Here is a 122,584-nt window from a genome sequence, read left to right on the forward strand (position 1 = left end):
AAGATCTCTGTAGTGAGTTCAAGGCCAGCCTGATCTATATAGTGAGTTCCAGGTCAGCCAGGGATAGAGAGAAGGAAGGAAGGAAGGAAGGAAGGAAGGAAGGAAGGAAGGAAGGAAGGACTCCCTAAGCAGTTCACATTGGCGTAGAACTCAGTGCCACAACAGTGCCAGTGTGTGGCACTGTGTGTGCCTGAGGAGACACATTTAGTATAACTACTACATATATGGTGTGTGTCAGGAATTTAAAAGCATTTCAGGAAGCAACACTGAGTGGTTTGGGGAGCCATCTGTAGTGGGAACATTGCAGGGAATTCTAAAAATTAAAGACCCAAGTCCCTCAACCTTTTTCCTCAGGTCGCTCCCCATTGTTGCTCTGAATACCTTTTTAAATATGTGTGCCTGTTTGGAGTTCTTGCCCATAGAAATTTTGCCATTTACTTGGCTAGTCAGGCTGACTCACACAATATAAAACCGAATTGCTTCTCAAAGGTAAATGAAAGGCTTGCTTTCTTAGCAGGACTTCCCAACCTCCAGAGAGCCTTTAACAAAATTGTACAGGGTGGGAGGGCCGTCTGTTCTCAGTAAAGACAGGCAAAGCTTGAGAACGAAAACACACACACACAACTTGCTCTCCCCATAAATAAGCAGTGCTCAGTGTTCTGCTGGGCAGGTAACCATCTAGAAACACTGACCAGAGGAACTTCTCTTCCAGGCACAGAGGACCAGCAAGCCTTCTGAAAGAGAAGGGGTGGGAGGGTAACTCTGTCCCCTCCCTAAATCACAGGCGCCCACTGCTGAGATCCTTAAGAGATCAGATCTAGAGCATTCCCTTCAGCAAAGGAGGTGAGTGCCTGTGGCCCTGCTGGGCCTCTTCAGTCACTGTCCAGTCCTTTGCTCTACCACCAAAGAGCAAAACGCAAAGCATACAGTTTCCTTTGAAAGGCGGTTCTTTCCACTTTATATTTTGTTTGTGGAGTTTTTCTTGGTTTGGATATTCTTGTTGTTTTTTAAACCTGTCACACTGGAACTGTGTAAGCCAGGCTGCCCTAGAACCTGCAGCAATTCTGCCTCCCAAGTGTTGAACTTGTGCTTCCATGCGCAGCTACGAAGGTTACTGAAACTAAAGAACAGTTTATGTCTATCATTGAGCATCTCTGAATCCCCTTTAGATTTTTAAAAGAACTTTCTGCCAGTTGTGGAGGCATACACTCGTAATCCCAGCTCTGAAGAGACAGGCAGAGGTAGATGGGTGGTAGTGAACTCAAGGACAGCATTGTCTATATAAATAGTTCCAGGCAGCCAGGGCTACATACACACACAAGAAAGAAAGAAAAAGAAAGAAAGAAAGAAAGAAAGAAAGAAAGAAAGAAAGAAAGGAAGGAAGGAAGGAAGGAAGGAAGGAAGGAAGGAAGGAAGGAAGGAAGAAAGAAAGAAAGAAAGAAAGAAAGAAAGAAAGAAAGAAAGAAAGAAAGAAAGAAAGAAAGAAAGAAAGAAAGAAAGGAAAGAAAGAAAACAACTTTTCACCCTGGAAATTATTAGATTAGGCTCAGCTCCAACAACTGCGCAAGAACCTGGACATTGTTGAAACAAAAACACAATTCTCATCTCAAAAAGTACCAGAGGTAATTTATTCTGAAGCAAATGTAAGTGACTATAGCCTAAGAACAGACTTGGGGTACCCCAAATTCCATGTCCAGTGTGGTAACAGGTTGATTTTAGATTTCTAAGGGAGGGGGAAGAGACAGAAGACAGAAAGAGACCAGAGTCTAACCTCAGCAGATAAAATGTGTTAATTAGCGTACACGCACACAGCAAGGGGCAGCCTCTCTCCCATAGGAAACGCAGGGCCTGTAGGGGAAAGGTTAGCGCAGAGCATTATGGGGGGTGGGGGTGGGGGTGTTGGGAATGAGGAAGTTGTTAGAACTCAGGGGTCTGCTTGTGGTCTGCAGCCTTCCCTTCCTGAAATTGTCTGCCCAAGGCAAGACAGACCATCTCAAGAGACAGGCCGTCTCAGCAGACATCCTTTCTGGACGGACAGAATGGTTGAGCAAGGTCACTGTGATCTCTTAAGAATTCCATTTATAGGGCTGGTGAGGTGGCTCAGCGGTTAAGAGCGCCGACTGCTCTTCCTAAGGTCCTGAGTTCAAGTCCCAGCAACCACATGGTGGCTCACAACCATCTGTAATGAGATCTGACTCCCTCTTCTGGTATGTCTGAAGACAGCTACAGTGTACTTACATGTAATAAATAAATAAAATATTTAAAAAAAGAATTCCATTTATAAAACTGAGGTGCTCTATCCGATGCTGTTTTTATAGTAGCTGAATAAAGAAAGCCATAAATCAAGGCACTTCCCAATACACTGTGGAAACAGTAAGTGAGCAGCCACAGTGAATCAGAGAAATGGCGGCTACAGACTTTAGCTGCTATCTGGTGACACTCTGGGCTTTGGTGAAAACTTAGAGTTTTGTTAATGCACCCCGAAAGGTTTTATCTGTTATTCATATGACCTTGGGTCAGACACGGAGGTGGGCAAGGAATAGCCATTTTAAGGGCTAAAGGTAGCCCAAGATAAAGCAAAATTAGGCTCTGGTCCTGCAACATTTCGACAATCAGGGATGCTCTAATCAGTTAATCAGCATGGCGACAGGGTCTCTCTGTGTAGCCCTGGCTATCCTGGAACTAGTTCTGTAGGCCAGGCTGGCCTGAAACCCAGAGATCCGCCTGCCTCCTGATTGCCGGGATTGAAGGTGTTCAATACCACTGCCCAGCTTAAATAAGCTTTTACCTGCAGACGGCTTTGCAGGTTCTTACCAAGCCAGTTACACGTTGAGCAATTTAACAGGTTTCACAGATACAGATACTGCACGTCTGTGGGAAGATTTACAAAGCAGAAAGTCAGATCACAGCGATCTTTGAGTTAGGCCAGAGATGTTCTTCTGGGCAGATGGTAGTCGGGGTCATTCCTTTTGAACTGCCCGGCCGACTTTCACTCTTCCTGGTAAGAGGGAAAGAATTTAATGACAGGGCAGACATGGTGAGCAAATTCAAAAGGGAACACATTGTTGGTGAATCTGAGTTCTAATTGTGTTAGAAGTACAACCCTGGTTTCCTTATGTTTTACAGTGTCTAAGAAGTCTGGGTAGGGTGCTGCTTGCCTTATGAGTTCCACTTGAGGCTAAAGTTTACTTCTGTAAAACTCCGTATTTTCTAAGCAGGTTTATTGGTAAATCCTCTATAATGTTAGCTTGTTGTTTTCACTCTTTTTCTTCACCCACACCCACCCCCACCCCTAGATAGAAGGGGATGTAAGACTGAGAATCATAGCTAAGTATTTTGGTCCCATAAATTCCTCTAGATAATGTGGTCCTGAACCTATCACAGCCTGTTTCCACTCAGTTATGAAGTTGGATGGTGGGTATTTTATCAGTGTTAATTGTCTGCTAATGGAAACAGCAAATTAAAAAAAAAAAAAAAGTAATGGAAACAGAAAAACTGCTGAGCTCAAGATCATTCTGGGCTGCATAGCAAGCCCCAGGCAGCCTGCACCCCCTTCCCGGGGCACGTGCTCGCTGTTTGCAGCCTCCCTCTGCAGCCCAGACAGCACGGAAGCTTCCTCTGTACTTGGAGGACTTGGGATCAAATACGTGAGACTTGTCCTACGTACTGCCATTTTGTTTTCAGACTCCATTTTCATCATAAGGTGACACTAAGTCAAAGTTCTCAGGCTCTAGGGGAGCTTTCCAGATAGCCCGCCAACTTCCTTCTTCTTCTGTTCCCCAAACGTGATCATTTCTAACCAGGAAAGAACAAAAGACTCTGACTGATGCCGCACTGTGATGGAGCTTGGCACGGGTCTTTGTGAGCTTTAAAACTCTATAGTGTTCTGGCTCGGGGACACAGTTTTAATGCCACGAGTGGCTGCTTTAACACTGCTCAGCTGATGCCCTGAGTCTGCCCACAGTCCACAGCACACAGGGTTCTCTCTCCAGGCCTTCCTGACTCTACACTTTCCATCCTTGAGAAGTTTTGACTGAGCTTCTGCAGAGAAAGAAATCCTGATCATCGCAGGCCTTTGTGAGTGTCCAGGTGTGAGTTACTTCCTTAAGTGAGCTGGATCCTGACCCACCTCTCTGCCTGGGTGAGTGTATCGGTTCCCATTCTGCAAAGAAACAGAGATGATAATATAAAGCCAGAGTGGAAAGTCAGCTCAGTGCACATGCTCAGCGCTCCATCTGAAACAAGGCAAAGGTCATACACAACTATGACCCCAGACCTTGGAAGGTGGAAGCAAGAGAGTCAGAAGGTTTTAATTGGCTTCCTAAGACCTTGTCTCAGACACACACATACAAACAACTTCGTCAGCTGCTCTATTTTTCTGTTGAGACAGACACCATGGCCAAAAGCAACTTGAGGGAAATAGATTGGTTTCAGTTTACAGGTTCATCATCAAGTTAACTAAGGCAGGAGCCTGGAGGCAGGAACTGAAGCAAAACCATGGAGAAATGCTTCTCGCTGGCTTCCTCCCTTACCTGGCTTTCATATATAGTCCAGGTCCACCTGCCTAGGGATGGTCACCCACAGGCCACGATGACCTAGGCCCTCCTACATATGTTAGCGATGATGATGATGATGGCGATGATGATGATGACGACGATAAAGACCCGTGGGCTTTTGGGTTGGCCGGTCTGATGGAAGCAGCTGCCCAGGGATATGATCAGCCGTCACTCCACCATGGCGTTCAAGTGTTCAAAAGCAGAAAGACGAGCTGAGGTACAGTAACGTCAGAAAAGCCAAACGGTGGACACATTTAGAAGTCGTGAGTGCCTGGAGGTTTGGAGAAAATGGCTATGACAAACAGGAGCTGAGATTGTCTTTTGCTCTCTGCTGAGATACTCATACCTACAATTTTGCTTTATCCTAGGAACCAGGTGTTATCTCCCTCCCCCCCCCCCGATTTAAGGAGTTGAATGTGGGGGTGTTCTACACCTCAGTCTGATAGATGTTGAGGGATATCACCAGAGATGACTGCTTAGACACAGGCTTAAACAAACGAAAAGTCTTTATAAGCTAGTTGGAGACTACAGTGGATTTTGGGGATAGCAGTGTAACCCTGCGTCTTTCCTAGGGAGAGCTTTTAAACACAAAAAGCACACCCTGGGTTGACATACTTCAGTTAGCAAGAGCAGATAGCCAGAAGCAGAGCTACAGGTGCCAAAAAGCAAGCAAGGTTGGTATATTTAGAGACACAGTTGCCAGAACTGTGGGCTTTGATGGATCAGGCAGGATTTTGGCAAGTGTTGCTGTGCCTACGTGCCGAGTTTTACAGCCTGAATGGTACTTCCATCCTGGAGTCTGTTGTGCTAAGGTCTGAAGGCCTGATCCAGGGACAGTATGATCACATGAGTAAGTGGACTGGCTCGAAATCAGCAGGCTGTGCTCTTACGTGGAAACAAACATCAGCATGAGGAGTCTGTGGAACAGCATCAGGAATTTCACTGGATCCCATCACAATTAGGCTGTAGGACACCCTGAGTGCACCCGCACCGAGACTGAATCACAACACTGTTAGGATGGGCAGTCTAGGATGGGTCGGCAGACAAAATGAGGGCAAGCACTGGCTGTGGGGTACAGGAAAGGACATAAGTCCCTCAGAGGTTACAAGAGAGAAAAGGAATGTAAGAGACTCAAGAGAGGTTAGAGCTAGCATATTATATACATCAGTCAACAAATGCTAAACATGAGGGCAGGTATGCAGCTGCCAAGGGTGTCCTCTACTTCATGAAATACTACAGAAAACTGAAGGAAGCTGAATAGACCAGATATTTTAAACTTACAGCGCCAACCAAGGACAGCTGGACATACAGGTCAAGAATTTTCAATCAAGTTTCCCCTCTGTAAATCACATGAAATGCCATCCTACAATACCACAGGACCCGCATTGCTCAGCCAGGAACGATTTACACCCCACCCTGCCTTTTGGGTAGTAGGTAGACTTGGAGTAGCAAACCACCGTTCTTCCTGGAGAACAGACCCAGAGTCTAGGTGGTAACTAGGTGGTAACTCTCCAGTTTCCTGGAGAGACAGTGGTGAGGAGTCAGTGATAGAAATGCAAATTATTGCCGGGCGTGGTGGCGCACGCCTTTAATCCCAGCACTCGGGAGGCAGAGGCAGGGGGATTTCTGAGTTCGAGGCCAGCCTGGTCTACAAAGTGAGTGCCAGGACAGCCAGGGCTACACAGAGAAACCCTGTCTCGAAAAACAAACAAACAAACAAACAAACAAAAAAAAGAAATGCAAATTATCCTCTGGGTAATCCTGTCTGCATTTCCATCAGTGACAGGTCAACTAAAGTCCCAAGCCTGTCTTGGGTACACAGGAAGAGCCTGGCTCACCAGGGCAGCCTGGGGTGCACAGGAGAACCTGGCTGATAGACAGAACACCCAAACTGCAGGGGAGGATACAGCCATCAAATGCTGAAAATACTCCGCAGTCTCCCTTCTGTGATACCATCATGGGTTCTCTCTCTTATACACAGAGAGAGAGAGACAGACAGACAGTGGAATTCAGGATGAATATTTGCTTAACTCTAACCCTAAACTCAATCTCACACACTAGGCTCTCAGTCCCCCACAGCCACACCTTCAGCCCAGCACCAGAAGCAAGCAACAGTGCCTCTCTAAGCTTCAGTTCCCTTCCAGAAAATCCAGATTCAAGAATTCAGCTCATATTCCTGGACCCTTAGGAAGGCCCGTAATGATCTGGATTTCTTCCTCTGCAGAGGCTCAAGGGAGGGAAAGTATGGAAACTAGGAAGTCCTGGAGAGAAAACCCTGTGTGCTGTGGTCTGGGGGCAGACTCAGAGCATCAGCTGAGCAGTGTTAATGCAGCCACTCTGGAAATGACCTGGCTTCCTCGTCAAGGGTTCCTTGCTTGCCTGACACCGTAGCTACTAAGCTGGACAACCAGAGACCACCCACTTCTAGCTAGCTCCACTTCTCTTAAGCAAGTCTCTAAACAGCAAACAGGACAGAGTTGATTCCCTCCACCACCCCCACCCCCACCCCTTTCCTGCATTGTAAATTAATTTCTTTCTTTCTTTCTTTCTTTCTTTCTTTCTTTCTTTCTTTCTTTCTTTCTTTCTTTCTTATATGTAAGTACACTGTAGCTGTCTTCAGACACTCTAGAAGAGGGAGTCAGATCTCGTTAAGGATGGTTGTGAGCCACCATGTGGTTGCTGGGATTTGAACTCTGGACCTTCGGAAGAGCAGTCGGGTGCTCTTACCCACTGAGCCATCTCACCAGCCCTGTAAATTTCTTAAAGCTTCCTAACTCCCTGATGCCTGAGGGTCTATTAGGCGGACTGTGAGCACTTGAGGCCCTGCCAGGCACTGAGGAGAGAAGGCTAGTTTTGCCTCAACCTGAGGCAGAACAGAAAAAAAAAAGTGATGGAGGTAGCAGATGTGGTGGTGTACACCTTAACCCCAGCAGAGGTAGGTGGATCTCTGAGTTCGAGGCCAGCCTGGTCTACAGAGTGAGTTCCAGGACAGCCAGAGCTACATAGAGAAACCCTGTCTCAAAAACCAAACCAAACAAACAAAAACAATGAAAGTCTGTGAGAGAATGGAAAGGTCTGGATTGCTGCCTTCTGGGAAACTTGGGGAACTGCTGATAAAGCCAAAACGGTTTCCAGAGATGGTGTGTGTCTTCCAAGGGACAGCTTGTTAGACAGGAAGCAAACGGCTTACTCAACACAAAAAGATATTTACCCTTAAGTTACTAGCCTAATCCTTTTCTTAAATCTAAGAAACCCACATAAATTCATCTTTGCAGCTTTGTTTTCCAAATTTTTATTTTTCTTTACCCCGTCTCCCTTTTTTGAGACAGGTTTTTTTTTTCTGTATAAACCCGACTGTCCTGAAACTTGCTCTGTAGACCATGCTGGCCTATAACTTAAAAAAATCTGCCTTGCTCTGCCTCCTGAGTGCTGGGGTTAAAGCTGTGCACCACCATTGCCAGTTTTTTTCATGTATCTTGCTAATAGTCCCATTGATCAAGATCTGTATGGAAGCCAGGGGTGATGTTGCACACCTTTAGTCCCAGAACTTGGGAAGCAGAGGCAGCCAGATCTCTGTGAGATTGAGACCAGCGTGGTCTACACAGTGAGTTCCCAGCCAGCCAGGGCTATATGTTGAGACCCTATCTCAAAACGGGGAAGGGAAATGGAGAGATAACTCGTTCAGAGAAAGTTCCAGAACACTGGCTGCTCTTCCAGGGGACCCAAGGTCAATTCCAAGTATCCACCTTTGTGACTTAGCATTCTGTAATTCTAATCCCAGGGAGTCTGACACCCTCTTGTGGCCTCTATAGGCACTGTATGCACATGATAAATACATGCAGATTAAACACTCATACACATAAAATAATTTTAAAAATTATATTAAAATGTCTCTTTATTGAAGCTGCTAACTTCTTTGGTCTGAGTGAAGGTCACTAAAGGAAAATAGAACCCTTCAGGCTGCAGGAGTGGAATAGAACTGTGGCTCTGTCCCCACAATCAGTGATAAACTAATGTGGTTACAAGGACATGCTCCTAGTAATGGTCACCACACCTTCTGCTAGTGGGCTGTACCCTAGCCTATCAACCAAGGTCCCTCCACCCTGGACCTTCTCACAGCACCCACCCGGCTAAGTTCTCCTTTTGGATCTCTATGTTGGGGATCCATTGTCTGAATTTCCCCGGCATGAGCTGAGGGGGTTCCTGCAGGTGTCAGACAGGTGAAGTGGACAGAGACGAAAATGAAAACCCAGTGCTCACTGACGTTGTCCACCTGGGTCAGACTTCAGGGAATCTAATGCCGGGCGGTTGGTTCACTGTCAGCATACTTAAAGCACAATACAATTTGGAAAAAGATTTCCAGGCAACATTCAATCCAATCCAGCTGCACAATAAAGCTTACAATGTGACTACATGTGGGGGCCCAGGGAGCAGGCCTGGAGCAAGAGTCGGGTAGAGGCCTGCCCAGACCCTGGAAATCTCATCCAGAGATAGATCAGCAGTAGTAGGATTGCCACCCCTGATGCACCGGGCCCGCATGGACAGGCACACACAGACCTTTGTCCCCACCTTTGCCCCACTAGAGGAGGTCACGTAGCCGGTAGCCAGGTTAAACTTCCTTTCCCCTTATAAGGTCTCGTCCAGCAGCACCTGGAATCCCTCCTTATGCAAATGAGGCATCCCCAGCACACTGGCCCAGGACAATGCTGTACACTCACCCTTAAAGCACCTACTTACTCACCAAAGGTTGTTTTTGTTTTTCGAGACAGGGTTTCTCTGTGTAGCCCTGGCTGTCCTGGAACACACTCTGTAGACCAGGCTGGCTTCGAGCTCAGAAATCTGCCAGCCTCTGCTTCCCGAGTGCTGGGACTAAAGGCGTGTGCCACCACTGTCCGGAGTCACCAAAGGTTTTAAATAGCCTTTGTTCCTCTAGTTAAACGAGCTGTGCAAAGAAGCAAACACTTCATGAAGAAGCATTCTGTCATTCAAGTCCGTTTCTAGCCTTGCTCACCCATTACCCCTCCACCCCCACTCTACTGTCCCGTCCCCCCCCCCCCCCGCCCCCACCATTCATTCCTGCCTCATTTTCCCTCTCAGGCCACCGGTCTGATGGAAGGCACTCATGCCTGCCGTTAAGGGAGAGTGGGGCAGAGTAGGAACCACAACTACTTAGAAACTCTTTTACAAAGTACTTGTGGCCATGTGAGTGGGTTCTATAGGGAAAAGGCCTAGAACCTAGTGTGATCTCTGACCGATAGCTTAGAGGTCAGCAGGCCATAAAGTACTGGGACATCTCCCCTAAGGTCTAGGGAAGGAAGAGTCTGGGATAATCACTCTGGGGAGTTTGGGTGAGTCAGTCAGCCTCCACAGATAGCAAAAGGTCACTCTCAGATTTCGGGATGGAATGCAGAGATTTGGCTTTATCTCCTCCACTGAGGAAACAGCCCTGTGGGATTAACAACCTGGCTCTTGTGCTTTTGTGCTCCCAACAATGAGCGGTCAACAAACTCTTACCTCCCCCACACCATGGAGTAAAACAGAAGTTCCTAGAAAGAGGGGGGGGGGGCAGGAAGCCACACCTGTTTTGAAGATTCAACAATGCAGACAGACTCATTTCAAACTCCCAGGATTGCTGTGCAGAGTTGGAATGTTACAGATCCAGAGCCAATCCTAGGCTATCTCTAACAGGCACTCCCTGGCCACCTCAGTGTCTGACCTAGCATCCTCAAAGACTATCACATGAGATCTTTCAGGAGGTATTAACAGACCACTCACTTCCAGCAACCTAAAAGCTAAGAATGCCATCAGTAGCATCTGAGAGAGAGCAGAGGTTCCCATCTTCCATGTTTACTCTGGTTAAGATGTGGAATCAGCTCATGAGCCATCCATAGCTGAAGGTATAGAGAAAATATAGTGTATACACAAAATGGAGTTTTATTCAGGCATCCATAAGGAGATTCTTCACTTATAGCCAAAGGGATACACATCAAGTTAAATGAAATAGTAACACAGAAGGACAAAGGCCCACCGCATGTTCTCTCCCAGGTTAAAAGAGTAAACTGACCTGCTGAGATGGCTCTGTGGCAAAGACACTGGCTAGCAAGCCTGGCGACCTGAGTTCAATCCCCAGGGTGGACAGAGAGAGCTGATCCCAGTAAGCTGTTCTCTGACCTCTAAAGTGTGTGTGCATACCCACTCACACCACATACATAAATAAATATAAATACAATAAAACTTTTAAAAGTAACTCAAGAGCCAGGTGTGGTGGCACATGCTTTTAATCACTCAGCTCAGGAGGCAGAAGCAAGCAGATCTGTGGGTTCCAGGCCAGTCAGGGCTACACAGTGAGACCCTATCTCAAAACAATAGTCAGTCTGTAAGCCAGCTGGAGCTTCCAGGGGGCCAGGAAGGGTGTGGGGAGGTGGGTATATGTGTGATTACTCAACTGCATGCAGGTATTGCTCCACAGCTCATCAATTTGCATCTTTATTTCCAGACCGGGTATCTTGTCATTCAAGCTGACCCCAAACTCGCTCACTATACAGGAGACCATGACCTCCAACTCCTGATCCTCCAGCCCCCAGTCCCCGAGTGCGGAGATTACAGGTGTACATTACCACTCCTGGTTTTATGCCGTGCTGGGGATTTAATCTAGAGCTTGGTGAATACTGACAAACACTGTACCTACAGAGCTACATCCTTAGCCACCACCCCCCACATGCTCTTTTTTCCATTAGACAGGGTCTCGCTGAAATCCCAGGCTATCCTTAAAGACGGGTCCTCCCCACTTCCGCCTCTAGAATACAGGGATTACAAGGGTCAACACTATGCCCAGCATTTAATGATGTGTGTAATTAATATGTTTGGGGTGGGGGAACAATCTGCCATTGAGTTTGGCCTAATCCTGTTCAGTCTGGCCGAGGAAGCAAGCTCTGTCTTCTTGGTTTTTTTCCTATTTGTCCTTAAGGCACCTGTTACTTGATGACCACATATTACTAGCATTTTTTTTTTGGTTTTTTGAGACAGGGTTTCTCTGTATAGCTCTGGCTGTCCTGGAACTCACTCTGTAGACCACTCTGGCCTCGAACTCAGAAATCCGTCTGCCTCTGCCTCCCAAGTGCTGGGATTAAAGGCATGTGCCACCACGCCTGGCCATTTTCTTTTCTTTTCTTTTTTTAAGCAATGCTAATTTTGTTTTATTGCTTACATATAACTGCACAATGAAAAATTTACATTTGAAAAACTTACTTTATTACAGTAACACATGTATAAGCATTAGTGAGACAAGTGAGTCCCCTTTGAGGGAGTGGAGAGTTAAACTGCTGGTTAAGGGTGGTATTACTCTAAAAGATAATGAGTTCTAAAGGAGGCTGGAGGGAAGAAAGAGGACCTGAATGAGGGAAGAGGAGTGAGAGAGAATGAGTATGAGAGCTCAGGTAAGATCAGTGATACTACGTAAGCAGCTAGACGCACAGGATCACAAACATCAGAGGAACACGTAACTTAACCTCTTGGAGTCATACAAAAGAATAGAACCAATTGTATACAGCAAGGAGAACCATAAACGCTTTGAGTATCCCGTATCTGCCAAAATAGACCAGCAATGAGCTCCAGCAAGTCCTAAAGATTCAGGACCTGAGCTGGCTACAGCACAGCTCGCACATGCATCCAAATGTGATCCCTGCAAATGTGGAAGAAGCAGACACACAAACATCCATTGTTTGGGAACCCTTGTCAAGAAAACCAGTTCCGTCTATTGGACCTAAGATATTCAGACATGTACTGTGGCTTAAGAGAAATAAAACTCAAACCAGCAGTTTCTAAAGCCCAAGATGCAGGTATGAGAAAAGACTAACTGCAAAGGTCACTGTCGGTTCACACATGTATATCAAGTATTTTGATTGTATCTGCCTCCATTCCCTTGATTTGCCCCCTCCCAGTGAGCTCCCAATTTTTCTCAGCTTCCTTTGACTGTTCGCCAGTCCCTGGTGGTATTATTTCCTTCCCTTTTCTCTGTTTTCCTATGCAGGGTAGCCCTGGCTGTCCTAGAACTCGTGCTGTAGACCAGTTCTGTAGACCTTGAACTCACACGGATGCGCCTGCCTCTGCCAGGATTAAAGCTGTGGGCCACACCACCCTGCTCCCTTCTAGCTGCTTATAGTTGGGTTTTCTTCTTAGGTTCCTCTGTGTCACCCCAAGTTCTACCTCAGTGACCCGGCTAAACTTCTTCCTTTCCCTAACTGTTTCAGAGAAGAGCTGGCCAAAAGGATCTAAAGACCAAAGTATCTTTTCTGGGAGGTCAGTTCAAACTGGCTAGATCTAAGCTAACTTAAGGTGCCATGAATCTTTAACCATCTGTAGCTAAGCAATGCCTCCAATCTCCTGACAGTTAATAATTGCCAAGGATCATAAAAGGAATAAAAAGGGACATCGGATTTTCTGGAAAATTTCCAGAATCCCCAGGGGAAAAAAGTAATATTCCTATTTTGTTAGTTGGTGCCCCCACCTTCCTTAGTTTTTGCCCCTTGAGATAAGAGTCTAGCCTGGGCTGTCTTGCTACTAGACATGCAGCACAGCCCAGGCTGGCCTCCAGCTCTCCGTCTTCCTGCCTCAGCTTCCCAGGTGCTGGGACTCACAGGCATGCACTCAGGCAGTCGGCCCCCCTCAGTTACACCATAGCTAGAGTACCCCCACGGCCAAGGGGTAGGAAGTTGACTTTCAAGTCTGTTTCCTATTCTTGGCAAGAATCAAAGTCCCGGGCTGGAGAGATGGCTCAGTGGTTGAGAGCACTGACTGCTCTTCCCGGGGTCCTGAGTTCACGTCCCAGCAACCACATGGTGGCTCACAACCATCCGTAATGAGATCTGATGCCATCTTCCGGTATGTCTGGAGACAGCTACAGTGTCCTTACATATAATAAATAAATCTTTAAAAAAAAAAAATCAAAGTCCCGCTCATTTTAAGGCTGTCACTCTGATGGTAACAGAGATGGGGGGATCATTGGGACCACAGAGCAGGGCTTACAAGTGTCATCAGGTACTTCACCCACAACTCCTGACAGAACCCTGCTTGTTACAGAGTGAAATGCCTTTCTGTGGCTGCCCCAGGGCCCCATCACCTCAACTCCTTCATTTCAAAGACCACCTTTGCCAGGATGCCTGACACACCTGACTCCTCAATACAGTGTATTAACAACTCTCAGGCCCTGCTCAGAACTCAGTCCTGAGGTTGCTGTTCTGATTCAGTTTCCCCGTGGCTCCACCGACCAGAACTCTGCTCACTATTTGCCCTTCCGATGGCCAGTGGGGTGCATGGATGCACCCAGGATCTGGATGGGAGTGGCAAACTGCAGCTGTCTTGCAGACTCTCAGTACAAATTCCCTGAATAGCCTCACAATGAAGCAGACAGCATCAGTCTCCTGTATGAGGGAGGTACCTGAAGCACAGAGAGGTCGGTCACGCAGGCCTTAGATCACCTGACTGCGCCTTGATGGGCGTGATTTAACACAGGTGCTCTGATTCCAGTCTATTAGTCCCTATTCCAGGTTCTATGCAGAAGAAACACAGAAAGAAGGCATATTTGGAGTTATTGGCGGCTTCTGAACAGCGAGAGGGGACCTAAATCCTGAGAGTTGTGAGCTGGGGTGGGGGGTGGGGGGGGAGGGAGGAACTAAAGGGAAAGTGTTTGTGGGGGGAGAAAAATCCCATGTACCAGCCACCTCCAGGCGCTGCATTTTACCTGCGTAGGGCTCCAATAAGCACTCCTCTGAGGAATCCAAGTATTGAGCAGCCACCAGGCAGGAGCCTAAACAGCAGCCCTTCAGGATACACAACTGGACTAATCACTAGGCTTGACTCCCCAACGGGGTCTTTGGTCATTCCAGGCTGTGCTTCCTGGCTGGTGTTTTTGAAAAGGGATTGGCATGGATTTGTAAGTCTAGGTGGCTCCTATTGCTCTCTGTGAGCCTCAAGTCCCAGCCTTGGGTGACCCTTGCTTGCTCAGCGTTCTTCTGCACTTGGGGAACATTCATCCACTTGACTCACCTCCTAATGTCCCAAAATCTCGACCCCTTAACTCCATACCTACTAGTCGGAAGTGATCGTCCCAGTCCCAATTATTAGAAGGAAACGGAAGCACGAAGTCTGCCGGTGGTGGGGTGTCTCTATCAAGCCACCTTCTTTAAGGGTGACTTCCTACCATGAACCCTCGAAAGAGAACCAGAAAGGAAAAAAAAAAAAATCAGTATCTCACTTCTAGGTAGAGTTTTCTTTGCTTCTTCCCTTAGACAGTCTGGCTCCATTGTCCAGCCCGGGAGAACAGAGGGAGGATTTGGACTCTACTCAACACAGGGTAGATGCAGCAGGAATAGGTTCCAATGCCCTAGTTCTTGGTCACCTCTCACTCTCCGTGACTTAAGTCACTCTGTCCTGTGTTTATGCACTAAGCCAGCGACAAGCTCCCCAACTCATACTCTCAGGATTGGCAACCTTCTCTCTCCGTACTCACCAGGACTGTCCTGGTGCTCAGAGGGACCCAGAGTGCTACAGTCTTCCTTAAACAGAAAAATCGTAGATCATCTCCACGCCACGAAGGCGCGGGCCGATGCTTCGGCGAGCACCGTGGATCGCCGGGTCTGCATTTCTCCAGTCGTACCGATTTGGGTGGCTTTGGCAGCGTTGGCTTTGAAATGGAATTGTGGCTGGAAGGGATTGGGGCACAACAGCACACACGGGATGCGAATGGTCACTGGGAGATCCCCTTACACCTCATCCCTCCTCCTCCCAATTCTGGCATTTCGCCAGCGCCGCCAGACCAGCCCTTCCCTGCACCCACACAAGAGGAGCAGGGAAGAGCGAAGCCCCAGGCCGGCCTCCCTGGCTGGTGGCCGCGCGAACTGGCCCCCAGCGTCCGGGTCCCGCCGGGGCGCGCGCGCATCCCGAGCCCGCTAGGAAGGCCCACAAAGCTAAAGCCCGGGCCCCGCGCCCAGGCCGGGAGAGCACGGAGCGGGGCGGGGCGGGGCGGTCCAGGCGGGCCGGGGGTGTCGGATGTCACCCCCCCGCGTACACCTCGGCCAGGAGGCGGGGAAGCGAACCACTGAGATGAGGAGACCTCCTCGGTCCTAGAGCGGTGCAGGAAGTGTCCCAGGGGAGGGAGCCGGAGGGCTCCGGCCTTTCCTTTCCGCGGCGGCCCGGCCTACGCGGCCCGCCAACCGGGACGCTGCGCAGCGGTGAGTATACTGTGGCCCGGCTTCCCATGCCCCGCTGTCTGAACCCGGATCCTGCTCCCCACTTCCCGCGCTCTGATCCCCAGCCCGCGCCTGGGTCCTGCTCCCTGTTCTCCTCTTCCCGCGTCCGGGCCCAGATCCCTGCTCTCAGAGCCGCGTCCTCATAGGTGCCCTCGGGGATGAAGCAATACGATTCTCTTCCAGGCGTCTCCCTTCGCTCCCAAGCCCAGCTGATGCATTCTAGAGGATCCCGAGACAGGGTTGGCCTGGCCAGGGACCGAGTCTGGCCCATGCATTGGAGCCGCCTCTGCCAAAACACCAGAGAGACCGAGCTGGAAGGTGAGGATCTGCTCGCCTGCTGTCCCGGGCTTCGAGGGAAAGAGCCAGCAAATCTGAAAGAGTGGAAGCGACAGAAACCCCATAGTTCTCCTGGCCTAAAACACCCTCCTCCTCCTGCTCCTCATTCCTTCTTGGGATCCTGCGCCTTCAATAACTGCTTTGGGCAAGCCCCGCCCCTGCGGGAGCCCTCCCCTCCCTAACGGTAGTTCATTCATAAAGCTTCCGCTCCCGAGGCTCCTGCGCGCCAGGTGCCAGAGTGACAAAGAGGCACACGCTTGTCTGGCCTAGGGCTCTTTGAGAGCAGTCCCTCGGCAGAACCGGGTGCTGAGGGTGGGACCCTGGGCACCCTATCCTAAGTGTAGACCTGAGCCATTCAGGGCCCAGCAGGTGGGAGACAGTGGGCGGAGGAAGCAGAAGAGAGCGGGCGGGGCCCGGATTGGGTTCTTAATACGGAGTAAGACGTGAGAGTAGTCGAGGTTCACAGCCTGTTGCTTTCAGAAGCTCGCTTCGGGTGTCTGCCTTTACTTCGGCAATCAGAGGAATACAGAAAAGTTGAGATTCCAGGTTGTTGTTCGGTTGCTTGGTGGCTTTCTGGTATCGCTTGTCTTCCAGCAAAGTGGTGCTGCCCCGCTGGGAATCTCTTCCAGGTGAGGGTGGAAAGGGCCAGGCAGTGAGCGGCCCTGCGTGGGCTTTTCCGGAATCCCGAGAGCCCAACTCGGTGACTCCATTTGCCTTTTCTCCGAGTGTGCCAAAGTGTGGGTCAAGTGGAGAGACCGTGCTATACTGTGCCCCTGGTGTATTTGCTGGATTGTGTATGTGATAGTCGGGCTGAAAGCCTGGCGGTGACAGCCTCCTCTCTCATGACCAGGAAGGGCCACAATGTCACTATGTGTACCACTGCCTTGAGGAGAATCTGGAGAAAACAAGGGATAGGCTCAGACGGAAGACTAGTACCTTTTTTTAGCCACATTTTTAGATACTAAAATATAATTACATAACTACTCCCTTCCCTTCCCACCAACCCCTTTTACTCACACACACACACACTTACGCACGCGCCTGCACACTTAACTATATAACAAGAACTTAAAATTTTTTTTTTGAGATTTAAATTTTTAATTACATGTATACCTGTGTAGATATCTTTGTGTGAGTCTGTGCCCTTGGGTGCGGTGCCCATGGAGGCCAGAAGAGGGTGTGGGAGACACTTACAGGACTTTGTGAACGACTTGATGTGGGCAGTGGGAAAAGTAGTGTGTACTCTCAACCAACCACTCAGCTGCTTCTACGGCCCGTGTTGAACCAGGTGCGTGTAAGGCTTGTCATAAAGCACTGTATGGGGAAGAGGCACAATCTTAGCTGCTACTCTGACACTGAGCTGTACTCCCAGGCCTAGCATTGGTGGTTTTAAATACAAGTCTTACTTTAACGATCTGAGTTCCTTCTGTACCTGGGAGTTTTTGTCCTTGCCAGCACAGAGTGAAAGTTTCTGTCCCTGGCTTAGTGACGTTGTTCCGAAGTGGTCTTGCATAACTTCCCTTGCATGTTTTTTTTTTTTTTTTTCTCCAGTTCAATTTGTGAAGACCTCAAGAACAGAGACGGTGACTTTGGCTCCAAAGCTTCAAGATTGTGGCCTGCTGGGGTTATATCCTCCAGGAGGACCTGTCCATCAAAGGTATCACAAACCTTGGTTACACATAGATGCCTGTGGTCTCCTTGTTCTCCTGGGGTGCTGGGAATGCCAGTGTCCTGTTGAAATGCCACCACTTTTCTCCCAAATGCCCTGCCTTCTTTACTGCCACATGTTAGGGGACTCTTCATGGAGTGATGGCTTGTGGGAAGGGTCATCTTTCTTTCGGTTCCCATGCGTAAGGACCAGCCACACCAACACTTCGTACATTTCCCAGGGATTCCTCAAAGGGCTGGTCTCCCATGGGCTCTGCCTAGCACCCCCTCAGAAGTGGCCACAGGAGACCAGAGCATTGAAGCCAGTGATTTCTGTTTGGAAATAGGGTCGTCTTCTGCCGCTGACCCCCATCAAATCCCATCATGCCCACAGCCCTGTGCCCACGAGTCTTGGCTCCAAAGGAAAGCGAGGAGCCCAGAAAAATGCGGAGTCCTCCTGGAGAGAACCCCAGCCCTCAGGGTGAGCCTCCCAGCCCAGAGTCCTCTCGACGCCTCTTCCGCCGCTTCCGCTACCAGGAGGCCGCAGGCCCTCGGGAGGCCCTGCAGCGCCTCTGGGAGCTGTGCCGGGGCTGGCTGAGGCTCGAAAGGCACACGAAGGAGCAGATCCTGGAGCTACTGGTGCTGGAGCAGTTCTTGGCTATCCTGCCGTGGGAGATCCAGAGCTGGGTGCGAGCCCAGGAGCCTGAGAGCGGAGAGCAGGCTGTGGCTGCAGTAGAGGCTCTGGAACGGGAGCCAGGGAGACCCTGGCAGTGGGTGAGCACCGGGTGTCTGGGAGAGGGGAGCCCTTGCTGACCCTGTGAGACTTCTGACCCCAGATGAGAAATTCTGTCCAGACCCAGTTTGCTTTATTTCCTAAGAAAGCAAACATTACTCTCTATGAAGTCTAAGTTGAGAGGATTATTACCCATCAGGTCCATGGATGGCAAGACCAGAAAGGGAGAAGGCCTACGCAGATCTGTGCAGAGCCTATGGGCCGGGCTTTATCATACTCCTCTCTCTCCACCTGGCCCTGATCTGCTTCTTTCTGGGATTGCAGCTCAAGCACTGTGAAGACCCAGTGGTGATTGACGATGGCGACGGGCCTGCTGCGCCTCAGGACCTGGAACAAGAACGAATATCAGCAGAGTCCCAGAGCTACCCTGATGCCCTGCCTGGGGCTCTAGTACAGGGCACTGGGCTTCTAAGCAGATCACCAGGCCAACCTAGTGAAGACTTAGGTATGCAATCTGTAGTGTGAGCTTGGGAGTTGAATTATACACTATCAGTGTGCTTGGGTATTGACTGAAGTGATGGCCTTTTTACATTCTGTTTTCTCGTCTCCTCTGAACTGTGAACAATTACTGATTACTGTGTTCTGGGTCTTTCTGCAGAGCAACCGACCCAGAGTCTCTTGGTATTGAGTCCTCCCAGAGGGAAGGCCTGTGTGAACAGATGGTGTGAGATTATATGGTCTTCTTTCTTTGAGGGTATTCTCAGTGGAGACAGAGGAAGTCACTGTAGAGCCAAGGACCTGTGGCCTGATCTGAGCATGGCTCTGTCTTCTGTTCTCTCGAAACCACATTTTCTTGGCTAGGTTACCCTGCAGCTATAAGAACATCTAAAATCCCCTGGGAGAGAGCAGTAGCCTCTCCTGCAGATGGCTCCAGTGTCCTGTGGCAGGGTTTGAGTATCTGTTTAAACCATCCAACAGCTGCAAAGAGGGGGGAAGGGTTAGGCTCAAAGCCTGAGCCATTGTTCCTTTGAGTTACAAGGTCACCTCTAGGTTCCTTGAGGTTTGGTTCCCCAAGGCCCCTCAAGGCCCAGGGACCCCGTATCTCTCTTATAAGCCTTGCCACCACAACAGTACTCTTAATTATAATGGAAAAGGTTCATATTTTAGATGTTTTTTTGTAACTTCTGGCGTTGACTCTGTTCAGTGGTTGGAGGTACAGCTCTGTGGTGGACCATCTGCACACACCCCTAGTTCCGTCTCCAGCACCTTATCCAGACTAAAAACAAAACCTGCTTCTGTTTTTTTCTTTTTTTCTCCTTTCTTCCTCTTCCCATCCCTTCCTCAGGCTGCCCTCAAATTCATGAGTCTCCTACCTCAGCCTCCTGAGTGCTGCAGTTGCAGGCCCACCCAACCATTGTTGGCAATTAGAGTCTTTTGTTTTTTAAAAAAAGAAAGTGTGCATATATGTGTGTGTGTGTAATTTTCCTGCCTGCCAGTGTTTACTGACTTCTGTACAAATCAGAACTCTTCTGTCCCTCTGGCTAGAAGGACTAGCTGTGTTGATGCGGTGGCACTGCCCACCTGTGTTCTACACGTTGAATTGCTTCTCTAACAGCAGTTAGTTTCTTCTCTCATGGCTGTGAGGTTGACTGGTCAGCCTTGGGTTTTTCTGAGCCTCCTTGAGTTAGCACACAGACGACCACTCCTTGCTGTATCTTCCATCTGCCTGTCTTCTAGCTAACCCTCCTAGTGACACCAGTTAGAACACCAGTTGTGTCCACTCTGACTTGGGTTGCTTCCTTGGGCAGTACTTGATACAGAATTTCCTGATACTCAGCAATTGGGAAGACATTTAACACTAGGATGATCTACTAGCTTCTAACTGTGATGCTCTTCTGCCAAAGGAGCCTTTGGGTAGAATGAAATGTCGATCCATTCGACAGGAGCAGAATTAAACTTGTCTTCCAGATGTAAATTCAGTATATGAACAAGATTGAGCGGTGCTTGTCATCCCGTGCTGTGTCACCCTGTGCCCGCTCTGGTTCTTAGGATGTGCTTTCCATGTTGTACAGAAAAGATAGGATGCCACCTTTCATGACTGAGTCGCATCTCAAGTGTCTATATGTTTGCTTGCATATTTTCCCCGTCTGTCTCACTCTATCTCTGTCTGTCTCTCTCATGTTGTTTTTCTTTTTGAGATAGGTCTTCCTGACTGCCACGAAACTCTTGTTATGTATCCTCAAACTCGAGACCCACCTACTTCTACCTCCCACGTGCTGGGAAAAAAATTAAGAGACAATCAGAGACAATATGCAGCTGGATGTGATGGTACATGGCTTTAATATACATACATACTGTGCACTCATGTGCGCATGCGCGCGTGCACACACACACACACACACACACACAGTGTCACAGTGTTAGGTTATGTTGTCCCTATTGATCATCTTCTTCCTTGTGTTCATTTCTCACCCACTCTACCCTACTGCCCTCCTTCCCACCCGGGTGTTCTGTGTCCCTGTCCTTCCCTATTCTTAACCAGTCTTCTCTCTCATAGACTGTATTTTCTTATCTATCCATCTGCTGATAGACACTGTGATCCTCTAACAGCTCTTGTGCCTGACTCTCCAGGGAACGTGAGGGTGACTTGCCCCTTTGAGATTTTATTTCCTTTGTGGTCACAAGAGGAATTGTTCAGTAATAACAGTTTTGTTCATTTTTTGAAGACCTGCTGTTTTTCCTAATGGCTGTGCTAATTCACATTCTCAATAAGGTACAGGATTCTCTTTTACTGCATCCACACTAACTTCTTAAACAGCCTTCTTTTGGAACTGTGCAGGTGACAAGTTCACAAGTGGTCCCACTTGGGCCCTCCCCTTCACTGAACTGCCAGTTTTAGCCTTCATTTAGGCTTCTTTTTTTTTTTTTTTTTTTGTAATGTGAACACATACCGGTGCAAACATGCTTTGTCGTAAATGTGATAGTCAGAGGATGACTTGTAGGACTTGATCTTTCTACCGTCTAGGTCCCTGGGATTGAACTCAAGTCGTTGTGTTAGCAGCAAACGCACTTTCTCATTGAGCCATCTCACCAGCCCTGTATTTATTTTTCGAGACATGGTGGTCTCATCCTAAAGGCTGACTGATTCTCCTGCCTCTTCTAAAGGCTGGGATTATAGGCCTGCAACACTGTATTCTTGGCATATTTAGATGCTGAGACAAGCTCCTGGATTTACAGGGGTTGAATATCAAATTGTTCGGGCCATCCTAAACCCACCCTTCCCTGAGATAGCCCCCCATTGTCTATCTGAAAAGACTTCCAGAACCCTGTGGTGGTTTGCAAAGTGCTCATTGTTCAAGTTATGGCGGAGCACCAGGAGTTTTCCTAGTTATGTACAGCAACAGGAGTGGCTCCCAGTTGGCCCTCTCTGCTTCTCTTTCCTTGCACAATCTGCAACACAGAGCCAGCCCTGGAAGTCTGGGAGGTGTTGGGGACCAGGCCTGGCTCCCTTTGGGACATCTTTTCCATTTCTTCCAGTTCCACAAGATGCGTTCGTTGTGCAGGAGCAGAGCATCAGGGATGCCCAGCCAGTGGCCACCTGCCAGCTTCCCCCGGTGAGTGATTACCAAAAGCTGATCTCTAAGTTGCCCCATGGGACAGTTTTCTAGGACTCGGGCCTGCTTGCTCTCTGCCATGGCATGTAGCCTTAGCCCAAAGAACCAAGGTGAACAGGGAACCAATGGGCTTAAAGATGCCCATTGCTTCTGCTGTTTCCTGCAGCTCAAAGTGCTGCTTGCCCCACCCACTTTAGAAAACTGCAGATGTACATAGAAAGCCACTGGAGGAGACTTCTCTCCTTTTCTGAATTCCCCCAGTGGAAGGGAGAAACCACAGCTCCTTACTTCTCAAGGAAGGAAGGAAGGAAGGAAGCTTTAATGAGGCCATCTTCTCATTAGTAGCTGCATTTCAGGAAGAGAGTATAGTGGTTGCTGCACCATTACATGACCAGGTGTATGTCACATGGGGCTTCCATGGTGTGTCCTGTCTGTGTTCCCGGTCCAAGTTTGCTTCAGTGTTCTTGGGGGGGGTGGGGTAGGTGGATGGGGTGGGGGGGGTGGGGTAGGTGGATGGGCTTGGGGGGGTGGGGTAGGTGGATGGGGTGGGGGGGTGGGTGGATGGGATGGGGGGGTAGGGTGGGTGGATGGGGTGGGGGGGTGGGGTAGGTGGATGGGGTGGGGGGTGGGGTAGGTGGATGGGGTGGGGGGGTGGGGTAGGTGGATGGGGTGGGGGTGGGGTAGGTGGATGGGGTGGGGGTGGGGTAGGTGGATGGGGTGGGGGGGTGGGGTAGGTGGATGGGGTGGGGGGTGGCTGAGGTTCAGAGTGGGCACAGCTGGGATCTGGTCTCACGGGTAGCACGCTTATTTATTTCCTTCCTTCATCTGACTGCCTAGGTTGTCAACAGACCTCTTAGCTTTCCCCTTTCTACTGCCCTGCATGGGGCTACACTGTAAAACACACACACACACACACACACACACACACACACACACACACACACAGAGTGGGCTTTGCAGAGTATAGGACTGCCCCAGTAGAAGACTGTTTAGAAGAGGCAAAAAGGAACAACCCTGTCTCCAGAATGCTTAGGGCGATTTGAAGTGGGTATTGAAAAATTCGCATACATAAAATGAGGACTTGGGATAAGACTCAGTTTACACACGTAATTCATTTGTTTCATATATATCTCATATGCAGATGAAGGTTATTTTGTGCTGTTTTTAAGAGTTAGTTGTTTATTTGTGTCTGCTGCTTGCTCCCTGCCACCAGTCACTGACTTTGAGGCTAGCTTGGCCCCTCCCTTTCTCTCTGTAGCATCACTTCCTGTGCTGTGGCCTGAATGTTTGGTCATTTCCCCCACCCCCAACTCTCTCCATTTTTTTTGAGAGTTCCAGGAGGGAGCTTTGGGGAGGTCATAAGCACAGAGTCCTCTACATGAATTGGTGCTTTCATAAATAGGCTTGCTGGGTTGGTAAAGTTGTCTTGCTAGCGTGAGGACCTGAACTCATCCCCAGAACCCACATAAAAGCCAGGCTAGTAGCACACACTTAGTCCCAGTACTGGGGAGGCAGAACCAGGTAGATCCTGGGCTCCCCCCACCACCACCACCACTTGGTGACTTCCAGGCCGGAGAGCGGCCTCCATCTACCACAGATGGCAAAACCTCTAAAGCTAGATGGGAATAAGGCCTGAAGTTATGCGTGTGGAGGCTCCTGTATTCATGGCCACACATGCCAATGTGTGTGCATGTACGAGCTGGAGAGGTGGCTCAGCAGTTAAGGCACTGGCTGCTCTTCCCGAGGACCTGGATTTGATTCCCGGCACCCCTGTGGCAGCTCACAGCTATTTGTAACTCCATTTCTGTGGTATTCAGCGCCCTCTTCTGGCCTTCTGAGGCACCAGATGCTCAAGCAGTACATAAGACATACAGGTAAAGCAACCATATACATAAATTTTTAAATCCGTTTAATGTTTTAAAAGAACAAGGAGGTGGCTCTATACCAATGGGAGCTGATGGTGGAGGGCTGTGACACGTTCCCAGAGCCACCACGGACAGACAGCAACTGGAAAGTATCCATAGGACCGGAGACCAAGGAATCCATGAGGTTTTGGGAGTAGGAAAATTTCAGGTTGTTCACACTGAACCTTCACTGGTTGTAGATGACCGCACAGGACAGGACAGAAACTGTCAAAGGGGAAGGAGGCCAGTCCAAGAACAAAAGGGTTTGGGGTTTATTTGTTTTTTTTTTTTTTTTTTCCCTTCTTTTGGGACTGATTTGAACACTGTAGCCCAGGCTAGCCTTGCACTCATGGCATTCTTCCTGCCTCGGGCTCCCAGGTGCCAGTAGGATTATAGGGTGAAGGTGTGTGGCACCATGTCTACCTCCTAATAAGTCTTGCTCCTTCTCAGCTGATTGTTTTCAAAAAGCAGACTCCACTGTGGCCTTGAGAGACCCTCAGCAGAGGAAAACAACGTGGGGCAGATGGGTTTATTTTCCTCTGCTGGCTTATCCTGAAACTGAGTTAGAAATGACCCAATCTCTCTCCCTTCTCTGGCCTAGGACTTAGAACATCTCAGAATTTTTTTCTACCATTTCCTCTTTATTTTTAAAGGTTTATTTTGTATGTATGAATGTATACCACATGGTTGTGAGTCACCATGTGGGTCCCCTGTAAAAGCAGGTATTCTTAACTGCTAAGCCATCTCTCCAGCCCCCTCTCCGTTTTCCACAGGACGTTGTCAGAGAAGGCCTCCCAGGTGACTACTGTATTTTACTATGTATGTTTAAAATCATCTTGTGTTCAGTCTCATCCTCTTTGGGGAAGGCTCATTCCTCGGAAGTTGTTTTCTATAAAGGAAGGCGGTTGATAGACCAGATCTGTGATATGTCCTTTCGCCCCGTTGCCACAGTGGTAGGAGACAGAGATGAGGCTGTGAGGCCTGGTCTGTATTTTTAGAAGTAGCTTGTTTTGGAAAAGTGTAGGCAGGTAGTTCAGTTTTTTTGAGCCAGCATAATGTGGTTGGAATTTGCTCTGCCAATTTACATAGTTGGGAGAGATAAAATGTTCAGCACTGGGCTGGAGAGATGGCTCAGCAGTTAAGAGCACTGACTGCTCTTCCAGAGGTCCTGAGGTCCAGAGGTCCTTCCAAATCCCAGCAACCACATGGTGGCTCACAACCATCTGTAATGGGATTGGATACCCTGTTCTGGTGTGTCTGAAGACAACTACAGTGTACTCATATACATAAACTAAATAAACTTAAAAAAAAAAGTTCAGCACTTAGAGGGTGTAATAGTCAAAGGACTACAACATACAACTGTTAAGCCAGCCTATAATAGTTATTATTGCTTTTTCTGAACAATGAAAATATTTAGTAATGAACTAAAAATTCACTACCAGACTAAGTCTGGGGAAGTCCGAGAGGCCTGGGGGAGCTGGGTGGCTTCTTGTCTAACATTTTCCACGTGGATCTTTGTTCCCACACAGCAAGATACTCAACCAGTCCACCCACCTCCTTTCTCTGTTACTGTGCACACTTCAAGGCAGTTCCATCGTTTAGCTACTGCTTTCACGTTGGGCTGTAGTGAAGAGTCCCCTATAAGCAAGCTGGTGGCATCAGAAGTAGCACAGCCATTGCAAAGGCTTCCAGAGAATCTCAGGGCTCCTCCTGCTCCTGGTAAACACTTGGAAGAATTTGGCCAAAGAGAGCCCCCAACAGAAAATAATTGCTTTGATCTAAGAAGGGTTTGAGGTGAGCACTGTTGGTGTCTCTGAGTCAGTATGGATACAGGCACACTGTCTCTTGTGAGCCATCTTGTATTGTGTCTCAGGGCCCATGGGTGGCCGCTTTCTCCCCAAGCACCATGGGTTTAGCGTGTTGTGTATGACTTGATGGTGATTAAGCCACGGGTCAGTCCTACAGCATCCAGGTTTGTCTGGACCTTCATCTTAGTTCGTTATAGGCTTAATCCATTGAGGTGTCTTTTGTTTTTCGTTCAGCGTCTGCCTGTGTGATAATATTGTAGTTAATTTGGGGGTGTAGCAAGCATGTGAGTGAGTGGCCTGGATTGACTAGAGCTACTGGTTGGCTAGGCAGAAGGTGTGAGGTTGGTTTTGACTGGTGGTCCCTCTGAGATGGAGGAGGTGCCTCGAACGGCTACCGTGAGAGCTTTGCAGATGGATGGCAGACTAAGCAGTCAGCTCTCTGTGTCAGGGCAGAAGGGACAAGAATAAGAGTCCATAAGCACCTCAGCAGCCCAGCATTGGAGCACACACCTTTACTCCAAGTACTTGGGAGACTGAGGCAGGCAGGCAGGTGAATTCTGGTCTATACAGTGAGACCTTGTCTCGACAACAGCAAAACCAAAAGGCTGGAGAAATGGCTCAGGGTTTAGGGATACTGGCTGCTCTTACAGAGGACCTGGGATCATTTACTAACATCTATCTACATGGCCACTTCAACTGTCTGTTAACACCAGTCCCAAGAGATCTGATGCCCTTTTTTAGCTTCAATAGGAACTGCATGCATATAGGGCGCAGACATATATGCAGGCAGACCACCCATACAACATAAATAAACCTTTTTTAGAAATTTAATTAAACCTTTTCTTTTTAGTAGCTTAAAATAACAATCTAAAACACAATGACATTAACTGGCTTATGCAGCAAAATCAAAAAATACTCTCAAGAACAAAATTAGTGTGGAGACTGTACAGGAAGCAAGGGTGTCCAGCAGGAATTAGCAGTTCAAGGGGCTGGAGATGAGGCTCAGTAGTTAAGAGCAGTTGTTGCTCTTGCAGAGGACCTGGGTATAGTTCCCAATATTCCCATAGTTACCATCTGTAACCAGTTCCAGAGGGGCTCATGGCTTCTTTTGACCTTTGAGGGCACCAGGCACTCACGTGGTACAGATACATACATTCAGGCAACACAGTCATACACAAAAAAAGAAATATTTTTTAAAAAAAAATATTAAAAATAATCAGCAGCTTATGACTTAGCCAGACCCTTGAGCAAAAGTCCATCTCCAGCCAGCACTAGCTCTCTGCTCAGAAAGAAGCAGAGCCAATACTCGGTCAGCCCAGTGACAGGCGACATCCATCAGGTGGGAGAGTGGAGTGCTCCTTTTGATTTGGCCACAAGAGTCCTCACCAAGGATCCTGGCCTTCTCCAGGATCTCGAGCAGTTTCTTCTGAGATCTGTTCCCAGTAAATGAAACCACCAACCTGGGCTTAGGTAGGTCACTCTCCTTGGTCCAGTACAAAAGGTGGTTTATCAAAGATGGTTCCTCCCTTAACAGCCTTAGTAAGTTCTTGGCAACACCTACAAATACCCTTTTCAGAAGCTAAAGAAGCTCGGGCCCCAGGGGAGGATGTTCAAACATCTGTGTTTCCCAAAGGGATATATCTGAAATTGCAAAGAACTGAAAGTCAGGCTCTAGGCCAGGCAAGATTGAAAGTTGCCATAAATTTAGCTGAGGCTTAATTTCATTTGTTCTTTCTACTAGCCCAGAGGCCTAGAAGTGTAGGCACGGTGAGAATGTAATGATACTGGGTAGAACCTAGAAAGCCCCTTCCACCATTTGAGGACCCTGGGTCTTTTTTGGGTTTTTGAGACAGGGTTTCTCTGTGTAGTCCTGACTGTTCTGGAACTGACTCTATAAACCAGGCTAGCCTCAAACTTATATAGCTCTGCCTGCCTCTGCCTCCCGAGTGCTGGGATTAAAAGTGTGTGCCACCATTGCCCAGGAAGGGCACCAAACCCAAGGAAGCAGACTCTTTCCACAATCTGCCCTACCTTGGTCTTGATTTCTTGCCTCTGAAGTCATTAGGCATAAGTGCCTGTGTTACATGCCACCTGGCCGAGGTATCTCGACGTCATAGCGAATACTCAGAAAGGCCCTGCTCCTCCCCAGCTGACACAGCCCTGCTCTGTACTTTCAGAACCGAGTTTCCCCATTTAAGGACATGATTTTATGCTTCTCAGAAGAGGACTGGTCCCTTCTGGACCCGGCACAGACTGGTTTCTATGGCGAATTCATCATTGGGGAAGACTATGCAGTCTCCATGCCTCCAAGTAAGGCCTAGCTCCCATGCAGCCAGGTATATGGAAGGTGGGTGGGGGCCCCACTCTGAACGTGGGACGCTACCTGTGAGGTTAAGGTACCGTGGCTGAATCTGATTCTGTTTACCCTCTTACCTTGAAAGGACTTACTCTGTGCAGGACTCGGTTTCCATCAGCTTCCAATCGTTCTTGCTTGAATGGCCCTTTCTTTCTTATGTGCCCAATGGGTCTCAGAGAGATGGCCCTAAGCCCTGGCTTGCTCTGTAGCGTGCCGCCTTTCACCCTACCCCAATCTGTCTGACCTTGTTTTCCTTTATAGCCCCACTGGTACCTGCCACAGTGCATTGGCCATCCCTCCTCAGTCTCCTCTGGTGTTGAACAGGGGTTACCCACAACAGCAGGTCCCTGTTAAAGGTGTCCTTGTCCTACCTCTTTGTTAATAGATGAGCCTCCAGTTCAGCCAGGCCACTCCCATGAAGAAGAGAATGGGTTTCGGGTCACAGAGTGGACAGACCTCCAAGATAAAGAAGCCCCCCAGGCCTCCTGCTTAGGTGAGTGACAATCAGAGGTGGGTGGACAGCAGGGTGGAAACCGATTGCAGCCAGGGCACCCCAGCATTCCTCCCCAGCTCCCCTCTCTTGGCATTACCTCAGAGTCTTACCTTGACTCTGGCTTCTCGTAGAGAGTGGGCAGGCGAGGGGTGGCTATGCATTGAGATTGTAGTCCTCCACCAAGGACTTGTAGAGAAGGAAATGTCTTCTGCTCTCCAGAGTAGCCTTAGGTTTGTAATAAAGTCCTCTCTAGAAGAGTGGTCAGATGCATATGGCTGAGGACCCGGCACAAAGTGCAACCCTTTTAGACACTGCTAGCCTGCTCCCTACCCACTCACATGAGTGCTCGGAGAATTCCATGGGGAGAGATGAGTGAAGATTCATTCTGTGTGTGTGTGTGTGTCTATGTGTGTGTATAACCTGTGCTATGAAGTGACATGGCCTTGAACAGAATCAACAGCAACCCTAGACCTCCATCCCCTCTGACCCCTGTGTGTCTGTGTGTGTGTATGTCTCTGTGTGTGTGTGTCTGTGTGTGTATAGCCTGTGCTATGAAGGGACGTGGCCTTGGACAGAATCAGCAGCAACACTGGACCTCCATTCCCTCTGGCCCCTCCCATCTCTGTCCTGTAGGCTCAGTACAGTCTGTTTGTGCAAGGTCTGTATGCCGTGCAGGGCCTACCATGGAAGGTGTTACCCATCTGTGGTAGAACTAGAACCTACATTAACTGAGTCCAACTTCAGAACCTAGGTTCATGGTGTTTGCTCACTTGCCTTCAGGTTCCTTCACTCAGCAGGATGACACCTCGTGCACCTGCAGATCATAGCCTGCCTCTTCCTTAGTGGTTTCTGAGTAGTGATATCGGTATGTGACAAATCTCTTTCTCCATTCTCTTTGGAAAGACCTTTCCAGCCTCCAGCCATTCCAAGGAGAAGAAAGAAGGAAGTGGGAGGAGCTGCAGGTGCCAGAGCTCCAGCCCTGCCCGCAGGTGGTGCTCAGTCAGAGTCCCTGTCCAGGTGAGGAGCCTGGTGTGCTTGGTATGAAGTGGAGAACTGGGGCTGGGTATTAAACTGCCCAAGGCTCCTGCTGACTGCTGCCCTGCTCATTGCCTTGCCCGGGCAGACTGTCAAGGCTAACCTAACACTGCTCTGTATGTCGTGAGTGTGCCTTTACCTGATTGTGGATAACCAGAATCCCAAGATGATCTCATTAAGAGGAGCTTCTAGAATGCAGAAGCTGCACGGTTGCCCTCCCTCCATGTATGGAGTCTTGGGTCATGGGAAAGTAACCACCTGCAGAGGCTGACTAGTGTCCTGTCTTTAACATTCATATTTCTAGCTTCAGCTGCCAGTGCAGGGGACAGCCTTGGCTCTCTTTGGGCCAGCCACAGCTTCTGTGTGCTGACTGAGAAATCACTTCCCAGATTTTACTGGGTGTGGTGGTCTCTTCTTTATCTTTTTTTGTTTGCTTGTTTTTTGTTTTTTTCAAGACAGGGTTTCCAGGATAGCCTTCGCTGTCCTGGAACTCACTCTGTAGACCAGGCTGTCCTTGAACTCAGAAATCTGCCTGTCTCTGCCTCCCAAGTGCTGGGATTAAAGCTGTGGGCCACCACTGCCTGGCAATGATGGGCTCTTCTTTTTTTGTTTTTGTTTTTTGTTTGGTTTTCAAGAAAGGGTTTCTCTGTATAGCCCTGGCTGTCCTGGAACTCACTCTGTAGACCAGGCTGGCCTCGAACTCAGAAATCCGCCTGCCTCTGCCTCCCAAGTGCTGGGATTAAAGGCGTGTGCCAACCACCTCCTGGCACTGGTCTCTTCTTAATCATTGCTAACTCCTTAGCTCCAGCTGACCAGCATCAATTGTTCCAACAAAGCAGATGTTTCAGATTAGTAGTTCTGGGCTCTTCTTAATCATAGCTGATTCTTCCCAACTGAAGAGAGCCATGGCATACAAATGGCGCTTTCCCCTGAAACATTACAAATGTTGCCTCTTGTCTGCACTGCCCTGAGCTGAACATTAGTTCCCTCATTAGTTCACTAAGCTCAGAACACTCAGTGGCTTTTCCAGGCCAAAGTCCAAATGCCACCATAATCCTCCAGAGACTGTGCTCAGTCGGTCACAGCAGTGACAACAACCTTGCACCAATTGATTTTAATCTGCTTTCTATTGCTAAAAACACAATTATCACTTGGGAGGCAGAGGCAGGCGGATTTCTGAGTTCGAGGCCAGCCTGGTCTACAAAGTGAGTTCCAGGACAGCCAGGGCTACACAGAGAAACCCTGTCTCGAAAAACCAAAAACAAAAAAACAAACAAAAAAAAACAAAACAAAAAAACCACAATTATATCCTTAGTAAATTATATGATTTTTTTTCGATTATGTGTCTATCTGTGTGACTGTATACATGTGAATCTAGTACCTTCAAAGGCCAGAAGAGTGTGTAAGATCCCCAGGAGCTGGAGTTCTAGGCCTGGATCCTTGTGACTGAGCACAGAGCCATCTCACCAACCCTTATACAGTTTACTTTCTAAAGACTTATTTTGGTCAATGGTTCTGATTCAGCATCAGGGCCTTCTCCCTGTTGATCTCCAGGTGACAGAGGCCATAGTATGTCCAGAGACCCAGCCCTCCTAGCTTCTGTACAAGGTTGCTCTGAGACACTAATCATGTGTCCATTATTATTTTTTTTTTATTTATTTTTTTTTTTTTTGGTTTTTTCGAGACAGGGTTTCTCTGTGTAGCCCTGGCTGTCCTGGCACTCACTTTGTAGACCAGGCTGGCCTCGAACTCAGAAATCCGCCTGCCTCTGCCTCCCGAGTGCTGGGACTAAAGGCGTGCGCCACCACGCCCGGCGTGTCCATTATTTATGTAAACACCAGAGCTCCTATCAGCTCTGCTGAGGTCCTGAAAGCTGGAGTCACTGGCAGCCATGTATTTTTTGTAGTTTGTTTGGGGTTCTTATTGTTGATTTTGTTTTCTTATTCTTGTTGTTTCGAGACAGTGTCTCTCTACAGCCCTAGCTGGTCTGAAACATGTTATGTAAACCAGGCTGGCTTCACACTCAAAAATCTGCCTGCCTCTGCCTTTCCAGTGCTAGGATGAAAGGTGGGCTGCTGCCACAGCCAGCTTTTTCTTTCTTTCTTTCTTTCTTTCTTTCTTTCTTTCTTTCTTTCTTTCTTTCTTTTTCTGTACTGTGGGTTGAACCCAGCCAGGGTTTGTGAATGCTAGACGAGTATTCTGCTAAGCCATTCACGCCTAAAACCTAGGCTTGCTTTTTGAGCTGATGATCGGGTCAGAGACTGGAGGCATATCTCATTTAGAACCTGTGCTTAGCATGTACAAGGCCAGGAATTTGGTCCCCAACAGCACAGAGTAGGAAAGTTTGGAGCTCTAGCTCCAACTGTAGCTATTGCGTATTTGGACGCCCCACCCCCTTTCCTGCCTAGGTTTTCTTTGCCATAATGAAAACTGAATAAAGCCACCTAAGAAAACGCTGCCCATCTTCCAGTTCCAGTTTCTTTTCTTCAGTATCTAAATTTTCTCTCTCCAGATTTTAATATAAGCAGCAAAAAGAAAGAAAACAGCATCTTCAACATAGAACATTCAACATTAGAAATCTCTTCAGCTAAATTTCCTTTTTATCACTTAGCTTCTTGTGACAGAATGCCTAGCCATGGCTTAGCCACGTTCCACCACTGGGCACGAATCACCTTCCCCTTACAGCAGGACCTCGTGCTGGCTTTCATCTGAGAGGTTCCCCCCCAGAAGCACATTAAATAGACCTGTTTCTGCCAGTCACCTCTTCACATCTGTCAATAACATGCACTGTAAGCCTTCTCCCAGTTCCAAAGCAGCTTCCACGCATCCCCATGCTTCTAACAGCTGTCCCCATGATAGAAAAGCCATGAGCCTGAGGCTGGCAGAGTAGCTCATCACAGACGGAGATTTTTTTTATTTTCTTAAATGTGTGTGTATTTGCTGGTAGAGGTCAGAAGAGGGCATCAACTCCCCTGGAAATGAATAACAGACCCTTATGAGCTGCCCCATGGTGCTGTATTTCCCCTCTAAGCAGCTGCTACGGCCTCACACTGGCCAAGCTTTAAGCACGTAAAAGTTTCTCTCAGTTGCAGAGACCACTAGTGCAGGATCAGGGTCTCCTAGGGTGGGTTTCTTCCCAGGTCTCCCTCTCACCTCCCACCTCTTCACTGTGACCTACAGGGTCTCTCTGCATCAGGTTTCCTCTTGTAGAAACACAAGTTGTGTTGGGACCTATTAGCCTCATTTTAACTTACCTCTGTCTTCTCCTATTTAAAACCAGCAGTGTGGTGAAAGGATTCATTGTTATTTTTTCCTGTGTGTACTCCGCTCACATCCTTCCTGTTACCCGCTGCTCCTCTTTGCAAGTAGTTTCCTTTCTGCTTGAGATACTGAGTATTAGAGGCAGAGCTTTGTATGTGCCAGGCAAGCTCTTATACTAAGTTACCTAGGCTAGCCTTGAACTCCCCCTGTAACCCTGATGATTCTTAAACCTTTGGGTATTGTGTCTGGTTTTTTTGTTTTGTTTTCTTTTTTCTACACAGGGTTTCTCTGTGTAGCCCTAGACTGTCCAGGAACTTGCTCTGTAGACCAGGCTGACCTCAAACTACCTGCCTCTCCTGCTGGGTGCTAGGATCAAAGATGTGCACTGTCTGGCTCCATTCTTAAACTTTCAATCCTCCTGCCTCAGCCTCCTGTGCAGCCACCAGGCTGGCTCATTTTTCCCTTCTTAAAAGGTTTCTTTTCCTTTTGTATCTGTGTATGCAGGTGGTTGCCTGTGGCGGCCATCAGAGTCTCTGGAGGAGGAGTCCCAGGTTGTCAGCTGCTTGTCCTTGCTGCTTGAAAACAAACTCGGGTCCTTTGGAACAGAGTGGCTGTCCTGGAGCTCGCTCTGTAGACCAGGCCGGCCTCGAACTCAGATCTGCCTGCCTCTGCCTCCCAAGTGCTGGGATTAAAGGCGTGCGTCACCAGCATCCAGCAGCAGCAAGCACTCTTTACTAAGCTGTCTCTCCAGTCTTCCTTTCAAAATTCTAGGTTCTACATAGAAGTCAACTTGGCTTTTGAAAAGTTGTCCCAAATATAGTGGCACTTTGCTACCCTGAGGGTTACTTCAGCTGTGTTTGAGTTTGGGGGCACAGTCAGTTTGGTTGGGACCGTCATATATATTTTGTCTCCTAGTGCATAAAGAAGAGACCTTTGTAGTCTACAGTAACACTTTTTTGTTTGTTTGTTTTTTGTCTTTTCTTTTTGTTTTTTTGAGACAGGGTTTCTCTGTGGCTGTCCTGGAACTCACTCTGTAGACCAGGCTGGCCTCGAACTCAGAAATCTGCCTGCCTCTGCCTCCCAAGTGCTGGGATTAAAGGCGTGTGCCACCATGTCCGGCAAGTAATATAAATGTTGAAAAATTTCACAGGTGAGTGTCAGTTCTTAGAATTTTAAGTCCCAGTAGCTCAGGAAGAAATGGCTTTGAAAGTGAAGGATTAGGGGAAAACAGCAGGAAAGCCAGAAAGAAAGAGACAGTTGCTATCCCAACAGCCTGTACAGGGCAACCAGGACCTCAGGAGTCACCAAGGAACAAACACTATAACCCCAGGGAGTCTGGACCCACAGTTAAGCCTTTCTAAGTAGGGTCCCTAAGGTCTGGACAGTTCCACTGACCATACCGGTTTCCTGTAGCAGGAGGTGACCCGCCAGCCCTCAAGAGCAGTCTGGACCAGGAGGTGACCATCGAAATCGTGCTGTCCAGCTCTGGGGACGAGGACTCCCAGCACAGCCCATACTGCACAGAGGAGCTGAGGAGCCCTCCAGAAGACCTGCACAGTGTCCCAGCCCACCAGAGCAACGCTAGTGCTGAGGGGGAGGTGCAAACCTCACAGAAATCTTACGTGTGCCCAAACTGTGGAAAGATCTTCCGCTGGAGGGTCAACTTCATCCGGCACCTGCGCAGCCGCAGGGAGCAGAAGCCACACAAATGCTCAGTGTGTGGGGAGTTATTCAGTGACAGCGAGGACCTGGATGGTCACCTAGAGACCCACGAGGCCCAGAAGCCCTACAGGTGCACTGCCTGCGGGAAGAGCTTCCGCCTCAACTCGCACCTCATCTCTCACCGCCGGATCCACCTGCAGCCAACCAGCCAGCAGCCCATGAAGAAGACTGAGGAGGAAGCTCTGGCAACAGAGGGCGCGGGTGCCAGGGACCTGCTGGAGAAGAGCAAAGCCAAGCTGAGCTTCCAGTGCGGGGACTGTGAGAAGAGCTTCCAGCGGCATGACCATCTGGTGAGACACCGTAGACACTGTCATCTAAAGGATGAGACCCGTCCCTTCCAGTGTCGGTACTGTGTCAAAACTTTCCGTCAGAATTATGACCTCCTCCGCCATGAGCGCCTGCACATGAAGCGGCGCTCCAAGCAGGCTCTGAACTCATACTGAGCAGGGTGTGCCCCACAAGCCAGCCCCTGCCCCAGCACAGAACCCTCACCACCTGCCCTTTGCTCTCAGGTAGTGTCCAACTTCTGGTGCCATACCCCTTTCTCCCCAGATAAAAAGCAGTCCCCTGCACATTCCTTCTACTGTGCCAAAACCCAGGGAGGTGATCCAGCCTCAAGATCTGCATCTCTGAGATCTCCAGCCACTTGCTCTGGCCCTCAGTGGGGCTGGGCTACCCCCATCCCAGTGGCTTCTAGGGATGGGGTGAATACAGTAGGGAGCTGGCCAAAAGCACTGACCTCTCCTCAGAAGTCAGCCTGGGTTTAGTCAGGGTGTCAGCCAGGGGAGCATCCCACAGATCCACCGATGGCCAGGCCACTGACCATCAGGAGGTCACATTTTGAAAGTTAATGAATTTATCCCCAACATCTTCTTTGTGCCCCAAGACCCTTCAGAAATGTGTGATGGAAGTTGCCTGTCACCACTCACATTCCTCCCCGTTCTGTCTAGGAGCTGAGAGCCAAGCCCCTAAAGGCTCTTCTCCTGGGCAAGCCATGCCCTGGAACAAAAGCTTCTGTGAAGTCTTGTCCTTCATGGGTCGAGATTCCAAGGCATTTATTTAGCTTCCTAGCGCTGTCGTCACTAGTACTAAACATAGGCTCGTCTAACAGCACACGGCATTGTCGCAGTTACGGAATTTGCAAAGCTAGGTCCCGTGTCAGTGGGCTGGTTCTTTCCGAGGCTAGAAGGGGGAATCATTCTGGGCCTGATGGTCACTGACACTTGTCTGTACCTGGGGACTTGTACAACCATCTCTCCATCTTTGCCTTCATCTCCGCTGTGTCAGTCTCCAAGCTTATCTTTTATACAAGGATCCCAGTCTTGGGTTGGGGCTCACCCTGTCTACTGTAGCAGAGCCCCACCTTCATCTGGAATGGCCATTTCCAAATACAGTCACATCCTGAGGTACTAGGAGTCAGGACCTCAACACTGGGGTTTGAGTGGACATAGCCACAACTCCAGTTAATCCCATGGTGCTGTTGCTGTTCCTGCCTCAGATGAACCAATGCAACCTTGAGGCAGCCATTCCTTTGAATGTTGAGCTCAGTTGTCTGCTTTCAGGGCTGCTGTCCTCTGCCAGGGAGAATCTTCATCCATGGCCTTTAAGTTCAGAGCCTGAGAGTCTGGGAGTGGTTGTTGCTAGGAAACCTCAAGCAACCAAACACGTGCTCCCACACTGCCCTGGCACACTGGTGTTGGCCAGGCTCAGTGTGGCTGTGACTGGACCTGAGAGCTGCAAGCAGCCAGTGGGCTGTAATGGCTCTCAGCAGATAGGAGGTCTGGGAAAATGAGTTCAAGGCCTCTGGTGCTCTGTCCTGATTTTCACATGAAGAAGCCTCTAGTCCAGACCCAATCAAAGACTCTAAGACTTTGGAACAGTTTCTTTTTCTGCTCAGTGCATCACCCAGAAATAGTAAATGCAATAAAACCATTTGGTCACACCTTGGAGAAGAAATAAACTGTGGAAGCTCTTAGTTTCTAAATAGTTTTCTTCTATCCTTGTCTGGAGAAGGGAGGCGTTGGGTCTCTGTGGTCCAGGGAGGGAAGCCTTGCTCATGGAGACCAGGGTTTCCTATTTATCCTGTCTACCCCTGCATCTCGCCTGAGCGTCAGTTACCCAGGGAGGGACATGGTGCTCTTCACCTGTGTACTTGTCAGGGTTAATAAAGGAGGTGTCCCAAGCATGGCACCAGATACGGCCAGGGAGCCCTCACTGCTGACCAGAGCCCACCAGGGCATCACCATAACTGGAATGTCATTTCTACCTGTGCTAGCAGCCCGGGGTGGGGAAGCTCAAATCCTAGGTTTCGTCCTCTCAGGAGTAAGTAGGAGTTACCTGTTTTGAGGAACAGTGGCAAACCTCCACTAAATGTCCTGTCCTTACTGGGCCAGCTTCATCTCCCTTCTGGCTGCTGCTGTCTGAGGCCTCAGCTGAGAAGTGTCAATTCCCTTGACTCCTCCATGCCTCCTCACAATGGCCCACAGAAACCTACAGGCCGACAGTGGACATCCAGGCTCGCCATTCTTCTGCTTCCCACAGCTGGCGCAGGGGCATAATAAAAACTCAGTGAGTTGAGATTCATGTTAGACTTCAATAAAAATAATGTGAAGCTGGTTATCAGAACACAGGTTTGTGGTCCTAGCAATTCACCCTGGCAGGGACTCAGGTGAAAACAGCGGCCCACAAGGTCCCTGTCAATGTGTCACAGTGAGAAGGGAGTCAACCTGTTAGTGGGGGTCTGGTCCAAGTTACTCAATGATTTCCCCTCAGCCAAGAGCAGAATTTAGACCAGGCAGTAGGAGGGGAATTTACATCACCTTGCTGGTTCCATCAAAGGCCAGACACTTGTCTTTTTTTAACCCTCAGAACTCGGAAGTAAGCTCAGGGCCTTCTGCTTGCTCTCACAGGGCTGTATTCCAAGCCTTCTTTTCACTACTTTTCACTACTACCAATTGAGTTTCCCAAGCTGGCTTTGAACTTGAAAACTGCTTCTAAACTTCCTCAGTAGATGGATTGTAGGCTTGCTTTGGGGTTGTTTGTAGGACTAGCTATCCAGACCCCCAGTGATATGACTCTCTAGAGAAGCCCAGATGTTGAGACAGGATCTTTCTGTCCTGGACCAGGCTGGCCTCAAACTCATAGAGATCCTTCTGCCTCTGCCTCTCGAGTGCTGAGTTCTGGGATTAAAGATGCAGGCCACCACACCCAGTTGTGTTTTTGTATCAACACTTTGTATGATCTTGTTTATTTCAGGAGTTATATGAGTGTTTCCATCAGTACCTTCTGTAGCTTTTTCCTGTTTCCTTTCCCTGCTCATACGGTAGTCTGTGTGTGTGTGTGTGTGTGTGTGTGTGTGTGTGTGTGTGTGTGAGAGAGAGAGAGAGAGAGAGAGAATTTGAGGCTAGCCTGCTCTATGTAGTGAGTAGAGAGACCCTATCTCAAAATGACAAAAACCAAACAACAAAACCAACAACAAGACAAAGTTTCAGCGGAAGACAGTTTTCTCTCGTCGAGGCCTGAACTCTGAGAGCCGAGGTAGCGGAAAATAAGGGAGAAGTCCTTTCCTATACACCCTTTCTGGGTGAGCTGGTAATGCACTTCTAATCAGGTGATGGGGGAATGCGCTTCAGTTGGGGGTCTCATGCTACCAGAGATGGACTACTGAGGGCTCCAGTCACCTAGAAACCACCCCATAAACTGAGACAGAACTTCATCTCTTTTGTTTTCAACTCAAACAAACAAACAAACAAATGAGAGTGTGTGTTGTGTAAGAGCATAACTGTTTGAGGCAGTCACAGAAATTGGTCTACCTTGAGATGTTTGTTCTGAGCCTCCTCAGCTTGGGGGCTGTGAACTGAACTCTAGCTCCCTCTGAAGGAGGTATGTGCGCCTGACCACTAAGCTATCTTTCTAAATGTGGGGGGGAGGGGAGGTTTCAATTAATCTTCATTAGTGCAGCTAATGCCATGGGATCAAATTGGGAGTTGCTGAGCTCCAACCTGCAATTGTACAAGCAACCACACGAGGTCACCATAAGCTCAAAGTATTTTAGACTAACACTAATCTGGATTGAAAAGAAAAAATGATTTTGACAAACATGGGAAATTTTAACATGGGACTTGAAAGAACTCCTTCAGCAAATTGGACAGTTTGTCCTGGCAGTCCTGAGGTGTCACTTATAGATGGATCCAGAAGGAAAACCACTGGTTGTGGTGGTGCACACTGGTAGGATTTGCTGAAAGAGGCAGAAGCAGGAGGATCAAGAGTTCGAGGCCAAACCGGGCGTGGTGGTGCACTCCTTTAATCTCAGCACTCGGGAGGCAGAGGCAGGTGGATTTCTGAGTTCGAGGCCAGCCTGGTCTACAAAGTGAGTTCCAGGACAGCCAGGGCTACACAGAGAAACCCTGTCTCTAAATAAATAAATAAATAAGCAAGCAAGCAAGAAAAAAAAAAAAAAAAGAGTTCAAGGCCAGCCTGGGCTACACACATTTTTGGGGGGCTGGAGAGATGGCTCAGCGGTTAAGAGCACTGACTGCTCTTCCAGAGGTTCTGAGTTCAAATCCCAGCAACCACATGGTGGCACATAGCCATCTGTAGTGGGATCTAATGCCCTCTTCTGGTGTGTCTGAAGACAGCTACAGTGTACTCATATACATTAAATAAATAAATAAATCTTAAAGAAAACAAAACAAAACAAAAAAAGAAACTCAGTAATTCCTCACTGGACAGCCTTAAGGGTTGATACTTGGTCTCAGGGCCTTAGGAGGGTGGGAAGGGAGACAGTGCTCTTGACTCTGGCCCTCTCAGAGAAGCTCCTGCTGAGGAGTGAGGGGAAACGCCCGCCCCTTTCACCTGCTTTGAAGGCAGGTCCTATGCTGGAACTCCCAGAGTAGAGTAGGGCCTCCTGCCTCCGACCAGTAATAACATTGCCACCAACTATGTCAAATCAAAGTTTTAGAGTGGAGGAGATGTAGGGGAAAGATGTGTTTCTTCAGATACAACAGATGCTAGGTAGAAGGAAGGGGATGGCCCAGCAACTGTCGTGTAGTCACTAACGGCTTGGCCACGTGGCATTTGGGAATATGCTCACATGTTTAACAGTGAGAACTTTTCATCAGGAAGATCTAAGCTGGGATTAAAGGTGTGTGCCACCACTGCTGGGCCAAAGGTGAGACTCTTAACCCCAGCCTTGAGAATGTGAGCCTGGCTGCTCACCTGCAATGCACCCACTAGCTTGGGGACTTCTAGAACCTGCATGTCATCTGTGACTGTCCCCATAACTATTGCTGTTTTGTTTTCTCAGACAAGAAGCATTTCATCTTTCAGATCATCCAGGACAGGGACAGAAGTGGCTGGTTAGTGTGACACAAGAATGACCTTCTCAGCACAATCTGATTAAAGATGCAGGTGGTTTATCTGGCCGGAAACCTGTATAGCTTCACTAGCAGCTGCAGGCAGCTTTCCTGGCTCTTGGATGCCCCGAGCAGAACCCTTTGGTCCTGGTGGGCAATGGCAACCCCCATGGTGGCTCTTCCTGCTCAGAAAAAAATTTAATTTTTTCCTAGTTATTAATGGGGGGGGGAGTTGGTGTGCATTCCATCTCTCGTGTTACAGAAGGCAAAACAGCAACCCGATTCTGAAATAGAATATACTACTAGGTAGAAATTGAAAAGGATGTGTGGGTGGGCTGGGTAAAGAGAGGTCAAGTTTAGAGTACAAGCCATATGCATGTCCAGGAAACTTGACACTAAGCCCCTGTGGATGTGTATATGTTTCAGATGTCAAGCAAAATAAACTATTTACCAGAAAGAATAAACATATACTGAAGCATATGAATATGTAAACATATGCAAAGTACTTCGTTCTCATGCATGTTGTATAGCAATTCTTTCTAATTGAAACATCCAGTCTTGGAGAAAGGTTCATTAAGAGGAAGAATGGGGTCTGAGAGACGGCTTAGCAGTTAAGAGCACTGGCTGATTGTTCCGAGGACCCAGGTTTGATTCCCAGCATCCCGATAGGATCTCATAGCTATCTGTAACTCCAGTACAGATCAGATGCCCTCTTTTGACCTCCAAGCTTAAACAAGCACACATGTGTTATGCAGACATACATGCAGGCAAAGCACCCACACCCATAAAAATAAAATGAATAATTTTTTCTAAAGAGTCAGGAAGTAGAGGTTGATGGTTAAGAGCTGCTCCCCTCCCCCATTAATAACTGAAAGAAATCAAAATAAATTTTCTGATCAGGAGGCGCTATCATGGGAGTTGCCATTGCCACAACAAGGACAGAAAGGTTCTGCTCCAGGAGACTGAGAGTCAGGGCAGCTCCCTGCGGCTGCTTTTCTAGATCACCGGAGCTCATTTCCCAGCGCCCATGTGGCTGCTCGCAAACATCTATGATTCCAGTTCCAGGGGATCTGATGCGTTTTTCTGCCTTCCAAGGGTACCGGGCACATGACTCATAAACATACATGCAGGCAAAACACCTGTACACATAAAATAAAATTATACAAAATCATCTTTAGAAGACTCAGGAAGTGTATGAAACTTACAAGGCTCAGGAAGTAAACACTCTCAAATCGGAGGAAACTCCCCAAATGTAAAAGAATCTGGAGGTCTCCACCCAGGTCATACAGCTGTAAAAGCAGTAAGAACTGCTGCAGAGAAGGCTCTCTGACCTGTCACACTGCCTGAGACTGTGCAGCCTTCCTGGGTTGTCATCTAGGCTAGGATGTGCTGTTCACTAATGCAGCTGCCTGACAGCATCCAGGCTCTTGAAACTACTTCATGCTTATCCATACCTTCATGTGTAGCCCTCATAGACTCACAGGTTCACCAGATGGAATTACACGGGACTCCTTTCTTTGACCTGTTGTCCATGCCCTGCCTGGGGTGAGTAGATGGTTCTCTCTCTCTCTCTCTCCAGGAAAAGACACACAGCACTGTAAATGCCCAAATAGGGATCAACAGAACAAGAAAGGAGTCACGGAGGAGTGGTGGCCGTGGGTGCTGAGGCAGGCAGGTGAGGCTGGTCCAGATGATGGTGAAGGATGGATGCATGATGCACAGGGCACCATCCTGACATGGCTACCTTTCCCCTATCCTTTGTAGGAGACAATGGGCCTCCTTGCTGAAGCAAGGGTTACATGCTGTCCGTGATGGCTGGTACCATAGGCAACCAAGGCCAAGCCATCTGAGAATGGAATGCCACTGAGGGAAGTCTCAGGGTGGTCATCTTTCTCTTTTCAATATGTGGGTGAAGTCCTCATAAGACCATAGGGGAAGGGCAGCCATTACTGAGAAAATGGTGTGAGAGAGGCAGTTTGAGATTCAGTTCTCTGTACTGTTCAAGATGCAGTTCACAGGCAAATTCAGATTCAGTGGGCACTGTGGAGCTGGGTTAGGGCCTTAATGGCTTTCCATCTCTCTAGAGAAGTCTTATAATACCCCACTCAATTACTTCCTGTACTAGAAGGAAGTCTACAACAATTTCTTCTTAGCTCACCATTAAGAGCTTTACTGAGCCCTGTGATGGTAATTTCACATCTCAGAAAAAGTCAAGCAACAAATGTCAGTAAAACAATAAAAGCCGGGCGTGATGGCGCACGCCTTTAATCCCAGTACTCAAGAGGCAGAGGCAGGCGGATTTCTGAGTTCGAGGCCAGCCTGGTCTACAAAGTGAGTTCCAGGACAGCCAAGGCTATACAGAGAAACCCTGTTTCGAAAAAAAACAAAACAAAAAAAATTATTTACTTCAGAATATTCCTATTCCCTTTAGTTAAGTGCAAATAGTGAAGAATTCAAATGTATATAAGTAAAAAGATAGATAGCCTCAAATACATTATACGGTAAGCTAGCTCTCTCTCTCTCTCTCTCTCTCTCTCTCTCTCTCTCTCTCTCTCTCTCTCTCTTTCTCTCCAGGGTAGTATTACCATGTAGTTTTGGATAGCCTGGAACACATTGTATAGACCAGAGTCCACCTGCCTCTGCCTCCAAGTCCTGGGATTAAAGGCACATGCCACCATGCCCAGCTGGGACTTTTTTTTCCCCCCAGAGATTTCCTCTCAGGCAAAACCAGGTTCATAGCTTTGCTGAAGAGAGGATTTCAGGGAGAAGCAGTATGAAACACAGTTGGATTTACTATAACCAGAAAGAGTGGCTGGAGAGATGGCGCAGAGGTGAAGAGCATTTGATGCTCTTGCAAAGGAGTGGGGTTCAGTTCTCAGTATCCACATTGTGCAGTTCACAAATGGTTGTCACTTCAGTTCTGGAGGCGGTGTGCAGGATCTCTTCTGGCCTCCCTGAGTACTGCATGCATGTGGTGTATGTTCACACACACATACATAGAAGGGCTGGGGAGGGGCTCAGCAGTTAAAAGCACTGGCTGTTCTAGAGGCCCTGAGTTCAATTCCCAGCACTCCCATGGCAACTCCCAACCAACTGTAATGGGATGTGAAATCCTGGCATAGTGTGTAGATGGATATACAGACAAAGAAGCCATATCCACAAAATACATGAATAAATCAGCCTTAAAAATATTCTCTGTGTTAAAAAAAAAAAAAAAAAACAGGGCTGAGCGGTGGTGGCGCACGCCTTTAATCCCAGCACTCGGGAGGCAGAGGCAGGTGGATTTCTGAGTTCGAGGCCAGCCTGGTCTACAAAGTGAGTTCCAGGACAGCCAGGGCTACACAGAGAAACCGTGTCTCAAAAACCAAAAACCAAAAACAAACAAACAAACAAAAAAAAACAAAAAAATACAAACAACAAAAAGTAAACAAAGAAGACCCAAAAACAAAACAAAACAAAACTAAACTAAACCTTTAAAAAAAGTCTTAAGTGGGCTGGAGAGATGGCTCAGCGGTTAAGAGCACTGACTGCTCTTCCGAAGGTCCTGAGTTCAATTCCCAGCAACCACATGGTGGCTCACAACCATAGGTAACAAGATCTGGCACCACTCTTCTGGAGTGTCTGAAGGCAGCTACAGTGTACTTACATATAATAAGTAAATAAATCTAAAAAAAAAAAAAAAAAAGAAAGAAAGAAAAGAAAAGAAAAGAAAAAAGAAAAAAAGTCTTAAAAGACTTTTAAACTAAAAAAAAAAAACACTTAAAGAGTTTCATTTGTTTGTTTGTTTGATTGTTTGTTTTTCAAGACAAGGTTTCTCTGTATAGCCCTGGCTGTCCTGGAACTCACTTTGTAGACCAGGCTGGCCTCAAACTCAGAAATCTGCCTGCCTCTGCCTCCCAAGTGCTGGGATTAAAGGCTGCGCCACCACTACCCAGGAAGAGTTTCTTTTGTAAATGAAGTTGTGAGGTGTATTTATGAGGAGTATCTTTTTTAGGTTTAGGGAAGAACAGGTGATACTTAAGGTTATAATTTTTAAGAGTTATTTATTTATTTATTTATTTATTTTATGTATGTGAGTACACTGTAGCTGACTTCAGACACACCAGAAGAAGGCATCAGATCCCATTACAGATGGTTGTGAGCCACCATGTGGTTGCTGGGAATTGAACTCAGGACCTCTGGAAGAGCAGTCAGTGCTTGTAACTTCAACTTTTTCACTGCCTATTTTTTAATGATGGTTCTTAAATGCTTTAACCTCCCCTCTAGTCCATCACCCATCAGAGGTAGTAGAAAAGAAAGGATACGGGGAAGTGAACCAGTTTAGAAATAGTTCTTTGGAGCAAATCCTATCTGCATTGTCTAGAAACCAGTTCAGTTCAGTTCACAGGCCCACAGAGGCAGCTTGATCTACTCCCAAACACTTCAACGATACACCAGCAGTCCAGTTCAATAGCATCAGGATAGCAAACACCAATCAGCAGCCATGGCACTACATAGCAGAGACAGCCAGGCCTCAGCCTCTGCTCAAGTCAGCAGGAGGGACCAGGAGAGACAACACCAGAAGTTCTCAGTTGTGCCTCTCTCAGCGAAGTGAAGATCAGCAAAGACTAGAGACCCATAAGCGTTGCACAGCTAACTCTATAAGCAAGCCAAGCTCAGCCTCTGCCACTGTCTGTCAAGTTCTTTTTATACTGCCTCCAAACATCACGTGTCCTCCAACAGTCTTGCCTCAGCTGACATCACTCTGCCAATCAGCCCCAGTCTGCAAGAAACTGCAGCACACCACCAGAAGTTCTTTTTGATGTGTTTCTCTCTATGGAGTTCCAAGTGTAGTTCAACTCTGCAACGTAAGGCAGACTAGTACATGCATGTCATTAGCAAAGAGTCCTTCATCATGTGTCCTTTTATGTGCTTGCTTTAACAGAACATCTTTTTCCCTGTGTCTACTTCAGTTAAACATTCCTTTATGAGTCTGCCTTAGCCTTTCATCTGTGTCTGCTTCAGCTAAACATTCTTTCACATGTTTGCCCCAGCAAAACACCATCCAACCTGCTTTCCAAAGAACCCTTAAGTTTTTACTTCAAATGCTCTTAACCACTGAGCCATCTCTCCAGCCCTCTAAATAATTTTTGCTCTATATAAACATAGTTTATTTACTGTTCAATATCCTTTATTGAAATGTCTTTAGGAAAGTATTGTCTAGTCCCAAAGAAACACAATTTATTTCTTGTGTTTGACAAGATGCCTTTTGGAAATCTCTTTATAGGCTATTTAGGTTTCCTTAGTGGTGCCTAAAATGTCCTGTTTTGTTTTGTTCTTTTTTGTGTTTTCAGCAGAAAGGGCAAGGCAGAAAAGGCAAGACAATAAGCTATTTTCCTTTCTCACATCACTGTAATGTCTCCCGTCTTTTTAACGTACCTCAGACAGACATAAATCTCAAAGTAATCCAGCTACTCTGGGAGAAGTGTGATTTTCTACAGCCTCTAAGGTGCAGGCACTTGTCTGAGGTCCTCCTGCCTGTTGGGCATGGTGACTCAAGCCTGGAACTTCAGCACTGGAAGGTAAGAACAGGAGGACCATGCTGGCTCTATAATGCTTGGAGAGGCTGACTTACAGGAGACCTTGTCTGAAGAAATGAAATGTTATCCAGCCTCTGGGCAGCTGTGGCTATGTTTCTTGACTTGAAACACTTATGTAAGCCTAATCTTCAAGTCATGCATGGTGATCGCACACAGAAGCATTTTGTCATCCATCCTTGAATCAAGTCTTTTGTTTCCTTGCTTTGTTTAAGAGCGCTGAAGACCAGCTGCCAAGTCCTCTGTCACCACCACCCACAAACTGTACCTGTTCCTTTTAACCTTTTTTTTTTTTTTAAGATTTATCGGGCGTGGTGGCGCATGCCTTTAATCCCAGCACTCGGGAGGCAGAGGCAGGCGGATTTCTGAGTTCGAGGCCAGCCTGGTCTACAAAGTGAGTTCCAGGACAGCCAAGGCTATACAGAGAAACCCTGTCTCGAAAAACCAAAAAAAAAAAAAAAAAAAGATTTATTTATTTATTATATGTAAATACACTGTAGCTGTCTTCAGACACTCCAGAAGAGGGAGACAGATCTCCTTATGGATGGTTGTGAGCCACCATATGGTTGCTGGGATTTGAACTCCGGACCTTTGGAAGAGAAGTCGGGTGCTCTTACCCACTGAGCCATCTCACCAGCTCCCTTTTAACTTTTTTATGTGGTTTCTAGAAAATTAAAAATTATAGATGTGGCCCTTCATTAACTTCTATTTGAAGCCGGGCAGCGGTGGCGCATGCCTTTAGTCCCAGCACGTGGGAGGCAGAGGCAGGCGGATTTCTGAGTTCAAGGCCAGCATGGTCTACAGAGTGAGTTTCAGGACAGCCAGGACTACACAGAGAAACCCTGTTTCGAAAAACCAAAAAAAAAAAAAAAAAAAAAAAAAAAAAAACCAACCAAAATATCTTCTATTCGACATTGCTATCTTAGAGGAGTACCTTCCCTTTTAAAGTTCAGGCTAGCTCCATGTTTTGGCCAGAGCTCTCTGGATGAACAGAGCTCATAGTATATATAATTTATTAGAGTGCTTTACAGGCTGTGGTTTAGCTAGTTCAATACTAGCTGTCCCCCAACAGAGAGCCATGGGCAACCCATGAGGCCGGATGTCTCTGTTGGTCCTCAGTAGACACTGGAATCCTAAAAAAGTAGATTCTAATAGCAGCAAAGGCAAGCTTTGGTGGCAGGAGAGACAGACTTGCCAATGGGAGGGGAGACAAGCAGGTAAGGAGTAGAAGCTTCCTTCTTCCACATTCCATTATATAGCCTGTCATGAAGTTGTGCTTCAGGATTAGGGTAGGTCCTCTAACCTCAAATGATCCAGTCAAGAAAAATCGCTCACAAGCATTCCCAGCCTCTCAGGTTTTAGTTGATTCCAGATGTAGCCAAGGTGACAACCAACAATAGCCATTACACTCCTCAAGCTAGGAAGATTATGACATCTAAATTTTTAAAAATAAGGGTTGTGGCTCAGTTGGCAGAGTCCTTGTTTAGAATACAAGAAGTCCTTAGCAGGATCCCTAGTGATGCATAATAGCACACATGTCCTTCTAGCACTCCAAAGATGGAGGCAAGCAGATCTGGGGTTCAAGGCTGGCCTGAACTGTATTTGAGGCAAGCTACACGAGACCCTCCCTGACTCAACGTATTCACAATAAAAATTTCAAATAATTGTCATGTTAGGAATTTCCAGTTGTAAATAGCATATGTGTGTGTGTGTGTGTATGTATATGTGTATATCTATATGTATATCTATCTCTATCTATCTATCTATCTATCATCTATTTATCTATATGTTATTGTCCCATGGATATGTTTCTGTAGGTAAAGTACAAGTGTGTCCTGTCCTGGCAGGGCCATTGCTAGAGTGCAAACAAATCTTGTCCCGTAAGGATCTCTCTGTCAGAGGTTAGATTACATCCCTAGTCACACAAGGATTGGGGGCGTGTCCAAACCCTTCGTCTATCAGAGTGGAATTGTCCAATCAGGCCGCATCTCGAGCGGAGGGGCGGGGTAGGATGCTTTACTCTCGCGGTGTTTGGTTCTTTTCACTGTTTAGTTCTTGTTCAGGTTCCGTTTCTTAAGGTTCTATGTGTGGCTCACAGCTGTGTATGGTGGCTCCGCTGTAGCTAGCGTCCCTATGAGGTGCAGACGACGGCGACGCGGGACAGCAGAAATTCGGAAATGGTGAGCGTTCCGGCCGACGCTGGCTACATCCAACCAGGACCAGCCGCAGGGAAGGCCTCCATAGCTGGTGTCTGCGGCCCGATCCCCGGTGCTGTCCGGTGTCCTCTGTGGTCTAGGTCCCCTCGCTTCCCATCTGCCCTCGGCGGCGGCCTGGCCGACTCACCTCAGGACTTGGGGCGTCATGGCCGACCCACCTTAGGACTTGGGACGCTGGCTTCTTGGTTGTGGGTTCCCGCCCGTCAGGCATGGCTGAGCTTTCCCGAGCCTTGGAAAGTGGGGTCTCAATCTACTTTTTCTTCGCCTGCCTGTCCCACGCCCCCGTGTTCACAGTGAAGCCCCAAAATTCCAGTCTTTAGGGCCGTCCCCCAGCTAGTCTCAGGACACCGATGGTTGGTTAGTAGGGAAAAGCCGAGAGTGGAGATTTCGACAGTGCGGGCACCGTGGAAGCTCCTACCCCAATTGATCTTTGGACAGGAGCTCTAGCCAGACAAAAAACAAGCTTAAACACAGCAGCCTCCATGCAAGGTGGGCCCCGCCCATCTTTGTCTCCGCTCATTTGAGACCTGGAGGGGACTAGGTGTTTCTCTGGAGATGGCTCCTGCTTCTGTGAAGGGCTGTCCTTCCATGAATCCTGGGTGACTGCAGGTTAAGGACCATAACTTATCTCTGTGCCCTCAGCGGCAGAGTGAAGGCCGGGATGCCAGGCGCTCATCCCGCCTTTATTTGTGGCTGTATGTGGATACACACACGTGTATGGGTGTCAGATTCCCTGGAGCTAATGGTATGGGCGGTTATGAGCTGCTCCAAAGTGGTTGCTGGAAACTGAACTCCATCCAGCTTTCTTCAAGAGCAACAAATGCTCTTCACCACTGAGCCATCTCTGCAGCGCCCCCCACCCTCAACAGTTTCAGTACCAGTATTCTCAAATGCCAACTTGTAGTGTAAAAGGTTTTAAAAGTGACAACCATTACTGTTTATTTTCGTTGCTAAATAAATAGAAATTGACACAATATTTTTTTCATTTCCTGTTAGTAATGGTCCCAGGTTCAGAACTGCCAGATGCTGACAAATTTCTTATAGCTGCCAGATGTCCTAGCATAAAGTTGACCTTTTATCATCCACTTAGACAGCAGCCTGAGATCTGGGGTGAAACCTCTTCGAGGAGCTGGAGCAATCAAATAGTCCTCATCTCATTAGTTCATTTTTTCCTTCTTTTTAAAATATTTATTTTATGTATATGAGTACACTATTGTTGTCTTCAGACACACCAGAGAAGGGCATTGGATCCCATTACAGATGCTTGTGAGCTACCATGTGGTTGCTGGGAATTGAACTCAGGACCTCTGGAAGAGCAGTCAGAGCTCTTAACTGCTGAGCCATCTCTCCAGCCCCCTCCTTTTTTTTTTTTAAGATTTATTTATTATTATACATAAGTACACTGTAGCTGTCTTCAGACACACCAGGAGAGGGCATCAGCTCTCATTACAGGTAGTTGTGAGCCACCATGTGGTTGCTGAGATTTGAACTCAGGACCTTTGGAAGAGCAGTCAGTGCTCTTACCCTCTGAGCCATCTCGCCAGCCCCCCCTTTTTTTTTTTTTTTTTTTTAAGGATTTATATATTGTGTATACATCTTCTGCCTGCATGTATGCCTGCAGGCCAGAAAAGGGCAGCAGATCTTATTATAGATGGGTTGAGGCACAATGTGGTTGCTGGGAATTGACTTCAGGACCTCTGGAAGAGCAGAGAGTGCTCTTAACCGCTGAGTGGTCTCTCCAGCCCCGTAGTTAATTCTTAGGGACATTATCTTCCTCTAAGCTTAGCTCCACTCCTAGGAATCATTGTTTAGTTAGGTGCTGGTGAATGCGGGCCTCAGAGCAGCACTTCCTGCCATCTCCAGTCTCTCAGTTGTTAGGGGAGAAAACCTTCTCTCAAGGGATTAGAAAGAAAACCTCCAGCGTGCAGTGGGACAGAAGCTGACACTGTGTTTGAGTCAGTCCAGTGTCTCCCGCGGAGGTGTGGCTGGTGAGATTTTCAGCAGCACTAGGGTGAGAGAACAGCCTTATTTGGCACTTGATCCTGACAGGTCTGTGTGGTCTTCAGGACTGCCTCCTTTTTTATAGTCATCACCTTGAAATCATTGCTCATTTATTTGAATCTCAGCTTTTCAATAAGTATGAATTGTACTCAGAGCTGAATAAGGTAAATATTCTTTTTAGACAGGGTTTCTCTGTGTAACCCTGGCTGGCCTGGAACTCATTCTGTAGACCAGGCTGGCCTGGAACTCAGAGATCCACCTGCCTCTGCCTCCTGAGTGCTGGAATTAAAGCTGTGTCACTCAGCAAGGTGAAATACTCTTGAAGCTAGCAAGAAGTAGTTTTCAACAACAACAAAAAGTGGAGCTTCACTTTCTCTGATTTTCTTTTAACACTTTGCTTCCCCTAGCATATGCAGTAACATTTCTGGGATGTTTTGATTGGGGCAAGTCAGGGGGTGTCATATGGGCCTAGACTCACATATTGAGAAAACTTTAGTTTCCCATCGTTGTTGTAAAAACGAATACATTTCCACAAAGTACGTTAGATGAACTTGTAAATTACTAAGTTGGCTTTGTTGTTGTTGAGATAGGGTCTTACTATGTAGCGTTGACTGGCCTGGAACTTGCTGTGTAGACCAACAGGTGGGCCTCCAGCTCAGAATCGCCTGTCTCAGCCTTGAGAGTACTGGGATTAGAAGGATGTGCTACCAGACTAATATATATAAAACATTGTCTCAAAAAAACAGAACGGAATGTCTGGAGGATAGGATTTAAAATGATCTTCTAAGTAATTCTTTTCTCTTTTTTTAAACCCAAGTATAAGTATAGATTTGTCAATTATAATCATGTTCACAAATAGCTAGTTTTTGCTATAATGCATTATTTTCATTTGATCTATTTTTATTATTTATTTGTGTGTGTTTGTTTGCATGTGTGTTAGTTAGGGTTTCTACTGCTGCAATGAGATACCACCAAAAAGCAAGTTGGGATGGAAAGGGATTATTTTGCTTACCCTTTTATACACTGTGTTTCAATGAAGGACATCAGGACAAGGACTCAAGCAAAACAGGATCCTGGAGGCAGGGCTGATGCAGAGGCCATGGAGGGTGCTGCTTACTGGCTTGCTTCACATGGCTTGCTCAGTCTGCTTTCCTATAAAACTCAGAACTACCAGCCCAGGGATAGCACCACCCACAATGGGCTGGACCCTTTCCTATTGATCACTAATTGAGAAAATGCCTTACAGCTAGATCTCACAATGCCATTTCTTCAAGTGAGATTCCTTTTTCTCTTATGAATCTAACTTGTGTCAAGTTGCCACAATACAGCCTGCATGCCAAGCTGTGTGTGTGAAGTCTGAGAACAGGTGTAGAGTTAGAAATTGAAATCATACCATCAGCATTAGATAGAGCAAATGCCTTCCTTACCTGCTGAACCATTTCATTAGCCCAATTAATTGGTGTATTTATTTATTTTTTTAAGATATAGTCTCACTATGTAGTCTTGTTTGTCCTGGAACTTTCTGTGGGGTTGAAGATATACACCATCCTGCCTAGCTTTTATTAATTTTGTTTTATTTCTTGAGGCAGGGTCTCATATATCCCTGGCCCATTTGGGTTTTTTGTTGTTGTTGTTGTTGTTAAAGATATATCATTTTTTTTTTTTTTTTTTTTTTTTTTTTTTTTTTGGTTTTTCGAGACAGGGTTTCTCTTTATAGCTCTGGCTGTCCTGGAGCTCACTTTGTAGACCAGGCTGGCCTTGAACTCAGAAATCCGCCTGCCTCTGCCTCCCGAGTGCTGGGATTAAAGGTGTGCGCCACCACGCCCGGCGCTATCATTTATTTTAAATTTAAATTATTTTGATTATGTGCATGCAAGAGTTTGTGCACCAGTACTGTGCTTGTGGAGGCCAGAAGAAGGTTTCAGATCCTCCTGGAACTGGAGTTACAGGAGCTGATAGCTCCCTGATTGGGTGCTAGGAATGGAAGAATGAAGAACAAGGAAGTCCTGTATCAACAACCCAGGGGAACTGAGGAGGTGACAATAGAGTCCCAATCAAATCAAATGGGAGCTGGAGCAATGCTTTGCTGTTAAAAGCGTATACTACTGTTGTAGAAGACCCAAGTTTCCGGAAGTGAATTTGATGCTTTAAACTTTTCCTATGTACTGGCTATACTATATTCCACAATTTAAGCTTCTTTTCCTTGAACTAGTCAGGTTCCTTCAGATGACTCTCTGTCATCCATCCACGTGTGATTTGGCACTTTGTGATTTAATTTCCAGTTCGGAGGTTTCTAACTGCATTTCTCTTACTGCTCCCTATTTAATGCTTCCATGTTCATTGAGTACTTTGTGTGTTTGCTCACTCAGATCTGGTCTATCATTTAGTTTTGCTGTTGACTAAAGGGTTCCAGAAATACCACTGAAATCCTGCTTGATGTTGTTGAATAACACTATTACCATTACTGCTTTCCTGTCCATTTAGAGCTGTCAATTACTGATAAGGAGTATTTTGGTATCTCTAACTGTAATTATGAATTTCTCTATTTTGAATTTTAATTCTAGAAGTTTTCCCTATGTGATTAGCGGTCTGTTTTATGTTACACACGTTAAAGGCAGTCAGTCGCTCATATAAAACATCCTATCTAGTGAGTGTAGCACTTATTGACTGTGGTGTCTGGTTTCTCAAAGATAATTAATCTTAAATATTTTTTCTCATTCTCTATTTTTGGTGTTGTGTTTTCTTCACTGAAAAATGGACACTTGACAATTGTAATATAGGACAACTGAAAAATCAGTTTCTCTACTTTCTCTGCTATCTGGCCTTGCTTATCGAACACTAGCTATTTACTTTGTCTTTGTCTTGTGTGTGTGTGTTTAAAGATTTATTTATTTTATGTATTGTGTGAGTACACTGTCGTTGTCGTCAGACACACCAGAAGAGGGCATCAGATCCCATTACAAATGGTTGTGAACCACCATGTGGGTGGGAATTGAACTCAGGATCTCTGGAAAAGCAGGCAGTGCTCTTAATTGCTGAGCCATCTCTCCATCTTCCCATCCCCACCCCCCACCCCCCAACCCCCACCCCCGCCTGCAAGTGTGTCTTTTGAGGCAGGGTTTCATTGTGTAGCCCTAGATGTCCTGGAAATCACTCTGTAGACCAGGCCAGAGCCTCTAGCTCACAGAAATCTGTCTACCTCTGCCTCCTGAGTGCTGGGATCAAAGGTGTGCATCACCACTGTCTGGCCAGCCATGTCCATTTATGTAGTGAAAATCCTGTCCAAACATTTTCTTTAAAACTAAAAAAAAAATTTTTTTTAAAATAGCAAAGCCTTATTATGTAGATAAGCTGACCTCCATCTCATAGAGCTCTAATTGGCTTTGTCTACTGAATGCTGGGATTAAAGGTATATGTCACCATGCCCGGCCTCACCCCCAACCCCCCACCCCTAAACTGGAAATTTATAGGCTGCTGCCTTTAAGACTGTTAGCATGTGTCTTTCTTTTTTTGATTTTTCGAGACAGGGTTTCTTAGTGCAGTCCTGGCTGTCCTGGAACTCACTCTGTAGACCATAGCATGTGTCTTAATTAGGATCTTACTGCTGTGAACAGACGCCATGACCTATAAAGGACAACATTTAATTGGGGCTGGCTTACAGGTTCAGAGGTTCAGTCCATTTTTGTCAAGGTGGGAGTATGGCAGCATCCAGGCAGGCCTGGTGCAGGCAGAGCTGAGAGTTCTAAATCTTCATCTGAAGGCTGCTAGTGGTTCTCAGGCAGCCTAGGACAAGAGTATTAAAGCCCATGTTCATAGTGACACACCTACTCCAACAAGGCCTCACCCACTCCAACAAGGCCACACCTACCAATAGTGCCACTCCCTGGGCCAACCATAAACAAACCATCACAGCATGTCAGAGACAGATTAAAACAAAGATGAGTAGAAGCCTCACAAGGCCTTTTCAGATTTCCATAAGCTTACACTCACATGACTGATATAAAATTTTTAAATATTGAAATTTATAGCAAAGTTGTTTTTGACAGTTTTACTTTACTCATGTTTCTGTGGAGGGCTGTGTGTTTGGAGCAGCCCAAAGCCACTTTGCTGACCTCATTTTCCCTGATTCTGTGGATGTTCCTGGACTGATGCAGTTTGTGCCATCGCTTTACTGTGTTCCCTCCATCGCTGTTGCAGTAAGAGGCAGGTGCTGGTATTAGGAAGCACTAGTCTGACTGCTCTTTCTGGGATCTTGTAGTTTTCTGAGTGTCTTATACTTCCATGTGAAACTTTGCACTGGTTTTGAACTCCGATAAGTTAGTCATCCAGGATGCTAATTGTTCTTAGTCACTCGAAAACTTGGATTTTTGGAATTCCTCCCAAATCTTGAGGTCCGTGATACACCAGCAAAGGTCCAACTTAGTGAGCATATCCTTGTACCATAAGAACTCTGACAGTACAAGCATTAACATCGCTTTGAGAAGCAGACAGGAGGATGTGGTTAGGAACATGGATTGGAGATGTCCTATCCTGTGATAAACTAGAGATAAACAAGAAGCCCCTCGCACTCCCTGCACGCGCCAGTGCGGAGGGAGGGTGTTTTCACTCTGCTGTTACTTTCCTGAGTGCCTCAGTTCAGTGATATTATTAATACAGCTGCATGTGGACAACTAAATACGTGAGAAAGTAAACTGTTAGGTGACCAAATGATGGAATGAATATTTGGAAATCACAAAATCACATGAACATCTGCCTATAGATTCCTAGTGGTGTAAGTCTTACCCAGCGTCTAATACACATTGTGGGATATTTTAGGACTCAGTGGCCTTTGACGATGTGGCTATAAACTTCACCCAGGAAGAGTGGGCTTTGCTGAATCCCTCCCAGAAGAATCTCTACAGAGATGTGATGGAGGAAGTATTTAGGAACCTGACTTCTATAGGTAAGAATGATCATTTTTTTCTTTTAAATATACTTTGTTTGTACATTTGTATTTTGCCTGCATATGTGTCTGTGTGAGGGTGTCAGATCTTGGAGTTACAGACAGTTGTGAGCTGCCATGTGGGTGCTGGGAATTGAACCCAGATCCTATAGAATAGCGGTCAGTGGTCTTAACTGCCAAGCTATCTCTTGAGCCTAACATTTCTTTTCTTAATTACACAAAAACGCCCTGGGAATTTTTTTTTTTATTATCAATTTTAACAATGGAAAGGAACTACTTTTATGAATAAATGGGCATGATTTTTGGTATATAGTGAATCTCAAAGCTACTACTAATTTTTTGAAGTTCATAATTAATAGTGCTTTTCCTTGGTCTATATTTTAGAGAAAGGGTGGGAAGACCAGAACGTTGAGGATGAGGACAAAAATCCTCAGACAAATCTAAGGTAATCTGAACTCATAAAAGGTGTGATGTTTCTAGAGGGAAGCATAGCATGTCTGTGAACTGTGGTAAACAAATGAAACAGATAAACATACTTTAAACATTGATTACTAGCTTATTTGTACCCACCCCCAGTTTAACAGTGGTTTCTTTTTTCTTTCTCTTTTTTAAAGATTTATTTATTTATTATATGTAAGTACACTGTAGCTGTCTTCAGACACCCCAGAAGAGGGCATCAGATCTCATTATGGATGGTTGTGAGCCACCATGTGGTTGCTGGGATTTGAACACAGGGCCTTTGGAAGAGCAGTCAGTGCTCTTACCCGCTGAGCCATCTTGCCAGCCCCAGTGTTTTCTTTTTAAGGTAGTTGATTTTCATACAGTACCAAGAAACTGTGTGAATGCCACTGCTTTGATAATAGATTTGGGGAAGCCATGATTCAGCAACATGATTCCATTTACTTTCTAATAATTAAGACACTTGGGCTTTCTCTGAAATTGGTTATAATGTAAGTCCAAGACATTAATGAATAGAAGTTCAGCAATAAACCAACCTTCAATATGTGCTTACCTTTTGTACAGAAGCCATAGTCATATGGTAGATTCTGTAAAAGTAAAGGTCATAAAAATCAACGTGGGTAAAGTTTCAGTGAGATTACAAATCTTAATCTGAAAAAAGAATATGCTTAGAAAAACCTTCATATGTTGTTCATTCCTTAATAGGCACATCATAGCCAACTCTGGATACAACCTATATGAAAGTGAAGAGTCCTCTGAGAAGCCATATAAATGTACACAGTATAGGAGCTCTTTCATTTCTCTTATGAGTATTCAAAGACATATGATAACGGACACTGGAAGTAAGCCTTACAAGTGTATGCTCTGTGGGAAGGCCTTTCATTTCCCCAGTGAATTCAGAATCCATTTAAGAACTCACACTGGGGAGAAGCCCTATGAGTGTAAGCAGTGTGGAAAGGCCTTCAGCCATTCCAGCTCCTTTCGAAAACACGAGAGAACTCACACCGGAGAGAGGCCCTACGTATGCAAACAGTGTGGGAAGGCCTTCAATTGTTCTGGTTCCATCCGAAAACATGAGAGAACTCACACTGGGGAGAAGCCTTATGCGTGTAAACAGTGTGGGAAGGCCTTCAACTGTCCCAGTTATCTCCAAATTCATGAAAGAAGCCACACTGGAGAGAAGCCCTATGAGTGTAAGCAGTGTGGGAAAACCTTCAGTTGTTCTAGTTCCCTTCGAAAACACGAGAGAACTCACACCGGAGAGAAGCCCTATGAATGCAAACAATGTGGGAAGGCCTTTAGTTGTTCCAGTTCCTTTCGAAAGCATGAACGGACTCATACTGGGGAGAAGCCCTATGAGTGCAAGCAGTGTGGTAAGGCCTTCTTTTCTCTCACCAGTGTTCGAACGCACATGATAAAGCACACTGGAAATGGGCCTTTTAAATGCAATGTATGTGAAGAAGTGTTTCCCTTTTCCAGTGTATTTAGAAGACATCAGTCATCTCATACTGGAGAGAAGCAGCCTTATGGATGTAAACAGTGCAATAAATGGTTTAGTTCCAACACCTCACTTCAGAATCACAGAAGAAGTCACACTGGGGAAGAGCCCTATGCATATAAACAGTGTGGGAAAGCTTTCAGTTGTCCCAGTTACATTCGAACGCATGAACGGGCTCATGGTGGGGAGAAACCCTATCCATGCAAACAGTGTGGTAAGGGCTTCAGTGCTTCCAGCTCTCTGCAAACACACGAAAGGATTCATACTGGAGAAAAGCCCTATAAACGTGAACAAGGTGCTCGAGCATTCAGTTGCTCCACTTCCCTTAGGAGACACGAACAAACTCATAGTGGGGAGAATGCCTATGAATACAGTGTGGGAAAACCTTCGCTTCCAGTTAGAATTGATTGCTAACAGTCTTAAAGTTATTCATAACAGTCTTATGAATGTAAATTTTGGCAAATCCTTAGTTTCTCTAACAGGTTTTTGTTTGTTTTTGTTTTAACAAAAATGACAAAGCACACTGGAAATGACCTTTTTAATGTATGTGAAAAAAAGCCTTTCATATTTCACAGTCCCAGCATATTTAGAGCACATCTAATAAACTCTCATCCAAGAGAGAAACAATGTGAATGCAGACAATGCAGTAAATCCTTCACTTCTTCCAGGTATCCTCAGAACCATAAAGAATTCATGTTGGAGAGTGTCCCTATTAATGCAAGCACTGGAGAGCCACTTACTACAGTTGCCTTGAAAACATGGGTCAACTTGTACCGGAGACATGTCCTTTGAGTACAAATAAATACGGTAAATGTCACCGTTTCCATTTGCCCTCAAAGAAACTACTCACTGGACAGCATGTCAGCAGAGTGACTGTAAAGACTATGAAAAGCCAGTGCTTTCTTAATTTCCATAAAGGACACAAAAGAGGTTCACACTGAACACTAGGAAGCCCACGTTTGTGAGAAAAAAGGTAAGGCTTCAGATGCCACAGTTGTCTCAGATTGTGTGAAAGAACACATACTAGCTAAAACACTAGGAATAGGAACATGGGGGAAGCACTCAGATTGTCAGTGCTCTTCAAAGGCATAAAAAGGACCAGAGGGGAAAACCCTGTAGGCCTAAGGATTGTGGGCAGGCTTCAGTTTTTACACTTCTTTCTGAGAAGCAAGGAAAAACTCTGGAGAAATTCTGAGTGTAAGAAATGTCACAAGACCTTCAGTTTCCCATTTTCATTCGAAGTCATGCTAGAACTCATCTAGAAAAAGACTATTGGGTATAGAAAGTACTGAGCTCATGTCTCTTTGAAAGGTACATGATACACTGGAGATGGCTGTGCAACGCATTGACTTTACAATGTGAAAACATTGCTTCTCTGGGCTAAAGCATGGAATGTGTCTTTTTATATTAGATACAGTTTTGTAGTATTTTATTGAAACTTTTTACAAACTGTATTCAAAGAGATTTATGTATCTTGGTATAGTATATAATATAGTATTATTTAGTACATACAGTGTATGCATGTATATACATGTATCTGTAGGATACAGTATAGTTTGTATATGAGTAGTATATATTATATAACTAGTTTATATGGTATGTAATTAAATTAAATGTAATCACTATTTTACTATAGTATTATACTACATGGCTATGCTATTGGAGTTTTATCAGTGTGTAGAATAAAGTGTTTCAGTTACCCACCCTGGTCCCTGTCTGTAGCTATTTCTTGCTCCAGGAGCATGGCTACCAGGATCCCCAATATTCAGCATCAACTGTTTTCACCAGGTGGAAAACAGGGATGGCTTCCTTACCAACCCATGGACTTGGGACTGCAGCTGCTATCAAAATCCTCAGCATCAACTGGATGTGTTGGTATACCTTTAATGCCCCAAATAGAGAGGTAGAGACAGGAAAGAAAGTGAAGAGGAGGGAGAGAGGAAGAAAGCAAGCAAGCAAACAAAACCAACCAAAGGAAACAACTCCACAGAATCTTCAGCATTACCCATTCTCGTCCCTGAGGACGATGGAAGGTCCTTCTGCAGCTCTTTAGAGCAGGTCTCCAGAAAGTTATCAATAACAATCTGTAGACATCCTTTTCACATCCTGTACGCTGTACATACCAAAGTTACAAGGCCTAGCACAGTCTTTACTCAAGGGATATAAGCTCTCTCATTTTACAACTGCAAGAGATTGGACACCAGGACCATGAATCCAAATGTTACCTTTAAATGTTCCATAATTCTTAGGGAAGATTTTCAGAGACAAAGACTTGAGATTATGGGGGGGGGGGGGGGGGCAAGCCCTGACACTATTTGGGCGTATACCATGAGGCTTCGAGAAGATTGAATCTAGTGGTCACAACAAGTGGTCAAGAATGCTATATACCGGGCTGGTGAGATGGCTCAGTAGGTAAGAGCACCTGACTGCTCTTCCGAAGGTCCGAAGTTCAAATCCCAGCAACCACATGGTGGCTCACAACCACCCGTAATGAGATCTGATGCCCTCTTCTGGTACATCTGAAGACAGCTACAGTGTACTTAGATATAATAAATAAAATAAATCTAAAAAAAAAAAAAGAATGCTATATACCAGCCAGGCGTGGTGGCGCACGCCTTTAATCCCAGCACTTGGCAGGCAGAGGCAGGCGGATTTCTGAGTTCGAGGTGAGTTCCAGGACAGTCAGGGCTACACAGAGAAACCCCGTCTTGAAAAACCACACGCACACACATACACACACAAAGAATGCTATATGGCCTGATACCTTCTTCAGCTCTTATTTAAGGAAGGTACCATTTGTGTTTCAAAACTTAGATATTCTGGGCTTACCCATGTCACCAGGGCCTCATTTCACAGGACCTGGTGAGGGTTCCATGGCATCCTGTGACATCAAAACTTGAGCCATTGTTCCTACAATCCCATGTACCTGCATTCTTGAGTCCCAGGGAAGGAGTTCTCACAGTTGTGAAGGATCATGGCCTATGGCATCACCTATGCTTGTCCTGGGGTGAGGCCAGGGGTAGTTGCCAGTATCCTGTAGAACACATAATGGTAGATGCTGCCGGAACACCTACCATTGCACCAGCCTGTAATTCCTGTGAACACATGTGGATGCCTGTGTTAACTACATAATTGTACAACTACTTTTATGAACTGTTGTGCTTTGAACTATCAGGATGTGCATGCACACTGCTTATGAAGCAAAGATGAATGCACACAGGCTGTGCTCAGTTGTAGGCAAAGTTTAGAGTCTCGAGGGCACCCTACAAGGAATTGTACACTGACACATGGCTAAGGCTACAGAGACAGGTTAATATGAAAGAAGAATGAAGGGAGGTGGGCCATAGATGGGTAGAAAAGTCAGAGGCTCAATGTTTCCACTAGCCAGCAAATTGGGGTCTGTATGTTATTTGTACAGTGTGCTCTTGTAGGTGATTCAGTTTCAGTTGGGGGTGGGCTTTCCCTGGTCCCTCACACATCCCCCATTGCCCCTGTTTGTTTCTATCACTGGCTTATTTTTTAATATACTATTTATATAGCATATACTTTGTATGTTCTGCTCTACTTTCCTTCCACATCTTCGCATCAACCCTGATGACTAGGGATCATAGACTTCTGCATATTTATTTCTCCATGTCTCAATGGCTTTTTTTTCTTCACCAGCTAAACAGGAAACCACCTTAAGGATGGTGTATGGGTCTATGTCTTAGTCAGGGCTTCTATTCCTGCACAAACATCATGACCAAGAAGCAAGTTGGGGAGGAATGGGTTTATTCAGCTTACACTTCCACACTGTTGTTCATCACCAAAGGAAGTCAGGACTGGAACTCAAAGCACGTCAGGAGTCAGGAGCTGATGCTGAGGCCATGGAGGGATATTTCTCACTGGCTTGCTCAGCTTGTTATAGAACCCAAGACTACCAGCCCAGAGATGGTCCCACCCACAAGGGGCCCTTGGTCACTAATTGAAAAAAACGCCTTACAGCTGGATCTCATGGAGGCATTTCCCCAACTGAAGCTCCTTTCTCTGTGATAACTCCAGCCTGTGTCAAATTGACACACAAAACCAGCCAGTACAATTTATAAATCTAACATGCAGATTTGCAAACTTGTGCCTATATAATGGGAATTCTGGCAGTGCTGCAGAGTACAGGGACTTCTCCTTGGGAGTTAAGATTGGACACTTGGGAGGCACCTATGTGTGGGTGAGTAGTAGGTGCTGGGACAGGGACTGATGCAGCTGGGTATGGAGGGTAACTGCTGCCTGTCAGGTTGCGTTGGTTGTCTCCTCCTGTTGCAGTTCCTCAGAGGCATTTGGTAGAAAGGCTGCCACCACTTGGGAATTTCCCACACAAGCACTGGCAGATGGTGCCCGTGTGAGGAATAGCTAGCTAGGTCTGGTTTATGGGTGAGTCAGTCACCAGGTATGACTGGAATGTAGCTACATACTCTTCCCCCTTTGCAAGGCCTGCATGCAGAAATCGCTTGCATAATTCCAGCCACACAGAGGTCATTGTCTAAGCTTGCATACACCAACTGACAAGACAGAACCTGACTTCATACACTTGGTCCGGTGTGGGTCTAAGGAGATGACTCATTACTCTCCTGCCATGCCTTGTGAATTCCAATAGTGAGAAACAAGAGAAAGATGTGAAAGCTTCCTGGCCCATTTCCTCAGCAAGAGGAGACTTGCCCTTCTATTGCAGGACTTAAGTTTCCTCTCTGTCCCATTCGCTTTCCTCCATCACATCATTCCTGTGTCAATCTGCCAAATTAGTTTGTTTCCCACAGCCAAGAAGCAGCTGGGTTTGTTTGCTTGTTCTTTGAGATCAGGTCTCCCTGAATAGCTCTGGTGTCCTGGAGTTCAATGAGAGACCCTGTCTGAAAAAATAAGGTGGAAGACACCCAACAATGACACTATTTGTGTGGTTTCAGTCCTCCGAGAACATGGATAATTGTGTGTGTACATTTGTTGTTTTCACAACAGGGTTTTTTGGTGTTTCCCTGGCTGGACTATAACTGTTCTAAGCTTATCATTACACTAAAACCATGTAACTTTCATGAAAATAAAGGCATGCATTTTTCTTGAAAGGCTTTCCAGAGTTTAGGGTTGCGCTGGCACTCTGTACCCTCCCAAGTGCTGGGATTACAGGTGTATGCACAGGTTATTTAAAAAAAGACTTATGTGAGTACACTGTAACTGTCTTCAGAGACATCAGAAGAGATCATTGGATCCCATTACAGATGGTTGTGAACCACCATGTGGTTGCTGGGAATTGAACTCAGGACCTCTGGAAAAGCAGTCAGTGCTCTTAACTGCTGACCCATTTCTCCAGCTCAGGTTATTGATCTTTTATAAACCAACTTTTGGTTTCACTGCTATTCTCTATTTCAAAGACTTGTGCTGGTTATTTCCATTTACTGTGTAGGTTCTATTTTTTTGGTTATTGATCCAAGACGCTTGTCTTAGTCCTGCCAGTTTATCATTTTCCCTCTAGGTAAGGCTTTAGCTGTCTTACAGATAGTTTGTATATTGTCACTTCATTTCTGGTATTCTCCTGTGTATTTTCTAATGTTGCTCTTGATTTTTTATTTTACCCTCCCATAATCTGTATCTACACTTGAGTTCTCCAACTATTTAATTGCAGGCTTAGCCAGGCATAGTGGCATGTGTGCATCATCCTCCCACTGGGAAGGATGGGGAGAGAGGATTCCCTGAATCCTAGGATGTTAGTTTTTCTTAATTCTGCCAGTCTAGAGTAAGGGAGGTAAATTAAGTTGCTGGCCCACTTGAGTGAAGTGTCTCCACATAGGAAAGGAACCAGGGCCCCAGATACAACCACCCTGAGCAAGCTTATCTACCTGGCCATGTTTGAGGACTCCCTAAGATAATGCTGGAATAGGCTCTGAAATAGAAGGTGCTGCCATTATTTAGCTGGCAAAGGGCTTGAAGGTCTTAGTAAATAATTCTCTTCCCACTGACTCTCCATCTAACACCAAGTGCCATCCTCCTCGCTAGTGATCTCCCGCAGCTCCCTAGTGGTCCCAACCAAGAGAGCTGCTCCTTGTGGCAGGCAGGGCGGAAAGATAGGTGTCCCTGCCCCTACCCACATGCTTACACTTAGTCTGTAGAGGACCTGCAGCTCACAGGGTGAATTAGCTACCCTGCAGCACAGCACACCACCAGCTGTGCCTTGTAAGATGCAGCTCTCTCAGCCTCACATGGCTCCTCTGAAATGTTCCCAGGCCTTACCCAGAAGGGTTTCTTAGGGACGACAGGGTGTGTCACTGGCATGAGGTCCTGTATAAGAACCCTACAAAGATTGTGGCCAATTCTACTTATAATTTCCTTCTTCCTATAAGGCCTCAGCTCAGACCTTGAAGGCTGTAGGTTTAGACAATTGTCTGCAAAGATGTTCACAAGTTCAGCATTATTTAGAGCTGTGTCTCATTCTGGTGGTCTATGCTGCAGTCCAGAGTAAACAGCAGGCTCTCACAGAGGCCTGTCCTCAGCCACAACCCCTACTTCTAGAAACAGCACAGAGAACATGGTGGTGTGCAGACACCAGTCATGTGGATGCATGGAGGCCATGAAGCAATTGTTTGTCTCCAACATGCATAGATAGTGAGCACAGCCAACAGAGAAAGCACTGACTTATCCAGGGTCAGCCTGAGACTGGGTCTATCTGTCTCTTCCACAGGGCTCCCTATACTTCTGCAGATGAGCTAGCATAGGAGGCCAGGCCTTGAAGGACTGCCGTGGAGAAGAATGCTATTGCTCCCTAGTTCTGTACAATCATCTCTATCCTGGGGACTTGGATGGACCAGAACCTGGGTTTTTCAGCCACTTAGTACTGTGCCTCTAGCCACTGGCAAATGACACCCAGCTTAAGAACTCCCCCTTCAGGCTAGAGAGATGGTTCAGCAGTTAAGAGCACTGACTGCTCTTCCAGAGGTCCTGAGTTCAAAATCCCAGCAACCACATGGTGGCTGACAACCATCTGTAATAAGATCTGACGCCCTGTTCTGGAGTGTCTGAAAACAGCTACAGGGTACTCACATATAATAAATAAATACCTTATAAAACAAGGAACTCCCCCTTCAGCTTTTCATACACTGATTAATTCCTCCTAATTCAGTTGGAGTCTGGAGCTCCTAGGACAGAACTAGAGGATGAGAGTCTTGAAGGGCAACTGCATACATACATACATACATACATACATACATACATACAAACATACATACATATACATCTATGTTCCAGGTTACACAGGGATACCTCTGAGGTAGGCAAATCGGATGTCCATCACTCAGGAGTCCTAGGATAACTACAAGAGGCTGAGAGGTTCCAAAGAAACCTGGTTTCATGACCACTACTCAATTCACATTCTTGGCAGGCTTGCTAGAGGCTAGATGGGTGAACATCTCTCTAGCCTCCAAGAGTTAAATTCCCATTTTGGCTGGACCTTCCTCAAGGTCCACCCTCTGCAAGTACTGCACTGGCACAGGCTTGGGGCACATCCTATTCCTCAGGAATGTAGCCTGAATTTCCAGAAGGGCCCTGGGCCCTTCTGAAGAAGCTGCTCTCCAGAATTCTTCCTGCATCTTGTGCTACAGCATACTAAAGGGCCTCTGCAGCAGTCACTGCGTCCTCCAGCTGCTGAAGCAACTCTTTTGGCTGTGGTGAGAATGCGCTGGTGTCCAATCTCTGAAAGTCAGGATTCACAACCACAGAGGCCAGCACATCTGCAAGGCGACCAATATCAAATGCAGCCTGCTGTAGGCCCAGGCCTAGGCTCTGGCTGTCCCCTGAATCCCCCTTCAGTCCTTGCTCCAGGACAAGGAGCCTCTTCTCAGCGATGACTTTGAGGAAATGGTAAAATTCTTCAAAATTGATCCCTGTGCAGGACTTCATGATGACCTGAACCAAGAGGAAAGGGAAAGTAAGCCCTGGGGCCACATCCAGACTCAGGCTGCTTTGGTATGTAAAGACCCCTCCCACACATTCAGGGGTCAGGGGCTAAGAGGGGACCCAGAGACAAAGGTTCAAAGCCAGGAGAATTGCCAGTAGGGTCTGCGTCATGGAGCCTGGCCCTGGCATCTGTGCTGGCCCCAAGGCTGACTCAATATGATCAGGTTGCTTCCCACCTGGCAGTGGTGGTGCCAGTCAGGCATGGAGTCCTTCCATTCTCCGACCTCATGCTGCACAGCCTGGAGCTCTTGCTGCAGGAAGTGCCACATGTTTGGCAGGTTGCAGCCATTGACCCAGTTGTGGTTAATAGAGATGGTGTCATCCTGGAGGGTAGAAGATAAGCTGGTCCGTGAGGCGGCAGCAGGCCTCACCATGGGCAAGCAAACCAAGTCCCACCCCACGCCCATGCCCACCAGGCTCAGTGCTTAAGGTGGGTGTAATAGCTTCAGTGTCAGCTTGACACCACCTAGATCACCTGAGAAGATAATCTTTTTTTTTTTTTTTCCGAGACAGGGTTTCTCTGTATAGCTCTGGCTGTCCTGGAACTCACTCTGTAGACCAGGCTAGCCTCGAACTCATAATGAGTAATTGTCTACATGCCTGTGGACATGTCTGTGGGGAGACTGTCTTAGCTGATGTGGGAAAACCTACCTCATTGTGTGTAGTACCATTCCCTAGGCAGAAGATCCTAAACCGTGTAAGTCTAGAGAAACTGGGTGGAGCAGTAAGTCAGGGAGTCAATCTTCACGCACTCATCCCTCTAATCGTCACCACGGATGCCATGTGACCATAGTCATTTTCAAGTTCCTGCCTTGACTTCCCCACAATGAAAAACCGTAACCTGGAATAAACCCTTTTCTCCCCTAAGTTGCTGTTCATTAGAGTACTTTATCACAGCAATGAAGAATAGTCGGCAAAGGTAGAAAACAGACTCTCAGATACTATAGCAGGAAGTGTGGATCCCATCTTATGAATGGCTAACACACTGGGATGAGGGAAAGAACTTCATAGGCCATGGCAGGAGCCAGGTTAACATAGGGCAAGGGGATACGTTCTCAATAGTCTCATTTGTGGCTTCTGTACCTTATATCCAGCCTTCACAGAGGATTAATACTGCCCTCTTTAATGATACAGAGGCAGCTAGAGTGGGAAAGGCGGGGAGGGAGAGGGAGGGAGCATGGCAGAAGCAAGGTCACGTGCACAGTCTTACCAGGTTGTACACTTGATGGTGCCACCCGCTGGGCACAAACACCATCTCACCAGGCTCCTGTATGACTTCAATGGGAAGGCTGTGGTGCTGGATCCTGGGATACAGGTGGGTGTCCAGGAGCTCGGTGGAAGTCACATCATAGGTCAGGCTACCGTGGCAGTCCCGGAGGGCTTCCTCCTCGCCTGGCGGGAAGAACAACCATTTCTTCTTCCCACAGATGTTGACTGACCAGCTGAAGGAGCGGAAGATGTCTGCATGGAAGGGAGACCTACAGCAAGGGCTTTTGGTTTGTGTCATGTGGAGTTCTGCAGGGAGCCTGTTTACTTATTTATTTTTGATAGGACTCTAGGCAAATACCCCAGATAGCCACACCTCCCATCTCACCTTCACCAGGTACCCGTGTCCCTTCTGTTCTTACCAGGTGCCCCTGGGGCCTGCATAGACAAAGCGATAGTCATCCACATTGAGGACGTCCCAGAACTCATTCAGCCAGTCTGACGAGAAGTACACGGGCAGGGTGAATATGTCTTCCAAGTCATTCACTAAGGAGTCTCTGTGGAGAGCACAGGAATCCACTCTTTACCCCACCCAAGCACGTGCACCCCCATCTAAGAGGGCCACCTAAGATCACCCAGTCTTAGTGGACTTTCTCAGTTCAGAATGCTGAAGATGACTCTGGGGACACCCCAGCTTAACCACCCCACTTAGGCAGTAGTCACTGAGCCTCGGAACACATGGTGAGTATCAGTTCAGGGAGCTACAGGCCTCCCCCTTTTCTTCACCAACACTTCAGAGCCTAATGGTACCTGGCAACTCCAGGCTGCAGCCCCAAGTGTGAGAGTCTCAAAACCCATCAATGGGCCTCCAAATGATGGATTACACTAACACCATCCTTAAGGGAGATTCTGGGGAAAACTTCTAGATTCATCTGCCTATAACTCCCAACAAAAGACAGAGATGGCCAGAACCCTAGTAGCAACAAATTATCTGTAGATCCCCAACATCAGGAACCTTTGCCTTTGCACGTGTAGCAAACTCATTCATCTTTTAAATTCTCAGGTATGGCTTCCTCTGTGGCCTCCTGATTATGCAATGCTACACCTTCTGCCCTTTCTGGCTTCAGGTTCTAGACAAAAGCACAGTCAAACACTGTAATTCAAATGGACAATTTTCTAGCATAAATATGCCAGTGTAATACTTGGTAAATACTTATACCAGCAGCATCAAAGCAAGCAAACAAAAAGGACCAAAAAAAAAAAAAAGTTTACCTAAAATTCCAATACACACAAGAGTATTAGGGCCTGTGTTAAGGTCTGCTCTGTTGCTATGTATTGTGATGCTAAGGTCTGTACCCTAAGGTCTAGACCTATGAGTGAATTCTCAGTTACCAGCTCTGGTTGTGCAAACCTTGTTCCTTAATTTAAAACTATTGATTAAATAAAAATGGCTACAGCCAATTACTGGAGAAATTAGAGGTAGGCAGGGGTGGGAGGGTTTAGTTACCTGGTTGAGCATGAGAGAAAAGGAAAGAACGAGGAGGTGAGGAGAAGGCGCCATGAGAGATGGCCCATGAGCATATGGCCGGGGGAAACATCACACACTTGGGGAACATCACTAGGGGTGTAGCCAGGCCACAGTTAGAAAAGTGGAACAGGAGTTACCCCCAGCAATTGTCAAAGCTAAATAAAAAACCACAGTCTGAGTATCATTTATTTGTACACTAGTCAGGGATAAGCTTAAATTGGTTGTACTACAGGCCTGTGAGTCTGTTTCTGCCACGATGAGATCCAGGACATGTGTCTGGTCACACTTTACCCAGCTCCTGCTCTGGGCCCACAGAAGTAGCATGGCAGGGTAGCTGGAAGCTGGTGTTTCTCTTGCATCTGGTCAGTTATGGGAACTGCAGGGGCCTGAATTCCATCCCACTCTACAGCTCGGAGCCTCACTGCGCACACAAATGATACAGGAATTCAACTGTTCATTGGTTCACTCAATATTACACTGTGCCTTTTGCTGGGGGTCTGAGTACAATGGTCTGTGCTTGTGAAAGGGATGTCAGGTAGAGGAAAACACACAGTGGCAGGGTCACCATGGAAAAGGGTAGTGCTCTTTCCAAAGTGAGCATCATGTGAGCTGGGTCTTAGGGACAGCCCAAACTCCAGAGATGTAGGGAGCACCTCGGCTTACGATGGCCTTACATACGGACATGTCCAAGCTGAAAATACCATAAATGTCAAAACATTCTAACAGCATGTGTTTATATGCTCTGTGCCTAAGTGCATGACCACGGTAGCTTAGCAACAGAGCACACTGTAAAGGTGTGATCATTTTAGTAGATCCGGGGGTTTAGACGGAGGTTATGGCTTCTTGACTCTGTCCATCATTGAGAGAGAAGGGTGGGAGACGAACAGACCATATATGGCTAGCCTGGGAAAACACCATAATTCAAATTTTGAAGTAGTTTCTACTGAATGCAATGCATTCTTGCTCCAGCACGACGTCAAAAATCTCCTAAGTAAAGCTGTTACAAGATGTGTAAAGAAAAGTGGAAGCTGATAAGGGAGGGTACTGAGTGTCTCTTTAAAGAGTAAAGGGGTTTCCAAAGTGGGACAAGAGTGGTTGTGGAAAGGTCACTTGTCCCTTTAGAGAGCTTAGAATGGCCCAGGGGATGGCAAGAATCCCCAGAGCAATCGTAGAAGGAATAAGCCTGCTCTCAGTGGGGTCGCAGAGAGGACAGCCCCAGAGGATCTGAGAGATACCAGCTCAAACATACAGAAGAGGAAGGAGACAACAGGCCACCTGTACCCATACAAGATGTACGAAAGACTTAGCTTCCCCACAATAGTCTACCTGGCTCGCTATGTTGATCTCCCCACATCCTCTCATCAGTTCTGTGATACACATTAGAACTCTGTTGTAGAGGTAGCCCCTCTGAGTGCAGCGGGCGTGCTCCAACTGGACTGGCTGCACTAGCTGCTTAGAGTAAGTGCCCAATGGCCATGCGCCGTCCTGTCTTATTACCTGCACAGATGCCAGTCCTTGAGGTAGAGGCAGCCCCGTGGAGCGGAGTAACCCCCTTGGATGTAGTCCTTCCAGTAACTGATATAGTCGCGGAAGGACATGTGCTCCTTTGGGTTTGAATTGTATTCTCGCACTCCACAGTTGGCAACCGGTACAACCGCGTCTCCTGCAGCGAGAGAGTCAGCACAGAAATGGCAGAGTCATACACGTAGTTCACCATCTTGGGCTCCGGCCACCCTCTGGGCGAATTATCCAGATTCCATTAGTCTGTCCGGCCCCGGCCGCCCAACCATGTCGGGGTCTATACCTCCCGTCTGCGCCCTCCTACCATACTTCTGCTGCAGATACTCGAAGTCAGGCTTTCCCTCCGAGGTCACCCAGCGCCGCCTGCTGCCCCAGCCCTCGGTGAAGGCGCTAGAAAACACGCAGGGCAGGTTAGGCAGCAGGAAGCCCTTCACGAAGTCAGCATAGGAGAAGGTGTCCGGGGTCTGAATAAAGGTCACGCCGCTGGGTGTGGGGCCGCCACCGCCGCCGCTAGGGACTGGGTCTCGGAGGCCCCGGTAGTACCGCTCGGCAAAAGTGCGTGTCTCCCGATCCATCCACCGGGGAGCCTGACCCCAGAGGCCCAGTCCCGCTTCTCACTACACCCCAAATGGGGACCGGAGGTTGAGAAACCCCCTAAAATCAGATCGGAGTAGTAACCATCGAGAAAGAGCCCGGAACGAAAAGCCACAGGTGCGACGTTCCAGCAGGAACGCGGGCCTTGGGGCTCCCAGGGTGTGCGCGTGCGCGCCTACGCGGCCCCGCCCTCTCGCGCAGGCGTACAAGCGCTCGCCGAGTGGCTGACTGCTCCCCAGCTGCTGGCGTCTCTGTCTGGTGGTCCAGTGGAGCGTGCCATTGCGTCTTCGGCGTGCTCCTCTTGCCTCAGGTGAGCTGCTACCGCGCAGCTAGCCAGTACCGGAGCCCGCCACCGACACAGGAGATGAACATCAGTCTCAAACCTCAAAGGATGACTGGGTCCTGAGAGGATGCTGGGGCGCGGAGCGGGCGGTCAGGATCCGCGGGGGGTGGGGCGGCGGGGTGGGGGTGGGGCGGCGGGTGGGGGTGGGGCGGCGGGGTGGGGGTGGGGGTGGGGGAGATGTTCCCCAGTGTCTTGGATAGATTGTGGAGGAACCTTTTAAAAGATTGTGATGTTTTCTTAGAAATAGAACGAGGAAAAATTAAAAGGAGAAAATGAGCTTTTTGGGCGGGGGGGAGATGCTGAGGTTCAGGTAGAGAAGTACGTATGCATTGGGAAGAGGGGAAGGATAGAAACGAGGCGGAGGAGGGTTGTTTGGCCTAACTCGCCTATTGTGGCCTTCACCGTGACGCTTGTGATCCGTCTGGAGCTGTGTTGCTGCTAGGTCATGGTAGAGATGACAGCTCATAGAGAAATTAAAGTGACGAGAAACATCGATGCCAGGACTCGCGGTGCACGCCTATAATCCCAATATTGGGGATGCTGAATCGGAAAGGTTCCGAGGTTCTAAGCCAACATGAACCACAGATCATGACTTAGCTCCAAAAGAAAAAAAAGCCAGGTTACAATAACAACAACAATAAAACCCCAACGCACCCAGAATTCCATTCACGTGTAATCACTAACTCTGGTATTGAGCCAGTTTTTTCCAGGTATGCATGTGTTTATACATTTTATCCCTGTTACACCCCCCCTTCCCTCTTTTCCTGCATTGGCAGCATGTTATATTTAGAAACACCATTTTAGATTTTTTTTTTTTAATCTCCTCCTTGGCCTACAATTCTTAAAATTCCTGGACGGGTTGAGCTGATAAATGCCATTTTTTCATGCTAATGAGTCCAACACCATCCAACAGCCAGTAGGGTAGATTCCAGATGGAGTGGCTCACTGAAAGACCTGAGTAGGATCAGAGGGTGGGGACTTTGAGCCCAGCCCTCAGCTTCTAGGGCTAAAGGTTGAGTGGGTCATCAGTGGTCAGCGTCTCTTCAGTCATGTCCACAGCATGAAATGTCCACAACATCCCTAGAAGACCCATTCAGAGGATCCTATGTGCTTAGGGAGGTAAGGACTGGTTCTTCTTAGACTTGGCCTCTTGCTTCTTTTTATACCCCGTGTAAGGTCTTAATAGTAAATAGAAGTTGGTGGTTTTTTTTGAGTAATACGAGCTTCTAGGAGAACTCCAAACCAAGGAGGACCTTTGGAACCCTGCTTTCTAGGTGCTGGCCATCAGAGAGGTACTACAACCTGGGCTTGCCTCTGCACCAGTGTAGGGACATCTTGGGAGACAGAACCCCACCCTTGGGACCTAATGTGATCTTGAGGCAGACATTTGTCAGAGCTGAACTGAATTAAGGACATTCTTCCTCTGGTGTTCACTGATGAGGACCCTTTTAGGGTCCCAGAATCCTGTACTGTCTAGGACATGAGAGTAGAGGTAAAATACGTAGTTTGTTTTGTTTTCTGGGAAAGTATGAAACCCAATTAGGAATCACTTCTTTGCTTGAGTATCTAAGACCAGTGTCCACGAGCAAGAAAGAGGTTAGGGCCAGCAAGTATATATGCTCTCAAGAGCTCTGGGGCAACCTAGCCTGTGGCACTGTAATGGGAACATGAGTCCTTGTGCCCTGTGTAGTTAGTGCTGTAATCCTGGTCTTCACATGATAGCTGGCCTCTGGGTGTTAGTAACAGAGCCGATTATGTGAGGCCTGGCGAGAGGCCCGAAACCCAGGTGTGTGCCCATGAAGTTGCCTCTCCTACCTCCAGCTGGGAAGTGCTGGTGATGCACATCCCTAGCCCACACAGACCTATGGAAACTGCGCATCCTGGGCAGAGCCACCCCAGAAGAAAACAGGAAAGGATCGGAGTTGGCACCCTGGGGAGGGGAGGTGGAAACACTGCATGGTCTCATTTCTCTCTCTGAATTTCTAGAGCATACCCTGCAGCTAGGCTGTGGTGTTTGCTCGAAACATCCTCAGACAGCATGCCTGAGCCTCCCAGGGTGGGGATGGGAACTTCTGAGGGAGTGGAAAGAGGGTCTGCTACAGAGCAGGAGGACAGGTAATGGAAAAAGCCAGTCTTGCCGCCCCCGCTCGGACACACTGCCCCACTGTTCTCCCACTCAGCCTTGTAATGGGAAGGTGTGCAAAACGTTGCGTCTTCTGTTACTTTGGAAATTAACTAAAAATAGGCTGTTTACTTGCTATTGAGTTTTACTCAAGGGCACATGTGTGGTGGAAATGCTGAAAGAGACCCATTATGCCAATCGCAGTGTGTTAGGAGTCACAGTGACGTGGGCCTATTCCCCAAGAACGTCATTTATGTGAATTTGCTTGACACCCAGGGGTTGCCTGACATGACTCTCTTACACAGGGTCCTCTCAGGGCTAACTACTCTGTACCTGTCCTGGGGAAGGCAAGTTACAACCTTACAAAGGCAGATACCACACAGAGAGTTCAGGAACTGAGGATCTCTGGAGGGCCCATTCACTGGGTGTACACTGGGTGTCCATGCAGTGTACACAAGACTCGATTCTGGGCAGGTAACCTTTGGTGCACATGTTGAGTTACATTGGGAAGCTCTCAGGTCTGGAGTGCTGTGGTGGGCACTAGGAAGGGTAAAGGTGCTCTTTAAGTAGAAGCTTTAAGGTAGAAAAACAATTCAGAGACAGGACAGTGAGGAGCCTTGAGATGGCTCTAAGGGAGGGGGCAGCAGAGTGAAGCTCAGAGCCCATTAGAGTGAGCAGAGTTGGACTTGAACCGAGCCAAGCTAAAAGTGAAAAAAGAAAATGGAGCTTTATTCAGTGTGGCCACATTGGAAGAGGTACAAAGAGATCTGATGAACCAAGTCCTGAAGTGAGATTAAATAGAAGGCCAAAGATTTGCATACTTGAGCAGTACAGGTGTGGCTACACACGCTGTTAATCCATCCTTGTCTGGACTTTAGTCTCCTTCTGTGAGGTGGTCTAACAAGTTGTTAAAATTATGTGAAATCAAAAAAAAAAAAAAAAAAAACCAGCTGGGTGGTGGCAGCAAGCTTTCTTTGCACTATGGCATCTTGCTGGCCACCTCCAAAGAAAATCTTTTTGCTTATATTTCTGGTGCTCCGTTGATTATATCTGAAATTTCATTAGAAATGTGAAGATGAGCCGGGAGTGGTGGCACATGCCTTTAATCCCAGCACTTGGGAGGCAGAGGCAGGCAGATTACTGAGTTTGAGGCCAGCCTGGTCTACAAAGTGAGTTCCAGGACAGCCAGAGCTATACAGAGAAACCCTGTCTCAAAAACAAAAAACAAAAACAAAATTATGTGAAAAGGCAGGTCCCCTTTTGGCTGGTGCCTTTTCTTTCTCCCAGTTTGAGATTCCCGGGGAGATACCCATTTCTCTGGGTGCCTTTGTTTTAACACTTTGATAGTTGGATTGAAAGGAATAATTGTCTCTTTAAAATATTTTCATTTCTGCCAGGTCTGTTAGACCAGGATTTACTATAGGTTTAAGAGGATGAGGAAGAGGGATCCAGAAACTCTTGGTTCCAACAGAATTTTTGTTACCAAAAAAAAAAAGAGGAGGAGGAGGAAGAGAAGAAGAAGAAGAAGAAGAGAGAGAGAGAGAGAGAGAGAGAGAGAGAGAGAAAATGAGAGAGAGAGAGAGAGAGAAACAAACAAACATTGCCAGGGCCTATAACAGTATGAGATACTCAGCAGATGACTAAACAAGGAGCTGGCTGTGGGGCTAGGCTGTTGGAGATGCCTGTAAGGTATGTTATAAAGATGCTTGTCAGGCAGCCATAAGTCTCAGTTGAAGCCTTGGGAGCTCATGGACTTGGTAAATATGACTGGGTGAAGTCAGCCTTGACTCTTAAATCTTTGTGTCTCACAGTGGGGGCAGCAACTGAAAGGGATGATGGTATCTGAGGGAGGGTATATATATGCTTTAACTTGGAGACTACTTGTTGTTGTTTGAGACAGGGTTTCTCTGTGTAGTCCTGGCTGTCCTCGAATTCACTCTGTAGACCAGAGGTACCCCTGTCTCTGCTTCCCAAGTGCTAGAATCAAAGGTGTTTGCTACTGTGCCTGGTTTAACTAGAAGATTTATAGTAGGCTTGTGAACTGACGAAGTTCTTAAGGGGAATTTCTGGTAAGTAGTCTCTTATTAAAGCTATAATGACGTGGAGAGGTTGGAAAGCCTTTGGCATCTATTGACTTAACAGACCACCAGCTTCTACCAAACCTAAAGCTAGGAATGGCATTGGGTAACACCGAGGCCTAGAGAACAGCATTTTCCATTTGCTGTAGCCGCAATGAACTCTGACAAATCCATTGACACATTTTTACCTTTGCCTTGACTTATGACTTCCTTTGTTTTATAAAACTCCATGAAATGGCTTCCACTTTGGAACATGGAATTTGGGGTAACCTAAATCTGTGTTGTTGGACCCTGGTCACTCAAAATGGCTCCAGAAGAAACATCTGTTAATTCTATTTAAGGTGAGAGATAAAGTAAATGGGATTGACTACAACCCATAGCCCATGTCCAGTTGCTAGTATATTGTAGATGAAGCTCCTTGGCACAGCCACACCCCTCAGTTATGTGTTAACCTGTGGTTGTCAGTGACAGTGACTAAGGTTCATGGCTCCTAAGCCTAAAGCACTTGCATGGCCCTCGGGCCAGGTTCATAGGCCTGGTACAAAGAAGAGTGAAGTCACTGATGCTGGGGGTGGGGTGGGATGGGGTGGGTGGGTCCAGCTTCAAGGGGAGCAGGAGCCCCTTGAGGACTCAATGGGGGCTATGTCGATCTAGGCAAATAGGAAGGTCACGGGGTCTAACCATGCATGGGCAGCTTCTCCCTCATGGGTGGGAGTAGCTTTCTCCTTTCTGCCCTTTGTTTATTTTGGCTTTCTGGAAAAGACATCCTGGAAATCTGCGGTAGGAAAAGTTGTGGCCACATGTTTCTCCTTTGAAATCTCTCAGTCCTGGGCACGGCACGCATACTCATTGTCATGTCATATGACAGGTGCTTGCTGGTCCTCTCCTCAACTTTTGGTTCTCTGTCCTTTCCTCTTTGAGTCTCTCAATGAGCTTGAGGTCTTTTAGTTATTCTACTGAGGGTCAGCAGAGGTCCAGGAGGTGAGGTAACTTTCCCCAAGTCATAAAACTCTGGTGGAGCCGGAGGAGTGGAGGAGTGGCAACTGGAACCACTGTGAGCTCCGCTGCGGCTGGGTGCGGGGATTTTCTGGGGAAAATGTGGAGAATCCCCCAGTGCTCTGCTCATGAACAGCTTTGTGGAGCTGATACAAACTTTTTGGTGTCTAGCAATGCAATAGTGCGTTGTCTTGTTTCCTAGAAAATGACTCCTGAAATCCTGGGAAGGGAAGTGTCTTCTGCGGGCCAGCAGTCCCGAGGTTCAGGGGAACTGGTCATTGCAGATCCAGGGCACGCTCAGAGGATAGGGAGGTCAGTCTTACTCCCAGGCCTCAAAGAAGGCAGGGGGCTGAAGGTTGTCTGGATCACCTGTGACTAATGAAGCCTGCGTGGGTAGATGGACTGCCACAGAGGTAGGCTTCCTAATAGCTGAATACTCAGACGTTCCGGGGAGGCCAAGGACGCCTTTTCCCTTCTTTATACCGGCCCTGTACATCTTTTTCATCTGCATCCATTTTAGTACCCTTAAAATCAACTGGTAAACCTAAGTTTTTCCGAGTTGGATAAGCTGTTTGAGAAACTGAATCCAATCTGAGAAGGTGGTAGACCCTGACTTACCAGCAGTGGGTCAGATATAGCTTGGCCTTGACTTTGGCATCTAAGTGAAGGCTGGCTTAGGAACAGACTGTCTTCAAGTAGATTAGGTTGCAGTGGAAGAGGGCTAGAGACACTGGCTGGTGTCCACTTGAGAACCAGTTACTAGGTGATGTGTAAGGAGACCCCCCCTACACACACACACACACACACACACACACACACACACACACATATATTTGCAGAAGTGATAGTAATGTCGGAGAAACTCTGAGTTTGGTGTTTGTTTGTTTGTTTGTTTGTTTGTTTGTTTTTCCTTACCTGGACCTAGATACTGAACAAGCCACTGTCCTTTGGACATGTTTGCTTACAATTGATTGATGGGAAGTCCCTTCCAGCCAGAATGAGTGAAGACTGTCTTCAGAACCTGAGTAGTGCTTTCTGTGTCTGTGTGGCTTCCTGCCTTTAACAATTACCATAGCCGTAGAAACCGTGGCTAGGCTAAAGTGGATCCTCTAATTCTGAGAGGTACATGCCTATAATTGTTAAAGGTATTATTTTGTGTATGGGTGTGTTGCCTGCATGAATGTGCACCACATGTATACAGTGCCTTTGGAGGCCAGAAGAGGGCATCGGATCCCCTGGGACAGGAGTTCTAGACAGTTGTGAGCCACTATTCAGGTGCTGAGACTCAAACATGGGTCCTCTGGAAGAGCAGCCAGTGTTGTTAAACAGCTGAGCCATTGCTCCAGCCCCACCAATGACTTGCAAGGGTCTAGAGTCTAGCCTGTGACCACTAGTCTTACTGGAATATAGACAGGTCTTTTGAGGCATGAAGCTATCAGTACCTGCTCCCTGTATTTCCAGGCATTATGGTGGAAGGCTTAGGCACAGGCTTCCTAGTTGAGGGATTTGTTGCCTATGACTTCCTGTGGTTTATCCAAGTAGAAGACATTGCCACTGGTGTGGCCTTGGTGTGCCAGGGAGGGGTTCATAATATAGACGCGCCTTCTGAGCCCCTCCCTCAGAAAGACAAAGCACCCTTCTATACAGAAGGAAGTGTCTCCTGCAGCTGAGAAAATCTCCCCCACTTTTCCAGTGACATCAGGCTGTAAACTTCCTGGCTGTTTCTCATGGAGCCTTCCTGAGGTAAGCATTCGAGGTGTTTTGTTTGTTTAAACACGGTGGTTCCCCTTGGTCTAGCCAAGGACAGGTTGTTAGGAGACCTGGCTCAGGCTCGGCATAGGTCTTCTACAACTTGGAGTTATCTCTGAAATCCTTTTCTAAAAAATAACTTTATGTATAGTCTTCTATTCTCTTATTTGTGATGATAACAAACTTCTCACAGCTAGTTGGGCAACTTTCTTCCAGGAACATCCTCGCTCTGGTCCTGGAGCTTGGTGGAGCTGGGATTTGCTGATGTAGGAGTGACTGTTGATAGCCATAGACACGTATTGGGGAATATGGGTCTGCTCCTGCGGCTGTCATGGAAAAAAGCTCTAAGATATGTCTGTGAAGAACGTGAGCTAGGCTAGCAGAGAAGTCAAGTCGCCATTTTGTTTTTCCCTGGCACTTTTGTATTTTTTTTTTTATATTTATTTATTACATGTAAGTACACTGTAGCTGTCTTCAGACACACCAGAAGAGGGCGTAAGATCTCGTTACAGATGGTTGTGAGCCACCATGTGGTTGCTGGGATTTGAACTCTGGACCTTTGGAAGAGCAGTCGGGTACTCTTACCCACTGGGCCATCTCACCAGCCCCACTTTTGTATATCTTAAGTGTGACCGAAGTTTCCTTTCTTCATCTTTCTTTTCTTCCCTCCTCTTCCCTATTATGTCTGCTTGTTTCTGTACCTATATTGTCTGAGACTAACTCTAACCAGATAGTAAAAACTAAGGCTGGCTCCTGCTTCTCCTACTCCTGTTCACTGATGTGGTTTGGTTTTCAGAAGAAATTGGATATCCTGATGACAAAGACTGGACTTCTTCCAAGGAATCCTATGCCCCTAATCAATAGGAGATTGACACCCCCCCTTTCCCCTCTAACAGAGATGAGGGTGGGCTAAGGGTTGGAAGGGTAATAGATATAAGAGCCTAATAAAATAGCTAAGAAATGTATGACTCAGCCTCCCAACTCAGCCTTCCTCCCTTAGCCTCCCCAGGCACTACTGTATCCATCCTTTCCCATAATGTATTTCTTATGGGTTGGGTGGTGTTTCAGAAATGCTTCTCTAGGAATGAGGTCATGTGTCTGTTTCTGTAGGGTAGTAGAAAATTCTGTCTTCGTTTTGTACGTTTGACATTTTCACTTTTATATTCCCTGGAGGAGCTTGTTTTGGGAATTCTTTGAACTCCATTGAAAGCTTCAGGGTAGGAGATGTAGTTCCATGGTAGATCACTTGCCTAATAAGAAGAAATCCATAGAAAAGTAATGGGAGAGGTGGTGGTTTGAATTTGAATAGCTCACATAAGTAGCCTAACAAGGAGATAGTGTGTCACTGGGGGTGAGTTTTGAAGTTTCAAAAGCTTGTAACAATCTCTCTCTCTCTCTCTCTCTCTGTCTGTGTGTGTGTATGTATGTGTGTCTGTGGATCAGGATGTAAAGCTCCCAGCTACTTCTCCAGTACCATGTGTGCCACCATGCTTCCTTCCATGGCAGTGAACTATGCCTCTGAAACTATAAGCAAGTCCCCAGTTAAATGCTTGCCTTTATAAGGGTTACCTTGGTTATGATGTCTCTTCATAACAATAGAACAATGACTAAGACAAAAATCTTTAGGAGTGTGCAGCTGTTACTTTAATAAATACAGTTTTAGTGCCTTATCTCTTATATTCTCTGAAATACCCATAGTGCAACTATTTGTTTCCTTAATGGTTTCTCATGTGTCTCAAAGGATGTCTTTATTCTTTTTTTTGTTTTGTTTTGTTTGGTTCTTACAATTATTTTTAGTTCATTCTTCATTTATATTCTGTGTGTGCTCGAGTGCACACCACACACACACACACACACACACACACACACACACACACACACACACACGCTCATGTGAGTACAAAGTATCTGCCGAGGCCAGAGGCATCTGGACCTTCTGAACTCGCAGTTGCAGGCGGTTGTGAGCTGGGAACTGCACTCTGCTCCTCCTGAAGAGCAGTAAGTGTTCGGAGCTGCCAAGCCATCTCTCCAGAGCTGGCTGTTCTGCTGCTTTTTAGAATTGCCTGGTGAGATCCTTCAGAAGAACTGCCTTCGGGTCAGAAACTGTTTATCCCGAACTATGACGGCACTATTTATTTCATACTTGTTTGTGAGTTTCTTCCAAAATTTCAGGTTGACCCATATGGTTTTTTTTTTTTTTAGTTCTTTATCACATTTCTTATCTATATAATGAATAGCGTTCCTCATTTTGCTGTCTGTCTGTATTTCCTTAGGATTTTATTCTTATTTATAGACAACCCATGGATTTCCTTTGAATTGAAATCTGTTTTCAGACAGTATCTGTATCCTTTGGAAATGCCATGCATCCTTGATTTTTTTAATTTTTTCATTGATATTTTCACATCTGGCATAACGGTTACATTTTCCAATCTTGTGGTGTAGCTTTCATAGGAAAAGACTTTTATTTAGATAGGATTTAGGGTGCAGTGTACATAGAGGTGAGCTTGGAAGTGTGGCCTGTGTAGCTTCTCCAGCTGTAGTTCGTGTCAGCAGTGCTGTGTGGACCTTCATAGCCCAATTCACAGCAGTGTGGGAATAGATGCACAACTTTACAGTGGACATGAGATTCCAAAACCGTGTTCCCTTGTGCCTGCAGACTTGAGTGACTGTGACTCTGGGGTTTAGGATGGTGGCAGCTGAAGTCCTAATGCTGCAGAGTTCCTGACCTGGTGGCTTGTGTAGACACAGGTCTTCTGATTAGGGCAGCTGGTACCCCTGTGGAACAGGAGTAGAGGTTATGGGAAGGCCAGAACCTCTTAGGTTTCCTGCACCCACTGCTGCTCACTGAATCCACAGCACTCCTTACAGACTTAAGAGGGAGCACTTGGCCTTCAGCATCGATGCCCTTGCACCTCTAGACTTCCACATAACACATGTGACACATGGCTGAAGGCAAGGTAGCAGCCCAGCCGCATCTCAGGGAGACCCCATCATGGGGGTGCAGTCTGTTTAGGAGCCTCGTTGTGACAGGTTGTGCTTTTGTATGTCTGGACTGGATGGCACCACGTTTAATACCGTTGCTATCTCCAGGACTGTCTCCTTAGAGGTGACTCACTGAGCGAATGAGTGAATTTCCCATTGATTCCACATCATAGGAGCTAGGGAGCCTGCCAGTTCTACCTTTGTATGCTTACTGCCTATCGTGGCATCTGCACGTCAGGGCCTTATCCACCTGGTGACTGATTGAGGGATCATGCTAAGATATTTCCTAAGACGTAAGCCATATCATAGGAAAACTGTTTGAGAGAGACCCAGAGGGAGAGAAAGATACACAGAGAGAGGGACAGAATCAGAGACATAACCACAGAGGATACAGGGCAGGGAGACGTAGGGAAAGCGCTGCTCTGTATTTTGCAGGGCAGAACACTTTACTGGGCATTGCCAGGCCTAGCTCCTACCCAGTCAGTAACATAGACTACCTCCTTTCTTGACTAATATTTGCTACCCGTACAAAGAGGATTGGGCAACATATCCTATAAGGGTTAAGTCATGACTTATGACTACCTTGATGAATATAATCATAAACATGAAATTTCAAACAGCCAGGTATGATGGCCCAAGTCAATATTTCTAGTACTGGCCAAGCATGGGAACTTGCGGCCACCCTGGGCTACATAGCAAGTTTAAAGCTGGTCTGAGCTACATTTGAGACCCTATTTAAAAACAAACAAACAAGGGCTGGGGTTAGAGATCAGTGGCAAAGGGCTTTCCTAGATGCACCTGGGTCTGATCCTCATTACTGGGGTAGGGGGACAGAAGCAGAAGAAAATGACACTAGCACACTTCACTGCTTATGGCCACATAATACCTGTCTATATGTAAGTGCATCCCTGTACATGTGACCTCAGGAAGGGACTGTGTCTGTAAGACTTTCCAGTAAACTGCTGGATACATACACAGTGATAGGGACATCAAAGCCACAGGGTCCTGTGCGTGGAGGGATCTGGGGCCTTGTCTCCGGTGCTTGCTGTCCTCACAGTTTTCTCAGTGGGCACAGGAGTGGAGGGTCTCATGCAGGGAGGGATGGACAAATAGTTTCCTTCCGATCTCAGCCCTCTCTACAGTTGGCTTGCTGGGCAGGGCCCCGAGCTACCTGAGGCTGCACAATCTCTCCAGGCCAACCTCCTCCTATCTGCAGTCTAAAAGAAAGGGATACATTGCAGGCTCATCTGCCCACTAATTGTTTCTTTTCCCTCAGAAGCAGATACTGCAGCCTCTGGGTAGCCCAGCAACCTAGGAACAGATGAGTTCTGATATGCGTGTCCACTCCTGGTCTTGTTCCTACTATCTGGACCTTGAGAAGCAATGGGTTCCTGGAAAACTGACCCTGACACCTCATTCACTGAAGTTCATTGTGGAAAAAACAGAAGAGGTCCTTGTTGGCCTGCCCCTCTCCAGCATCATTGAGATCAGGAAAGAGTCATCTCTCTTTATCTTCGGTGCGATCACAGTCCTGGAGAAGAGCCAGACCAAGCACTGGTTCAGCTCACTGCAGCCTAGTCGAAATGTGGTCTTCAATGTCATCGAACATTTCTGGAGGGAGCTGCTACTGTCCCAGCCAGGCACTCCTGGCAGCACACCCTCCCATGTGACCAGGGGACAGGAGCTGATGGGACTGATGGCAAATTCCCAGAAACGCATGGAAGACACAGCGAAGGATCTCCAGCAGCAGACCGAGCAGCTGGACAGCGTCCTGAAGGGCCTGGAGAAGATGGAGTCTGACCTGGACGTGGCCGACAGGTGGGCAGACTCCAGGGTCTTCTTCTCTGCCTCTTCTGGGACAGTCTCATGGTTAGCACATTCCCGGCCCCTAGAGAAAAGGCTGGGTACCTACTAGGTGGACTATGTGGGACTCATCCCAGAGAGCCATTGCCTGTCACCATGCAGATCCTGTTGGTTCACAGAGAGTAGGGTCAGGTGTCCATGTTGTGGTGGGCTGCCTGAGGGAGGCGTCTTGCTCTGTTAATGCTGTGATTCCTGTGGGCCGATTGGTCATGTCTCCAACACTCAGATCATGAGTATGATCTGTGTCCCCTCCTGGTGGTGATCTGCTTTGATGGCGACAAATAGGTTTTTTTGTTTTTGTTTTGTGCGTACCTTGCAATGTTTATTTCTTTGGTAACTTTTTCACATCTCTAAAGTATGTGACTGATTCAGAGCTCCCATTCTGTGTGTGTGCCTTGTGCCTGTTCTCTTTTGTCAGCTGTCTTGGGTTTTCTCTTCATTTTGCCCTTTTTTTGTTTTCATTCTGGTTTGTATTTCTTGAGCTTTTCTTTCCTTTCTATTAGATGTTAATTTCTTTTTTTTTTGTCAGTTTTTTTAAAATTGGATATTTTATTTATATACATTTCAAATGTTATCCCCTTTCCAGTTTCTACTCTGCAAGCCCCCTTTCCCATCCCTCCTTACCCTGCTTCTGTGAGGGTGCTTCCCCACCCACCTACCCACATCACCCTAGCATTCCTCTACACTGGGGCATCAAGCCTTTACAGGACCAAAGGCCTCCCCTCCCATTGATGCCAGATAAGGCCCCTTTACCTCCTTCCGTTCTTCCCCTAACTCATCCATTGGGGGTCCCTGTGCTCAGTCCAGTGGTTGGTACTTCCTGGCATCAGCAGTAGTGTCTGGATTTGTTGTCTGCATGTGGGATGGATCCCCAGGTGGGGCAGTCTCTGGATGGCCTTTCCTTCAGTCTCTGCTCTATTCTTTGTCCCTGTATTTCTTTTAGACAGGAGCAATTCTGGGTTAAAATTTTGGAGGTGGGTGGGTGCCCCTATCCCTCAACCAGGGAACATGCTTAACCTCTGGATATGGTCTCGACAGGGTCGCCCTCCCCTTTTTGGGGTATTTCAGCTAATGTCATCCCCATGGGGTCCTGGGAGCCTCTTACTTTCAGGCATGTGGGACTTTCTGGTTGCCACCCCTAACTCCCCATCCCCCATTGCTACACATCTCTGTTCAATTTCCTGACCCTCTGTACATCTCCATCTCCTCCCTTAACTAATTCTGCTCCTCTTTTTCCTACCCCTCTTCTCTTCCTCCCAAGTCCCTCCCACCCTCTACTTCCCTTGATGATTTTGTTCTCCTTCTAAGTAGGACTGAAGACTCTTTGGTCTTCCTTCCTCTTGAGTTTCATGTGGTCTTTGAATTGTATCGTGGATATTCAATGCTCTTTGCCTCATATCCATTTATCAGTGAGTACATACCATGTGTGTTCTTTTGTGACTGAGTTACCTCACTCAAAATGATATTTTTACTCTGAGGTAGTAGTGTCTGTCTTTGTCACTGAGGTGTGTTTCCTTTATGCTGCAAAATGCTGGATTTTGTTTATGTATCCAATATGTTAGTCTCTGTCTTTTTATTGGGCAATTGAGTCCATTGATGTTAAGAGATATTAAAGAATAGTGGTTGTTGCTTCCTGTTATTTTTGTTGTTAGAGGTAGAATTATGTTTGTGTGGCTACCTTTTGGGTTTGTTTAAAGATTACTTCCTTGGTTTTTTTTAGCATGTAGTTTCCCTCCTTGTATTGGAGTTTTCCATCTATTATCCTTTGTACGGCTGGAATTGTGTAAATTTGGTTTTGTCATGGAATATCTTGGTTTCTCCATCTGTGGTAATTGATAGTTTTGCTGGGTATAATAGCCTAGACTGACATTTGTATTCTCTTATGGTCTGTATGACACCTGCTCAGGATCTTCTGGCTTTCATAGTTTCTGGGGAAATTCTGATAGTTCTGCCTTTACATGTTACTTGACCTTTTTCCCTTATTGCTTTTAATATTCTATCTTTGTTTAGTGCATTTGGTGTTTTGATTATTATGTGTCGAGAGGAATTTCTTTTCTGTTCCAGTCTATTTGGAGTTCTGTAGGCTTCTTGTATGTTCATGGGCATCTCTTTCTTTAGGTTAGGGAAGTTTTCTTCTATAATTTTGCTGAAGATATTTACTGGCCCTTTAAGTTGGGAATCTTTGCTCTCTTCTATACCCATTATCCTTAGGTTTGATCTCATTTTGTCCTGGATTTCCTGGATATTTTGGGTTAGGAGCTTTTTGCATTTTGCATTTTCTTTGACTGTTGTGTCAATGTTTTCTATGGTGTCTTCTGCACTTGAGATTCTCTCTTCTATCTCTTGTATTCTGTTGGTGATGCTTGTATCTGTGACTCCTGATCTCTTTCCTAGGTTTTCTATCTCCAGGGTTGTTTCCCTTTGTGATTTCTTTATTGTTTCTATTTCCATTTTTAAGATTCTGGATGGTTGTGTTCAATTCCTTCACCTGTTTGGTTGTGTTTTCCTGTAATACTTTAAGGGATTTTTATGTTTCCTCTTTAAGGGTTTCTACCTGTTTACCTGTGTTCTCCTGTTTTTTTTTTTTTTTTTTTTTTGGTCTTTTGAGAAAGGGTTTCTTTGTATAGCTCTGGCTGTCCTGGAACTCACTTAGTAGACCAGGCTGGCCTCGAACTCAGAAATCCGCCTGCCTCTGCCTCCCGAGTGCTGGGATTAAAGGCATGCACCACCACGCCCAGCTATCTCCTGTATTTCTTTAAGGAGTTATTTATGTCCTTCTTAAAGTCCTCTATCGCAAAACAAAACAAAACAAAACAAAACCAAACAAAACAAAACAAACAAAAAGTCCTCTATCATCATCATAAGATGTGATTTTAAATCAGAGTCTTGCTTTTCTGGTATCTTGGTGTATCCAGGGCTCACTGTGGTGGGAGAACTGGGTTCTGATAATGCCAAGTAGCCTTGGTTTCTGTTGCTTATGTTCTTGCCCTTGCCTCTCACCATCTGGTTATCTGTGGTGTTAGCTGGTCTTGCTGTCTCTGACTGTGGCTTGTCCCTGTTGTAAGCCTGTGTGTTAGCACTCCTGGGAGACCATTTCTCTCCAGGAGGAATTTGGGTATGGAGAGCTGTGTTACAGGGTCAGCTCCAGGTGGCAGTCAGAAACTAGAAGGATCCTGTCCCCATCTGTTCCTCAGTTCCTGTGTCCTGATGGCTCTGGGCAGGTCCCTCTTGAGCCAGGAATTTGAGCTCTCACCTGTGCTTTCAGGTGTGTCAGCACTCCTGGGAGACTCCTGGCGGGATTTGGGTATGGAGAGCTGTGGCACAGGGTTAGCGCTGGGTGCTGATGAAATCCGGAATCTCTTTTCTCTCATCTCCACATTTCAGTTGCCTTTTTAGGTTTTATTTTACTTTATTTTTATTTATTTACTTACTGGTTTTTCAAGACAGGGCTTCAGATGTAGCATTGGGTGTTGTGGAACTCATTCTGTAGACTAGGCTGGCCTACCTCTGCCTCTTGAATGCTGGGATTAAAGGTGTGTACCACCAGCCTTTTTTTGTTTTATATTGACCTGTCTCTCCTAGTTTTCTCTTTGTCTGGTTTTCTTTATCTTCTATCTTTAGTCAGAAGCATTGTCCCAGGGCCCCTGAGTAGGGGACTTCTAGGACTGGACTGTCAGTAAAATGTCATCTTGGGTCTCTGTATCCTTCCTGCAGTGTGACCCCTATCAACCTTGCTTGCCTTGGTATGGAGGACCCAGCTCTCTTCTCCCCGTTCTGCCCTTGCTAAACAGTGTCTCTTCCAAAGTGCCCAGGTTGGGTGTAGGCTCTTGTTTGTCTTCCTCCAAGCTGGCCTGCGCTGTCACTGACCACAGTCCACCCGTTTTCAGAGGATGCTAATACTACCTTTGTTTCTGCACCTAGATTTTCAGCTTCTTCCACCATTGGTGTGTAGAAAAGTCTCATGGTCTTGTGGCTGTCTCTCTGTCCCCAGTGAAGTGGTAGTATACAGCAGTAGTCCTTGAACAGTACTCCCTAGCCATCCTTCCCAAGGCCCATCTTTGAGAGTGTTCTTTTTCCACACACCAAGTTCAAACTTGTGTTAAATTTCCATGCTTATTTTCCAGAACTTAGTTTGGAAATGTTACAGCCCTCTTGTCTACAGTTCTGCTTCCTTGTTTCAGTTATCCCAGAGTTCCTCTGAAAATATTAGGTAGAAAAGCCGACCTCTCGAGTGGTAAATGTGTTGTCCGTGCCATTCTGAATAGCCTAGTGAGATCTCAGGCCTGATTGCCCAGGCCTCTTAGGATGGGGTCAGCCCTTTGTCCTGCTGTCTGCACTGTTCACTACCCATGTCAGCCGCTAGCAGCCACGATGGTTAGCAGATATTTTTAGGTGTCTCAGTGGTGGGTTCAGCAGTGCTTTACTTAATACTGATCCTAAAGTGCAGGAGCAGTGGTGCTCCCTTGGATATGCCAGGGAGAGGCTGCAGAGTAAAACACAGGAAGTTGCTCTGAGAGGAGACTCCTCACATAACTCCTATTGCAATGTAGTAGTAGTGGTCTAGACATAACTACATCATAAGTATATGTATTAGAAACACAGCTACCATTGCATGCACTAGCAAGATTTTGCTGAAAGGACCCAGATATAGCTGTCTCTTGTGAGACGATGCCGGAGCCTAGCAAACACAGGAGTGGATGCTCACAGTCAGCTAGTGGATGGATCACAGGGCTCCCAATGGAGGAGCTAGAGAAAGTACCCAAGGAGCTAAAGGGATCTGCAACCCTATAGTTGGAACAACATGATGAACTAACCAGTACCCCGGAGCTCTTGACTCTAGCTGCATATGTATCGAAAGATGGCCTAGTCGGCCATCAATGGAAAGAGAGGCCCATTGGACTTGCAAACTTTATATGCCCCAGTACAGGGGAATGCCTGGGCCAAAAGAATGGGAATGGGTGGGTAGGGAAGTGGGGGGCGCTATGGGGGACTTTTGGGATAGCATTGGAAATGTAATTGAGGAAAATATGTAATAAAAAATATTAAAAATTAAAAAAAAAAAAAGAAACACAGCTACTATGGGGTTTAATACTACCTTTCATTTCCGGTGTTCCTCAGGGCCTAGGAACATGCATTCTCTCTGGATGAAGGGCTGTGTGTGTGAAAAGCGTGCAGTGCTCCCTAGCCATTATGTGGTGGAATGTCCAGGCTCTCTAAGTGCTTTTTAGGTGTGACGGCCTTTGCTATAGCCCACACGTGGCTAGGGATGTATGTGTTCAGAGAGAGTGTGCGGATACATCCTCCTCTCGCATTAAGACAGAGATTTTTTTTTTAGTAGGACCGTGTCATGGAGGTAGGCCTGTGTCAGGCTTGTTACAGGAGCAGACAGCAGAGTCCACAGTGTTTAGAGTTGGCAACTCTGTTCTCTCTGGCCCCTGCTTAGTTTTGTCCTCAGGATGAACTATTATAAAATGAATATGGAGAGTAAACTCTCTGTGTTCCAGGAATGAAGTGTTTTTACAACATCTCCTCTTCTGATTGACCATGTCCTAGCCAGTTTCTACCCCTTTGTGCACATGGATACATACTTTATGGGAACTTGGGGATAGTTCAGCATATTTCATAGTCTGCCAAGTTAGAGTTCCTATTGTTTACTTTTGGTTCCTGTTGGGAAATGAGGTTTAATCTGGACACACTGGATACATTCGAGCCTCTGTCTTCTCCATGAAAACTCAGCAAATGAGTCAAAGAGAAGTGAGACCTTGGTGTTGCAGGGCCAGTCACAGCAGGAGCTGGCTCAGGGCTTTACTCTTTCTGAGATCTATTTTGTATCCCGACAGTGCTCAGCCTTAAAGAGCCTACTCCATCAGCATCCAGATGTCTTATGTTTTCAGTGTATGCCTATTTGTAAGTACCAAAGAGCCTGCGTGAGTTTGCATGGCAGACTAGACAGAGGGTGTCTGTCTGAGAATAGTGCTCTGTGGCCTTAGGATGTTTGGTTCCTTTTCCACCCTGGTGCTTGTAATTCACCTTGCAGAGGGGCCTCCAGCCTCAGAACTTACAGGGAAGATTTTTGCGTAAAGGAAAAAACATGATTTGGTATCTTTTTGTTTTCGTTTTTTACAACTTTTTGGCTGTGGTATCATTCATAGTAACCAAAGTAGGAAGTGGCCCATGTGTCCATCAGTGGATGGCCAGATAAAGAAAATGTGAGACACATACACATGCACACACACACACGCACACACGCACACGCACACATGAAAACACACACACGCACACATGCACACACACACACGCACGCACACACACACCCTCACAGTAGAGCATTACTCAGTAATAAAGAAGGATGTGTATTAGCTTTCCTGGAACTTGCTCTGTAGACCAAGCTGGCCTTGAAATCAGAACTCAAGAGATCCATTGGCCTCTGCCTCCTGAGTGCTGGGATTAAATGTATGTGACACCACTGCCAGCTTGTTGGTTTCATTTCGCTTTGTTTTAAATAAGGAGTTTTGCTGTGTTGGGATTTATCTGTCTTGTCTTGGTGTGAGTCATGCAGCCTGTGAGCTGCATACGCAGGTTTGCTCTGGACAGACAGTGCTGATCCTTATCTTTGGCAGAATCACTAGGAAAACCACTCAGGGCTTGGTGCTCTCTCGGGGCCATCTTTTTTTATTTATTTTATGAGCACACCATTGCTCTTTTCAGACACACCAGAAGAAGGCATCAGATCCCATTACAGATGCTTGTGAGCCACCATGTGGTTGCTGGGAATTGAACTCAGGACCTCAGGAAGAGCTATCAGTGATCTTAACTGCTGAGCCATCTCTCCAGCCCCTCTGGTGCCATTTTTACAGATTGAGATTCTTTCTAAAGATATATATATATATATCTATATCTTTATATATATATAAAGATATATATATATATATATATATATATACATATATATATATGTATACATATACACACACACACATATGCATATATATAGGATTGCCTCTGTCTTCAGAATGCTAGGATTAAAGTCACCAATCACTCATTTTTATTTCTGTTCTCTCTGTGTGTGAAGGCACATACGTGCTATAACATCTGTATGGACAGTTGGAGTCTGTTCTCTCCTTCCACCGTGTGGGGTCTAACGGTAAAAATCAGACCTTAGGTTTGATGTCAAGTTCCTTTACCCACTGACCTAGCTCCCCAGACCAGCTCCCTGGGACACCCCCGCCCCCCCCCCCCCAACTCCAATTTCATTAATTTCTACTTTGGCTTTTCTACTTTTTTGTGTATATTTTGTTCTTCATTTTAAAATAATTTGAAGTAGACACTTAGATAACTAATTAAAACCATTTATTTATTTATCTTTTTATTTGTTTGTTTGTTTATTGGTTTTTTGAGACAGGGTTTCTCTGTATAGCCCTGGCTGTCCTAGAACTCACTCTGTAGACCAGGTTGGCCTTGAACTCAGAGATCCTCCTGCCTCTGACTCCTGGGTGCTAGGATTAAAGGAGTGGGCTACCACTGCCTAATTTTAAACCTTTCTAATATACATATATACATGTTGAAAACTCAGTTTTCTCTGGTGAGATTGTGTTTGCTTCTCATGTGTGTTGTATTTTCAGTATTATTCACTTTAAATGCTTTCTTTAAAAAAAAAGATTTGTTTTTATATATAGTAGTATTTTGTCTGTGTATGTATATCAAATGCATACTTGTGCTCTTGGAGGTCAGAAGAAGGTGTCCGATCTCCTGGAACTGGAGTTATAGTTGGTTGTAAACCACCATGTAGGTCCTGGGAAAGGAACCCAGGTCCTTTGCAAGAGCAGCAAGTGCTCTTAACCACTGAGCCATTGCTCTAGCCCCTTTAAATATGTCCTGATTTCCTTTTTGCATTTTTGGTGCATGTACTTGAGAATGCATTAGTCTGTAAATAGTTTCAGATTTGTCCTTTGGACCTTTGCCTTTGCACCTAGCTGCACTTCCCGTCACGAGCGTCTGCGTCCAGTTGAGAGCAGTGTACACTCCGCGGATGCTGGTGGTTCTGTTCTCAGTCAGGCTGAGCTGCCGTAACACTCTCCAAAACTCCTAAGTTCTTACTAACTTTGTGTCATCTTGTCCTATCAGTCATTGAAAGAAATGTAACTGTTGAAATCTACCACTGTGGTTGTTTTTTCTTTTACCTTTGTCAGTGTTTTGCTTCATGAACTTTGAAGTGGTGTTGTTTGGTGTATAGATGTTAAGTCTCCCTGTCGGGTAGATTCTCTTACCATAGTGGTCGCACCCATTTACTGTTAGCGTCCTGAGTTTGATGTGCACATTTTCATTCTTTGTCTTCTCTGTATCTGGTCTTTCTTGTTTTTACAGGGGTTTGTGAACACGATGTAGCTGTCTCTTGTCCCTTTCAAACTGGCAGTGTGTCTCTTAACTTGGTTCATTTGCCTTTAGACTGATGCTGTCCTGGGTTGATTTAACTCTTTAATTCTGCCTTATGTTCATTTGCTGTTTGTTCTTTCCAATATTTGCCTTTTCCTTCCTGCCTCCATTTTTCTTCTGTTGATACACTGGATATATTTCTTGGTGTTACAGTTGTGTTGTGCAGTGTAGTAGTCACTGACTGAATTATACTGGGCTGGGAAGTGGCTTAGAGATAGAGCTCTTGCTTGCTGTACATGAGGACCTGAATTTGATTTCCCAGCTCTACAAACAATTACTTAATTGAATTAAGAATTGGGTTTCTTAGTTGGCATGGCTATATATAAAGTGTTTGGTAGCTATGAGTGCCTCCAGTTGTTTTGGACATGCTGCAGAAAGCTATAGCTAACAGCCCAGTAGAGATTGGTGGGCTGATGAATTTGTGGATGGATTCTGAGTCAGAATTCTCCAGGTCAAGGCACAGGGTAGAAAAAACAACATTAATTATGTGCACCTGTGTGTGGTATCTTTGGTTAGCTGGCTCCCATGTAGACAGGCGTGCTTCCGCCCCAGCCTCAGCCCACACCCTTTGTTCTTTCTGCTTTGTGAGTGCTTGTTGGGGAAGATTGACTATAGAATGGTAACATGCTCTACGGAGATTACAGCAGTCTCCTGAGAACAGCAAAGGCAGTACACCTTAAAATTTAAACTAAGCCGGGCGTGGTGGCGCATGCCTTTAATCCCAGCACTTGGGAAGCAGGGGCAGGCGGATTTCTGAGTTCGAGGCAAGCCTGGTCTACAGAGTGAGTTCCAGGACAGCCAGGGCTATACAGAGAAACCCTGTCTTGGAAAAACAAAACAAAACAAAAACCCTTAAACTAAAACTCCCTGGTTTCTGTGTGTTCTTTGTTCCCTTAGATTGCTGACAGAATTGGAGACACCTTCCTGGTGGCCTTTTGGCTCTAAGTTTTGGAAGATGCCGGCAGAAGAAAATCTCAAGGAAGGTGTGTCTTCCACTTGTGAGTCCTTTGGAAAGGAAGGGGTTGTGATCACGGTCCCTGCTATTGTTTCTGAGAGAGCAGAGTCTCACTCCAAGCTGGGAAAGCTCACTGTCCTGATCTCCGCTCTGGAAATCTATGACTCCTGCTCGTTGCTCCTGCACAGATTTGAGAAGGAAGACGTTGATGATATCAAGGTTCACTCTCCTTATGAAGTCAGCATACGCCAGCGCTTCATTGGGAAGCCAGACGTGGCTTACCAGCTGATATCTGCCAAGATGCCAGAGGTTATTCCCATTTTAGAAGTGCAGTTCAGCAACAAGATTGAGCTCCTGGAAGATGCCTTAGTGCTCAGGAACAAGGTCTTTGCTTCCTCTGCAGAGAGGCATGCAGGTGAGTGGCCAGCAGGGCAGTGCGTGTCCTGACTTCCGAAATTAGAACCTCACTCAGCATGCTGTGATTTGTGTCCAGCATGCCCATCAATCAGCAGCTGCTGGCTCCAGCTCTCAGGCAGTCACAGGCTCGAACACCCTTCCAGACTGCCAGCTTATACCTGCCCCTGACAGATAATTAGGTTTCAGGATAGGGCTTGGTTCTTGAATGTCTCCCAAAGGCTTACCTCTCAAGGTGGCACTCTTAGGAGATGGTGGGGCCTTTAGAAGGAAAGACTTTCTTAGACGTTTTCCCTCTCCTCCTGTTTGCTAGTGATACAGTGAGCAGTTTTGTTCCTGTTGTGGTGTCCTGCCTCACCACAGGTGCACAGCATTAGGGACCACTTGACGTTGGACTGGGACCCTCTAGAACCAGAACCATGAGTTAGGTTAAATCTTTTCTCTAGATAAGTTGATTGAGTCTTTCCTTTTTTTTTTTTTTTGGTTTTGGTTTTGGTTTTTTGAAGCAGGGTTTCTCTATTGCCCTGGTTGTCCTGGAACTCACTCTATAGACCAGGCTGGCCTCAAACTCACAGAGATCCTCCTGCCTCTGCCTCCCAAGTGCTGGGATTAAAGGCGTGTGCCACCACTGCCCAGCTTGATTGGATCTTTCCTTGTGGTATAGAAAACTAAGATACCAGAAGCTAGGTGTTCTATAAAGAAGGAAAGATTAGGTAATTTACATTCTGAAAGCTTAACGCTCAAGATTGGATAGCTCCATTTGTTTGGTCTCTGCTAAGAGGGTCACATGGCAGATAGCACCATGTTAAGAATAGTTAACAGGACAGGATACTGAAGAGATTCCTCAGACAGGCTTGTTCCTTTACTACACCTAGCTCTCTCAGAAACTTACTAAGATCTCACAGTCCTCCGAAAGACAGTCTCCATATGACCTGGTGACCTCTGCCTAGGCTCTGCCTCTTCAAGGCACCACTCCTTCTCAGCATCACTTAGCACCTAGCATATGAACTTTTGGGAGACACACTCAGAGCATCTCTGAACAACAGCAAAGGGCTTGGGTGAGCCTTCCAAAAGAACCTTCAAGTCCCCAGCCCTTGCCTCTCCTCAGCTTAATTCAGGAAGTGTCACTCTCAGATGCATTCTGTGTGATCCACATCTACCCTGACCTGCCCCTACCAGCCTACCACTATCCTTTGGCATCACATTGGGTCTTTTCAGCCACTACCCAGATGTACACTGTAGAGGTCTGTGTCCTTGAATTCTTGGACACAGAGCTGAGTTTTCAGGTTCAGGTACTGTGCACTGGGTCAGTGGGGCAGCAGAACATAGTACCAAGGCCCAGGATAGGGGTCGTCCATTTGGACATGATGTGTGTGTTGCCCATGGTGTTCAGCTTCCCTGGATTAGGCTTAGCCAAGTGAGGGCCACCATGTAAGAGATGAAATGCTACAAAACGAAGCAGAACATACATCTGTCAGTGTGAGAGAACAAACTGCTGTGCTCCGTCCTCTCAAGACCAAGAGTGTCCAGTGAGACACAAGCAGAGGAGAAGGAGTAAGTGGGGTGGGTCTCCTAGTGGAGGCAGGAGTAAGGAGATGATGTAAGTAGGCATGTGATACCTTAGCTGGATGAGAGCTGTCCCAATGGAGGAGGACTGAGGGAGGAAATGATGTGTGTGCATGCATGTCCTCTCCGCTTGGGGTAGGGGCGCTTTAGGTAGGAGGGTGGCAGCTATGCCAGTGGAGGGAGGACTGGAGAGGCCACAATAGCCTAAAAGTAAGGTAACTTCCCTAAGGAGATTCCTGGGGCTTTCATGACTTCACTGGATAGGTGAAGTCATGGGTTCATTGCGAGATAGACATCCATCCAGTGGGTCTCATTTGGTGAGAGTTCTGCTGACCACCCAGTGATAGAAGGCCTAGTCTTGTGCACAGGCTGCCTGTGGCTCGCTGTCCAGATAGCATCACCTTGGGGAAAGCTCCCCTTCCTGATCAGTACCCCAACTGATGCAGGCCAACCTCCCATATTATAGATGTCAGAATCAGAGATTTCTTTGTAACCACAGTGCTAGCAACAGCATGCTGGGATTTGATTGCATTATTAGGGACCTGTTCTTTGTAGGGGGCACAGGAAGTGGTCATCACAGGGCTCTTGCATGGGGTGAATAGAGCACTTGGAGTGTGACAGTCTGTTGTTTTATGTCTCCTGGGGACTCCCGGAAGTGTTTTGAGTGTACTTGGTAGGAAGGAGACACTATCCTTTTTTCTAGCACATGGGCGTGCCCAGCTGGCTGCTCTGTGCAGGAAGCTCACATGTACTGAGGTTTAGTGGGGAAGATGGCTTCCAAGGAGGTAGGAACTCGGTGGTTTTCTTACCCACAGCTTGGTGGGAGGGTTGGCACCTTGCCCACACCCTTTATGTGCTGCAGTGCTCAGCTAGCTTCTATCTTACCACTGGGAGGTGGAAACTGGAAGCCTTGACTGAGGCCCCAGGCCCAGCCTCTTCTGAAGGTGTGCTATGTGCATGTGAACACACAGGGGCAGTCTTGAAGCACGGTGAGCTTTTGCTGTCAGGAGTTAAACTTTACACAGGGAAGCTCCCCAGAGACTGCTGTAGTGAATGCTTCCTGCAGGCCACAGAGGCTGCCAGTATCAAGGGCTTGGGCCTGGAGAGCAGGAAGATTGGCCATGGTGTCTGAGAAGAACACAGCTTGATGCTGTTGCCCCTCAGATCATCCTTAAAGACTTGTGAGCTTAGAATAGGTTTGAAAACAGTACATACAGGTCATTGTCTTTTGTTCAGTGTCATGTGGTAACAGGTATCTCAGACTCTGGAGTTTCAGATTGTGGAATATTTGTGAACAGTAATGAAATCACAGAGCACAAGTCTGCATGTGAAATTCACTGCTGCTTCATATCTGCTTTAGGCACACAGGCCAAGGGTGATTTTATACATTTTCTTCAATGATTTTGTGCACAGATTGTTTCAGAGTGTCCTGGAGTTTGCAGCATATGAACTCTGGGTTTTAACATTAGAGTCCTATGCTGCCTCAACCCCACATCTGCTCTGTTGTCAACTTCTAATGTTAACATGCCTCCTTGTCCCTCCAGGGAGCACCCATACCAGGTACCTAATCTCTTACCTCACCTCACCTCCACCTGGCCCCCTCTGTCTCCAGAGCCCCAGGGTCCTGTGATTGTGGGTTTCTGAAAAGCCTGTAGAATTGCCCTCCCCCCCCCATCCCCCCGCAGCACTCCCTGCTGGAGTACACAGGCCATGCATTTTTATGGTTTATCTGGATGAAATCAGCAGTACGGTGCCTTCCCATTCTGTGACCAAAACATGCATAGTGTGGTCTGAGTCATCTGTTTGCTAACTTTTTCTTTGCTGCTTGCTGTTGTCAACATGCCCAGAAGGACCGTCCCCAGACACTGATGCAGGACAGTGCTCAGGGCTCTGAGCACTTATGCCTGAAGCCACTCGCCACGTCCCTGACCATACATCACAGTGGAGGACAGAAGATGGCATCTGATCAGCTTGGCCCAAGCTGTCTTTTAAGACGGCTTAGAAGCCCTTGAGAGTCCTAGATATAGGTACCCATCTTAGTCACGGTGTCTATTGCTATGATGAAACATCATGAGCAAAAAGCAAGCTGGGGAGGAGAGGGCTTATTTTGTGTACTTACATGACAGTTCATCATTGAAGGCAGCCAAGACAAGAACTCAATATGGGCAGGAACCTGGAGGCAGGAGCTGATGCAGAGACCATAGAGGAATGCTGCTTGCTGGCTTGCTCCTCATGACTTGCTCAGCCTACTTTCTTACAGAACCCAGGATTACCAGTCCTGGGGTAATCCCACCTACCATGGACTTCCCCCCGCCCCCCTTAAATCACTAATTAAGAAACTGTCCTATAGGCTGCCTACAGATGAATCTTATGGAGGCATTTTCTCAATTGAGGTTCCCTCCTCAATTGCACCATAGGATAAGGACCTCAAGTGTGCAAATGCTGTGCTGTTTGGCAGAATTGCACAAAGGGTCCCTGTATTAGTCAGGGTTCTCTAGAGTCACAGAACTTATGGATAGTCTCTATATAGTAAAAGAATTTATTGATGACTTACAGTCGGCAGCCCAATTCCCAACAATGGTTCAGTCGCAGCTGTGAATGGAAGTTCAAGGATCTAGCAGTTACTCAGTCTCACACGGCAAGCAGGCGAAGGAGCAAGAGCTAGACTCCCTTCTTCCAGTGTCCTTATATTGTCTCCAGCAGAAGGTGTAGCCCAGATTAAAGGTGTGTTCCACCACACCTTTAATCCCAGATGAAAGGTGTAGCCCAGATTAAATCTCCTTAAACTCGGAGATTTAATCTTCTGGAATCCATAGCCACTATGTCTCAAGATCTCCATACCAAGATCCAGATAAGGATCTCCAAGCCTCCAGATAAGGGTCACTGGTGAGCCTTCCAATTCTGGATTGTAGTTCATTCCAAATATAGTCAAGTTGACAACCAAGAATAGCCACTACAATCCACCCCTTGTCAACTTGACACAAATAATATCTCATGTTCACATGAAACAATAACAAGGTTGTGAATACGCCTAACATGATATAACTATCCCTCGTACAATCGCAAACGCATTTGTAAATTTACAATGGGGCATTCATATTACTTTATAATCCTCGTTTCTGCAACTGGTTACGTGGCCTTAATTGGTATTTATAACTACCTTCCTCTACTACCCATTCTGTATTTCCTTCACCTTCGGCCAGCACCTCAGCAGGTCTTGGCTCTTTTCCTGGAGGATTGACCCATACCTTCATTCCTGATGGGTCTGCGTCCTTTATCATCCTGCTTGGATTAGGCTGTTGTAGTTTCCCATTGACTTTAATCACAGGACATGGTAGTACTAGGAGACGCCCTAAGGGATCTCCTACACTCCAGACATAATCTTGCTTACCTCCATTGTGAAGAGGTAATCCAATTTCCCCATGGTAATCTGGATCTATCACTCCTCCTAACACGGTTATTCCTTTTTTAGCCTGTTGGTTTAAGGGCATTAGAAGCCCAAAATGACCAGGGGGAAGTCTGAGCTTCCAGTTCAATGGAATGTTTGTTGTAGCTCCTGGTAGGAGCACTCCCCTCTCTGGAGCCAAAACTTCTAGGCCAGCAGAACCTAGAGTTATGGGGACAGGAAGCAAAAATTTTCCTAGAGGGTCACTAGGAGTGATAGTAAGTGGAACTATTCCCTTTTCCACCCCTTGATTCCTGGACCCATGAATCCTGGCTATGGGTGAAACTGTACCATATATGGAGCGCTGATTCAAAGCATATACTGCCTTCTGAAGAACTCTACCCCAGCCTTCCAAGCTGTTACCACCTAATTGGCGCTGTAACTGCGTCTTCAAAAGGCCATTCCATCTTTCTATCAGGCCAGCTGCTTCAGGATGATGGGGAATGTGGTAAGACCAGTGAATTCCATGATCGTGGGCCCACTGTCGTACTTCTCTGGCTGTGAAATGAGTTCCTTGGTCAGAAGCAATACTGTGTGGAATACCATGACGATAGATAAGGCATTCTGTCAGTCCATGAATGGTGGTTTTAGCAGAGGCCTTACGTGCAGGAAAGGCAAATCCATAACCAGAATAAGTATCTACTCCAGTAAGAACAAAACGCTGTCCTTTCCATGAAGGAAGTGGTCCAATGTAGTCAACCTGCCACCAGGTTGCTGGCTGGTCACCTCGAGGAATGGTGCCATATCTGGGGCTCAGTGTTGGTTTCTGCTGTTGGCAGATCTGGCAATCAGCAGCAGCTGTAGCCAGGTCAGCCTTGGTGAGTGGAAGCCCGTGTTGCTGAGCCCAAGCATAACCTCCATCTCGACCACCATGGCCACTTTGTTCATGTGCCCATTGAGCAATGACAGGGATGGCTGGGGAGAGAGGCTGACTGTCCACAGAACGGGTCATCTTATCCACTTGATTATTGAACTCCTCCTCGGCTGAAGTCACCTTTTGGTGAGCATTTACATGGGACACAAATATCTTCACATCCTTTGCCCATTTGGAGAGATCCATCCACATACTTCTTCCCCAGATGTCTTTCTCACCAATTTTCCAATCGTGATCTTTCCAAGTCCCTGACCATCCAGCCAATCCATTGGCTACAGCCCATGAGTCAGTGAATAATCGTACATCTGGCCATTTCTTCTTGCAAACAAACTGTAATACCATGTGTACTGCCCGAAGTTCTGCCCACTGTGAAGATTTCCCTTCACCTGTGTCTTTCAGAGTTGTCCCAGAAAGGGGTTGTAATGCTGCAGCTGTCCACTTCTGGGTGGTGCCTGCATAACGTGCAGAGCCATCAGTAAACCAGGCCCTAGTCTTTTCCTCATGTGGGGAAGGCATTATTTCAAGGGGTGGGGCTGAGGGTACTACTTCCTCAGGTGGGGCAAACCCTTGAGAATCTGAAGATTCAAAATTCTCAGCTTCAACATGGTCTTCCCACACATCCCCGTCCCAAGTTATAGGATCCCATTCTTTGCCAATTAGTGCCCTTACTTTAACTGTCGACACATTCTGAGGCTGAGACTTAAATTTTCGCTGTAGTTCAGCCAACCTTATAATGAGGGTTTCAGTTTGATTTTCTGCAACTTGAGCTCTATTGCTGCAAGAGAGAAGATTCTCTTCAAGGACACACTTAGCAACTTTTAGATCGTTTACTTGTGTCTGGAGCCTTTCGATTTTATCACACAACTCCTTCCTTTCATTCATCATTTTTTCCCCAGAAACTAAGAGCAGCCAGCCAGTAAAATCATTTTCTGATTTTTTCCCCATCTTGTAGAAAGCTTTGTGCACTGAATCACCTAATTCATTAAGAAAATCAAGGGCATTAGCTTCTTTAAGTTTGAAATATAGTTTCAACCATGGGTCTTCAAAATTCTCTGAGCTCCCAGGAGGGAGAGAATCTGGAGAGGTTTCAGTAGTTGAAAGTGCTGGTGGCTCAACAAGCCAATTCCAGTATTTTAAAAGATTCATCCTTGTACTTCTGTTACTCTAGAACCACTCCTGGTACCAAATTCTGTATTAGTCAGGGTTCTCTAGAGTCACAGAACTTATGGATAGTCTCTATATAGTAAAAGAATTTATTGATGACTTACAGTCGGCAGCCCAATTCCCAACAATGGTTCAGTCGCAGCTGTGAATGGAAGTTCAAGGATCTAGCAGTTACTCAGTCTCACACGGCAAGCAGGCGAAGGAGCAAGAGCTAGACTCCCTTCTTCCAGTGTCCTTATATTGTCTCCAGCAGAAGGTGTAGCCCAGATTAAAGGTGTGTTCCACCACACCTTTAATCCCAGATGAAAGGTGTAGCCCAGATTAAATCTCCTTAAACTCGGAGATTTAATCTTCTGGAATCCATAGCCACTATGTCTCAAGATCTCCATACCAAGATCCAGATAAGGATCTCCAAGCCTCCAGATAAGGGTCACTGGTGAGCCTTCCAATTCTGGATTGTAGTTCATTCCAAATATAGTCAAGTTGACAACCAAGAATAGCCACTACAGTCCCTTAATTCCACAAAGTTAATACATTTTGCCTGGGCCTCTGGGCCCCAGGGCAGGGTTTGTAGGAATACAGACATGAGTGGCACTGTGAGTGTTGGTGTTCCTGGGTCCAAACGCAGGGTCCTCAGGGTTGCACTGTGCCGATCTGGGTTGGCTGGAAAGCTGGTTAGGGAGAGTGACCTGGCCTTTCTACACCTGTGGTCTCCATGCCTGATTGTGCTATGTGCTACAAAGTCACTGTGGAGGTAGAGGGTGTGTGTGGAAACAGAATATGATCTCCTTCTGTTTGCCCTTCCTCCTCGCTCAGTCCTGTCCTTGTGGATGAATGTGCATTTTGTTTTCTGACCTCTGTACTCGAGGCTCAGGCCTCATGTAGCCTGCAGCCCCCCAGAGGAGCTGCTTTCCAAGTGCAGATGAGGAATGTGAGGCCAGGTATTTCCCAGAAGAGGAATCTGTCTGCCTGGGTTAGTCTTGGTACCTTTACTCTGAGTTGTGTGCCAACGGCCTGTCCGTGGGGAGACAGCATCTGTCCCTTTTGCCAGCTGACCTCCCTTAAGGCCATCTTACGGCTCTGTCCCTGCACTCTCACTGCCTTGCTGCAGGAGCCGTTCTTGCTCGCTTTTATTAAACAGATCATTAGTGACTGAAGAGATAGAAACCATCCTTCCCAGAGCCACAGTAATTCTTCTCAGATGTTTCAAAACATGGATCAGCGAGTCAGCAATCAGCCCTGGAGGTGGCAGAGCACTCTGTGGCTTAGATGGGTCCCAGCTGACCCCACAGCTTGTGGAAAACATCCCAGACTCCATGTGTCTGTGGGTCATTAGAAACATCCATTAGGAGAATCTTGCTTCAGCTTTGTTTGTTAAAGTCCCAGTTGTTGAAGCTGTTGAAGTCCAGTCAGCCAGCAGCGAGCCCTAGGAGCTGGGGTTGAGGGAGGCTGATAGCTACCACCCCCACATTAGTACCTGGAAAATATGAGTTTGTAATCAGTTTGGCTTGTTGGACCCAGTTTTGTTGAGAATGCAGTAGGAAAACCACTGTCCCAGTGACGGGTTCTAACTCAGCTACTTGGTAGATTGGGTTTACACACTGAAGTATGCAGTGTGTATGTAACATGAAGGGGTTTACCTCTGTGTTCATCTACCAATCTCACGGGCCTGTCCTCATCCTGCCTGTCTTCCTCCTAAGGGTGTGCCTTTCTCAGGAGGGGTGCCTTTTAAGACTGCTGGAAGAGATTCAGAGCGAAGGAGATTTTGTGCTGTGTTTGAAGCACCTGGGAAAGACAGGCATGTCTTAGTGACAGATCTTTTCGGTCCCTGCCCTCAGACCCAGTGATAGCTCCCCTAAGTGTATCCCCTTTTCTCTCTTTTTCTAGTGTGCAGCAGTGACCTCCAGGCTGCTCTACCTTGCCTAGCTGAGAGAAGGGCGAGAGCCACTGGAGGGGGTGCTTGTCAAACTCAGTGTTTGCCCTCTTTCTTCCCAGCCTAGTAAATGCACTTGGCTGCTTCTCTTTTTTTTTTTTTTTTTTTGGTTTATCGAGACAGGGTTTCTCTGTGTAGCCCTGGCTGTCCTGGAACTCACTTTGTAGACCAGGCTGGCTTCGAACTCAGAAATCCGCCTGCCTCTGCCTCCCAAGTGCTGGGATTAAAGGTGTGCACCACCACGCCTGGCTTGGCTGCTGCTGTTTATGTGGGGTACCTCGTATTGTAGGGAAGAGGAAAGATAAGACTTCACTTGCAGACTTTCTCTGGGCTATGAAGTTCTGAGTTTGTGGCTGGAGTTGCTCCGAAATAAAGAACGGGTGACACGTGGTAGCCACCAGGACCCACTACACTGGGCTGGTTGCACTGTTACTGCCAGTTGTCCTGTCTTGGGTGTAGAGATTACCCAACACACAGGTGTATGTGGATTTGTGCGAGCTGCAGAACTGTCCCATTGAGCTGAGTGCTGCCTGACCACAGGGTGGGTGGTTCTGACTCACAAGCTGGGGCAGGCTTGTACATGCAGCACCACTTGGCTCCAGTAGCTGGCCATTTCCTGTGCTCTCTGGAACCACAGTGTTCTGTGGAATAGCTCAACTGTCCCCACATTTCCTGGTGATAATGTATATTTCACCAGGGTTCTACAGTTCTTGTGTTTTATATGCCACATCCTTAAAAATGTAAACACGTGTGAATATAGGCCCTTCTCTTAAGAGACACTTACAAAGTTAGCTCTGGGTGCTTACAGTATTGCAAAGTCACCTTGATATAGGGCATTCAGCTCAGGAGGGGCCCAGGACCAAGGCCCACACATACCCATATGGATACTGTGACGTGCACCTTGGGCCAAAGCCTGTGGCAGTCTTAAATGCCTTCTGTGATGTTCTGAACGCTTGTGTGTGGTTTGCTCCCTTCCGAAAGTCCTCACCACTGACCTCAGCTTCCTGTTCCAGCATCCAGACCGAAGGGCTGCGCTCCACACCGAGAGCTGCCCACAGGAGGACAGGAAGGCGAGCAGCTGCAGAAGAACTTGCCACTGCTCTCTGAGGGGGAAGCCCAGGAGCTGACACAGGTAGAGGGCTCCTACTCCTCAGTGGGACAGTCCAACATCTCTGTCCTCTCCACCTGCGCCTCATTCCTCTCCTGCCTGAAGAAGACAGGCCTTGTTCGATTATGCATGCCTTTCACTAAAGCAGTGGGTCTCACCTGTGGGTCATGACCCCTTTGTGGGTTGCTTATCAGATATTTACATTATGACTCATGACAGTAACAGAGTTATACTTAGGAGGTATCAGTGAAAATAAATGTATGGTTGGGGGTCATCACAGCATAAGGAGCTGTATTAAAGTGTCACAGCATCAGGAAGGTTGAGAACCACTGAACTAAAAGAAGCTGCTTGGTTCTAGGTTTGCTATGCCCATCCCAGGTCCCTTGTTTCATGGCATACAGACTCATAGTGTACACACCCTCTGCACATATATGGTGCTGACCTTGTGACCTCCACTCGATATGTGTGTATGTATGTATGTGTGTGTGTGCTGTATGTGTGTGCACTACATATGTACTATGACTTTTCTGCATAGTATATGTATACTGTCTAGTAATGTACAGTATACATGTGCTCCCTGTGTGTGTGTTGCATGGTATACAGGTACTGTATGCTGTGTGCTGTACATGAACACATGTTCTTCTCTGTAAGCATGTATATACAGTTAAAGATAAACTAGCTTGCTCAAATCTCTCATGCTCAACATTAGATTCTGAAAGGTTTCCACTTTCCCTGAGAAAATTGAAATTGAAATCCCACATAAATGCTTTGGTATTGCTGCACAGCGCAGGTGCCTTTCCTCCAGTTTTTGAAGAAACGTCTTGTCAGTGTGTCCTCTTACTGACAGGTGTTTCAGTCTGTACCCTAGATGGTGAGAGGATGTGATGGCTTGTCTCCGTAGTCACAGAACTCTGGGAGCTTAGGCTAGACTGCCAAAGGTTCAAGGCCAGCCTGGATTGAAGAGTGACACTGTCTAAAAACAAAACAATAACAACAAACGCAATACCCAGATAAGAGCTGTTAGTAAGGCAGGAGCATGAGGGCAAGGTAATCAGATCATGAACTGCATACATCATGCATGCATACATACATACATACATCATGCATACATACATACATGCATACATACATGAGTAAACATAACCCAGTTCTTAATTTAGAAAAGGAAAAGTGGAGGCCAAAGAGACAGTTTAGCAATTAAGAGCACTAGCTCTTCTTGTAGAAGCCTGGGCTTGTTTTTCAGAAACCACATGGTGGCTCACAGTCGTCGTCTGGAATGCTGACTTCTGATCTCTGTGGATACTGCATGCACACAGTGCACATATGTACATCTAGGCAAAAACTCATACACATAAAGTGCTACTACGTAAACGCTTTAAAAAGGACACGTGACTAAAATGTTGAGTCAGCCTTCACACTGCCCTGGACCTCCTGTGAGGCTTGTCTGTTCTAACCAAGACCTGTAGCCACATTCAGAGATGGGAACAGCTCTGCCCTAGCTCTGCCCCTCGTCTATGGGAGTTGCAGGTAAATACAGGGGTTCTGTTTGTGGGGACATGCCTCCAGCAGATACTGTCGAGAGGTGGCTGTGAATCAGTAAACCTGGTTTTAGAAATGAGTTCTCAGCTGTGTGTCTGCATAGGCACAAACTTCTTTGAGCTCAGCAGTTTCCTCTTTAGGGGAAAATCCATCCTTTTTATGAAATGCTTTAAACATAGACCCCTATTCCTTTTTCTTCATGTCCAATGTTTATCTGTAAGCATGACCCAGGCACACAGCCAGCTGTGAGCATCATCTTCTGTAGGTCACTAGTCACATTGTCTTCATGACCTTTCAAGTGTGGTCTTCCTCCTCTGCAGTTTTGAGAATGCCTAGTGTGTAAGGGCCCATGTCCCCGAGTGTCCTCTGAGTCCTCTCCTGAGCTCTTGGACAAGAGAGCATCAACCTTGGGAGGATAGGTGTGTGGCTGCTCAGTCTGCCTTTATGACAATGTTTCTGCCCTGCAGTTGTGTTTAGGCAGAATTTTAATTATTAATTGCAATGGTGGTCATGTGGTCTGAGAGGCATCTCCTGTTTGTGAATATCTAATCTCTGGCAGCTTTCATCCTAAAGTTGAGGGTCAGGGGGACAACGTAAGGCTGAACACAGTCCAAACCAAGAATGGGGTAGGGTTCCACAGTGCCTGTCTGTGGCAGTACCTGGGCGGCCCTGGCATCCTCTGTGCTGGCAACACTGAGCCCCAGTGTAGAGGTAGTAGCATTGGAACACTGAGGGCAGTGGTGCTGGAAGGGGGTCTGTGGTGCCAGGCTGGACCTGAGGGAACAGGCAGGTGGGGACTCGCGATGGTCAGGAGGTGCAGCCTGGCTTTACAAAGTGAAATGGTCTTTTCAAGGTAAAACACATGTTTCATATCTAGAGAAGAATTCCTGCTGTGCAGTTGAAGCTCTAACCCAAGTAGGAATGAGTTAAATTCTGGGGAAAACAAAAATGCAAGAAATCCTCCTCCATCCAGCTGTGGTTTTGGTTGCAGATGCTATTAAAGCCATTATGTTGAGATGTGTCCTGGTGATTTAAATTGCAGTTGGGGATGCTAATGGGGAAGTGGCCAGGACTATACAGGGGTGGGAGTGAGCTGAGTGGGTACGCGGTCTGTGGCCACCGGCTGCCGCGTCACTGCGGCTGGGGGAGAAAAAGCCCAGGAGGCCAGAAGGAAACCAATCCCCTGGTAGATTTGGCACAGCCCCTCAACTGACAACTAGCAGAGTGTCTGCTCCTCCTCAGAACTGCGGCTGCCTTGGTTCACGGGACTGCAGAGGCACATACTGTTGGTAGCAAAGGGTGGACATGATAAAGCAGGAAGTGGAGATTGCTGTCTCAACGCCAGGCACACAACACAGGATCTGTATAGGGTTTCTTCCTGTCCTGATCTGAGTTGGGAGGTTCTTCATCCCACTTTGCCTTATCCTGGGATTCTACCAGTAGAGATCAAGATGATCAGACCGGGTGGGTTGTGGGCAGGAAAAGAGCTAGCCCTAACAATGAGCTGTAGCAGAGAAAGGAGACTCCTGTGTGTAAGATCTGGTGTCATGCTCCGAACGTACGCTGCAGCTCCTCACACTGGGCGGCTGAGGTCTGCAGAGCATGTTGGTCTTACAGCTTGCTGTTTTATATCTTCTTCGGAATCTCCCACGTGCTCCCTCTACCCCAGCTTACCCCAGCTCCTACCACATAGACCTGTACCTGGCCAGATTATTAACTGTAGCTTTCTGGAAATAATTTTGTGGTTCTCTACTGATTATATAACCTATTTCAAGACATTTGTGCACCAGTGAAATGACTCAGTGGGTAAGGGCACTTGCCACCAAGCCTGATGGCCTACATGGTAGAAGGAGAAAACTTAAGTCTCACAAGTTGCTCTAGGCCAGGCATGGTGCTATGTGTTTTTAATCCCCAGAAATCAGGCAGAGGCCGGAGAATCTCTATTGAGATTGAGGACAATTTGATGTAAATATCGAGTTCCAGGCCAGCCAGGGCTATACATTGAGACCCCATCTTAAAACAGAAACATAGCAAATAATAATGATAATAAAATAATAATAATAATAGAAAACCAAACTGCCCTCTGAGTACTACATGCATGTGTGTATGCACAAAGAAACAGAATTAAATATAATGAAAAAAATATTAAATCCATGTCTTCCGTCTCTGTCTTTTTATTCCTTTTGAGCAAATGTGGAACATGGTTTATCATCTTCAGTGCCCATCGCCTTGGCTTGTTTTCCCTGGTACAAATCCTACCTCAAACTGTACCTTCTCCCTGCTGGAAGACATCAGTCAGCCATTTTGCATGAACCTCACTTGCAGGAGAGGAATATATCTCAAGTATCCCTGAGGCTGAAGCAGAATTTAAGGTCAGGGGCATTCACAGCCACACTGTCTGCTCATTGAGACCCCAGGTCTGCTCAGCACAGTGCCATGTGCCATGTTGTCCCCTCACATATGCTGCAGGTCACAGCTCCACAGGCAAGAGCCATACACAGTCCCCCATCAGTCTATACAACCAGGCTGCTCAGCCTCTAAGGGCAGAGCCCAAGGAGGACCTCCCGGCCAGGCTGAGTTCAGGGTCTATCTCTTGACTAGTTTGTCGTGAGAGAAGGTGCTGAGCGGCTTTGGCGACTGCAGGGTTTTGACTTCTTGGTGCCCAAGTGTCCTCACACTTACTGGAACTTTCCTGTGAAACTGTCACCGTTCCTGCCTTCATTGAAGGTCTCTGGGAATGTTTTATTTAGAGCTTTAATTCTAGTCCACTTTGGCACTGAGCTAAGCCATGCACATCAGGCATAGGTCGGGCATGCCTAATCCTCAAATTCAAAATGTTTTGAACACCTGATGCACGTGGAGGCCAGGTACACCTTTCCTCAATCTCTTCTCCATCTTACCTTTTAGAATAAAGTCTTTCACCAAACCTGAAACCTGCCATTTTGTCTAGACTCACTAGCCAGCGAGGCCTGGAATCCATCTGTCTTTGTTCCCCAGTTCTAGGGTTATGGCTATACACCTCAGTGCCCAACTTTGACATAGGTGCTGGGGATCTGGTCTCAGGTCATCCTGCTAGCACAGCAAGTCCTTTACCCACGGAGCCATCATCTCTCCAGCCCACAACTGACATTGTAACATAAAGGGCACAAATATAGAGCTAGGTCAGAGAGGGTCTCAGAGTTTCCCACCCACTCCCAGGGACTTGGCCTATTACCCTCCAGCACATTGGTATCACCAGCCAGGATCACCATTGTCTTTATTGGGTTTCATTGCAGGTCATGCTTGATTGACCAGCCTATACCTGAACCTAGTACCCAATCCCCATTCCCTGAGAGGTCACAGTGGGATTGTGTGGCTACTACCCCCACCCTCCAGTCATACACAGATAGTCATTGCATTGCCATAAACTCAAGTGTAGGCTTGGGTCTCATTGGTTACAAAGGCAAAGACAAAGATGTTCCTGTTACTTGGGAAGTCCCAAAGATCTAGATGCTCCCAGGACCCAGGAACTAAGGCTACTTAGATCTTCTGATTATTTTTTTAATCTATCTATCTATCTATCTATCTTTCTATCTATCTACTTTTATTTATTTATTTTGGGGCTCATTCTGTAACCCAAGCTAGCCTAGAATTTTCTTTGTTATGAGGTTTATTCCAAACTCATGACAATATTCCTGTTTTTCCTTCCCAGGTATACCATTATACCCAGCTTTTAAATTCTTTGTAATACAATAAGGGTACAAAAATTTAAATTATAATATTTATCCCCCATCTGACACTTGGTGTTTGAGACAGGGTCTCACTATATAACCCGAGCTGGCCTTCAACTCTTATAGAGATCCATCTACCTCTGCCTTCCAAGAGCTGGCACTAAAGATGTGCACCTCCCACCCCCAATTTATCTATTATGCACTTTTCTGCTTTGTTTGGTTGTTGTTGTTGTTGTTTGTGATATGCTGGCTCGGTGCTTAAAGAACACATCACTAAAAACAAGTCCCTGAAGACTTAGCCCTGCTTTTCTTGTTAGAGTTCTACCTTTTCCATCTGAAGTTGTTGGTTCATCTTGAGTTCATTTTTGCGTGTAGAATAAGGTGGCTTCCACATTGCTGGTGAACTGATGGTTTTCCCCTTTGCATCATCTTGAAGCCCTGTCAGATGTCCACTAGCCATGGAGGTATGGGTTTCTCTGTCTATTGATCAGTGTTTTAATTACCGTAACTTTGTAGTAACCTCTGTGTGACATACCTCTGTTGTCGGTTACTTTTTAGTCTTTGAGACAGGTAGCCCAGGCTGCCCTCAAACTCATTATGTAGCCAATATGGACCTTGGACTCCTGAGCCTCCAGCTCCCCAAGTGCTGGGGTCACACCAGTGTTTACCACCACACCCAGCTCCCACTCTGTGAGAGTCACTTTGGCGTCCTAGGTCCCTTACATAAGGTTCTGAAAGTTAGCCGTTCCGTTTTGGTTTACAAACTACAGCTTGCATTTTTACCCTGCCTATACTGTCTCTGCATCACTTTGGGAGGTTCCATGGCCAGAACAGCCTGAAGCCTTCTGACCCAGCACCTAGGGAATCTTTCTGTTTGTTTCAGCTTCTAACTTCATTCAGCAAATATTTTCAGTGAATGCTACTGTTTCATTCTCTAGAATGCTGTCATAACCAGGGTGATTGTCTTGACTTCCTTTTCTAGTCCTTTGCTACTGCTATAGGAAGCTGCAGGATTTTGTCCTGCAGCTGGTTGAGTTCATAGCTCAGACCTGGTCACCTTTTTAGCTGAGCTGTAGGTTTTTGTAGTTAGATGATAGCCTCTGCACACAGGAGTCATCTGGGTGTTCCCTTTCCTGCTTCACCAATTATTTTATTTTCTGTGTATGAGTGATTCTCCCACAGATATGTCTGTGGTACTGTGTGCGGGTCCTGTTCCCTCAGAGGCCAGAAAAAGGCATCCATTCCTGAAACCAGAGCTGCAGCCAGTTGTGAGGCAACCTGTGTGCTGGGAATTGCACCCAGGTCCTCTGGAAGAGCAGCCAGTGCTCTTAACCACTGTGCCATCTCTGCAGCCCCTGCTTCACTGTTTGACCTCCATGATGTGGTTGCCCTATTGGTAGACACTCCTGAGCTCTGTCACCCTGCTGAAGGCTCACTTCACTGATGCCCTTGCTTTGTCAGTGGAAGGTCTTTTTGGTTGTGTCACTGATGTTGAGTCATTGATTCCTCACAGAGCCCCTGCACTCTGGGATCTGTCCCATAGGGATTCAGTCTGTTTCCTGTGTTGTGTTTTCATTTTCATTTGTCTCTAAGAATTTACTAATTTCCTTTCATTGGTTGTTGCAGAGCATGCTGTTTAATTTGTATATACCTATGAATGTTAATGGATACCACTGTGGTCAGAGAAGAAACTTATTATTTCAGTCACTGTACATTTAATGAGATTCATTCCCTGGCATATGATGTATGCTGGAGAAAGTCACTGAAGCATGGGGCATTCTACTTCACTCCTAAAATCCTGGGAATCCAAAAGTGAAGTATTTTCCCATGTTCCTCTGCTGGCCAGTAGCCACAGCCTCTAGAGTAGCTCCAGGGTGGGGCTGGCTGCTGAAGAACCAGGGCAAAATTGGAATGTGAGTCCCCTTAGCCTTACCTCAGAAGACTGCCTAGGGGTTGAGTGCATCACTGATGCCTGGTGGTTTAATCACACCTCGCCCCTCCCAGACAAGGGCTGAACAATTGGAGGCTCCTAGGGGCGAGTATGCAGGGAGACCATGGAAGCCCCGCCCTGTAGCCACACCTGAACTCTTCCATCTCTTGTAATTATCTTTGGTAATTACCCTCATGGTGAACCAGTCAACATAATTGTTTCCTAAGTCTGTGAACTATGAGCAAACCAGTACAACCCAAGGAGGAGCTGTAGGCGGGGCTGGGGAGTGGATTATAGTTCACTGTGTGCAGCGTGAAGGTGGCACATGCTGCATCCTCACCATGTAACCAGTCGTGTTGGTATTATGATGTTACTGTCCCTGTCATGCAACAGGGCTGTACCGAAGGCTTGGATAAGAACAGATAGTGCCTTGTGAAGCAGCGTGAGGACATGTCAGCTAAGATTCTGGGGAGCCATGCCTCAGCACATCTTCCTTATGTCCCCCGTCTTGTGTAGTCTTTATGCACACGTTTAACTCTCTTTGAGGTCACCTATGATTGAGCTGTGTAACAGTGGCCTGGGTCAGCTTTCGACCTGTGTAGTCAAGTACCACTGCTGGGCCTCAAGTGAGAGCAGCTATTTGTCACTGATGGCTACCTGCCAGATGTAGTTCAAGGCCCATAGATCCCTGAAGACCTGAGCGCAGCCACTCTGCTGTCTCTAAGTTGCCTCAGGAGTGGCACAAGCAAGCCCATGCACGCCATAGAATGCAGGGACCATGAGCCTCACATCCACCCTCCCTGCCAGCCCCAGACCACCAGCAGCCCCTAGGAATGCAGCTGCTGGGCAGTGAGACCGGGTGGTCTGTGAGCTCTGTGTGTGATGGGTTGCAGCAGAGCATGCTCCTGCAGCCCCTAGGGCTTCACCGCTGTGAAAGCCAACTTTCCCTTCTTTACCTTCTCCACAACATGTTAATGGCTCAACTGGAAGAACAGTTCACAGTTGCAGACAGCTTGATTTATCCCAGCTCTGTTCTTAAATGGTTGCTAATTTCTCACTGTAGGAAAATTCACAGTTACTGGGTGAGTCAGTGTAAGTGCAGCTGAGAGCAGACAGCCTCGCTCATGCAGACTGTGGGTGCTTGGGCTCACGGAGTCATAGGACAGGGTAGAGCAGAGCGTCACTGCTCAGATCCTATATGAAGGTAGAAACCTATGTGGGCACACAGAGTGTGTCCCGAGCTAGGCTGTCTTGATAGCACAGCTGTACACCACGAGGCTCTGAGACCCCTTGAGAGTATATGTGGAGACATGTCCACATGGTCAGTGCATCTACACCACCTCAATCAGCGCTGGTTACATACTGTGCTGTATGTAGATATTGTGCTGTGGACAATGTAGAGATGTCGAGGAGGCTGACGTCTCTGTGTTTGCTCCTCTGGTTACCTGGTGTGACCACGCCAGCCGGGACTATGTTGGTGGTGCTTGTCTGAGTCCAGGCAGCCTGGTGCTGAGAGATCACTCATCACATCACCACCGAGCTGTGAGCTCTGGTCCAGAGAAGCCTTAACCCTTGGGACTGTTGGGGCCAGCAAGGCTAGAAAGCCTTTCCCAAGGATTCCCTGCGAATGGCCCTCTGCAAAGTTGTGTTTGTGCTGCCCTGAGGACACAGCTGTGTGGGCCCTCCTTCCTGAACTTACAAGTTCCTCCACTTCTGTCTGGTTCCTGCCTGAGCCACCTGGAGTCCCCCTCTCCTACCACAGGCACTAAGAGGAGCTGATATGACCCCGACACAACAGCTGCCGACTGTTGCATTGTAGCCATAGCTTCTCTGGGAGAAGAACCCTCAGTTTCCCAAACTTTCCGAGACACAGGCTTGCACATGGTTGTGTCCTGCGTGTCTAGCAGGGGCTGAGCATCCACGCAGGTGAGGCTGCCTGGTTACCGTGTTGTTTGTTGAGTGTCAAGGACTTGTGGGAATGTCCACTCGGGTCTGGTCTTTGACTCACAGCCAGTCAGGGCTCATCAAGGGGCCCCCAGGGTATGTCAGAGGCTGGCAGCAGTATGTGCTGATGACTAGACAGCTTGTCATCCTGAGCCACAGAGGGAACAACTGTTTCTAAGGTTTGGCCAGACTTCATGAGCTCCATTCTTTCCGTCCCCTGTTATATGGAATGTACGTGGTGCTATTTAATTACTTCAATCCCTCTCTTAAAGAGAAAAGGCTACCAGTATTCTAGAGGTATTAGTGCTTGGAAGGTTAGCTCAGTGATTTTCTTTGTCTGCAGACCTAGTAGCTGTTGGATGTCTTTTCAGTATGGCCAGTATTAATTAATTCCAAGTGCATTTTGGCAGACAGGCCAAGGGGTCTTAGCAGGCTATTTGGAATGAGTTCTATTTTTAAGACTTTTAAAATGGTGAGACTTTTTCCAAATCAAAGGTTGAATAGCAACCAGCCTTTATTTGAGTATTTGTATAATATAATGTTAAAACTTGGATAGGCAATCAGTTGTTTGTGCCATGGATTATTTATGTGTGAATATTCTTTAACTATTAGGCAAAGGTCACAGAATACAATGTTTTGCTCTTTTGATTTGGTTTTGGTTTTGTTGTTTTGGGAGGGTTGTTTTGTTTTGTTTTGAGAAGGTCTTATGTAGTTTAGCCAAGATGACCTTGAATTTCTGGTCTTCTATCTTCTACTTACCAAGTGCTGAGATAACAGGCAGACATCACCACACCCTATTTCTATATTTCTGGGGTCTGAGCTTCAACTTTGCTGTATCCTCAGCCCATACATAGTCTTCCTTTGGCTATACTTTCACTGTGCACAAGGAAGAGCCAATTGATTGAGCTTTTCAGGAAGATGACAGAGGAAATGTAGTCTCACAGGATTATCGTAGAGTGCACTCAAGGTCTGTGCCTCTTGGTCCTGTTTCATATGGCTAGTATTCATGTTTGTCCTGGCTGAGATGTTTGTTAAGCCTACTTTTCATACTGACAGATTAGGACTTCTGTATTGGGTATATTATACTTAACTAATCCTGACTCTCATTTGTTTACTTTTTGAAATATATTTTGGATATATTCACGTCTCACTCCTCAGTGTGTGGGTGGCTGTTTAAAACCTCTTGGTTTCTTCCTGTCCTGCAGCTTGGTGGCCACTCCAGGCTCTGAGGGCTGGTGTGGGTCCTGCAGCCCAGCATCCAGTTTGTGACTGTGCTTCCTCCAGGCCCAGATGAGGTCCTTGCTCTGTTTTCAGGGACATGCGATTTCTCACAGTGCCCTGGTGCTGTGACTGAGTCATCTGCCCATGGCAATGAACGATAGGCTAGTGGTTATGTCTCGTAACTGGCTCAGTCTGAATCCAGGGAGCCCCAGAGCTCATGGCCAGTGCTCAGCTCTTCTGGACCTTATTCTAAAAAAGAGTTTGAGGTAACAGGTGAACAGTTCCTAAAATGAAGTTCTGGGAGTGGCGTTGGGGGTTGGGGGGGGTCTATAACTTAAGCTTTTGTTTATCCAAAAGAGGAAAAAGTACACAACAGGAAACAAAACTGGGAGTGTGCTTTCATCGTGTATTTTGAGTTCTCACACAAGCATGTGGATGTAGTAATGAAATCCAGCTCTTTTCTGAAGCATTCAGGACTGTACTGGTTTGGGCTTGTTTAGGATTTTTAAATATTTCCGACAAGTGATAGCACCTCAGGCCAGCACCCAGGCTAAATAAACATGGACTCCACTTGTCTGATGAGTACCTCTGACACGTACCTGAAGATGGTCTCGGAGGACACTGAGAGTGGACCTGCATTCTGGAGAGTTTGGTTTTGTTAGTTTTTATTTGTGTTGTTTTGTGTCATCCAGGCCGGACTCAAACTCTGTATGTCTCTGAGACTGACCTTGAACTCCTGGTCTTCTTGCCTCTACCTTCCGGGTCCTGGGATTGTATATGTGCCCCTCCATGTCTGATTGGGGTTTTGATGTGGCCTGTCCTGTGGGCTCACGGGTGGTGTTCAGCAGCAGTGGCACATCAGCTCAGAAAGTCTCAGATTTGGGACTTGGGGGTAAGAATGCCAGCTTGTCAGGCTAACCTGAGGAATGGTGGTTTGAGTCACAGACAGCTTTTATTTTCTTCTTTAATTCTCTTCTTTCCTATAAGCATGGTTCTTCTTAAACACAGACAAGATAAACGGTTGTATCAATCAAGTGAGCCAGTGCCCGAGGGGCTACAGGACCCACACATAGCACGGCTGGAAACTGGTGCCCAAGTTCTGGCAGGACTTGGCCCCCAGCCTTCAAAGCGGTCATGGTCTAAAGGTATTTCTGTTTCAGACAGACACATGTACCTTAGGGACAAGGATGCTGGCTGAGAACTGCAGTACCGGCACATCACAGTGTTCATGCCTCTTGGAAAGGCATGCGCTCTTATGGGACCCATGTGTGCACAGGCCCAGAGACCATAGAGAGGCTTAGCCAGGGCTCCTGTGTGACCTGACTGTGGGAGGCTAAGAGGCTTGTCGGATGACATAACTGATAGGCAAGTGGGCGACACAGGCAAGATAACCTTCCCACCACAGTGGGCAGGCGGGCGGGAGAGAAGGGTGGGGCTGGGTGTTAGGGATTTGTTTCCTTGTTTTAGTCTGCTGTCTGGTGTCAGCAAGTCTAGGAGATGGAAAAGACTACTGTATAATGTCATCACCCATCCCAGTGCTCACTGTCCCCACTGTGTGCTTTCCAGAGTTCCAGCTGGCCCCTGGGGAACAGATCTAGAACTGCAGGCAGCCATCATAAACTGTCTCGTGATGGCAGTGTTCATGGGGAGACACGGGCTGTGTCTGAAGAGGAAACCCGTTGGTGGCCATAGCACAGGCCTTTGCAGTTTGCAATTTATCTTGTGGACGTTCCTGTGTCTCTAGCTATTGGGAAAGAGCTTAGGCCCTGGCATTTCCTGCGTGTGGTCTGTTCTTAGTCGGATGCAGGGTTCTTGACCAGGTCTCTAAGCTGGTGGAAATGACACCCGAGGAGCAAGGGTGCCTTTGTGAACTAGAACTGAGCACTTAGTGTGTCACCATGGTACCAGCTGGGTGCAGATAGAGCAGTTTGGGCCACCTTAGATGTGTGGTAGTTCTGCCTGGGCCCTCATGGGACACTTGTATGTGTGACATCAGGTAAGGGTCAGGGAAGGTTTTAGGATATAATGCAGTCACTAGACAGGCCTTGGGGACCTCAGAAGTCTCCACTCAACCCATCCCTGCCATATGTTGCTGTGGGGAGACAGTGATCGTGACCAAGATGTCCTCTTCCTTGGCCCCACTGTGAAGTGAGGCTCTCCTGAAAGGTGCAGACAGTCATCATGAGCCACGGTCGCTGTTTTCTTTTTTGCTGTCAGCTTGAAAGCATGAGCTGCTTAGCCCAGCTCCATGAGAACACAGTTAGAGTAACCACAGCCTGAAGAACTCGGAACTGCAATAAAATAAAACTGCCTGACACGCATCACGGATCTGAGTGGAAGGGAGGCTAAAGGGAGACGGGCTCCCCAGCCTGTCTGGCCTGCAGTCGCCCCATGCACACACATACCTGTTACCTGGCCCTCAGTGCTCTCTGCACCACCGACCCTAGGTAAGTGAGGCTAGCCTTGTATTGTTGAAGTGGCCCTGTGTTGTGTAGCCTATTAAATTACCGGCATTTGTCACTTGATGATGATGAGGGTTCCTTGTGAGACAACTTCAACATCACCAATGTAACATCTCAGTGACTTCCACAGGCCTGAGGGCTTGGCTCCCTGCTGATCTGAGAGTCGTGAACACAGGTCACACAGCTGTTGCAGCATGGCAAGCACCCTACTATGCTGCATACAAGGTTCACCCCAATATTTGTCTAACAGTGTGAACCATGCAGCCTAGTGACTCTGTTATTCCAGACCTACATGTGAGTATCTGCCCTGTGGTTTGTATAAGTGGCCACACACTAGGTTTGTTCATGCCAGTGCCACTGCACAGAACATGTGAGGCTATGGCACTGTGATGCAGTGTCATTAGGTAGTTAATATTTTTCAGCTCATGGAAATCTGAGATACCTGCTTGGCAGCAGAGCTTTGCTCTGTGGCAAATACTAGTGGTTTTTTTTTTTTAATATTTATTTATTTATTATATGTAAGTACACTGCAGCTGTCTTCAGACACTCCAGTCAGATCTCCTTAAGGATGGTTGTGAGCCACCATGTGGTTTCTGGGATTTGAACTCAGGACCTTCAGAAGAGCAGTCGTGTGCTCTTACCCGCTGAGCCATCTCACCAGCCCCAAATACTAGTGTTTTGTTGTAACTTTGTGTCTGGGGATGATGTCTTCTGTATGTGTGGAGGAGAAAGGACTCTGTTCTTTTCAGTCTTATTATTCTTACGACTGGGTGTCAGAGTGAGGCGAGATCCATGTGCCTGGCCAGGGCTCCCCTCACACAGAATCCCACAGTTCATGGGTGTATTCCTGGCCAGGTCCACATGGGTTTCACTCAGCACCTTCCAGGGGATGCTTTCTGCTGGGGGCAACTGCATCCTGGCTTGACTAGGGTCAAGCCTAGTGCTGAGGCCAAGCTCAGGCAGCAACTCTGTTGGTTGTGTCCTCCTGACTCAGGAAACTGTATCCCTTTGGTTAGTTAGTTAAGTCAGACTGTTGCTATTGAGATACAAATGGAAACAGTGTGTGCTTGTCATTTCTGCTTTTCCCAGATCCTGAGCAAAATGAAGGGACTCGCACTGGACACTGAGGCAGAGCTGGAACGCCAGGATGCGGCTCTGGATGGCATCACCGTAGCTGTGGACCGGGCAACCCTGAATGTGGACAAGCAAAACCGGCGTATGAGAAAGCTGATGTAGTGGGGCAAGCCGTAAACAGCCACCCCTGGCATGGCTCTGCTGATTCTATTGCTATTAGCCCTTTGTCCTTTCCCCTGAGACCCGAGAAGCCATTCTGGGTACTGTGAAACAATGAGGCCCTACCTGGGAACTACACCTTCCTAGGATGGGCCAGGAGAGGCCACAATATGCATGAGCATGTATGTTTCCCGGGGCCCTAAGCATGAGGGCCATGTCCTGTTCAGGCAAGAATCGCCAATGTAGCGTAGCCATCCTTCCTGTCCACACTGAGACCCTGGCATTGAGCTGCCATTGTGGCATCATGTTGTCACATCATATTGTCATCTTTTCACCATTTTTGCCAAACAGTAGAGAAAAATGTCAGTCATTCTGGTCTGACTCTGCCATCCACTTGCCAGAGACATCAATTCCCCCTTCAAATGCCGCTGTAGCCCCTGCCACTTTCTCCTGATCATCAGTTAGAGTTCTGTAACCAATAGCCTCTGTGTGTGTGTAATAAAAGAATGTTTATTCGATGACTTACATCAGAGGAGCCGGGTCTATAACAGCCATGTGCACACTGGAGAAACAGAGACCATTATAGCTGCCCAGTCCAAGAGTCTGGAGCCCTCAGCAGCCCCAGTGCTGAAGGCCTGGAAGCTCCTGGAATCACTGGTACTGGTTCTGCATTAAAAGATCAAAGCTAGTGGAGGCTGGTGGTGGCAGCCATGCACTCTCAGTCAGAGAGAGGCCTGCACACTCAGCATGCACTGCCTCCTTCCGCCTCCCATTTGGGTCCACAGTCAGGGCAGCTCTTTCCCTAACCACTGTCCCTCTGGAAGCACCCCCACAAACACACAGGGATGTCTCGACACTCCCAGACATCTCTTAATCTAGTAAGTTGTTGGCCAAGACCAGCAGCCTTCTGGCCGTGCCCTGGCAGCAGCCTTTTCTCTCCACATGCTTGGTGACTGACTGCAGTCATGGATGCAGCCCAGTCCAGCTCAGATGGCTCACTGTGGACCTCTCCACTGTGATCTGAAGCAGGAGCATGGTGCCGATCTCCCAGTTTCCTGACCGAGGCTATTCAGAATGTGACTAGGTGCCTGCCTTAGAAGTGGCCCACACTGTCCTGCTGTTGCCCTTTGCTTGATCCTGTGTTTTCAGTGAGCATTCTCAGCTTACTGCTCAGAGCTGCTTCCACCAGCCCCTTTGCCACGGGCTACTGGGGACTCCTGCATGGGCTTGATTATTTGGGGAAAGGGTCTTGTGGGTTGTTTTTTTGTTTTTGTTTTTGTTTTTGTGTTTTTCTTTAAACAGGTTCTCAGTCTAGTCCAAGCTGGCCTCAGACTTGCAGCAATCCTCCTGCCTCCAGGTGCTAGGATTATAGGTCCATACTACCTCCCCTGGCCCCCTCGTGTATTTACTGAGTGGATAGCGGATGGCTGGTGTGAGGCTATGTCTGCAGTGTGCAGTGATGGGATCAGAAAGGCACAGCTTCCACCTCTCAGGCACTTGTCAGTCCTACATGTTGGAGCCTCTGTGTTCTCCTCCCCATCTTATGAAGAGCACAGTAAACTGCCAGGCACTGTCATATCCCTAACACTACAGTGTTCTGGAGCACCTGGTTTACTCCTCCTGCCTACCTCTGCTTCACTCCCATTCCCCAGCCTTCCTCTTCCTGTTCTCCCCACTCCTTCCCCTCCTCTGCTCCCCACCCCCTCCACTCAGTGCTCCTGGGAGACCTTGAACATCCAGCACTTGTCTTTGTGTGCCTGGCTTGATTTACAAAGCACTGTGTCCTCCTGGGTTAGCCATGTTGTTGCAAATGACAAGATTTCATTCTTTTTCACCACTGAATGCTGATCTATTTATCTATATCGTGGTAATTGTTTCTGCCGGTGCTAAGAACCAACTTAGGGCCTTGTGCATGTTAGGCAAGCATTTACCATTGAGACGCATCCCCATCCCTCAGCCTTTTGAGACTGGGTATCACTGTGTATCCCTAGCTGACTTCTCACTTGAGATCTTCCCAACTCTGCCTCTTGAATGTTGGGGTTATAGGCTTGTGCCCCTACTTAAAACACCTACTACATTTTTTTTTTTTTTTATCCATTCATACCACAAGACTTCACTCATGTGGAAGCTGGAAAAGCTGATCTCATGGGAACAGAGGGTGGAATAGTAATTACTAGAGCCAGGGAAAGGGAAATGGGCACAGAATTAAAGTCAAACAAGCAGTATGCTCTGGTATTCTATTTAGCAGAGAGACTAGAATGAGCAATGGGTATTATTTCAGACTAGCTGGAAGGAAGTTCTCACCTCAGAACTGATGGATGCCTGGGGGTATGGACTCTCACCACCTGATCTGACAGCGCACTATGGATGTGTTAAGAAAGCAAGTTGAGCCAGGCAGTGGTGGTGCACGCCTTTAATCCCAACACTTGGGAGGCAAAGGCAGGCGGATTTCTTGAGTTCAAGGCCAGCCTGGTTTACAGAGTGGGTTCCAGGGCTACACAGAGAAACCCTGTTTCAAAAAGCAAAAAAAAAAAAAAAAAAAAAAAAAGAAAGAAAGAAAGAAAACAAGTTGAGGACTGGAGAGATGGCTCAGTGGTTAAGAGCACTGCTGTTCTTCCGAAGGTCCTGAGTTCAAATCCCAGCAACCACATGGTGGCTCACAACCTTCCATAATGGGATCTGACACCCTCTTCTGGTGTGTCTGAAGACAGCTACAGTGTATTTACATATAATAAATAAATAAGTCTTTAAAACCAAACAAAACAAGAAATCAAGCTGAGCAAGCCAGTAACATCCCTCCATAGCCTGTGCATCAGCTCCTGCCTTCTGCCCTGCTTGAGTTCCAGTCCTGACTTCCTTTGGTGATGAACAGCAACATGGAAGTGTAAGCTGAGTAAGTCCTTTCCTCCCCAGCTTGCTTCTTGGTCATGATGTTTGTGCAGGAATAGAAACCCTGACTAAGACAAATTGTGTTGATTACAGACAAGGCCGCAGGGCTGGATCAGTGGCCCAGTGGTTAAGGACACTGGCTATTCTCACAGAGAACCTGGGTCCAAGGGATCTGATGTCCTCTTTTGATCTCACCGGCACCAGGCACACACAGGGTGGACAGATACGTTCAGGCAAAGCATGCATCCACAAAAAGTAAAAAGAAATTTAAAAAACAAAAGTAGCGCCCAGAAGGTGGTGTGTGGGGACATGTGGCTTTCACACGAGGCTTTCCCCTGAGGTTCCACACATTGTACACCCACACATTGTAAATGGGTAGAGCACCACCCAACAGCCCCTGAAGACATGTTCTAACATTTTGAGAAGCTGATCCCTATACAGCAGTCAGTGAGATTTGTGTGGTCTGCAAGTTGAGGCACTGCCCCAACTCAGGGCCAGAAGGGACCTCCGTGAAGGCCTGGGGCTGGCCTGGCGTCCCAACCACAGGCTGATGAGCTGCCTGTAGGTGCCAGGACGCTTGGTCGTAGGCACCTTTCAGAGTTGCTGTGGATTTCCACATCCACGTCTTATGCCCCTGGCACCTTCTCAAAAGTTGATTCTGTCAGGAGGATTCTTCCCCTTGGTCCTTCTGAATAGAAAAAGCCACAGGTCACTCACTCCTGACCCACAGGACCTGTCAGCCTTCTCTCCCCTCTGGGGCCTCCAGACACACTAACAGGGTTTGGGATAGGAAGATTCAATGCTGAGCTTGCTTTGTGTGCATTTCTCTGGTCACAGGGAAGTAAGTGCCTGAGGAGTCCCCCACATTAAGCCCCTTTCCCTGTGTGCCACTGGAATGTGGAGTCAAGACACAAATATGGGAGTGGCTAGCAGGCCCCCGTTTGAGCACTAAGGGCTCCAGACTTGAGAGATTCTTCTGGGGAATGTGCAGAGTGTCCTGTGGGTGCCAGTGTTGAGCAGGGACAGAAGTTCCTGGAAATTGCTCTGGAGGCACGATGAGTGGAGCACTCATGGGACAGCTTGGAGTGGGGCAGGGGATACCTCAGGATCCTAAGACCCTGATCATGTTTGTCAAATGTAGCACATCTTAATACTTGTTTTGTTTGCCTGGTTTTTGTTGTTGTTGTTTTGGTTTTTTTTTTCCTCTTTTGAGTGCCACTTCCTTAGGTCTCACTATGTAGCTCTGGCCAGCCCTGGCTAGCCGACACACTGAGTACACCAGGCTGCCCTCTAACTCGCAGAGGTCCTCCTGCCTCTTCCTCCTCTCCTGAGTGTAGGGATTAAAGGCATGTGCCACCATGCCTGACTTAGTTCAATACTTTTATTGTGCTTGTATGCATGCACAATAGACCCTGTTCTTGAGAGGAGACCTCTAACAGGGTCTCTTTATGTAGGCCAGACTAGCCTCAAACTCAAAGTCCTGCCTTTACCTCCTCAGAGGTAGGAATACAGATGTGTTACCACCATCTGTCTGCTGTTGATAGAAATAGATGTTTGCCAGGCCCCCTGAGCTTTTAGGATCTTCCTGAGAATCTTTCTGTAGGCCTGTGAAACAGAGGCAGCCCAGGAGGAGCCTGTATGCAGAGCAGAGGAAGGCTGCTAAGCCCAACATGCGATAGAGATACTCAGAAATGACAGGCTGGGACCCCTCTGTATACCCTGCCTTCCTGGTCAGTGCACCCCACAGATACACTGTCTGGTAGACTGCACTGCACACAAGGAGAAGCTGACGAGTAGAAAGATGGGAAGGCACAGGAATTGTTGGAGCAGGGGACACCAAGCACAACAAACAGGCACAAAGAGATACCTTCAACATGACAACCTGCATGCCAGAACCTGCACCTCATTGTCAGCAGCACACAGCGCATAGAAAACACCTGGGTGTCTGTTCATCCATGCCCCACTTGACTTCTGACTCAGCGTGCAGAGTTCAGCACTGCAGGAAGAAACTCCCTGCCTGCAGGACACACACCTTCCTAGGTGACTCTCATCCACTGCAGGACTCAGGTGAGGATGGCGCTGGTCTTACTACGATGGAGCCTCACACGAGGCTAAGTCGTCACTGTCCTTCATAGTCACACAGGATGGAGTCTCCCCTGTCCCTGACTCCTCAGCATAGTCAACAGACTCTAATTCTCTTCCTCCAGTTAGGTGCCACATCCCAAAGGTTCCACAAACTCATAACAGTGCCACCGGCTGAGAATTAAATCTGACACAGGAGCCACAGGAGATATTTTATATACAAGCCTTAGCTCCAGACAGACAAAATCTAGTCAATAGTAGCCCTGACTTGTTCTCAGAGAGATGGAGGTCAGAAACTTTAAAAACAAAACAAAAAAGAGCAAAGTTTCAGTGAAAGAATACGGTAAATGTAAGTTTACTAAAAATAAATGATCGAACATATCTGTGCATTTGTCTATGTACATAGTGTGACTAAAGACAGCCATGATGCAAAAGACTGATAGGTAGAAATATTTTGGTGATAGGGTGATAGAAATATTTTGTAATTTCTAACAATTCATTTTTTTGAAAGATTTATTTCTTATATGTAAGTACACTGTAGCTGTCTTCAGACACTCCAGAAGAGGGTGTCAGATCTCATTATGGATGGTTGTGAGCCACCATGTGGTTGCTGGGATTTGAACTCGGGACCTTCAGAAGAGCAGTCAGTGCTCTTAACTGCAGAGCCATCTCTCCAGCCCCTAACAATTCATTTTTATTTTATGTGTGATGTTTGCGCACCCAAGCATACACACCTGTATATCCTCATGCATGCCTGGTGGCCAGAGGTCAGAGAAGGATGGTGGGTTCTGTGGGACTGGAGTTACAGAGGGTTGTGACTGAGAATTGAACCTGGGTCCTCTGAAAGAGCCTCCAGTGCTCTTAGCCACCCAGCCATCACTCCAGCTCCCTGCCCCATTTTTGAGTCAGAGTCTCACTGTCATGACTGACCTGGGATTGGAAAGTAGAACAGGCTGGTCTCGAATTCACAGACATCCACCTGCTTCTGAGCGATTGTAAAAGAATTTGCCCCACATGCACCTTTTAATAAGATATATACGATCTTATCAGTTTCCCGAGGCTGGGATTTGAACCCAGGCGCTGGCAGGTTGTATCCTCATCTGGGCTCAGCTGAGGTCTCCAGTGCTACCACATTGGAGGCAGAATTCAGTTTCTGTGGCAGTAATGGCCCAGATTGCCACTTCTCTGGCTGCCAGACTGTTCTTGTCCCCTGGTCTCTCCACACCACAGCCTCTGCCTCCACACTAGCAGCCACAGAGGCCCCAGCTGGACTTCCTGAGCTCTCACCAGTGGTGCTGCTAGGCCCAAGGTAACACTCCCTGTCTCAGCATCTACTCACTCCAGGCCTTGCTGCCATCTGCAGAGTCATCCTTCCAAGACCTCATTAGTACCTGTACACACTTAGAGAGCTGTCTGTACAGCGGGGTTTGAAACGTTGCAACATCTAAGGATTTGCCTTTCTTTTCCCTTCATCCACGAAACCATTGTCTTGTCTGGCCCTCAACCAGACTCAGTGAAATCGGGAAACTCTTTTGGTTAGATATTATTGTCAGCTTGACATGACCTAACATCACCTGGGAAGAGAGAACCTCAGCTGAAGACTTGCCTTGATCAGATTGGCTTGTGGCCATGTCTGCTAGGGACTATTTGGGATTGATGATTGATGTGGGGGGGGCCCAACCAGCTGTGAGCAGCACCATCCCTAGGGGAGGGGGATGGTGGTGGTCTCAAGCTGCATGAGAAATCTAGCTACCCATGAGCTTGAGAGCCAGCCAGTAGGCAGTGCTCACCCCTGCCTTCTGCTTCATTCAAGCATGGATTGGGAGCTGGAAGGATTAGCCAGATAACCCTTTCCTCCGCGGGCTGCTTTTGATCAGAGTATTCTGTCATAGCCACAGGAAGGAAACTAGAACAAAGTCAACAGTCCACTTTCACTCGTCCAGTCCCTAGCCCCTTCATCCCAATAAAACAT

General features: G+C 47.0%; 4 protein-coding genes and 1 long non-coding RNA gene across 15 annotated transcripts; 3 read left to right on the top strand and 2 right to left on the bottom strand.

The window, feature by feature from the left end:
* Window positions 1–1,628: 1,628 nt before the first annotated feature.
* LOC115032343 (uncharacterized) lies at window positions 1,629–16,058 on the bottom strand. 3 transcript variants are annotated; one of them, XR_003838019.2, is made up of 7 exons: window positions 15,064–16,058; window positions 14,640–14,762; window positions 14,296–14,454; window positions 13,993–14,104; window positions 9,298–9,498; window positions 4,533–4,827; window positions 1,629–4,162 (listed from the first exon to the last, which is right to left on the bottom strand). It is a non-coding gene; the product is annotated as an uncharacterized LOC115032343 (long non-coding RNA). The 3 variants fall into 3 exon arrangements; XR_015045057.1 differs by lacking the exon at window positions 14,296–14,454; XR_003838018.2 differs by having other exon boundaries at window positions 14,296–14,762.
* Window positions 16,050–35,906, top strand: Znf496 (zinc finger protein 496). 5 transcript variants are annotated; one of them, XM_021175656.3, is made up of 9 exons: window positions 16,050–16,120; window positions 17,690–17,795; window positions 18,133–18,559; window positions 18,843–19,023; window positions 22,056–22,132; window positions 28,022–28,154; window positions 28,586–28,693; window positions 29,597–29,710; window positions 34,403–35,906. In XM_021175656.3, the coding sequence occupies exons 3-9, from the start codon at window positions 18,170–18,172 to the stop codon at window positions 35,152–35,154; spliced, it is 1,755 nt and encodes a 584-aa protein (XP_021031315.1). In that variant the 5' UTR covers window positions 16,050–16,120; window positions 17,690–17,795; window positions 18,133–18,169; the 3' UTR covers window positions 35,155–35,906. The 5 variants fall into 5 exon arrangements, with proteins under 5 accessions (XP_021031315.1, XP_021031319.1, XP_029339470.1 ...); XM_021175660.3 differs by having other exon boundaries at window positions 34,406–35,906; XM_029483610.2 differs by having other exon boundaries at window positions 16,103–16,120; window positions 18,180–18,559.
* A 5,186-nt stretch (window positions 35,907–41,092) lies between these two features.
* Window positions 41,093–59,044, top strand: LOC110304350 (uncharacterized). Its single transcript, XM_021175661.3, has 5 exons — window positions 41,093–41,161; window positions 47,786–47,821; window positions 54,674–54,800; window positions 55,185–55,245; window positions 55,965–59,044. The coding sequence occupies exons 1-5, from the start codon at window positions 41,093–41,095 to the stop codon at window positions 57,169–57,171; spliced, it is 1,500 nt and encodes a 499-aa protein (XP_021031320.2). The 3' UTR covers window positions 57,172–59,044.
* A 4,894-nt stretch (window positions 59,045–63,938) lies between these two features.
* Window positions 63,939–69,745, bottom strand: Jmjd4 (jumonji domain containing 4). 3 transcript variants are annotated; one of them, XM_029483436.2, is made up of 6 exons: window positions 69,288–69,745; window positions 68,960–69,125; window positions 66,357–66,491; window positions 65,939–66,218; window positions 64,905–65,051; window positions 63,939–64,677 (listed from the first exon to the last, which is right to left on the bottom strand). In XM_029483436.2, exons 1-6 carry the CDS (start codon window positions 69,556–69,558, stop codon window positions 64,378–64,380), a joined length of 1,299 nt encoding a protein of 432 aa, XP_029339296.1. In that variant the 5' UTR covers window positions 69,559–69,745; the 3' UTR covers window positions 63,939–64,377. The 3 variants fall into 3 exon arrangements, with proteins under 3 accessions (XP_029339296.1, XP_021031739.1, XP_021031738.1); XM_021176080.3 differs by having other exon boundaries at window positions 65,939–66,170; window positions 69,288–69,744; XM_021176079.3 differs by having other exon boundaries at window positions 65,939–66,206; window positions 69,288–69,744.
* A 30-nt stretch (window positions 69,746–69,775) lies between these two features.
* Snap47 (synaptosome associated protein 47) lies at window positions 69,776–116,166 on the top strand. Of its 3 annotated transcripts, XM_029483437.2 has the most exons (6): window positions 69,798–69,887; window positions 76,810–76,859; window positions 81,124–81,665; window positions 91,041–91,513; window positions 101,508–101,626; window positions 115,498–116,166. In XM_029483437.2, exons 3-6 carry the CDS (start codon window positions 81,169–81,171, stop codon window positions 115,642–115,644), a joined length of 1,236 nt encoding a protein of 411 aa, XP_029339297.1. In that variant the 5' UTR covers window positions 69,798–69,887; window positions 76,810–76,859; window positions 81,124–81,168; the 3' UTR covers window positions 115,645–116,166. The 3 variants fall into 3 exon arrangements, with proteins under 3 accessions (XP_021031741.1, XP_029339297.1, XP_021031742.1); XM_021176082.3 differs by lacking the exon at window positions 76,810–76,859 and having other exon boundaries at window positions 69,776–69,887; XM_021176083.3 differs by lacking the exon at window positions 76,810–76,859 and having other exon boundaries at window positions 81,127–81,665.
* The last annotated feature ends 6,418 nt before the right edge of the window (window positions 116,167–122,584 follow it).

This window comes from Mus caroli, unplaced genomic scaffold (genome assembly GCF_978045245.1).
Source record: "Mus caroli unplaced genomic scaffold, Mus_caroli_1 scaffold_13, whole genome shotgun sequence".
Classification (NCBI taxonomy): domain Eukaryota; kingdom Metazoa; phylum Chordata; class Mammalia; order Rodentia; family Muridae; genus Mus; species Mus caroli.

Excerpts from the sequence above, each read along its gene's own strand:
- Snap47 (XM_021176082.3), top strand. The coding sequence starts at position 81,169 with ATGAGTTCTGATATGCGTGTCCACTCCTGGTCTTGTTCCTACTATCTG. Across the intron at positions 91,514-101,507 it reads CTCTGCAGAGAGGCATGCAG|CATCCAGACCGAAGGGCTGC; the intron begins GTGAGTGGCCAG and ends TTCCTGTTCCAG. Across the intron at positions 101,627-115,497 it reads AAGCCCAGGAGCTGACACAG|ATCCTGAGCAAAATGAAGGG; the intron begins GTAGAGGGCTCC and ends TGCTTTTCCCAG.
- LOC110304350 (XM_021175661.3), top strand. The coding sequence starts at position 41,093 with ATGTGGCTGCTCGCAAACATCTATGATTCCAGTTCCAGGGGATCTGAT. Across the intron at positions 54,801-55,184 it reads TAGGAACCTGACTTCTATAG|AGAAAGGGTGGGAAGACCAG; the intron begins GTAAGAATGATC and ends TCTATATTTTAG. Across the intron at positions 55,246-55,964 it reads AATCCTCAGACAAATCTAAG|GCACATCATAGCCAACTCTG; the intron begins GTAATCTGAACT and ends ATTCCTTAATAG.
- Jmjd4 (XM_029483436.2), bottom strand. The coding sequence starts at position 69,558 with ATGGATCGGGAGACACGCACTTTTGCCGAGCGGTACTACCGGGGCCTC. Across the intron at positions 65,052-65,938 it reads ACCATCAAGTGTACAACCTG|GATGACACCATCTCTATTAA; the intron begins GTAAGACTGTGC and ends TCTACCCTCCAG. Across the intron at positions 64,678-64,904 it reads ACTGGCACCACCACTGCCAG|GTCATCATGAAGTCCTGCAC; the intron begins GTGGGAAGCAAC and ends CTCTTGGTTCAG.
- Znf496 (XM_021175656.3), top strand. The coding sequence starts at position 18,170 with ATGCCCACAGCCCTGTGCCCACGAGTCTTGGCTCCAAAGGAAAGCGAG. Across the intron at positions 19,024-22,055 it reads CCAACCTAGTGAAGACTTAG|TTCCACAAGATGCGTTCGTT; the intron begins GTATGCAATCTG and ends CATTTCTTCCAG. Across the intron at positions 28,155-28,585 it reads TGCAGTCTCCATGCCTCCAA|ATGAGCCTCCAGTTCAGCCA; the intron begins GTAAGGCCTAGC and ends CTTTGTTAATAG.